The sequence below is a fragment of the Bos indicus genome, chromosome 11 (genome assembly GCF_029378745.1).
Source record: "Bos indicus isolate NIAB-ARS_2022 breed Sahiwal x Tharparkar chromosome 11, NIAB-ARS_B.indTharparkar_mat_pri_1.0, whole genome shotgun sequence".
NCBI classification, from domain to species: Eukaryota; Metazoa; Chordata; class Mammalia; order Artiodactyla; family Bovidae; genus Bos; species Bos indicus.
Genome location: NC_091770.1, coordinates 36268266 through 36369973, shown reverse-complemented (window position 1 = coordinate 36369973; position 101708 = coordinate 36268266). Strand labels below are relative to the sequence as shown.

At 37.2% G+C, this 101708-nt stretch overlaps 1 protein-coding gene across 2 annotated transcripts; it reads left to right on the top strand.

Annotated features, from left to right (window-relative positions):
• Positions 1-459: 459 nt before the first annotated feature.
• On the top strand, positions 460-100606 carry PSME4 (proteasome activator subunit 4). Of its 2 annotated transcripts, XM_070798649.1 has the most exons (48): positions 460-725; positions 21986-22126; positions 23485-23601; positions 32950-33015; positions 35114-35158; positions 36892-37041; positions 38316-38379; positions 39346-39420; positions 40594-40716; positions 43389-43481; positions 44204-44469; positions 46989-47175; positions 47946-48035; positions 48753-48817; positions 49170-49320; positions 50474-50572; positions 50797-50866; positions 51334-51401; positions 52005-52220; positions 52673-52830; positions 54074-54169; positions 61638-61693; positions 62579-62635; positions 62839-62894; positions 62990-63088; positions 67252-67314; positions 67590-67685; positions 69002-69133; positions 70628-70837; positions 72182-72318; positions 73155-73208; positions 73340-73469; positions 74076-74157; positions 75430-75583; positions 76599-76668; positions 77191-77316; positions 77844-77996; positions 80031-80135; positions 80680-80771; positions 81622-81753; positions 82316-82524; positions 83703-83788; positions 91298-91426; positions 92485-92640; positions 94421-94583; positions 97679-97812; positions 98515-98653; positions 99080-100606. In XM_070798649.1, the coding sequence occupies exons 1-47, from the start codon at positions 484-486 to the stop codon at positions 98647-98649; spliced, it is 5598 nt and encodes a 1865-aa protein (XP_070654750.1). In that variant the 5' UTR covers positions 460-483; the 3' UTR covers positions 98650-98653; positions 99080-100606. The 2 variants fall into 2 exon arrangements, with proteins under 2 accessions (XP_070654750.1, XP_019825699.2); XM_019970140.2 differs by lacking the exon at positions 32950-33015.
• The last annotated feature ends 1102 nt before the right edge of the window (positions 100607-101708 follow it).

Sequence of the window (101708 nt, the reverse complement as noted above, 5' to 3'; positions counted from 1 at the left end):
GGACAATAGCTTGGAACTCAGCCTCGTGTTTCCGGTGGGACAGGCTCGCGCTCGGCCGGTGAGACCTTGGGGTTGGGGCTTCGAGCCCGGCCCACGGCGAGGAAGGCGCGGCACCCAGGGTTCCCGCCGCCACCGTCGCGCCGCCACCGCCCCCTCCTCCCTCACCGTCGCCCCGCCCCGCCCCGCCCCGCCCCGCCCCGGAAGTGACCTGAGGCCCATCCGGAACCTCCGGCCGGGTGGTGCAGCGTCACCAGCCTAGCCGGTGCGGGGCGGGCGGAGCGGCCGCTGCAGCCGCCAACGAACCCGGGACCGCGCGGGGACAGCAGCGAGCCGGCCAGGGGAGGGGGCCCAGCGATCGGGCCGAGGGCGACGGGCCGCCGGCGGCCGCAGGGCGACGACGACGCGGAGGAGGCGGAGCCCGGAGAGGGGTGGGGGCCGGGGAGGGATAGGGTGGGAGGGGGTTAGGGGGCTGTTCCTGGTCTCATGGAGCCGGCCGAACGGGCGGGCGGCAGGGATCCCCTGGAGCCGGGCGGGCGCCCGGGTCCGGACCCCCAAGGGTTCGTCCCGCAGAAGGAGATCGTCTACAACAAGCTGCTGCCCTACGCCGAGCGGCTGGACGCCGAGTCCGACTTGCAGCTGGCCCAGATCAAAAGCAACCTGGGCCGGGCGGTGCAGCTCCAAGAGCTGTGGCCTGGGGGCCTCTTCTGGACCAGGAAACTCTCCACGTAAGTGTGCCAGGGCTTGCAGGATGGGCCGGAGGCAAAGGCTCGGTGTGAGGGCGTCCGCGGTCGGGGGGAGGCTCTTTGTCCGCAGCGGACCGCTGGACACCCCCCGACTCTGCCTCGGTTCGGGCGGATCGTTTCTGTGCAGTAAGCCCCAGAGTCGCGACTCGAGCCTCCCTGCCGCTTTCCCACGGGATCTCCCCGGTCCTCACCAGCCCGCTACGTCCTTCGCAGGTGCTTCTCCCCAAGGTTTCGGGTTGTTGTCTTCCGATATGCGGGGCCCCAGGGAGCCGGAAGGCCACTGGACCCCCAGGGAAAGAGATGGGCGGTCCCCCTAGGGTTCTTGAACCTTTGCGGGTGACGGGAGGGAGCAGAGGATTCGGGCGAACAACTTTTGACTTTTCCTGGTGTTGCCTCCGGTTCTTTCTTCCCCTACGGTTCCCTGCCTCTTCCTATCTCTCAATTCGTGTCTGATAACTTTCTGAATGGGAAGGAGGCCGTAGGGAACTTGTAGGTTCTGCTTTTGGGGGCTTTCTCAGGCTTTGTGGGTTTGCTTGAAAAGATTGATTTAAAATTAGCCCTGAGCGCGTTCTTGGGCCGTGTACCAGACGTTGATGTTGAGAATGGCGAGTCTGAGAACCTCGGGAAAAGTGTGTTACTCCTGTGTGACATTTCCTTTGGAAATGTGCGATACTAAGGAAAACAGAGAAGAGAGCTGTCAGGTTGTCCTGGGCGTTATTAGTATCGGGCTTGTGTTAGTTTATGAGCTGTTCAGATGAATATAGATTACTTAAATCAGTTTCAGTTCTATTCTTTGTTACTTTGGGGGGGGGGGGGGGCGCGCATAACCTGGCTGTAAACAGAGTAAAATACAATTGGGGGAAAGGTTAGAGACTTTATTTGCTAGGTGGGCATCTTCACTGTGTCAGAAGAACTTTTTTAAAAGAGAATTTTGCTGTATCTTGTTTGGTTAACTGTACATAAAATCCGGTAACATTATATGATCACGCTTGTGGGTATGGATGGGTGAACACACAAGACATAAGTCACTTATCCAGTGTTTACCCAAATCTGCTGAGTGAACTGGGTGATGACTCAGGGTTTTGCAATGCAATAGTCTTCTCTACATTTCCTCACAGGATGATTCTTACCGGCCAATTATTAGGGAGCCTCTGACAAATTTCTCATTCCTAAATGGCTGTGGTGGTGGAAATAATTACTTTTTAAGTTAAGGAGTAAAACTAAAACAGTTAGTTTGCCCTTTTCAAAGAGTGACCATAAAATGTCAAGGTTAACAACTCTTCTCTTGATTAAAGTGTAAAGAAGTTTGTGGTAGGGAAAAGAATCACTTTTAGTCACAACAGAAGAATGTTTTATAAATGATTACAATTCATAGTTTTTTTCAAGTGAGTTTCCTAGGTTTTTGCATTACTTGGGCACTGTAAAAATAAAGTTATTTTGTCAGTTCCAGTAATTCCTCATTTTAATCACTTAGATTAGATTTTTCAGAGAATAACCATTTTGGGGACACAAACAGCTCCTTTTAGCATCAGGATGTATAAATAGACCAGTGTGTGAATTTGTATCAGGTTTGGATATATTGAGAATCTACACAGGCATAGTTAAGCACTTTTTTTCTGACATTTTAATTGTTACTAAGCTTTGCAAATTAACGCCAGGATATTTATTGTTTTGGGCTTGTTAGGTATCTTTACCTGGAAAGGGCTAAATACAGTGGAGAACAGTTCTTGGTCTTTAGGGCAAGATTGCAGTTATAAGGCTTAAAAACCTGCAAACCTCAAACCATTTATTTTTTAATTAACCAGGAAGAAGTGCTAGTAGATAGAATTTTATTTTGGAACCTTGTTTAAATTCTGCAAGCTGATTCTTGGGATTGCGCTATGACATTTTGAACTTGGTGGGACATGTTGTAATCTTGGGTGTATTTTTTTCTCCTGTCGTGTTAAGGTGACCTGCTTGTAGTTGTGCTTGTTTTTTAAGCCTTGTGTGTGTTGCACAAGTTTACATCTACATGAGGCCAAAACATGTGATGATCGCTGGTAGTTGCCTTAGTAGTGACCATACGTAGTACTTTGTAGAAAAATGGAAAGTAGTAGTGAAAATAAAATCTAATTTCTCCCACTAGCTCTGTGATTGTGTGTCAGTATGCGTGTGAGAGAAGTGAGGGAGATGGACTAAATAATTCCTGAGAAACATTCCTGCTCTGGTATGATTTTTTTTTTTTTATCCTGTAAAGCCTAAAATAAGCCAGTGTGTATCTTTCTACAAGGACTGTTGGAGCAGTTTGTAAAGAACTGGAAATAGTTGCCCAGATCAAGTGCATTCCCAAAGAAGCCCAGAATGTAAATACTGTTCAGGGATACTGGGAGTGGATCCCCGACCAGTACATCCCCAATCTTGGTGTTGCAGGACTGGGTAGAGTTCTCCTTCAGGAAATACTCAGACTCTCCCCTCCAATTTTTTTTTTTTTTACTTTCTGTTTTATTTTGATGGCTGTAATTACCTTTCAAGCCTTCTTAAGACTTGCAGGTCTCTTTAGCAGTTCTCTGTGAAGAAAAGTTATTTCTGTGTATTTTAGAAATTGTCCTCGTGATATAATTCAAGGTCTCTTGTTCAGACAGCTTAAAGTATTAGTACTGCATGTTGAGGAGAGATTGTGTGACATAATACATCAGGGGACTAGTTTTTAAGAAGCAAGGAAACAAATCAGAGAAAAGAGGTACAAACTAGTGGTCTTTGGAACATAGCTGTCAAGACACCTCCTGGACACTGAGCAAAAGATATCTGTAAATAATTGGTTTGGCCCATGTGGAGAATGAAAGGAGTTGAAGAAAGGTAATCTTGAAGTTTGCGTTTTCTTCCTTGTCCTCTTGGACTTTTCCTGAGAGGCAGTGAAGTCTAGGCAAAAGAGGTTTATCTGTACCTGGCTTTGCTACTGTTGCCATCTTGGTCTTGCTTAACCCTTCTTAGCTTTAGAGTCCTCTTCTGGAGAGTGGGAGTGTAGACTAGAAATGGTTTTTCAAACCTAAACTTAGCAGCAGACTGTTTCATAAAAGCAAAATATTAAACACAAATTTCGATCATTTCTTTTGTGTTTCTTATTTTTAAGTAGAATTTTTATTTTAGCAGAATATGTGAATTTGGAGTATTATAGAACAAATTTAGATGCTTTGTTTCAGTGGAAATGTTACAATTTTCTGCAGTTTTATAATGAAATGATTGTATTACACTGAGAATCATTTCATTTGCTAATTAAACTGTAGTTCCCATGGTTAATTATTATTAAGAATATTATGTAGCCTTACTAGATAGGAATTGGATTAAACTGAATCATGTATTTAATTAGATTATATAACCACTGGGAACTTGTTTAGTCAAGATAAACATTATCAAATATATTAACCTCCTCTCTGGAAAGTAATTCGTGACCACAGGAACACCCAAATCACATCATCTCTCTGTTGGAGAAGAAAGAAGAAAATGCTAAACACTAAATCTCAGTTGTCCATTAATATGATGTACTTAACAGAATATCTAATATTTGAGTATTGAAATTGTGAAGTACACAATAAAGATAAGCTTTTTATTTGTAAAAGAATCTTGAAATCTTGGCAAATTGCCATATTCGTCAGTGAGAACCAGTTAGAGAAAGTGATAGAAATAGAAAAAAGTTTGTCTTTGTTATTAAATGGCCACACTCAAAACAGGACCCTAAATTTTGTAGTGAGAAAGTTGATTGTTCATAGGGAAAAACAAAATAAATGAATTAATTGATTTTGGAGACAAGAATTTTTCTGCTAAAGTTGTATGATGAGTTATCTTTCACGTTTTTGTTTTGTTTTAAATTAACATACTATTCTTTAGAGCAGATTTAGGTTCAGAGCAAAATTGAGCAGAAAGTGCAGAGTTCTCATTTACCCCCTGTCCCTACATAGGCATACGTTTGATTTTTCATAGCAATGTCAAACATCGATTTTTAAAAATACTTGAGGCCCTTCCCATTTTCCAGGGATTTTTCTTTTAACATGTCTTGTCAGTTTTCTTTTCTCTAGCTAACTGGCTGCTTCTGCCAGAGTCTCATTTGTCATTGACAGACTCTTTTTTTTTTTTCCTGAGTTTTAAAGATAGAGTGAAACATTCCATTTTATTAGATTACATGTATATTGAACTTAGCATGTTAAGATTTAAAAAAACTATCACCAGTAGAGATTAAATAGCTTGCTAAAGTCACATTTTGCCAAGTGGCAAATCCCATTAAATTTTTTTTAATTAATTAATTTTAACTGGAGGCTAATTACTTCACAATATTGTGGTGGTTTTTATAATACATTGACACGAATCAGCCACAGGTGTACATGTGTCCCCCATCCCTCCCAACCCTCTGGGTTGTCGCAGTGCACCGACTTTGAGTGCCCTGTTTCATGCATCAAACTTGGACTGCTGATCTGTTTCACATATGGTAATATACAAGTTTCAATGCTGTTCTCTCAAATCATCCCACCCTTGCCTTCTCCCACAGAGTCCAAAAGTTTGTTCTTTATATCTGTGTCTCTTTTGCTGTCTTGCGTATACAGTCGTTGTTACCATCTTTCTAAATTCCATATTATATGTGTTAATATACTGTATTGGTGTTTTTCTTTCTGACTTACTTCACTCTGTATTATAGGCTCCAGTTTCATCCACCTCATTAGAACTGATTCAAATGCGTTCTTTTTAGTAGCTGAGTAATATTCCACTGTGTATATGTACCACAACTTTCTTACCACTTGTCTGCCAGTGGACATCTAGGTTGCTTCCGTGTCCTAGCTATTGTAAACAGTGCTGCGATGAACACTGGAGTACTTGTGTCTGTTTCAGTTTTGGCTTCCTCCGTGTGTATGCCCAGCAGTGGGATTGCTGGGTCATATGGCAGTTCTATTTACAGTTTTTTAAGGAATCTCCACACTGTTCTCCATAGTGGCTGTACTAGTTTGCATTCCCACCAACAGTATAAGAGGGTTCCTTTTTCTCCACACCCTTTCCAGTATTTATTGTTTGTAGACTTTTTAATATAGCAGCCATTCTGGCCAGGGTGGGACGGTACCTTATTGTGGTTTTGATTTGCATTTCTCTGATGAAAAGTGATGTTGAGCATCTTTTCATGTTTTTGTTAGCCATCTATGTGTCTTCTTTGGAGAAATGTCTGTTTAGTTCTTTGGCCCAATTTTTGATTGGGTCGTTTATTTTTCTGGAATTGAGGTGCATGAGCTGTTTGTATATTTTTGAGATTAATTCTTTGTCAGTTGCTTCAATTGCTATTTTTTCTCCCACTCTGAAGGCTGTCTTTTCACCTTGCTTATAGTTTCCTTCATTGTACAAAAGCTTTTAAGTTTAATTAGGTCCCATTTGTTTATTTTTGTTTTTATTTCCATAGAGGGTCATAGAAGATCTTGCTATGATTTATGTCAGAGAGTGTTTTGCCTATGTTTTTCTCTAGGAGTTTTATAGTTTCTAGTCTTACATTTAGATCTTTAATCCATTTTGAGTTTATTTTTGTGTATAGTGTTAGAAAGTGTTCTAGTTTCATTCTTTTACAAGTGGTTGGCCAGTTTTCTCAGCACCACTTGTTAAAGAGATTGCCATTTCTCCATTGTATATTTTTGGCTCCTTTGTCATTGACAGATTCTGATGTGAATAGTTGTCTGACTTTTTTCTTTAAGTATTTTTTATTATGGAAAAATGCTAAACATACACAAGAGAGGAAAGAATAGTATAATGAACCTAGGTGTACCCATCACCCGTGTTCAGCAGTTATCAACTCAGGGCCAATCATGTTCCTCCTACCACCACACCCTTAGACCTTTTTTTTTTTTTGAAGCATATTCTTCATTCATAAATATTTCTGGTATATATCTTTAAGGGAGAAGGAATGAAACAAAAAATCAATACCAATGGCATTTTCAAACTTTAAAAAAAGTAACAATTTATGTTGATCAGCCTCATGAAGTTGATTTGACTTTTTTGTAGAATTTGTGATTTTACTCTTGAGTTTCCATTTCATTTGCATGGTTTTGTTTAAGGTTTACTGTAAACAGACCTTGTGGACAGAGAGAAAAGAAATGTTCATTCATGAATGTTTTCATATTTTAACATCTTTCTTTCCCCCTCAACTTTGAAGACATAGAATCAGTCCTGGGGTAACAAAGGTCTGCCTTGAATTATCTCTTTTTTGCTTTTGGCTGTACTGTGAGGTTCATACATTAATACGCAGCCTGATGCAAAGTAGTAGAGGCAGGAGTCTGAGCAAATTATTTTGTGAGTGCCTTGTATGGGATGGGCACTGTTTTTGACAATGGGATTATATCAGTGAAAGAATTTTGCCCTCCAGGGAAGTTCCAGAGTGTTCTTTTTCTTTTAGTGCACATTTTTGTTCATTTAGAACAGAGCAAGCAAGGTATAACTCCATCAAAAAATTGGAGGGTGAAGAAAATATGAATGCTAAGCTCATTACTTAAAAATTCACACTCTTGACAAGTATGTTTTTCATGCCCTACATTGAGACACTGAAAAAGGCAGTTAGAAAAAAATTGGTAGAACAGTACCATTTGTTTTCTTTTGAGATCTGAATTTATTACTTAAAAACAATTTCTTCAAGTGCTCTTGATGAAGTGTTTATTAAATGAAATTGTCTTGAAGTAAATGGTCTTAATTGAAGTGAAAGAGGCAAATTCCTAATGTTTTTTAAGGGGCAATTACTAGTGACTTCTAAACCTGTTGTTGTCATTGTAGAACCTAGAGGTTCTCTTTCTGCTGTTAAATGCTACTCATTTCTAGTGAACCTCCCTCCCCAATTTTAAATATAAAATTCAAATCTGTGTTTCCCTCTAACCTTTGTAGGAAATTTAGACCTAAATCTCATGTGTACCATGTGAAAAGCAAGCTGAGAACATGATAATGAGAGCGACATCTAGCAAACAACCACCAAAACCCTCTGCATTCATTGAGACTGGCCTCTGAGTGTTAAAAGCAGCACATCCTGTAAATATTCCCATTTGGAATCCTAAAGTTGGCTACTTCCATATTTGGCCTAGGCATTTCTTCCCTTTTAGTGTACTCTCTTGTGATTCCTTATTCCTGCTTTTACGTTCTTTGTTTACCTACCTTCCCTCTACTGTGAGCTCTTTTGGGCTCAGAGTCTTTGATATTGACCTCTCCTTCATCGCACTGCCAGTGGCACCCACTCCAGTACTCTTGCCTGGAAAATCCCATGGACAGAGGAGCCTGGTAGGCTGCAGTCCATAGGGTCGCTAGGAGTCAGACATGACTGAGCGACTTCACTTTCTCTTTTCACTTTCATGCATTGGAGAAGGCAATGGCAACCCACTCCAGTGTTCTTGCCTAGAGAATCCCAGGGACGGGGGAGCCTGATGGGCTGCCGTCTATGGGGTCGCACAGAGTCAGACACACTGAAGCGACTTAGCAGCAGCAGCAGCAGCAGCATTGCACCCCCGGCATATTGGATAGCATATATACATTCATAGGTACTCAGTAATGTTAGAATTAACAGTTTTGTTGTCAACTAAAACATTATGCAGTTTGTAATGAATTATTACTTTGACAGTCAAAATGGAGAAAAAATGAATTTGGGGTCAGATCTGTTTTAATATTGACTTCCCTGGTGGCTCAGACGGTAAAGCGTCTGTCTACACTGCGGGAGACCTTGGTTCGATCCCTGGGTCGGGAAGATTCCCTGGAGAAGGAAAACGGCAACCCACTCCAGTACTCTTGCCTAGAAAATCCCATGGACGGAGGAGCTTGGCTACTGTCCATGGGGTCGCAAAGAGTCGGACACAACTGAGCAACTTCACTTCACTTCTATTTTAATATTGGGTTCAAAAGAAAGTGTATATTTAACCAAAGAAGTGGAGGGAAGGAGCCATCTTGGTTGAGGAAGAGAATGGTGTAACCTAAAGGGAGAGGGAGTGTAAAGGGAATGGGTTTTAACAGTTATTTAGAGAAGAGAGCAGATTGTATCGGTTGCATCAGGGACTTTGAAATCCTCATTTAAAAATAAAGCTATCATTATTGTTAAATATTTAGTGTTTAAAAATTTAGAGTATTGTTACTACAATTTTTTGATAGATGAACCATAAAATTTTGTAATGGTCATTACCTTTTTATGCTAATTTGGCTTTAAAAATAATAATAATACTTAGATCCTAAATTTTAGAGTTAAGAAAATGTAATAAAAGCCTTTTCCCTTTCTAAGAAAAAACCTTAACACCATTGCAGCTGTGAAATGGATGTGAAAATAGTATTTTAGTGCAAGTAAGTTGGAAATTGCTTAAGAATTATTAAAAATGCTTTATAATCTTGTAATGGTAGGCAGTTTAAATAGAATGTTAGTAATCTTTGGGTTGTTAAGTGTGGGTGTTTCATTTCATTTTCTGACAATTCTCTTTTTTCCTTTCTACTTAATTTTTTTAGTTGAAGTATAGTTGATTTTCGATGTATGTTACAGGTATACAAGATGATTCACAATTTTTAAAGACTGTACTCCATTTATGAAGCGAGAATCACTCAGTCGTGTCCGACTCTTTGCGATCCCTTGGACTATACAGTCCATGGAATTCTCCAGGTCAGAATACTGGAGTGGATAGCCTTTCCCTTTTCCAAGGGATCTTCGCAACCCAGGGATCGAACCCAGGTCTCCCACATTGCAGGTGGATTCTTTACCAGCTTAGCCACAAAGGAATCCATTTATAAATCCATTTATAAAAAGAATCCATTTATCCTGTAAAATATTGGTTATATTCCTTGTATTGTACAGTATGTCCTTGTAGCTTATTTTATACATAATAGTTTGTACTTCTTAATTCTCTCCTCCTATATTGCCCCTCCCTCTTACCTTTCCCCACTGGTAACCACTAGTTCTCTGTATGACATTTTCCTTTTTTAAGCCAGGGATGAAGGAAGTTTTTATAGCAAGAAATTTTATGAATGTTCATGAGTGCTTGTATTTTGGACACATTCCTGAAGAGTTTAGTTGGCATAGCTTGTGTTCTAAGGGAAGGTAGGTTATTTCCAGAGATCCTAGTTAATAAAATGTTCTCAAAGTTCTGTCAACATATACAAAACAGAGGTCCCTGTTTGGTGTATAGCAGGAGAAAAGTTGTGATTTAACAATCTAGGAATGATTTTAGAAGTGTGATTTTTAAAATAAACTCAAAGTTTAACAGACAGATATCCTAAGACCTTTTCACTGTGTTTTTTTTTTTTTTTTTTTTGTGCGTGAAATTCTCATCATATTTCATCCAAAGGTTCATTTTTAAGTGTTTTAACCCAAATTTGGGGTTATGACCAAAGACCTGTGAATTCAGTTTAGTAGGTCTCAACCACTTTGGGTGTGATTTGGTTTGGTTTGTTGAACTAGACTAAAATTATTAGAGTGACTTTAGAAGTAATAAAGGTGAATGATCATGACCTTTGTTTCAATTATACATATGTTTTTGTGTATGCTACATTCTATATTTATTACTGTGGATTGTGGCCAAAAAATTTTGAAAGCTACTCATTTTTCAAGTTTCTTTCAATACTTTAGCTATATAATCCACACCTACTTATTGAGCTATCAAGATACAAAAGATGAAAATAAAAAGTCTCAACAGTTTAAAAATATCAGTGCGAGCATGCATGCTCAGTCGTGTCCAACTCTATGTGACCGTGTGGACTGTAGCCTGCCAGGCTTCTCCGTCCACGGGATTCTCCAACCAAGACTACTGGAGTGGATTGCTATGTCCCCCTCCAGGGAATTTTCCTGACCCAAGGATTGAACCCAGGTCTCCCACATTGCAGGCAGATTCTTTACCGCTGAGGCACCAAGGAAGCCCCCAAAATGTCAGTAACCCAAGGGATTTTACAAGAGAGCATTCCCTATTACCACTGAAGTGGGTAGCCATTCCCTTATCAGGGGATCTTCCTGACCTAGGAATTAAACCCAGGTCTCCTGCATTGCTTCCCTGATTGCTCAGTTGGTAAAGAATCCGCACGCAATACGGGAGACCTGGGTTCGATCTCTGGGTTGGGAAGATCCCCTGGAGAAGGGAAAGGCTACCCACTCCAGTATTCTGGCCTGGAGAATTCCATAGACAGTCCATGGGGTTGCAGAGTTGGACACGACTGAGCGACTTTCACTTTCACTTTCCCTCCTTCATTGCAGGCAGATTCTTTGCCAACTGAGCCACAGGGAAGCCCCACAGATTGTTAAATGAGTGATACAGATACTACCTACCATCTGTTGAGGGCTCAGTATGTGCCAGCAGTATGCTAAAGGCTTTATATTTGTTACTTCATTTGATTTTCACAATTAACTGTAGGTACATTTATTATCTCAGCTTCCCTGGTATTTCAAATGGTAAAGCGTCTGCCTGCAGTGTGGGAGACCTGGGTTCGATCGCCGGGTCAGGAAGATCCCCTGGAGAAGGAAATGGCAACCCACTCCAGTACTCTTGCCTAGAAAATTCCCTGGATGGAGGAGCCTGGTAGACTACAGTCCATGGGATTGCAAAGAGTTGGATACAACTGAGCAACTTCACTGACTGACATTTATTATCTCAGTTTTACCTTTGAAGAAATGAATCTTAAGTTATGTAACAGCCAATTTGCTTGCTGACCACAGGGCTTTTGCTCTTAACCATATGTCCAGAGTAAGGAAAGCTGCCTGGGCTGTATCACCTGGGAAAACTGCAGCTGAGCCTTGAGATAGGATTTGATTAGGTAAGGAGGAATTTGGAGGAAGATATTTAATGTGTGGGAACAGAGGTGGAGCAAATTGAGCACACGTGTTAGTCTGTACTCAGACCATCATATTGAAATAATCAGTTGTCTGTCCCTCTCTCTAGGCTGCATGCTGTAGGGCCATTTGTTATTTATTTTTGTTTCCATTGCCTGTTGCCATGTCTGGCTCTTAAATGATAGTACAATATTTCAAGAAATGAATGCCGCTCTTCTGTGCTTCAAGAGAGAAGCAACTGGGAGAAAAATAGAGGCATCATTAGGTGTTAATAGTGAATGACTTTACTAGAGATTGTTGTGTCAATTTTAGTAAGTGGTAGAGGACATAACTCTGACATATAATATGCTGAAGCTCCAGTGTGTTATTCAGCCTGTGGTAGGTGGGGGTAAAGAGGAGAGTAAACCTCGGGTCTCTTTGTTCCTTTAGTGCCTTCCATCAGAGGTATTATGCTACACTTGATGACAGACCTGGCTTTCAGGGTTTTGGAAACCTGCTCTCAGTGTGTTAAACCAGTTTGTTTAACTTGGTCAGATATTCATTGTCAGTTTGAAGGTTTTTTGGTTTTTTGTTTTAAAAATAGAACTAGCCGTGGGGGAGCTACAATACTTAAGTCATTGTATTTCTCAAGGTGTACTTGTACAGTCGGTTGCAAAAAAGTTTCTCAGTGTTCACCTTGTTTCATCTCTGTTAAGAGCTGAGAGTGAAATATTAGTGATACAGAGGTCCCTGCCACCACATTTTATAGGCATTGAACAGTGGTTTGAGCTTCCGTTGAGTAAAAAAAAATAAATAAGCAGTAAACAATATCTGTATTATCATTACATTTGTGTTTTTGAAAAGTATATACATATGTACATTTGTATATAAATAAAGTCTGGAAGGATATTATCTAGGCTATTAACAGTCATAGGCAACAATTTTCAAATTTGTATGCTTGTTGCACTATTTGAATCATTTAAATAAGTATATATTGCTTTCCTGATAAAATAATAACTCCCCTCCTCCCCAGTAATATTTTCCTCTCAGTTCTCAAGGATGCAACTTATAGTTGGTTAAAAAAATAAAGGGAAGAAAATGTATAGGTTTATTGTCCCATCCACAGATTTCCAGCATGGTTCAGTATAGATGTTGAAGGAACATTGTCTTATAATCTATAACTTAACTCATTATTTATTCTCTGGGTTGCCCCCCTTTTTTTAAGGTATTAATTTTTTATATTTTTTAAAGGCAAATTATCTTAAGAATATATGTTTAGCCTCACAAGTAGTTAGAGAAATATAAATTGAAACATTGTATTAGTGTTATATTTTTAATGATTTAAGTGGATTTTAAAAAGCATAAATTATGCTCCCATCAGTCTGCTTAGGTGCCGCTACTGCTGCTAAGTCGCTTCAGTCGTGTCCGACTCCGTGCAACACCACAGACGGCAGCCCACCAGGCTAGGCCGTCCTTGGGAGTCTCCAGGCAAGAACACTGGAGTGGGTTGCCATTTCCTTCTCCAATACATGAAAGTGAAAAGTGAAAGTGAAGTCGCTCAGTCGTGTCCGACTCCTAGCGACCCCATGGACTGCAGCCCACCAGGCTCCTCTGTCCATGGGATTTTCCAGGCGAGAGTACTGGAGTGAGGTGCCATTGGTGCAGTGGTTCTCAAACATAGTGAGACATCTGGGAAACTTACAAGAAAACAGCTGGTACCTGGAGCCCCATTCTAGCATAGTTAAATCAAAGACTGTCTTTCATGCCTGTTAATCAATTATCTATCCCCATAGCCTTGTGAGGAAACCCAGGTTTCGTACACATGCACTGAAGGTTAAATGACTTGCCCATGGGACTGACAGAGCAGTTTGAAGTCTTAGCAAGCTTGTAAAACCATTTTGTTCATGCTTGCTTGGCTATTGTGTTGAAATACATAACTGTCCTCTCTATCCAGAGTTGATTATAATGTTGGGAGTTGCAAAGCAACTTAACATGGAAAGTAAGACATCCTCCCCTGTAGATAGCACCTTTGTTGCCTTCGTCCCAAGCAGCAGTCACTTGGAATTAAAATCCTTATTTGGTTGTTTGTGATAATCTATTCCTTTTCTTGATCCTCAGTTTGACTTTTTTGAAGGGGAAATAGAACAAGTAATGTTCTTTTGGCTGTGTCTTCTTTTTTTTTAATTTTTAATCACTTTACAATGTTGTATTGTTTTCTCTTGTACAACAATATGAATCAACCATAAGTATATATTTATCCCCTCCCTCTCGAGCCTCCCTCCCACCCCACCAGCTGTGTCTTCTTGTCACAGAAGGTTGCTTTTCTTGCTACCTAGAGCTGTCTTTTGTGCCTCCTGCCACCTCTTTCCCCAACTGCTCAGATTATACTGAACTTTAGTTCCCTATTCAGAGTCATGACAGCTCTCTAATCTTTCAAGATTGGGTTCAGTAATCACTTATATATAATGAAACTTTTGGTTAAAAAAAATCACAAAATTCTAATGATAAACTGCATTTATGCCCCTCCTTCAGTATATTACTTAGTTTTTTGGTAAATGTCTCCTTACATCTGATTTTGAGTTTGACCTAAAGGAACAATTTGGGTCATACTGTACATGTCATTTGTTGTAGAAATGCTTTTTGAATAAACACATAATTGAGCGAAAAGAGGAGAGGTGGGTTTATGAGGAAACCTTTCATTTTATCTGTTCATTTACTGTTTCTAGCAGTGAGAAGCTATATCTACGTTTTTAACATAATGTATTTCAGGACTTAGTCATGGAATGAAGTCAAAGTAATTCTCCTTTAGATTTATCTGATAATTTTACCTTTTTAAATTTTTTCTATTTCGTGGCACCTTCGGAACAGCGGTTCCCTGGTGCTCAGACGGTAAAGAACCCACCTTCAGTGCAGGAAACCTGGGTTCGATCCCTGGGTTGGGAAGATCCCCTGGAGAAGGGAACAGCTACCCACTTCAGTATTCTGGCCTGGAGAATTCCGTGGACAGAGGAATCTGGCAGGCTGCAGTCCATAGGGTTACAAAGAGTTGGACATGACTGAGCGACTTGTATTTAGGAACAGAAGAGAAAGACTGGAGCTGATATGGTGTAGAGATAGTATATATATTTATTTTTTTGGTAGAGGGAGGAATTGAAGTTACTGTGTGAAATAAATTAATTTTGGAGTTGGTCAAGGATTTCATTGATCATCTCAGTTTTCCTGGCTATAAAATACTTGTCGTTGAGCCCTAGCTGTCAGGTATTAAAACACATTTAAAAAAATTCCTGTTGTCTACAATTTTTTTTTTTTTTTTTGCATTTGTGGGTGCCTCTTTAAAAAGTTTTTCTTGGAGTATAGTCGATTTACACTGTTGTGTTAGTTTCAGTTGTACAGCAAAGTAAGTTGTACATATATTCACTCTTTTTTAGATTCTTTTCCCATATAGGCCATTATAGAGTATTGAGTAGAATTCCCTGTTATGCCTCACTTTTTATTCAAATATTTTACATTTTAGTAGTTTTTATTATGTTAAGATTAACTCTTGCACTTTTCTTTAGAGATATTTCTAATTAATCATTTGTTGGTATTATGAATGGAGCAGTATTCAACTATTGTTCTTTTTTATTTGGGAGCCATACAGGAAGCCTGCTGACTTTTACAAAAACTGTTCTGCAAATTTTCTTATGTAGTCTAAAAGCAGTTTTTTAGTTGATTGTTTCAGGGCTCCCTGGTGGCTCAGATGATAAAGAATCCCCTTGCCATACAGGAGATGCAGATTCTATCCCTGGATTGGGAAGATCCCCTGGAGAAAGGGAATGGCAACCCACCCCTGTATTCTTGCCTGGAGAATTCCATGGACAGAGGAGCCTGGCAGGCTATAGTCCATGGAGTCCCAGAGAGCTGGACACGACTGAGCGACTAATACTTTCAGATGTTTTAGGTATAATTATAGCATTGAAGTCATACTATTCTGCCTTTCCTGAAACAATTTTCATTATTTTTGTTTCCTAGTTTACTTTTTAATCTAGATTCAGAATAATGCTGATTGATAACAGTAAGAATAGTCATTATTGACTGAATATGATTTTAAAGGAAGTACCTCACGGAGGAGTCTACCTTAAGTCTGAAAGGGATTATTTAATTGACTCATATGCATGCCTTTAAATGATTTGGTTTCTTTTTGTTACACTTGGTTAATATTTTCTAATTTACAATTTATTGTAATCAGACTCAGGCCAATGTAATATCCACATGTTAGAATTAAGTAAGGTTTTGTTTGTAGTGTATTTTACAACCAGTGTTTATAGGTGTTCCACAAAAAGATCGAAAAAAAGGCATAGTTTCTGTAAGTTTACAATTTTTATTTGTGTCTTTTAAAGTCAGCTTTATTAATTATATAATTCTAATTACATTTCCACTTCTGCTTTAGTGGAAGTCAGATTGAAGTGGTAAAGACACACTAATTGATTTTGTTGCTGTTCTTCAGCACATAAAGTTTAATTTTCTGTTTCAGGACTGTATAATAGTTGATATTGTATAATTGTATCAGGAGATGAGTAACCTCCGATGTTCTCTTTTTGTGATGTTAGTGGCCATCCTGCATCTGTTATAGATTGCAAAATGGTGATACCTTTTATTCTTTATGAACTTAATTTGAACATCTTTTGCAGTTAATTATTGTGATTTATGGGGCTTCCCTGGTGGCTCAGATGATAAAGCGTCCGCCCGCAATGCGGGAGGCCCCGGGTTCAATCCCTGGGTTGGGAAGATCCCCTGGAGAAGGAAATGGCAACCCACTCCAGTATTCTTGCCTGGAGAATCCCATGGACAGAGGACCCTGATAGGCTACAGTCCATGGGGTCGCAAAGAGTCAGACATGACTGAGCAACTTCACTTCATTTATTGTGATTTATGGTCTCACTTTTGGCTGATGAGAACAACTTGACTCCTATGCTCTTATTTATTTAAAAAATTGCTTTGGCTACTGTGCTGCTTGAAAAATCTTACTTCCCCCACCAGGAATTGAACTTGGACCACAGCAGTGAAAGTGCTGAATCCTAACTACTGGACCTCCAAGGAATCTCTCCTGTGCCCTTTTAAGTAGGAGTTGAGTAGTCTTTGATAAAGGGTCTTTTAATTAAGATAATAGTAGAAATGCAGAAATATTAATTATCTAGTTATAAGCATTGTACAGCAGAAGTTGATATGAAATATTTTTACATGTTAATTTTAATTATAATAGATAATGCCCGTTTCCTTTAAAACAGTTTGTATAAACAGAGGTATACAGAAGAACATGAGTCAGTATGATCATCAAGAAGTAATATTTTATAGTGTTTGTTTTATTTTTTAATCCTAATGCATGAATGTTTCTTTTTGTTTAGTTACATATTGTGAATGTTTTATATCATGATATTTTATATGATGTTACATTTGACGTCTATAAAATTCTTTGAAAACAATTTTAAATGACTGCACTGTAGTCTAAAGGCACAAACCACAAATTTATTTAACAAATGAATTTAACAAATCATTCCTTTATCAGACTTTTAGGTTTTTTCCCAAGAAATACTTATTATTGCAAATGTGCATTGAAAAGATTTTTGGTATTTTGACTTTGATATTCTGAATTTTTATTTAGGGCATATTGCTGGATGTGATTTTTTTTTTAAATCATCCACAAATGCTTTTAAGTACTTTTCAATGACAGTATTTAAATTCTGGCTTTTAAAATTTCAAGTTAAAGTTTCATTTTTTGTCTTTTAAGTAGGACTACCCAAAGTAAAGCACTTACTTAAGATTAAATTTCTTTGCCAAATGTCTTATATGTTTTATAATAACACAGTCTTAATGTTGCTTTAAAATGATGTTAATTTTACTTTTATTTGTGGATATATTTAGAACCTTAGAAACCAAGTGATTGCCTTGAAGAAAAATAATTGATGAACGACAAAGCCTGTATTGAAAACCAATTATTTTTAGCCTCTAGTTAAGCTCTAATTCTTAGTTCATGTCAATAGTACTGTATAATCTTATACTTTTTACTTAAATTTTCTAGAAATATATAGTAAACTTATCTTCAGGATGTATAGTAGAAAACCGTGACAGCATTGCACATTTGATTATATAATGACTGTTCCTGGTATGCTGCTGTCTTTACTTGAGATTAAAACATAAAGCGTTTTACTAATAACACTATAAGGTTGTGAGGAGGAAGCAGTTGAAAAGTGCTTCTGTATTTTACTGTGTTTTCCTCCTGTGGGAGGATGGAACCTAATGACTTGTCACCTATATATTCTGGATAGTTTAAGAAAATATCCTATTTGAAAATTCAGTCATGACTGTTATTAAGGTTTTGAAGTATTTTGATAGAAATTTTTAGTCCTAAAATTTAATGTGCAAATTAATTGGGAAAAGGGAATGGACTGTCTCTAAATACAATCTAAAGTAGAATTTTTGAATAAATATAAGGAAAAAACAACTAGAGTAGTTTTAAGTGAAGACTCTCAGTCTCCACTCTGAATAGTTTTTTAAATTTCCTTTTTCAAGAAAGAAAAAAGAAGCAACTTTATTGCATTTACCACTCCCGGTATTTTTGATGGACTAGTTTTGATGGGCTTCTCTGGTGGCTCAGATGGTAAAAAATCTGCCTGCAATGCAGGAGACTTGAGTTCTATCCCTGGATTGGGAGGATTCCCTGGAGAAAGGGAATGGCAACTCACTCCAGTATTCTTGCCTGGAGAATCCCATGGACAGAGGAGCCTGGCAGGGTACAGTCCATGGGGTTGCAAAGAGTCGGACACAACTGAGTGATTAACACATACAGTTTTAAGATAGAGCCCAGGAATGTGTATCTTAAACAGTCTAATGTCTAGTGAACATTTATGAGGTGATGTCAAGTTTTTCCAGAGTGGCTATAAAAAGTGGTTTTGTCCTATTCTCACCAAAACTGGGTATTGTGGGCTTTTTAATTTCAGCCAGTACGGTGGTGTGAAGTGGTACCCTATTGTAGTTTTAATTTGGATTTACTGATAAGTGATGATGTTGAGTGTCTTTTCATGTGCTCATCAAGTCATCTGGATGTTGGCTTTCCAGAAGTGCCTACCTGAGTCTTTTGCCCATTTTTTTTTTTTAATTTGTTTGTGCTATTTCTTATTGACTTGTAGGAGTTCTAATGCAGTTTGAGTGAGTGCTTTATCAGATAGGTATGTGTTCCAAATATCTGATTCCAAGTATCTTCGAAATGTCTTTCACTTTTCATGGTATTTAATTGTGAATAGAAGTTCCTGATTTTAATGAAGACCAGTTAACTTTCTTCTTTTAGTACTTCTGAGCTTTTCAGAAGTAGCATTCTTGGGCTGTGTTTTGATAAATTCTGAGACAGGAATTACTTTCTGGTTGGGAAGAACTATTTGCTGTTAACAGGGGAAATAAGTTTCTGAGTAATCCCCCTAAAGTTTTTGGTTTTGTTAGCAGTCCTAGCTCCTCTGAGGATTCCCCTGTTGGTCTCTTCATAGTATTGAATTTTGGAGTTTATGAATTTTATGTCCTTCATTTTTACACAATTTATATACTGCAGCAAAAGTGATGTGCTTGTAGGTAAATTATTTCAAAGGCTTAGAGCAGTGTTTCTCCAGTTTTTCCACAGAAATGTCTTAGCCACAGGGGAGAGTAAGTGCCTAACCACAAGGGCACTTGGAGCCCTGACAAGGCCTGAGGTAGCCACTGGGAACAAGAGATGTTTCTTTGCAAAATTCTGTTTTATCTTTAAGATATATACTGTTTCTTAAGGATATGGTTTGTTTTCGTTTGAAAGTAGCATTTAGATGATTCTAGCTTTTACTCCTCAATTTAGAGTGAAATTGAGAGAGACTTCAGGAGTTTGTACCAGGCTTTTTCAGCAGTTTGAAGTACCTCTGGCAGCCCTGGGCTTAGGGTCTTTGTGTATTGTCTTCATTAGCCCAGTTACTTTCCCTGGCCTAGGTGCTTAAGAAACATTCACTGAAAGGTAAAACATCTCTGGTCTCATTGCTGCTTACCCTGTACTGGTTAGTTGTCTAGTACTAAGGTGAAATCATGGGATTATACCTTGGATGGACAGACAAGAGCTGAATAAATATGCAGCTGCCTGAGAAAATAAAGAGTGCTTTTACTGAACCAAGAATTTTGAGGATTTTCTAGAAAAAGAAAAACAATTATTCTCACTTTAGAAATTAAATGTGAGTTTAATTTGATCATAGTTAATGGGAAGTGCTAAAAATCATATAAGGAATATTAATGCTTTTTTCTTGATTTGTGTATTTGTCTGTAGAATGGTCTTCCTCAAAGGATTTTATGATTTTAGGCATCCAGTAATTTGTTCTAAGTTTAAGTTTGGTTTCTAAGTAGTTAATCCTTAACTATGCCATGGTCATTCTTGCTTTTGGGGACACTTTTTCCTTCAGTTTGCTTATAGTTGACACTTTTGATTACATTGAGTCTCTAAAGTTAAAAAAAAGAATGAAAATGTACAATTTTGAGATTAAAAACTGTACTTTTTGTAGCAATTTAATTTTATTATAGTTATGAGTCTAGAGACAAATAGTACAAGTTAGATAACTTGCTGTATTGTTTTAGATTCTTAGTAAGCCTGCATCAAAGATTCTTGTGGTTAAAACAGTAAACTTTTATGTCTATACTCTTTTCTTCTGTTTTATTGTGCTTTGATGTGGTGTTTTAAATTAGTTTCAGTAAGTCCTTAAATAGGTTGTTATCTTGAATGAGCATTGTTTAATAAGGGAAAGGTCCAGAGGGATTCTTTTCAGGTTATTGTGACAAAAAGCCAGTTAAGACCATACAACAATAAAGCATCAGTGTTATAATTGGTCATTAGAATTTTTTTCCCCCGAACTTTAAACTTTTTATTTTGTATTGGGGTATAGCCAATCAACAGTGTTGTGGTTGTTTCAGGTGGACAGCAGAGGGACTCAGCCATGCATGTACACATACCCATTCTCCCCCAGACTCCACTCCCATCCAGGCTGGCACGTAACAGTGAGCATAGTGCCATGTGCTTATACAGCAGGTCCTTTGATTATCCATTTTGAATATAGCAGTGTGTTCATGACCTTCCCAAAGGCCCTGACTGTCCCTCCCCGCAACCATCAGTTCATTTTTTTAAGTCTGTGAGTCTCTTCCTGTTTGTAAGTAAGTTCATTTGTATCAGTTTTTTTAAAAAATCCCAGATATAAGAGATGTCATACATGATTTCCCCTGTATTTGACTTACTTCACTCAGTGTGACACTCTCTAGGTCCACCATGTTGCTGCAGTAGCATTACTTCATCCTTTTTAATGGCTGAGGAATATTCCATTGTATATATGTGCCACACTTATTTATCCATTCCTCTGTTGATGAACATTTAAGTTGCTTCCATGTCTTGGCTATTGTAAACAGTGCTGCAATGAACATTGGAGTGTGTGTATCTTTTCAGATCATGTTTTTCTCTGGATACATGCCCAGGAATGGGATTGCAGGTCATTAAAGGTTGATGAGAATTCAGTTATCATGAGAGGTTTCTTGTCAATAAAATACTTATTTGGTAATCTCTCAATTAAAATCCAGAGTAAATCTTTCCTGCACAATGATGAATGGATACAAAATAACATCAAAGACATTTGAAATTAAAGTGTAGCAATACATATTATTTTTAATTGTGGCAAGCTCTTAAATTTACCCTTTTAACAATTTTTAAGTGTAATATGTTGGAGAAGGCAATGGCACCCCACTCCAGTACTCTTGCCTGGAAAATCCCCTGGATGGAGGAGCCTGGTGGGCTGCAGTCCATGGGGTCGCTAAGAGTCGGACATGACTGAGGGACTTCACTTTCTCTTTTCACTTTCATGCATTGGAGAAGGAAATGGCAACCCATTCCAGTATTCTTGCCTGGAGAATCCCAGGGATGGGGGAGCCTGGTGGGTTCCCGTCTATGGGGTCACAGAGTTGGACACGACTGAAGCGACTTAGCAGCAGCAGCAGCATGTGGTATTGTTAAGTGTGTACATTGTTATGCCACAGATCTCTAGGACTTTTTCATCTTGTATGACTGAAACCCTGTTATCTCCCTGTCTCTGCCTTTCCAGCCCCTGGCAACCATCATTCTGTTTCTGTGAGTTTGATTACTTTAGATATTATATATAAGTGGTAATCATCCAGTATTTGACTTTTTTTGATGTCTTATTTCACTTAGCATAATGTCCTCAAGGTCCATCTATGTTTTAGCATGTGATGGCCTTCTTCTTAAAGGCTGAATAATATTCCTACACATATATATGTGTGTGTGTATGTGTGTGTACATACACACACATACACACACACCCATATTTTCTTTATCCATCTGTTGATGGACATTTACATTACTTCTGCACCTTGGGCATGTGACTAATGCCCCAGTGAACAAAAATGTGTCACCATGTATCTATTTTTAAAGTCTGTATCAATTTTTCTTTTCCAGATATATTCGACTTTATGGGAGAAAATTTAGCAAAGAAGATCATGTTCTTTTTATCAAGTTATTATATGAGCTGGTATCAATTCCAAAACTGGAAATCAGCATGATGCAGGGATTTGCCCGTCTCTTGATCAACTTGTTAAAGTAAGTCCATTTGTTGTAATTTCTGGTAAGATTTTTTTCTTTCTTCAAGATCTAAGGGAATGAGGAAAGCCAAGTGTTCTTTGGTAAGACCAAGTCCCAGGTTACCATTTTGGAGAAAGATTGTAGAAGACTTTATCATAAGTTTAAACTACATGTGTTAATTAACCTTTTAACTAAAATTCTTTTTCCTCCATGAAGCCTTCTCTTCTCTAGCACACACACTGAACTATATGTTGTCTGATTGTTTCATTTATACTAATTAGCTTCCCTTATGTAAGTTGTAAGTTCCTTGCGAAGACAGGGATCATTTATTCTTTTCTTATCCTGGACACCAAGCACAATTCCAGAAACAGGGAGTACTCCATAGATAGTACGGGAAAGTATGAAATTCATCTACAGTAATGGTGGCACAAATTGTAATGCCTCTTTTTTTAATTATTAATTTATTTTAATTGGAGGCTAATTACTTTACAGTATTGAATGGTTTTTGCCATACATTGACATGAATCAGTCATGGGTGTCTGTGTCCCTATAGGGTTCAGGTCCCCTATCCTGAACCCCGCTCTTGCGTCCCTCCCCATCCCACCCCTCAGGGTTGTCCCAGTGCGCCGACTTTGAGTGCCCTGTTTCATGCATCAAACTTGGACTGGTGATCTATTTCACATACAATAATATACATTTCAATGCTGTTGTCTCAAATCATCCCACCCTTGCCTTCTGCCACAGAGTCCAGAAGTCTGTTCTTTGTATCTCTTTTGCAGTCTCACATATAGTGTCATTGTTACCATCTTTCTAAATTCCTTATATATGCGTTAATATACTGTATTGGTATTTTTCTTTCTGACTTACTTCACTCTGTATAATAGGCTCCAGTTTCATCCACCTCATTAGAGCTGATTCAAATGCATTCTTTTTAGTAGCTGAGTAATAGTCCACTGTGTATATGTACCACAGCTTTCTTATCCATTCATCTGCTGATGGACATCTAGGTTGCTTCCATGTCTTAGCTATGGTAAACAGTGCTGCAATGAACATTGGGGTACCCATGTCTTTCAGTTCTGGTTTTCTCAGTGTGTATGCCCAGCAGTGGGATTTCTGGGTCATAGGGCAGGTCTATTTCCAGTTTTGTAAGGAATCTCCACACTGTTCTCCATAATGGCTGTGTAATGCCTCTTTTTATGTGGTGCCCTTTGAGGTTTGAGCAGCAGCAAAAGTCCTGTGCGTTGTTCTTCCTACTGACATGTTTTACCAGTGAATGGCTGAGGATGGGGGAAAGCAAAACCCACTGTGATGACAGCAGCATTTAACAACTGCCTGCCCTGTATAGTGTGTAATGTGCACACTCTTTCTTTAATTAGGAAAAAGGAACTTCTTTCAAGAGATGATTTGGAGTTACCTTGGCGACCACTTTATGACATGGTGGAAAGAATATTATATTCCAAGACAGAACACCTGGGATTAAATTGGTTTCCTAAGTAAGTATTTCCATTTAAAGTACTTTTGGGAGAGCACTTTTGGGGCTTGATACTAGTTGAGAAATGTTGGATTACTTGAGATAAGCAATCAAATATACATTTTAATGTGCTCATTTCTATGTAACTTGACTCCTAAAACCATTTATTGCCCTCTTGAAATTAAAAGACGCTCCTTGGAAGAAGAGCTATGACAAACCTAGACAGCATATTAAAAAGCAGAGACATTACTTTGCCAACAAAGGTCCATCTAGTCAAAGCAGTGGTTTTTCCAGTAGTCATGTATGGACTGCTGGAGAATTGGACTATAAAGAAAGCTGAGTGCCGAAGAATTGATGCTTTTGAACTGTGGTGTTGGAGAAGAGTCATGAGAGTCCCTTGGACTGCAAGGAGATCCAACCAGTCCATCTTAAAGGAAATCAGTCCTGAATATTCATTGGAAGGTCTGATGCTGAAGCTGAAACTCCAATACTTTGGCCACCTCATGTGAAGAACTGATTCATTGGAGAAGACTCTGATGCTGGGAAAGATTGAAGACAGGAGGAGAAAGGAACGGCAGGATGAAATGGTTGGGTGGCATCACTGACTCAATGGACTTGAGTTTGAATAAGCTCTGGGAGTTGGTGATAGACAGGGAGGCCTGGTGTGCTGCAGTCCATGGGATTGCAAAGAGTTGGATACGACTGAGCCACTGAACTGAACTGAACTTATATCTGAAACTGCAGTTAAGAATTTCCCACCACTGTATTTCTTAACAACTAAAGTTCATCAGCATACCTGCCAAAGAAAACGAGAGATTTCTGTTTGAAATCTAGTATTTTGTCACTAAAAGTAATGCACATTTGGCATTCTTCATAGTATATCCACATGTGTTTTAATTCTTCAGCTAAAATGAATGCTTCAGAGAGGAGCTTTGCCTATTCCAGGGGGACCCACATCCCAGAGCACAAACACTTATAGTTAAAGAAGCATCAGTTTCAGAGCACGGTCAAATGTGCTCCTTGGTTTATATAATTTCCTAGTAATGTTTAGACATTCCAAGATTATAAATCTCTGGGTGTTTATGGCTTCTTGTGCATACATCTTGACTCTTCCAGATCTCTCATTTTGGTACGTTTTATATTTTATTCAGAACCTTTACAGAGCACAGTGTGATGATCTGTCCTGTTTTGAATAATAGTGATTTCAGACTTGACTGCACAGTGTCATTTATCCCTGTTAACAATTTGTCTGGTTGTGATCTACCCCTTAAATTTCTTAATCTTTGCATGTTTTACTTGAATTTGTAATTGAGGTTTATTTTTAGGAAATCTTTTCTTCAACTTTTAATAGCTATTTCCTTTTATTATCTAGAGTAGTTTGTTTTATATATATATATGTACTCATTTCCTGAAGAACATCATTTTATATGCCTGTATTTTTCCTTTCTCTCTTTTATAAATTAAATCTTTAAACATTTACTTCTTTCTTTTTTCTCTCAGTCCTAGACATGTTTACATGCCTACCCAGGTCAGTGCATTTAATTATTAGGCTTCACTTAAGTCAGCAGTCTTAAGTGAATTTATTTGGAAAATGACGGCAAATGGCAGACTCTAAAAGATATTCATGTCATAGGTAAATAGTGAAATGATTTAATGAAAAGAGTAAATAAATATAGGTAATTGTGAACTTAGGCCCTAACTCTTTTTGGACAGTGGTCACAAATATAATGGTCAGAAGGCATTTATATCCTGAAGACTCCATGTGTTAAAACAAAGAAACCCATTTCAGTGATAAAAATGGCAAAACCTGTCATAAAACTAAATGGTAAAATGTCCAAATGTGTTTGTACTAATATTTATTATGAAAACTCAAAATTTAACATGAAGGATTACTTTTGAGTTTTATTTCTGCTGGAAGGAGCGTGGCACAGACTGGATTGACTAGACCTTAAAATACGAGCCCATTGAACTTTTGATTAGAATCACCATTTCATAGATTTCAGAAACCTTTAAACTGTGTTCAAATCAGTTATCTTTCTGAAATTTTCCTGGCTAATTTTTTGACTACCTCTGAAAGTGTTTGATAAATCATGTGGGAGAGAAAGCAATTCCTTCAGTAATTTCTCCTTTTTCAGTAGTTCTTTTACTTGCTTCTTTATAACCAAGTGTCATACCTCCTGTCCTGACAGGTGTAACATTCCACAGGCAGCCACTGTCCTGACAGGTGTAACTTTCCAGAGACAGCCACTTTTTTTTTTTTTTTTTAAGTATTATATGGTTATTCATGAATACCTGTGGCTTTCCTCTCCAGCAATGCCACTGTTTTCCTGGAAATTTTGTTAAAGCTTATAACTGTTAGTGTTAGGTATTGTTTGTAGTTCTTCCCATTCATCTTGGTACTAATTACCAAGTTATTTCCTTAACTTCACATTATCCCTGTTGTTATGGAAACCTTCCTTAAAAGTTTCACCTTAACTGTTCTTGGTATTTTGAGGAGACATCGAGTCTTTGCCAAAATCTTTTGCTTTAAAGCCATGACTCTTGACTCAAATAGACTCAGCAACTCCTGTTGTATTCTATAGATAACTATTCCAAAGTGAAATTCATAAGTAACGTGACCTTTCTACACTCAAAAATAAATATAAATTATGTTTTAACCAAAAAAGAAATAATGGGAAAAGAAATAAAGGGAAAGATATCCCAATTGAATGCAGAGTTCCAGAGACTAGGAAGGAGAAATAAGAAGGCCTTCTTAAATGAACAGTGCAGAGAAATAAAGGAAAACAATAGAATGGGAAAGACTAGAGATATCTTCAAGAAACTTGGAGATATCAAGGGAACATTTCATACAAGGAAGGGCATGGTAAAGGAAAGAAAAGGTAAGGACCTAACAGAAACAGAAGAGATGAAGAAGAGGTGGCAAGAATACACAGAAGAACTATACAAAAAAGGTCAAAGACCCTAATAACCACCATGGTATGGTCAGTCACCTAGAGCCGAACATCCTGGAGTATAAAGTCAAGTGGACCTTAGAAAGCATCACTATGAACAATGCTAGTGAAGGTGATGGAATTCCAGTTGAGCCATTTAAAATCCTAAAAGATGATCCTGTTAAGGTGCTACACTCATTATGTCAGTAAATTTGGAAAACTTTTCAGTGTCCATAGGACTGGAAAAGGTCATTTTTCATTCCAAAGAAGGGCAGTGCCAAAAAATTGTCAAGCTACTGTACAGTTAGGCTCATTTCACATACTAGCAGGGTTATGCTCAAAATCCTTCAAGTTAGGCTTTATCAGTATGTGAGCAAAGAGCTTTCAGATGTATAAGCTGGATTTAGAAAAGGCAGAGGAACTAGAGATCAAATTGCCAACATCTGTTGGATCATCGAAAAAGTGAGAGTTCCAGAAAAACATCTACTTCTGCTTCATTGACTATGCTAAATAAAGCTTTTGTGTGGATCACAACAAACTGGAAAATTCTTAAAGAGATGTGAATACCAGACCACCTTACCTGCTTCCTGTGAAACCTGTATGCAGGTAAAGAAGCAGCAGATAGAACTGGACATGGAATACTGACTGGTTCAAAATTGAGAGAAGAGTATGAAAAGGCTGTATATTGTCAACCTGCTTATTTAACTTATGTGCAGAATACATTGTGCCAATGCCAGGTTGGATGAAGAACAAGCTGGAATCAAGATTGCTGGGAGAAATACCAATAACCTCAGATATGCAGAAGATACCACTCTAATGGCAGAAAGTGAAGAGCTAAAGAGCCTCTTGATGAAGGTGAAAGAGTAGAGTGAAAATGCTGGCTTGAATCTCAACATTCGAAAAATGAAGATCATGTCATCTGACCCCATCACTTCATGGCAAATAGAAGGGGAAAAAGTGGAGGCAATGACAGACTTTATTTTCTTGGACTCCAAAATCACTGCAGATGGTGACTGCAGCCATGAAATTAAAAGACGTGCTCCTTGGAAAGAAAGCTATGACAAACCTAGACAGCGTATTAAAAAGCAGAAACATTACTTTGCCGAAAAAGGTACATCTAGTCAAAGGTATGATTTTTCCAGTAGTTATGTACAGATGTGAGAGTTGGACCATAAAGAAGGCTGAGTGTCAAAAATTGGTGCTTTTGAATTGTAGTGCTGGAGAAGACTCTTGAGAATCCCTTGAACAGCAAAGATCAAACCAGTCAATTCTAAAGGAAATCAGTCCTGAATATTCTTTGGAAGGTCTGATGCTGAAGCTGAAGCTCCAATACTTTGGCTACCTGATGCAAAGAGCCGACTCATTGGAAAAGACCCTGATGGTGGGAAAGATTGAAAGCAAAAGAAGAGGGTGGCAGAGAATGAGATAGTTAAATAACATCACCGACTCAATGGACATGAATTTGAGCAAACTCTGGGCGATAGTGGAGGACAGAGGAGCCAATGTGCTACAGTCCATGGATTGCAAAGAGTCAAACACAGCTTAATAACTGAACAACAACAAAGTTTACTTGAAGCAATCTGTATTTCAAACATGTATGCACTATTACACTGTAAAACAGTATGGTATTCAGATTTTACATCTATTTATAATGAGTAAGTTTGAATTTATAAGTAAAAAAGGTCAAAACATTCTGTATCAGAAGTACAAGAAAAGGTAAGAGCAGTATTTTAGTGGACATTAAAATAAAATTTAGTACTAGGATACAAAATTACAGATCATACATCTGATGAGAGAGAGAGAAATAACTTTTAACTTCAGACTACTGCCTGGGAAAAAAGGAAGTAAGATACTCTGGCAGGTGAGCTGGCCTTATTTATAACATAGTGAAAAAAAGAGTGTTAGTTGCTCAGTCATGTCTGACTCTTTGTGACCCCATAGACTGTAGCCCACAAAGCTCCTCTGTCCATGGAATTCTCCAGGCAGGAATACCAGAGTGGGTAGTCATTCCCTTCTCCAGGGGATCTTCTCAATCCAGGGATCAAACTCTGGTCTCTCGCATTGCAGACACATTCTTCACGGTCTGAACCCCCAGCGAAGCCCCTATTTATAACATAGTGTCACAGTGATTCTTTATGTAATTATGTGGGATAGTTACTAGTATTTCCAAAGATTATTTTTGAACATTATTACATGTGAAAGAAATAGAGGCAAAGGATGAATTGAGAAAAGACACATTAGTATATGAAGCCATATAAAATTTGTGCAGTTGACTTTTGCCAACATAAATAATGTCAGTGTGCAATTTTTACAGCATGAATAGCCTTTTGTGCCCTATCCAAAAAAGATGACAGTCCAAAAAAACATGACGCATTTCAACAACAAACTATTAATGAAGTTCTGTGATGTCCTCATTTTTTATATATCACTAACTGCCAATGATACTTGGTTCTAAGACTTAATCATTAATATTAGTTACATGTAGTGAAGTCACTCAGTCGTGTCCGACTCTTTGCGACCCCATGGACTGTTGCCCACCAGGCTTCTTGGTCCATGGGATTTTCCAGGCATGAATACTGGAGTGGGTTGCCATTTCCTTCTCCAGGGGATCTTCCCAACCCAGGGATTGAATCCAGGTCTCCAGCATTGTAGGCAGATGCTTTACCGTCTGAGCTACCAGGGAATATTTATATGCAAATCTGCCGTCTATGAGGTCACACAGAGTCGGATACGACTGACGTGACTTAGCAGTAGCAGCAGTATATGCTCAAGGATTTGGTTTTGGCAAATCAGATGTGGCAGCAGAACTGTCATTATGCTGTAATTTTTTTCTTTAGAAATCATGAATAACCTTAGGTAAAATTTTCAGCAAAACAAAGTACAGACTTCCTTCAATTTATATGTTAGTTGTATTCCTAGAGATTCGATGTCTGTTAATAAACTGTGAAAAATAGTTAATGTTAAAACAGTTATCTTTTATGTTCAAAAAGTTTTAATCTATATGACCATGTATTGAGATATTTGAAAGTCTTGCAATAATAATTTTTTGTTGAGTTTGGCTGTTCCGTGAATTGCCGGTTATCTGGTATACATGGCTTTAATCACTAAAGTTTCAATGAGTCCTCCCTACTAATTGTGATAATCAAAAATGTCCCTTAACATTTCCAGAATGCTCCCTGCATGTGGTTAAAGTCTTAGGGATTTGTTCTCTCTTTTCTTGCTTCCATGCAAGTTAAAGTTTCCTGCCTCATAAATCAGCCCTTCCTGTTTTCTTACCACTAGTCCAGCACTTTCTTTTTTTCTGTTTTTAATTCTGTAAGATGCAGGTCTTTTAGTTTCCAAACTAGTATTCTTCCTGTTCCTATGCATCTCAGACTGTCCATTTAATACCTCCTATCCTTTCCCCAAAGAGGTTTCCTAAGAGGTATGGTATGAGAAATTTCTTGGAATTTTTATATTTTATCTTAAACATTCATTATTAAGTCATGTTTTCATAAGTAAAAATTTCTTCCCTATGTATCTCTTAACTGAAGTTGATGCTCCAAGAAGATGAGCTATATTGGCCTAATAAACATTCATTATTAAGTCATGTTTTCATAAGTAAAAATTTCTTCCCTATGTATCTCTTAACTAAAGTTGATGCTCCAAGAAGATGAGCTATATTGGCCTAGTGGCTTGAAGTACTTACATGCCGGGCTGTATGCTTCCACTAAAAGGAGCACACATTGTGAAGTGCAGCTCTGTTGATGCACCTCTTTTTAAAACTGGTGATTATTGTTCCAGTTTTAAGGAATCAGAGATAATACTGGGAACTACTTTTGAGGGGGCACTTTCTTGGTGAGAGGCCGCACTGTAGGACAAAATGTGAAGCTTAATGTGTCTTCTGTTTAAAAAACAAGGTAGAAAATTATACTTAAAACAGTTTTTCAGGACTATAATTCTTTTATTCATTGTCTCTCATTTCTTGTAATCTTTTTACTGTTATTATCATATTTTACTTCTCTGCAAAGGAGAACCTGTTATAGTATTTCCATTCAGGTCACACTGTATAAAGTTATAACAATTAACTTTGAAAGATTTTTTAATTCATTGGTTCTTGGACTTTTCTTCATCACATTTACCTGGATTTTTAATACCAGAGGAATCTAATGGTCTTGGTTCTTATGCAGAAATATTAGAGATACTATTTGGAGAGCCAGATAACAGTACTTTTGGTTCCTCATGGATAGTCTCTGTCCACTGAATTTCTAAGATGTGGGGTCACTGAAAACATTTAAAAACGTACTTTCCACTTAAGATTCTATTTATCAATAATACAGTAGAATAGCAAGTGTTCATAAACAAGGGATAGAAGTGTGACTTTTTATAAACATTTTATTTTAGAAAATTTCTTAAAGAACCCTTTAATATGACATGCTTTTGGAATTGGTATTTTGTTTTGAGTACTTTCGTCTTAGATGTATTCTGACACATTTTGAAACAGTTCTGTCAGCTGACTGCATGTGTTCATAACTATTTTTAGAATACTATTTTAGTAATCAAAAGTGAAAGGTTGCTTCATTTGTTAACTGTTTGTCTTTCAAGTCTTAAACTCCTGTGCCTTATGTATTTGTCTTTACTGAAACCACTGCTTAGAATGCCATGCATTTCAACATGATTTTAAAAGCTGGTTCCATTGTTTGGAACAAGGATTATAAACTTGCTTCTCTTTTCCCTTGGTCTTCTCTGTCCCATCCTCCTCCTCCTCCTTTGCTTCCTTTCCCTCTTTGTCCTCCTTTCCTTTTGCCTCAGGGGCAAGATACCCTTTTTATTCTCATCTGTCTTACTTCCTACTGGATAAACAATTTGTAGGGGTTTTGTTTATTATTATTCAATAGAAAAAATTGGGGAAGATCTAGGTAGCTGTGAACTTAATACTAGCAACTTAAGAGCTGTTTATTGTTTACTTCATAAAAGAAGCATTTGAATCTTCGGGTCATGGTTTTATGTCATGAAACAGTGTTCCATGCACTTAATTGGAGTAGCATATTACAAGTTACAAATGTAGGCAGCTCACTAAGGAAAGGAGAAGATGGCAGATGATGAGATGGTTGGATGACTTCACAGATTCAATGGACATAAACCTAGGCAAACTCTGAGAGATGGTGATGAAGAGGGAGGCCTGGCATGCTGCAGTCATGGGGTCACGAGGAGTCAGATACGACTTGGCGACTGAACAACAACAAAATTTTGTGTGAAGTGGCTGTGATGGATGACTACTTGCTGATAAGCAGTGTTAGATTTTAAAAGATTAGCTTTGAGATGGCTAGTGTTTGACTAACTGATGGTACATTTGTTTGATTTAGGAAAAACAGGAAACAATGGATGTATTAAGTTACAGGGAGGTTGAAGGAGAGGTATGTAGAATATACCAGGGTTACAGTTTCCTAGTTCATTTATAAGAAAGCCAGTCTGATTACTCTGAAGTTAATTTTTAGCTCAAGAATTGTGAAGTGAAGCTGAATGTTCTTCTGGCCATGGGCAGTCCATCTACTCTCATTTTGACTATATCATTTGCTGTACATTTCTTTGATTTCGTCATGAACATTGTCCAGATTTATATAAGTCCACTATCTCAGTAACTCGAGGCCAAAGCTTTTGGCTTTCCTCAGGCTTCTCGGCTACATATTTGGCATTTACTTTATTAACATAAGGAATCATAAGGAACTTGCTTCCCAAAAAGAAAAATTCACACAGAGTCATTTGTTGAAACTGGGACAAGAGCTCAAGAATTGGGACAGGAACTTACGTTCTGCCCTGATAAATAGGGTGTCAGTTGGGGGAAGACTTTACTATTTTGATGCCATTTCCTAAATATAAATTAATAGCTACTCAGAGGCAGTAGAACAAGTGTAAAAGCAAAATTAGTACAAAATTTTAGTTCTTGAGATTGAAAATATAATTTATGTTGGCTAAATATGAAATAATTATAGTTAACGTTTATTGTGCTTAATTCTGGGCCAGGTAACTGCTTTCTTTACATTATCTTTAATTTTCATAAAAGCCTTGAGAGGTAGGTATTACTTCTCTTATACAGATATGAGGTTATATAATATTTCTCTCCTAGTAGATAGTTGGACAAGTGTTCACCTTCAAATCTGTCTGACTCTGAGCCCAAGCTGTGAACCATTCATTACATGATATACTGTGGCTTTCTTTCCAACCTAACATGCCTTTACTAAGAGGGAAGAGGGTTTGAGAAAACCCACCCAAAGCTTAGTTCCTCTGTTAGATCCCTTTTGATTGATTAAAAAAAAAGAAATGTTTTGAATTGTTGTCACTTTAACATTAGAAATTTCCAACAGTTGGGAAAACTTTAGTGATTATTCACTCCCTCTAAAAATTAGTGAAATATAATCTAGTAGCATCTAGCCTTAACCTTTTATTTTATTTTTAAACAGAAACATTGTTCCCTTCATCTTGAGAGATTACAAGAATCACAAAAGGTCACTATACAGATATCACAGGTTAGAGAGATTGTACCCTTTTCTGGATAAAGAGCATAAATCCATTGGCACAGGCCTATATATAAGGAGAGGTTGAATTTGACTTCATTTAGACGAACTGAATCACATTCCCACACACCCCATTCCTCTAGTGAGTGAAGTGACAGCTATCAAGTCTTACAATTAACCACCTGTTCTTCTGAAGCGTGAGGGGAAGTGGAGAAAGTAGAGCTATGCAGCCTTTTGTGACTGGTTTTCTAGAATCATTTTTCATATTATATGAAAGTTTGTTGGTAGAATACCAGTAAGCATAGCAGGTTTTCTGTGTTGTACTATCAAATAGAAATACTGCCACAGAAATAGTTAAAAATAAATGTAAAGTTAACATGAAAACAGACATTAGGAAGTGTAGAATTATAGATCTTCTGCTTATTTCCTTGAATCATAAGTTTACCATTTTAGAATATTTTTTTTTTAGAATTACCTTTTTTTTAAATCTATATTTAAATTGATCTCTTGTTTTGTTTGTAACCTGATGGACCTTCACATCTTATCTATGAGTTCTAAAATTTGTTTCTCAGTGGGGGTCTTCAGTCCAAACTAAAAGAAGGTCCAAAGATCCATGCTTTTATTTATTGCCCTGATAGAAAAGGTTTATAGAGCTTTGTAAATGAATAAATATATAAATATATTAGTAATATATGTATATATGTAAATGAACACAGCCTTGTTATAAGCCCTTCAGAAATGCCCAGGAGTAAAAATCATAGTTGTGGTCTTCAGGGAGTTGTAAATGTAGTTGGAGAGAAGTTTGCCACCCTCTCCCCACCTTTTAAAAAAAAAAAAAAAAACTAGGCAAGCTTAGATGTTCCCTCAATTAAACTGTTTCTGAATTGGTGAGTTTTTTTATGTGAGAGAAGTTAATATCTCTCTTTGATAATCAGAAAATGCTCCACGATGGCTCTCTAGCCATGTGGTCATCTTCTTTATTTTAGAATTACCTCATGTAATTAGTAGCCCAGTTTCCTCTTCAGTTAATTTTGTTCTAAATATTTACTTTTGAAATTAAAGAAGATTCTTACTGCTTCAAGTAATGAAGTTAGTAGTTTTCTTTCTCGGTTATATACTACATCGATTACTTGTGCTGAGTTTGGTTTGTGTTATTCCTTAGAATTTCCTGAAGAATTTCTTAAGATTAGTTCTTAAGCTTTCAGAGACGTTGGATAGACTTCTGGACTTAAGAATTCCAAGAAGCTTAATGAGAAAGTGTCAGGTGGAAGCACTGCCTAAAAGTTACCTCTTTCCCCCATAATTTGTTCTTTTGAGATGTAGGGACTAGCTTTATTTTTACTTGTATACATCACAGTATAAGTAGGCACAGATTTATTTTAAAATTCCAGTTCGAAATCACTCTTTGTTTTGTTGATTTGTATTTGACCTCTTTTGACTGTGGCCTAGTTAATATTTTAAGTATTCCATTCTGGTGATGTGTGTTTAAACTAGTACACACTAGACTTTTCATTAAAATAGAAGTGTTATTTATAAGTTCATATACCAGTGTTTATTTTGCTTTACTAAAGTCACTTGAACCACCTACAAGTTGGAAAATAAATTACAGCCTTTAATATTCATCAACTAACTTTTTAAGTAGCTGGTCAAAAAGGTGGCTGTTGTTATTTTGATAATTGTTCCTGGCAATAAAGTGCCTTGGAGGGTTGTAAAATTCTCACCAGTAGGATACAGAAAACTAGTCTCTGGCAGCTGCTGATAGAAGCACTCTAGACTTTACTGTTTGTTTGAAGCCTCTGAGCATACTTCTTGATGTGTTGATAAGTATGGTCATTGCTGCCCACTTTGTAAAGATTGAAGATGATTTGCCCTTTTTCCAGTTTTCTTCCCTTTCGTTCATTGTACAGAATGAACAAAATGAAGACAAAGGAAAGAGTAGATTACAGCATTTAGGTAGTCATTAGACTTTTATGCATATGAAGGAGAAGGATTAGTTATTGCGTGTACACAGATAATATATAACTGTGTATCTTAGAGATATTTATTAATTGAATTATGTCTGTTCTTAAAATGTACCAACCTAATTTACCAAATGGCTTTTTCCCCCCAGTTCTGTAGAAAATGTTCTCAAAACACTCGTGAAGAGCTGCCGACCGTAAGTAGCTTCTCAATTTATAAATCTTCTTATTGTTTCTGTGGACTTTTCCCCATCTCTAGTATGCCTTGAAAAGGAAATTAAAGATATAAATAGTGTCTGACGTTGTGATGTTAGTCACTGAGCACAATATTATTTCCAACTCTTGAACTGAACTTTTCAGATTTCATTTATAAATTCAGAAAGGTTTAAGTGGTGTGGGTGTCAGTCACCCATTAGAAAGTAAGAATGCAATAATGTGTGTATAACTGGCTTCATTTGAAAGATATCCCTGGAGTATTGTTACTCAAGTCAAAATTATTTTCCAAAATGAGCCTTGTAGGTATTATATAAATATGAATAATAAGAAGATGGCCCATATGTTTTTTTTTTTCCATTTCAGTAGAATGTTTGACTTTGAATATCCCATATTCTGATGTTTAAAGATAAATGTGGATAGAATTTAGTTTAATTAAAGTCTAGATGTATGGTCTTGAACTATTTTTTCATTCTTATTTATCAGGCTGTTCTAAGACATGTACTTCTGCTATGAATGCAGTGAATTCTTTTGAATGGAAATTTGTGTATTTATCATATGCTTATTATAAGAGTTGAAATTAGTTTATAGATCAGATTTTGTTGCTGACCTACTATACTACTCAGTCTTGGACAAATGTATTTTCAAGATATAGAATGTCTCCTTTTTAAGAAGCTTAAGAACTAACCTAAGTTATTCGATAAGCTACTAGTGAGCATTGTTATTTTGTGAAATTTGATCATCACTGAGGTATTTACTGGTTTTTAGGTTCTTAGGTAATTTGTAGAATGCCAAGCTTTTATTCTGGGTTACTTGGCTGACAGTTGACTATGAAAAATTTGGAAGAGGATTCAGTGTATAAGATCTCTGAAGATAGGCAGTGAAGTGTGATTCTAGTAACACAGAGATATAAAGATATAATAAGATTAATAATACAATGTATAGGCCAAACCTCCAAGTGTATTTGAAAGGGTTTCCTTTTTTTGGCCCATATTCAAATCTGAAATTTTAAGATGCTTGTCATTATTTTAAACCCCAGTTGCCTCCCCATTTGGGTATCCGTTCCATACCCAAATGGATAATGGGTCCTCATTATCCCTTGTCTTCATTTTGTGTTTGTCTGTACACTTCCGCTTTTATTTTTCTGAATCTTCCGTGCCCCAGGGATGCTCCTGCCCATGTCTTAGGGTTTTAGAATGTTAGAGCCTGTAGGACCAGATCATCTAGCTCAGTCGTTTCTTACACACAGGAGAACTCAGGGTCTAGTGAGGGTAAATGGTTTGTTCCTTAGGTGCCAAGAGGTTCCTGGGCTGATATTCTTTCTCACTTTGCTGATTATCTGTTTCTTATATAGACTGGGTTCCCTGTGACAGGATTTTTTTTTTTTCTTATTGCTGTTATATAGCACACAGGAAGAAAAAAATAACAGCAATCATGTTTTAAATTTGTAGGTGATTTGAATCTGAGATTTATCAGCTTTATAGCATTTTTCCAGGTCCAAAGACAAGAAGAAAATTTACCTTATCTAACTTAAGTGTGACAGGCTGTTTATTTTAGAATTGTAAAAATGTGTGTTTCTTGTCAGCTAACTTGACATTGGTAATGTGTGATATTATCTTATGAGTACATTCCCCTTCTCCCCCTTTTTTGTCAGTCATATAATGATGTAGAGCTTTTAGTCAATGACCAAATACATGAAAACTTTCTTTTTTATTAGGTATTTTCCAGCAGATGCCACAGCTGAGATGCTAGAAGAATGGCGGCCTTTAATGTGTCCTTTTGATGTAACAATGCAAAAGGCCATCACTTATTTTGAAATATTTCTTCCTACCTCCCTTCCTCCAGAACTTCATCATAAAGGTTTTAAGTAAGTGTGTATATATATATATGCGTGTGTGTATGTGTATCGATAGATTCTAGAATATAGTAAGGAATGCATATGTGTATGTATGCACACATGCACATATACATATATATATGTATGTATGTAGGCAAACTAGTACAGTAATAAGTAAAAAAGAAATTACCAACTCAAGCATTATGTTTCTTACACTTGAAATGTGTGTGAAAGCTAAAACAATTAAATATCGGTTTGCAGATAAAGAGAAAATAAGGCATTTATATATCAAGCCACATAAGATGTGGGCTTTCAAAGATATTGGGAAAGGAAGAATGATAACTGCAAAAAGGAATTGAAAATTTCAATAAATAGGCAGTGATGGAAAGGTTACATTGCATAGAGTTTAGGGAAGGGAAAAATATTTTTCTAAACCTCGATTTTAACTCTCATCATGTAGTATAGTTTTTCTTGGGTCTCTCTCTCTCATAACTGCAGGTATATAATAAACCCTAGAATGAAAAATACTTAGGTTGTACTTTTATGAAAAAAGTAACAGGTGTAAAAAAAAACTAGAAGGATAATAGAACATATCAGTATATTATGGGTGGAAGGGCTATTATGCTTGGCCCTCCCACCATCTCTCTTTTCTATGTTTTCTATAGTGAGATGTCACATCTTTTATATCTGTCAAGTCAGAAATTTTGTATCTAGCTATATATTTATGAAATTTTAGTTTTAATTACAAACTTCTAAAAACTTTTAATTTCTTTGACATTTGTGAAAATTTGTTAATATTCAAGTGTGTTTTTGCCCCTGTATTCTCTTCACTTTCTTTACTTTGAGATATTTTTTCCCACTTTAATTTAACTGCTTCTAACACTTTGTGACTCATTTCTTTTATGGAACTATTACTGTAGTGCTAGTTAATGGTGTAATTACTAGTTGGCCTATTAAAGAAAAGAGTAAGGGAGAGTTGCAGGAACAGGTAGTAAAAGGAAAGCCTTAAAGGAGAAGGGCATGGAGAGGAAGGAGAAGCTTAACAGTGTTAGATAGGGACAGACAGTTATTTAGCAATGAAGTAGAAATTTGATGAGATTATTCCTTTTAGCTTAAATAAATTGAAAAGGGAATATTCAGACAAAAGTAATCTTTTGTTCCATTAAGTTTGTAACTTTCAGTGTTATTTTTTCTAGGTGGTATAGTATCAGTAAGAAAAATAGATTAAAAAAAAATACAAAAGATACCTGGCTTTAAACCACTTTCTGTAAATCACTTGCTATTCATAACATTTTTCTTTTCAGACTTTGGTTTGATGAATTAATTGGCCTTTGGGTTTCAGTGCAAAATCTCCCACAGTGGGAGGGGGTGAGTATCCCATTTTTTTCTTATATACATTTTAGTTTGGAAGTAACTATCAGATCATTTGATAAGTAACTTACGTCACTCAGTCTTGTCTGACTCTGCGACCCCATGGACTGCAGCAAGCCAGGCTTCTCTGTCCTATCACCAACTCCTGGAGCTTGCTCAAGCTCATGTCCATTGAGTTGGTGATGCCATCCAACCATCTCATCCTTCCTTGTCCCCTTCTCAGTTCCTTAAAATTGGCTACTAGCGATGTTGTAATCAGTTTTTTAGAATTGTATTTGCTGTATTCTAATGGCACCCCACTCCAGTACTTTTGCCTAGAAAATCCCATGGATGGAGGAGCCTGGTAGGCTGCAGTCCATGGGGTTGCTAGAGTCGGACACAACTGAGCAACTTCACTTTCACTTTTCACTTTCATGCATTGAAGAAGGAAATGGCAACCCACTCCAGTGTTCTTGCCTGGAGAATCCCAGGGACGGGGAATCCTGGTGGGCTGCTGTCTCTGGGGTCGCACAGAGTCGGACACGACTGAAGCGGCTTAGCAGCAAGAGAACTAGACATTTCTTTATTTTGGTTTTATCACCATCTGGAAGTATACGCGTGTACTGTGAAGTAGGTGAAGAGGAAGGCCCTGTTGGACCCCCATTCGTGTGGTGCTGGACACCTGGTGGATGTTTTCTACGTGTATTTGATTAAAAGCTTCTTTACCTGTTTTCTGCACTGTGGATGATGCTTTGTCATCTCCTTTTTTAAAAAATCAGCATTTCAGCTGCATTTGATTTTATATGGGTGATGAGAATCAGGACCTAAATTTGGAGATTTGAAAAGACTGAGATATAAATATTAAATTCAGTTGTGCCAATAACAATTGTTCTGAAAAGAACAAATGGATAAAAGATGTGACTGTGACCCCTAAAAACAACAAATGTATTTACTTAACTGTCTTTCTTTTTTGTTTACTTTCAGCAACTAGTAAATCTCTTTGCTCGATTGGCTACGGATAATATAGGATACATAGACTGGGATCCATATGTACCAAAGGTAAGTAAGAACATTTGAACAAGTACAATAGCACTGACATCATCTTCATATCTTTAAGGAGAAGTGTGTGTGGTTGCTGATTTCTAGCACCACAGAAAAATCAAATGCTTTGATTGTTAGTAAAAACATAAGTAATTTATAAGGATGGGTCATTTCTTTTCAGAAAGTAATTAGATCATATCAAGCTATCATAAGTGTTTGATTTTTTTTTTTGTCTTACCAATGGAGGGCATGAACTCTTTAAGTTTCAGAGTGAGTAATTTATAAAGTACTAAGAATATTATTCAAGGTATCATACACTGGTCCCTTCCAGTGAATTTTTTGTACTATATTGTTAGTTCTTCTAGAGTACTCCCCACTTTTAAAATCACATTGTATACCTTCCTAGAGTAAGTAAAGCTGGACAATGTCTCTAGGGGTGTTGCATCTTGGGTATTGTTTACCATGCAGGGAATCACCTTGGAGCTTCAGGAGGAGCGTGGTCGGGCTGTGGTTGGTTCTGGTGCACACGGGGACTAGAACAGGGCTGGGGAGCAGCGGAAGGCAAATGCTCCGAGTGCCTGTGCTTGTGCTGCCTTCCGCTGTTGCCAGCCAGTAGAAACTAAGATGGAGAAGTAAATTTCTCCCACCTTTAGCCCCCATATTTGACATATTTAATTATGTTTTAAATATAAATCTAATTGTATTAAGATATTACATGACTGATTAAAATGCAGATTCTTAGAGGAAAATCAAGTCTTAAAGTTGAAAGAGGTAGAGAAATCAGCTAGAAAATATTTTTGTGCATCCTTGGCTTGGAATGAAAGCATAGGAAGAATAATTTTGTGTGCATTTAGAGAGGCAGAAAGTAGTCAAAATATTTCACATTGAATTACACTTACCTACTGTTTGCCTTTTTATGCTTAACTATGTGCCACTGGCCTGTTTTGGGGTACCTGAATATGAGTGCTTCGTAACTGCATGCCTGTGACCTCAGAGTGTCATTTTAAAAAGGTATACAGTTATTTATATGAATTCCTAAGGAATAAAGCAGATTACCAAACAATATGTCATAAAAACCAATCAAATGAAAATATATACCGTAACACCAATATACAACACGTAGGTTATTTAATGAACGAATTACTTTCTATTTGTCAATAGTTATCCTTAATTCTTTTTTTCTTTTTAAAGGTATTTACAAGAATTCTGAGAAGCTTGAACCTCCCAGTGGGAAGCAGTCAAGTGTTAGTTCCAAGATTTTTAACAAATGCTTATGATATAGGACATGCTGTAGTATGGATCACTGCCATGATGGTTTGTAGTACATTGTTTGTTTTATATAGTTCCTATAAATTTGGGGTTAACCATACAGAAATTCTGCATAATTGCATAAGTCTAAATTAGTGGCTTAGTTGGTCATTTGATTCTTGGATATTTTCTGATGCAGTAAACTTATGTTTCTCAGACTCAGAATGTAGTCATAATGTACCATTTATAAATCTCCTTAAATAATGGACCTTTAAAGGGTCAGAAGTTCAGAGTTTTGATTATAATGATCTTTTTGTAATGTATAGAACAATCAAATCACTATGTTATGTACGAGAACTAACAGTGTTGTAGGTCAGTTATACTCTAAGTAGGGGGGCAGAGTTTCAAGAGATTCAGAATGTCTGTAACAGTTTTACAGACTGAGAACCAGAGTCGTGGGTAAAAGAGCTTTCCCAAGTCAAATTGGTGAAGGTGAGATTTGAAAGCAGAGTTTAGCATATTCTCAGTATTAATGCATTTATTGTCAGTGTTCACATAAAACATTACACTGAACACAAAGCTTGTTGACAAAATAATTTTAGTGAAGGGAGAGAAACATAAAGGATTATTTTTCTGACATCATTGAAGAGAAGTAAAAATACAATCTACCTTTTTATATCATCTTTCATATAAGAGTATTAGAACAACTTTTATACCATAATTCTCTAAGTTTTCATTCATATTGCCTCACAGTTATCTCCTTTTTGAATTATTCTGCATGTGATACTGGAGAAGGCAATGGCACCCCACTCCAGTACTCTTGCCTGGAAAATCCCATGGATGGAGGAGCCTGGTAGGCTGCAGTCCATGGGGTCGCTAAGAGTCAGACACGACTGAGCGACTTCACTTTCACTTTTCACTTTCATGCATTGGAGAAGGAAATGGCAACCCACTCCAGTGTTCTTGCCTGGAGAATCCCAGGGACGGGGGAGCCTGGTGGGCTGTCATCCCTGGGGTCGCACAGAATCGGACATGACTGAAGCGACTTAGCAGCAGCAGCATGTGATAACTTGATATTGTTCTGTGTTTGCTATTTTCTCCCTGGTTGCACTGCTCAGTTGGCTGTTTTTGTTGAAAAGACAGAATGGTTGTGAGAAGTTCGGCTCTTAAATTATTTAATATTATTTTTGCCTGTGCTGGGTTTTCGTAGCTGTGGGGTCTGCTCTCCAGCTGCAGCGTGCGGGCTTCTCCCTTGGTGGCTTCTCTTGTGGTGGGGCATAGATTTTAGGGCGCATGCGCTTCAGGAGTTGTGGCTCCCGGACTTTAGAGCACAGGCTAAATAGTTGTGGCACACGGGCTTAGTTGCTCCAGATCATATGGGGTCTTCCCAGGTCTGGGATCGAACCTGTATTTTCTGCATTGGCAGGCAGATTCTTTACCACAGAGCCAGCAGAGAAACTCAGAAGTTTAGATAGTAAATTTCATTGTAAGATTAAAAGAAAAGAAACTTTCAAGCTTTTCTTTTTTTGGTTGTTATTTTATTATTAAACAGAGGGGAAATTCCATTTTCTTTCTGATATTCTGTAAGAGCAAAAACATTTGGATACTTATTATCTTTTTTAAGCAGTGAGTTGAAACTTGGACTTTAGGGGCCACAGGATTAGATAGTGATTGGTATCATTTTAGTTACTGTTGCTCACACAATTGTTTGTATTGGCAGCTTCATTTTCTGTTAAATATGAACATTTAATATAATTAAAAGTCAACAATGCTAATTACTGTTAGAAGTTTGAAAATTTTGTTGGTATTTTGCTATGGAATTATGGTCTCAATAGTTTGATCTAAATTGGGAAATGTGAGTGTGGGTTTCATTTCAGCAGAAAGAAATGCTCCTGGTGTAACTGGATAGTCTACTTTAGGTCTGTGCTGATTCTTTTTTTAACTGAAATATAGTTGATGTATAATACTATGTTAGTTTTGAGTATGTGACACAGTGACTTGATATTTGCATACATTATGAATCTGTGCTGTTTCTTGAAAAAGATCATCTTGAAACAGACAGTTTCAAGGCCTTTATTATTATATTTTAGTCCTGTATTCCCAAGGTTGTTCAACTTGGTAAAGTGAATGTTAGCCTTTTTCTCCTTTCCCCCTCCCCCTGCAACCCTAGTTATATTGCTTTTGGTTGGTTGTTTTGTGTGTTTGTTTTGGTAATAGATTAAGAAAAAAAAAATCTTTTTCTTTTGAGTCAAAATATGGTCAAATATAACAAGTTTAATCACTTTAAACATTTAGAAGTACTAATAAATATGTGAATGCATTTGTCTAAATCTATATTTCCTGCAATGAGAAATTCTTCAGTTCTTCAGTCATTTAAGGAATGCTTTTTATGCTTACTGTGGCATACTTGGTTATTTTAAGATGAATACCTTAGCTGCAAAAGTTATTTAACTGCAAACAGTAAAAGATACTGTTAACTCTGAATTGAAAGATATCTTTTCCATTTTATAATTCGATTTCAATAAGTTGCCCTTATTTTTAGTAGACTGTCTTGAATTGACTTGTATGAAATTCATCTGGGAATTGCTTCTGACTTTTATTCAGAGGTAGAACTGGTTTTTGCCAGCAGGATGAATGTGAGCCACGTTAGTGATTTGTGTATAGGCCTGGGCCTGTTCACCCCTTGAATTTTACAGAATTACGTGGGTACTAATGTTGCTGCTCTTTTGTCTGAACAGGGTGGACCAAGTAAGCTAGTGCAAAAGCACTTGGCTGGTTTGTTTAACAGCATCACATCTTTTTACCATCCTTCAAATAATGGCCGCTGGCTGGTGAGTAATGTTCATATTTTACTCTGACGGCTTGGAATTTTATTTTAAGATATAGTCACATGTGACTACTTGCCTATTGTGTACATTTTCTGTCGTTCAACTAAGCTTTTCCTGTGTGAGCATGATTATGTTTACATTAAGGTGCCGTGTTTATAGAACATATAGAAATAAATACTAGTAACTGGTGACAGAATGCCACAAAACAGTGGAATCATCTTTTCGGTTTTATTGTGTGTATGCTTTTTTTTTAAGTTGCTGGGTTATGGCTTTTCAAGTAATGAAAGACTCATGTGATGCTAGAAATTAAAACTGAAATTTGAAAGTGTTTATTATTATCGATGATTAATCGGTAAGAGTATTTTATTCTACCTAGTTAGACCATACAGGTTCTTTGTAATAAGATTATACAAACTGTTAAACAACAAGGTCCTAGTGTAGCACAGGTGACTATATTTAATGTCCTGTGATAAACCGTAAAGGAAAAGAATATGAAAAGGAATATATGTGTATAACTGAGTCACTTGGCTGTACAGCAGAAATTAACAGCATTATAAATCAACTATACTTCAATAAAATTAAAAAAATAAAAAGATAGGTTGTATTTAAAAATTATTATACAAGCTGTTATTTGAAAAATTTTTACTTGGGACAGTAGAGAGGAACTGTGAGTATCTCTGTGAGAACGACAACCTACCTAGGACCTTCTGCTTCTGTGTCCCCAGAACAAGTTAATGAAACTACTTCAGCGGTTGCCAAACAGTGTTGTTAGAAGATTACATCGTGAAAGATACAAGAAACCTTCTTGGTTAACTCCTGTGCCTGATAGCCATAAGCTTACAGATCAAGATGTTACAGACTTTGTACAATGCATTATTCAGCCTGTCCTCTTGGCTATGTTTAGCAAAACTGGTAGTTTAGAAGCAGCCCAGGCTCTGCAGAACCTTGCACTCATGAGACCGGAGTTAGTAATACCCCCTGTACTTGAAAGGTAAGTGTAGATTCACATGTTTCCTTGAAGCCTCAGCTGTGTTCACTGTTACTCTGGTTATCTGTCTCTTCTACTCTTCAGCTTGGCTTTCTTTTCTTTTCTGTGGCTTGTTTTGCTATCTTGGTACTTATTCCTGTTTCTAGAGAGGAAACAAGATATTTTAACCTAATGATTGGTAACTTGATAAAGATTTATTGACGAGAAAAAATTGACATGAAATGAATATTTTGACTTATGTAAAATATTTTGACTTATGTGCTCATTTTAGTTATTGAAGTTTTTGCTCATAAATAAACCTCTGGCTGTTTTGTTTCACAAAATGTGAGTGTCACTAAATATTGAGAACATGGCAGTGACAATAATTCTGGATGTCTGCTTCTTAGGGTCAGTGATAGAGAAGAAAATTTGTTTAGCTTTATTATTTTCATGTATTGTATGTATAACTTTGTGTGAATCATTTCTACTTTGTCAATTTCATTGTATTCATTTTGTTTTGTATGTTGGAATAGTAACAAAAATAGTTCTCCATTTGCCTCATGGCTGACATAATACAAGCTTGGTGTGCTTCACAGGAGAGAGCCACTCTCAGTGGTCTTGAGTGTTCATGAGCAGATTGCTTAAGCTTTCTTTTATTCATTCTTTGCTGCCTGAACTTCAGGTTTAGGATTCTTCTCTAAATGGCTTTGTTAAAAGCAGAAGAATGTTAGATTTTGGAGCCCAGAGGAATCTAATGGCTTGAGTTTCCTAAGACTCAGATTTGTCCAAGGTCCTTACTGGCAGCATGCAGATGACAGCCTGTTTTCTGACTCACTGTTGAGAAAGGAAAATTGGTGACGTTTACTTGGCGAAGGGTATCCTACCAAAATGAGGCTCCATTATTTGTAATTGGAGTTGCTTGTGCTGTCTTGCCCTGTCTTCTTTGCCATAAATACTTAAGTTGGGCGTCACTATTCCAACCTCCTCTGTCTTTTTGTGTACATGTCTTAGGGCATTGAAACTTCGAGTGTGTCCAACTTAATTAGGAAATGGGATGAGAAAGTTAGGCAGTTTCTGCTCTATCTTCAGCCTTCACTCTTCATTGCCGCTTGGTCTCCACGTGGCAGCAGGAGCTCTTGGTCAGTGGCGAGTCCCCTGATTTTCTTTGGAGAGGAGAGACTTGCCTCAAGGGACGACTTCAGTTGTTTGCAGATTTAAAATTTTGAACTCTGAGGTGGTGTTTTGGTATTCCTTTGCTTTCCCTTTGTTTTGCCTTATTTCATTGTTTTTCCAGGTGGTGAATTATGACTGGTGAGATAAATTTTTAGTTGAAGGAACAAAGCTTATAAATACAAATACGATTATCTGTCACGTTTTTCTTTAGTAGTTAATTTTTGGACAAATTTAATCTCAACCAAGATGCTAAATTGACAAAATTGACAATGCAATGATACTTTTTGAGACTTAGTTTTAATTTTGTCCTGTTTAGAAGTGGCTTGGCTAGCATTTTTTGTAGATTTTTTTTTTTCTCTTTTAGAAAAACAGAAACCTTTTTTTTTTTTTTTTTTAACCACACCACATGCTTTGTGGGATCTTAGTTTCCTGACCAAAGATTGAATCTGGGCCACCAAGGCAATGAAAGCATCGAGTCCTAACCACTGGACTGCTAGGGAATCTCCAAGTTAAAGTCTTTTAAAAAGTAAAAAATTTTAGACACTTGATTTTATATCTCCTGAAGACATCTCTGCTAAAGCATTTTTGGCTTGTTTTATTCATCTTTTAAAATAAACATAGGTTTGGTTATATTTTTTAATTCTAGTTAGAAATCCTCCTTTTTTCCTACTTTATTTAGAAATTTCCTTATTATTTATTTACCTTTTCTATTAAGAAGAACTTAAACTGAGTGCATTTCGGACTTTTTTCCCTTGTAGGAGAGAGTCTCAAAAGTGAAATCACTGAACCATAGAGTGAGTGTTCTTAGTTCTTAAATACTGACTTAGTGATCAAAGATTGCATCTGTCTTAGTCCCCCTGTTTTATTCACTCTACTGTTAAGAATATTCTCTTCTGTTTTTGAGAAGTTATTTCCAACTTTAGAACACAATCCTTTTTTAAAGTATAAAATAGGAAACACTTGAACATTTTAGTAAGATTGTTTTTTCCTTTAAAAGGGAAGAGTGGAATAGTTGTGTGTTATTGCTGATTTCTAATAATCACTGATGATTAGATTAGATGCAGTCCTGTTGGAATGTGGGAACGGGTTAAGATGCTGAAAGAATACAGAAATCTACCAGCTAATATTATTTATACTGTGGAATCGGCATGAGGAACTGTGGTGAGATGTCAGGGAATTAGGGAAACATGTACCTTTCCTTTATTTCTGTGATTCTGTTAACCTTGAAAGCAAATGTTCACTCAGAATACTCTGCTAGCGGACAAACCTTTAATCCAAGATGCAGTTTATGAATTTAGTAAAATTGTTCAATGTGTTACATATGTTTATCTGTCATGGAAAATGTTTTTAATTCTGTTTTCAAACCGCAGAACATATCCTGCACTAGAGACTTTAACAGAACCCCACCAGCTCACAGCCACTCTAAGTTGTGTCATTGGAGTAGCCCGCAGTCTGGTGTCCGGGGGCAGGTGGTTTCCTGAAGGCCCAACACACATGCTACCTCTGCTGATGAGAGCGCTGCCGGGGGTGGACCCGAATGACTTCAGTAAATGCATGGTGAGCATGTTTGTGATTCTGTTTGCTGTGTAAGTGTTAATTGTGTAAGTGGATATCCTGTTACTTTTTCTTCAGATATTCTTTAGAACACAGTAAAGTGTAAAATTTCTCAATGGTAGCAGAATTATACCTGTAGATGCCCAAGCTTATATCCATGAACACTTAGTTGACCTATATCAGGTCTTCCTTAGGTTAGGTCATTTCCCGTAACTTAAATGCATTTATGATCATACAGTGTTTTAAACTTATTATAGATTTCCTCTTCTGTGTAAGCAGGTCCATTAAAAATGATAGCATATGATTATTTGTACTTCTCTTTGCACTGGTCACAAGGAGCATGATAAAAATTACTGGGTGTGAACTGCTAGATTCCCTTAATGTACAAACCTGACTTACATATTGTTCATCTTCCCTCTTCCCTGGTCTCCAGCTTCTCCATTAGCATTTTCTATCTGCACTTAGTTAATATTACATTTTTGGTGGGAAGCCAAGTAACTTCTTAGTGACCAAAGGTTAGAGAACTTTGTGCTTAAATCTAATAAATAACTGTATGAAAATAAATTTAGTACAACTTCATTACTCAGTTAACAGCTAGTTAATTGTGAGGAACCTTAAAATGTTCAGTTCTAAGCAAAAAGCTTTCAGAAAAATTGTTGTGGTATTTCCCTCAGAATAATTTCTTTGGCACTTGATAGTAGCTTATGGTATATGTGTACTTTGGAATTAGAACTCTGTGTAATTAATGTTTGCTCTTTTGCGTCTTTCCATAGATCACATTCCAGTTTATAGCAACATTTTCCACCCTGGTGCCTTTAGTAGATTGTTCATCTGTACTGCAGGAAAGGAATGACCTCACAGAAGTAAGGATGCTTTCTGCTTGTAAAAAGATTGGTCAGCTGAGTTCTAATTCCTACTGTATATGAATAGTAATACTTGAAAGTTTAAAAGCAGCTTTGCAGAGGTGCTGACAAATTAAAATTACTGTTTTGTGACTAGAATGATATGAATGGAGGGCCAGGTCATCACTGGTAGGATAGTCTGCAGAGCACCCACCAAAGAGGGTGGGTGAAAATAGGCTATTCCAGTAAACAACTGAAATGAAACGGTGTATTTCAACTTTTTGTCTTGTTAAGCAAAAGGTGATGGCATTTTGTTTTTCCATTTTATGTTAGGAATAAATCTGTTGAGGAAATTAGCATCATTACTGTCTGGTTTTTTCAGAACTATTTTCTTTGTGACATGTATGTTATTACCTTACTTTTGGCATTTAGATGGTTAGCTAGTGAGATAATCCTTTATACATGCACAAGCAGTTTGAAAACCGTTACTGATTTTTAAAATATGGCTGCCTGAACTTCTGTTTTTGGCCCTTACAAAATATGTTAATTACTACTTATTTTGGTTCCTGGGAAGTAGATGAGTTATTCTAAGTTGATAGGGGAATTTGGTGCTGTTTCTCACAGTGCTCAGTGTAATAATGTAGTATTAGACATATTTTGTAGACTATAGTTGAGTTTTATTCTGGGGGAAAAAATGAAAGCCTATTTGAAAATTTTCTGCACATTGACATATTACAGGTAGAGCGAGAACTTTGTTCTGCCACAGCTGAATTTGAGGATTTCGTCTTACAGTTTATGGACAGGTAAGCAAGTACCTCAGATCTATTTAATATCTGATATTATCTTTTAAATATCTGATATTATCTTTTAAATCTTTTAAATAGATCTATTTAATATCTGATAGATATTAAAAAATAACAATGTCCTGTCTCAGCAGACTTTAGCCTTGCTCTGCATTGCAACCTGTACTTAATTACTATGCAAGGGTGGTGCTTCTTCTGAGGTAACAAAGGGACAATTGATTTGTGAGCCATGTACAAATGAAATACCTATCATTTGCATTATCTTGACAATAGAGATTCATCTAATCAAATCAACCAAAAAAGTTAAGCCAGTTTTTAGTTGCTAAAATTTTATTTTCTTTGGGTTATTTAGATGCTTTGGACTCATAGAAAGTAGCACGTTGGAGCAAACAAGAGAAGAGACAGAGACTGAGAAAATGACTCACTTGGAGAGTTTGGTCGAATTAGGTCTGTCTTCTACGTTTAGTACAATCCTCACACAATGTTCCAAAGAAATATTTATGGTAAGAGTGAATTGCTGCAGAGAGCTAAATTCCAACTTGTATTTTTATTTGATGTTTTAAAAATTGAACTTCAGGTTACTTGTGTGCATATCACACCAGCTTCTCCTTCCTTTCCATCTGAAAATTTGAAAAAGATGAGGAATTCCTGGCAGTTGGATAGTTACGACTCCATGCTTCCGCTGCATGGAGCATGCGTTCAGTCCCCAGTGGGCAACTAAGATCCCACATGCTGTGTGGTATGGCCGAAATAATAACAATAAATATATGTTAAAAAAGGCATCTTCAAACAGAAACATAAAATTATGTATCCATCAGTTGATGAAAATGTAATGAGAGGCTTATGGGAACTTAATCCTGTGTTTCCACTAAGAACTTTGGTTCAGTATTTGCTAATTCAGTGCCCACAGCAATTTTGTAGAGCATAACTACTACACATAACAAGAGTTGACTGTGAAGAAACTTTATATATTTTTATTCCTTTTACTTTGTTTCCATTTCTGTTTGTTCTTTCTCCATCTGAGATTATCATTATACAGTGTTTGTCCTTGTTAAAAGCTAAACTGCCTTACAGCTGCATGAGATGTTTACTAAGATTATGTTAGTATAAAGAAGTTAACATAAATAATCTCTTATTTAACCAGAGTCTTCTGAAAGGAGTTGTTTATAATTTTCAGCCTTGTCAATCCATGTCTAGAGCTAATTCCTTCATTCAGTAATTAAAATTATCTAATTGTAAAATTAAGTAGAATGCTTCACATCATTTAGAGGAGAGAGAAATACTTACAGTTTGTAGTTGTCAGAATAACAAACTAAATATTAGATACTCCTCAATATTCCCTCTGTTTTAAATTGATCAGCAAGATAATTAAATTGCATTTGCTTCCAGCAGCTTTAGTTTTGTGTTCAGCATTTCTATAGCAAATAAAATCTTGTGCCTCAAGTGTTTTGGTCACATTAGGGTCTTGTACAAAGGCTGTTCTATAGACCTGAATGTAATATTATTAAATCTTTATATATTCAGGTGGTTAAATTTTTCCTACTTGATTATTTTTTAGTATAGTCTGAGTAACATTTTCTTTCATGTTTAAAAAGATGTTTCATTTTTTAAAAAATGCTAGTTAGACATTTTCATTTTTACATTATCTTTTAATAGGTGGCCCTTCAGAAGGTTTTTAATTTTTCTATTTCACATATATTTGAAACAAGAGTCGCAGGACGCATGGTGGCAGACATGTGCCGTGCTGCAGTCAAGGTGAGTTGGGGTTTTTGGACCGATGAAGTAATGAATCAGTAGCCAGCAGTTTTATGTGGTTAATTATTTTAGACATGCTTGTCATTCTTAAAATACACATATTTCTTTCATACCTGCTTACAGCCCTTATTTGTCTCTGAAAATAGTGCTGGTGTGTACTTGTGACTGTTAAATATTTGTGCCTCTCAAAAAAAACTGACTTATACAAACAAATATGTTTTCAGTGCTGCCCAGAGGAATCTTTGAAGCTATTTGTTCCCCACTGCTGCGGTGTTATAACTCAGCTTACAATGAGTAAGTCTTAAGGTTATTATCTATATTTATGATTTTGGAACTTTTTCTTGGTGTCTACAACTCTACTGATGAAAACAGATTCTCTAAGCTGTGCGGTGTTTTAATTTTGCAGTTTGGGGTGAAATTGCTTAAAACAAGGTTATCATCCAGATTGACAGGTAGCTTAGAAATTTTACCCTATTAAATTAATGTTTTCATACATACAAGAACCATTCAGAGGTTGCCATAAAAATAAAAGGTATTTTGTGAGACGTGAAGGGGCAGGAGTCCTGGTTGGTGTGTTTATCTTTTGAAAATTGAGTTTCCACCTCCGCTGGAGCAGGCCCAGCTTAACAACGAAAGAATGAAAAGCTTCCTAAAACAGACTTTTCTCAGCTATTAGAAGTATTAAATATAAATATTTTTAAATGATGGATTTCATTGGATGTTGTTTTTTTTCCCCACTGATACTATTTTGCTGTTTTTAGATGATGATGTGTTAAATGAAGAAGAGCTAGATAAGGAGTTACTATGGAATCTTCAACTTTTGTCTGAGGTATTGTAAATCTGTGGAATAAGAAAATATTTCTGTGAAAATGTTGAGTTGCTCTGAGGATGTATCCTCTGTTTTTGAAAAATTGACTTTCAAACATGTAAAGTTAGAAAGACTTGAATCTGACTACAAAAAGCAGATAATCCCATTTTCTTGTTTTGAAAGGAGTATGATAATGGTTGACTACTTCATGCCTAATGTTTTTTACTCTAATGTGGATAACTCATTAATTGAAAAGTTTATCAGATTTAGCATCTTCCCCTTCCCCATATTTTAAATTTGGCCATCAATCAAACTTCAGTTTCCTGTACAATTTAGTTCAGGAACCAAAGAACAGAGAAATCCAATTAAGTTTTGTCTCTTCAGGGGGTACACTCTTGAAAAGGATGTTACTATGGCACTTAAGAGCCTAAACACAGAAAATGTGTTTTTGATGTTAAGAAAGATTCATTGTTAGAATATAATTAAAATGACAATCTTAAAATTAATTAAATCCATTTTAAGAAACATTGTCACTATTTTAGACAACTTTAGTAGCCAAACATAGACTTTAAATATTGATTCCTGATCTTCTAAACAGAGTATCTTCAAATGTTTTCTTCCTAGATTACTCGAGTGGATGGGAAGAAGTTGCTTCTTTATAGGGAGCAGCTTGTAAAGATTCTCCAAAGAACCCTACATTTAACCTGTAAGCAGGGTTACACTCTGTCTTGTAACCTTTTGCATCACCTTCTTCGTTCTACTACACTTATCTACCCTACCGAGTACTGCAGTGTGCCAGGCGGCTTTGACAAGCCTCCTTCTGAATACTTTCCTATCAAGGCAAGCATTTTCAATAATCTAGGATTCCAGAATATATTGGGTTATTTTTCTAAGGGATTCAAAGTGTGGGTTTTTCCCCTGTTGTGTACAAATGTGTTGCTTTTTAAAAAAAAAAATTCTTTATTTTTAACATAGATTACTAAAACTATAATTAAAATGTTTTAAACTTGAAAAGTGAGATGTAACTTGAGGGCAGAGTGCAATAATAGCCTCACAGAAACTTACTGTGACTGTTTCAGTAAACTCACATTTGAGTGGCTCTTCAGGGAGGCCTTTTTTAGGAATGATAATGAAGGAATCATGTGATGTCTAATGTTTTTTTGGTGTGCATTTGTTGCCTTAGGTTTGGTTTGCTTATACATTTTCTTTTAAGCCTTTGAAATTATGTGTGTGTGTTTCCCCCCTCCCCCCACCTCAGCTTCTCAAATTGCTGGTTAAATGCTGTCTTGTAGGACTGGGGTAAACCAGGGGACTTGTGGAATTTGGGAATCCAGTGGCATGTTCCTTCTTCTGAAGAGGTGGCTTTCGCCTTCTATCTGTTGGACTCTTTCCTTCAGCCTGAGCTCATCAAACTCCAGCGTTGTGGGGATGGAGAACTCGAAATGTCTAGGTTAGTTTTCCTTTATAATCAGTTAGTGGTGTATAGTTGTGGACTAAAACATTCTTTTCACACTTCTCCCTCTCTCTGTGGCATATCAGATGTATTCATTTTCAAGGTGTGTTTTGGATGCCTCCCATAAATGTGATTAGAAAATCATTTAAGATGGTTTATAGTTTAGCAACAGAAAGTTTCTCATAATTAAAGATCTGAAATAGGAAAGCTCGGAGTTTTTTCTAGTTTGCTTTTAGTGCCTTCTGCTTAGCATTTTCACTTGTGCATATTTTGGGAAGTGTGTATGAATATGCCTGCTTTGTAAGGAAATGCCTGTTTTTCTAGATTCACTGTAGCTTTTACTGGCTCATTTCTTTTTAGACATTCATATTTTGGTATTACTATTACCTAGAGAAATATCCCTGCGATTTTTTTTTTTTTTTTCTGTCCCAAAGAGCTTTAACAACAAACAGTTATTTGAGACTGCTTTATATATAGTAAGAAAATTAGTATGTATCAAATAACAAGAGATTTTTAATAAGCAAATCCACTAGGAATGGGCTTGGAAGAGGAAGAAGTATAGTTGACTTATGTCAGCTGTGTGTTACTCTGAACTGCTTTTTGGAGTAAATGTTTACCTAGTCTGTTTTAAAATTTTGGCCTTGCTGTATGGCTTGTGGGATCTTAGTTCCCTGACCAGGAATTGAACCTGGGCCCTCAGCAGTGAAAGTGCTGTGTCCTAACCTGGACCGCCAGAGCAGTCCCTGTCTTAAGTCACTTCAGTCGTGTCTAACTCTGTGCAACCCCATGGACTGTAGCCCTCCAGGCTTCTCTGTCCGTGGGGATTCTTCAGGCAGGAATACTGGAGTGGCTTGCCATGCCCTATTTCATCCATTTTAAAAGATAGACTGTAGTAGGGAATCTTCTATAATAGTTTTCCCTTTTGTTAATGGTTGTGATCTTTGGATAAACAGGGAATTAGATTCAGAATTGCTTCACAAAGGGCAAGCAGTTGTTGTTACTTGTGATTATTTAGATTATTTAAATGTAAGTAGGTCTGATATTATCAGTAAATATCTGTTTAATTATCTTGTACTATTAAGTGGGTAAACTGAAAATGTTCATCATTTTTATGGCTTAATTTTGTATATTCCCACTTGATAAAAAAGTTCTTGTACTTCACCTTAGACTCTGCAAGGCTTTTTGTTAAATAGAGATTTGGAGTCTTCTCAAATATGAAAATGGTTTTTATTTCTTCTAGAGATGATGTTCTGCAGAGTCTGACTATAGTCCACAACTGTTTAATTGGCTCAGGAAACCTCCTACCTCCATTGAAAGGAGAGCCGGTTACTAACTTGTAAGTAAAGATAACTATTTTATATATTTTGCTATTTTGCCATTTGGCATATATTTTAAGACTTAGTCACATAATGAGTCACTGGTTCTGTTATTGGTTTGTTTCTGTATAACTTTAACCTTTTTGTCAATGTTAGGCTAAAAATAACTGAGCACAGTTTAGGTCTATAAACTTTAGGGCTTTATTCAGGTTTTGCATATGGTACTAGGATCAAATAACTTCTAGTGATAATCAGTTATAAAATATCAACTTACAGCTATTAAGTCTGTTAGGTTACTGAGTTAATTGAGATAAATTCTTTTTTAAAAGAAAGAAAAGCACTTTTTTTTTGTCTACCACTGGTAAGGATTTTGTAGCAAAAAACCTGGGGTAGTTTATTTTTAATAACAATTTGTTCTCTGTTTTTCATGGATGTTGAACCTTTGAGACCCACCAAGTTGCTTTTATTAATTTAAGTGCTTTTCAGAGTATTATTTTGAATGAATGCCTTGATTTAGCCCATTGTCAGTACTACCATTTAAGTTGAAAAAATTAAAATGAAATCAGCAATATCCAACTTGTAGGTCACTTACCAAGTATGTAGATGCTAGTCTCAGCATCCCATCTTAGATCATTTTCTCTGAACTCCAATATCTTATTGCTGAGAAAGTTACTGAAAATCACACAAAAATAAGGAAGGAACCCTTGCCTTCTGAGAAGAACACAAGGGGAGAATCATTTGTTGATTTTGCAACAAGAATCTTAAGCTTCAAGGAGGGGTTTTAAAATGGCTTGCTTGTCTTTCTGTTTCCTACATAATTAGTCATTTGGAGTCATACTTTATTCATAATTCCCACTTATTTCACTTATCTAAAAACTGTTTCTAGGTACTGAACTTTTTAAATTACTCATTAGATTTAAGAGGGAGAAGGAGGGTCATTTCAGGTAAGGAAATCAATTTTAAGTTTGTCTAGAAATTTACTGAATTCTTTTAAAGAACTTTTGTTTTTTATCAAGCTTTATAGTTTGATATAAGAGCAACTTTACCAAAATTCACTTTTTCAAGAGATTCTAAACACTGTTTTAAAGTGAGAGACCTACAGAAATGGTTTTGATTTTCCTGATGCTCTTTAACAATATATAATATAGTGAGAACATAACTTAAGGCTAAGGCGTACCAAAAAGCTGCTTCACACGTCAATTGATTATATCAGTAAACTTAGTTCTGCTTAAACATGTGGAGAAGGGTGGTCCTTTAATTCAATAGTTTGTCAAAGAACAAAGGCATGTACCTTTTGTGTATGTAATTAGAGGACTCTTTAGTATTGAATGATGATTAGGATACATTTCTGAAGGGTCAGCTCAAGAGGCTTCGAGGTTTCGGTTGAAGTCCATATCAGCATAGAGCCAAGTGCTCTATGTTAGTAAAAGGAAGCAAAGTCTTTATCCTCTCTTGACTGATGTGCATCAGGACAAAAGTTCCATATATTTGGTTATTACAAAGCTAGTTAGATTTGTATATAATGAAATGCATTTTCAATAAGGAAAACAGTGCCTAATTATAAAAAGTGTATTAAGACCCCCTTTACTGTACATTATAAGCTATAAAATTGACACGAGTATCCCTTTATAGGTTTTTTTCCAGGAAAGATAATTTAGACTTAAAAGTGTGGTGTTTAGGGACTTCCCAGATGATCCAGGGGTTAAGAATCTGCCTTCCAATTAAGGGGACATGGGATCCATCCTTGGCTGGGGAACCGAGATCACGCTTGCCACGGGGCTGCAGAACCCATGTTTCTTACCTAGAGAGCCTTCACGCCGCACCCAAGAGCTCTTGTGCCATAACTAAGACCCAACACAACCATGAATAAATAAATAAATATTTGTTCAACATGTTGTATTTTAGAATTTTCACTTAGAGTAAAAATTTAACGTAATAAAATATAATGAAGTAATACAAAATTACGTTAATATAAATATGTTTATATATATTTTAATGTTTTGATTTTAAATATAAAATGTTTTCTTGTATATTTAATAGCACATAGTAATGAAATAAAATATAAAACAAGGAAAACTTCAGTCATTTTAATCCTTGAACGATACACATATTTAGGGTTCTTTGTAGTTACATACCCTACTCAGGGTCATGATTATACAAAGGACAGTCAGAGATGAATGAGCATTTCTTTGCCTTTGAATTGTAAGAAAAGAGAGTTTGTAAAGTCTTCCCTGGGCTTGAATTAGTTTGTAACAGAATTCTTTTTTTTTTTAAACCAACTTCTAACTGGGATCACCTTCGTCTGAAATTTTAATTTATTTTGGCAATGTGTGAGTTTTTACATTGACTTTATATAACATTTCACCTTTTTTTTGCAGATAGTAAGATAGTTTTCACCAAAGTATAATAAAACAAAGTTGGCCTTTTAAATTTCTAAAACGCTTATCGTAGTACAGTCAATAATTATTAAAATCTCTTCAGTGTAAATTGATTTGAAAGAGCTAAACAAATAGTGTCAGTTGATGGTGCATTGTTGTGATGGTAAATCATACTGCCTAGTGTGAAGGAAGAAGATCTGCAGCATAATTCTTGGAGATGATCAGTAGCAGGTCAGTTGGAAACTAGGAGATGAAAAGAACTCTCTATTTTGGACATGAGTTACTCCAAAGGAGATAGAATAAAATGTACCTAGTTGGGGAGAAAAGGAAACACGTAACGGTGACCAGTGCTTTAGTGTAATGCCTGAGATGTCTGAGGAAGTCACTCCTGTTAATGTCAAGAGTGACTGTGGTAATTGGCTGTGCTATTGTAGGACATAATGCATTTTCTGAAATACCAGACCAATTTTTGGAAGCACCTAGCACCTTAGTTCTTTTTTAAAAAAAATTAACCTTACATTTTTTTTTTTTTTTTTACATAAATCTCAGGTAAAATATTCTAGCTGCTTTAATTATTTTTTGTCAGATCACTTATTATTAAGTTTGTCTTGCACATGTATTAGTAGTATTAGTCTGCTGGCAAATAAAAAACCATGAGTTCAGTTCTGAATTTTCCTGTAAGGAACTCTTAGTTCCTGATAAAGTATATGGGATGGTCTCAAAACCCCATTGTTGAGGGAAATAGCTACCACATGTGAAAAACAATTTTCTGTGCTGTGTAATTATAGAGACTGAAAAAAAAAAAAATGAAAAGCTTAGATGAGATGAGTTGATTGTCCTAAGTATTAATTACATACCTAATGGTATCTCCATTGTACTTTTTGGCCTTTTGCATTATAAGGTTACTAAGTATCTTGTACATACTATAAATTTTACTGTTTCAAAGGATGGATGAAATAAGGGCCTTTGAGGGTAATTAAGAGTAAATTATTTTAGTTCAGTGTGAAATTTTAACAGTTTTGTCAGATACCAAGGTTACTGAATTAATCTTAAAATGTGACCTCTCTATTTTGCTCTTGGAACCTTTAGTTAATGATGTCATAGAAATACCTGTGATATAATTTATACTCATAGTTCTGCCTTTAAAGGTGTGGAAATTGGATTATGTCTTTTCAGGGTCATATAGGAATTTTGGACACTTGCCTTTAATCCTCAAATCGTCATTAATTTCTCCTTTTGCAGTCCATTCTTTTAGACTCTTTTAGGTCTAACCAGCTATCGCAGGACGCAAAAAACTAACATCTGTAAAAACAGGGTTACTCAAGGTAGAGGAGTCATCATTTTTCATCTCAAATATTTCTTCTTTACTTTGTGCCCCCTTTTCTCTGATAGATCTGTTAAGTCATTCTTAGTTAAATCATTCTTAGGATCTCAGCTTTTACTAACTTTTTACTGGAAAGAAAAAAATTCATACTTAAGGTCTAAGAGTTGAGACCATTTCATGAATATGTGAAAGGATGTGTTGTTATGCGCTGAGGGGCAGGGCTAGCTAACCTCTCTTGGCACCTCCAGGAAACTACCCAGCTCTGCTGGGGGAGCTGCACACAGAAAAGGAAACAGTTACTACTCCACGGTGAGTAACCCTGTTTTCTCCTTATTTCACCTTCTGACTGTTTTCATTGATTTTTAAAAATTTGTGTGTCAGACATGGAAGTAGTTCTTAGGCTCCGAGTTCATTTTAAACCTAGCGGTATGTAAGGTTCTCTTTACTTGGCAAACCGTTTCACATGGTAGAGCAAGAGCCAGCCTTTCATTTGTGTTTATAGCTATTGCCGGTGCCCAGGATTGAACAGGATAACAGAACACAGAAATAGGTCAGTTGTCTGTTGTGAAACACTTGTTACCTTGAGGGGAAAAAAAAGATCTGTTAGGGGCTTGGCTTTTATACCTTTTATGTTTGTTTTCATTTGGGAGGGGAGGGATTTGGGGAAGGGTAAGCTGTTCTTCCACTTACAGACAGGAAGAATTATTGTTTGCAGTTCTGTGACAGTTCAGCTAGCTTCCATTTGCGTATTTGGTTTGTATTGTATATTTTGTTTTTATGTTATTGGTCATTTCTTCCTTTTTCATCATCCTTTCTTTCCCACCAGTGATTATTTTGATAGTTCTACTCTAATCAGATCTAAAGATTGTCATCCTGTGGTACAAATAACATCGTTGTAGAGAACTTTGTTTTTTAAGTGGTGCAAATGTTAAACACATTTTGTTACAAATTAGGTGGCTTGGTGGTACTGTGTAGTTGCTGTGAACCTGATTTAACTTGATTATTATTGTATAGTTACTATTATTTATAATACGCTGTGTTGAGTTTGTCAGAATTTTATATTACTGTTTGTAAAAATGAACCAATGAATGAGTAGAATGAATTTCACTTGAGGTGGAGGAGTCATGGTATTTGATTTAAATTATATGTATTGTTACTACAGTATTTAGTCAGAATGCAGATCTATAATTGTTGATGGCACTTTAAATCTACTTGGCAAAGATTATGTACATAACTAAAAGTTACAAGAGCAGTTTTAAGTATGGGAGAGTACAGCCCAGCACACATAGACTTAAAATGTAGTAGCCACAAAGAGATACGAGTCTTATGAGTAATGGAGAGAGATTTCTTTTAGAAAATTCTTCTTTTAAAGAAAGATCAGAAGAAATATTTAATATAAATATTTGTACTGAGAAACATTCAGTGTCAAAGTTGTCAGTACAGTTTAATTAATTTGTTAAATAAGAGATCAATTAAAGCTGAATCTTAGATAAATAAGCATAAAAGAAACTTGAGATGGATAAAAACAGATGAAGCTGAAATATATGTCTAAACAGATGCCTTCTATGCACTTGAGATATGTAAGATGTGTTTTAATTCAGGTTTTAAAAGTAAAAGCTGAAGCCATTTTAATTTAAATAAACTACTTAAATATTTTAAAATCCCATACAGGTTGATATGTTTCTAAATAATTGTTTAATAAGTGATAGTATTTTCAATTTTCTGATAGGGAAACAGTTCAGAGTGACACATGGATTTTTACAATTAGCATTGGGACCCTTAGATGAGACTTGTTTTTAAATATGGTTACAGTATAATTCGGAGAAGGCAATGGCAACCCACTCCAGTACTCTTGCCTTGAAAATCCTATGGACAGAGGAGCCTGGTAGGTTGTAGTCCAGGGGGTTGCGAAGAGTCGGACACGACTGAGCTACTTCACTTTCACTATGCACGTTCATGCATTGGAGAAGAAAATAGCAACCCACTCCAGTGTTCTTGACTGGAGAATCCCAGGGACGGGAGAGCCTGGTGGACTGCCGTCTATGGGGTCGCACAGAGTCGGACACGACTGAAGCGACTTAGCAGCAGCAGCAGCAGCAGTCTAATTGGCAGTAGTAGAATCAGAAAGGCATATTAAAAAAATATTTCAGATTCCTAACTGATAGCCTTTTGTTTGGTTGTGTGTTTGATACAGTACAAAAATTTTCAGGATAGTTTATTATAGAGATTGCTTTTTAAAAACTCATTTGTTAAGAGTAGTTTTGTACAATAATTAGAATGCATGCTTGGTTCAATATTATGTGGTACTAGGCATGGGGTGGGCAAGGTACAGTTGTATTACGTTTATTAGCAGCAAGGAGGAGACCTGTGTTCTCCTGTGATAGCTTGTGACAAGTACTTCCCTTGCTCTGTGGGGTTGGGGATTAACAGTTTTATGCCTAATGCTTGTTATTCTTTGAGCACAGCCTTTTCTCTTTCTTGGTGAAATCTAATTTCAGTAAAGATATTGAACTCCCCTTGAAGTTCACTGTGAAAGAATCTGATCTTATTTTTTACTGACTAGACTCTATGCATATATATTTTTCAATCATACACATTTTTACAGAATGTTCAAGTTTGCACGCTGTTGCCAAAAGCTGAAACTTTATGGAGTGAAAACAAGATTTTAAGAAGAATTTGAATTTGAACTTGAAATTCTCTGAAAAGCAAATTAACATTTTATATTAAGAAATATTACCATTCTTTGTTTATATTCTGTAGATTTAGTTTTGAAACTTGAGACAGTACTATTGCCGTCCTAGGCACTACATCATAGCAAGGAACATAGTTAAATAATTGGGTTTTAGTAATCTTAATGTTATTTACCCATTTAGATAAATCCCAGAATCCATAGCAACCAATTATTAGGATAGAGATAACTTAGCTCAACTTAAAAAAAAAAAATACAGTATCGGCGGGGGGTGTTGATTTAAAAATAGTGTTTTTCTTCTTTACAAGTAGTAGTTCATGAATTACAAGCAATAATTATAAAACCTCTATTTATTACTAATTAGGCCTATATAGGATATGCTTATCTCATATTTCCTTGGCAATTTGCTCCTTTCTTCCTTTTCCTAGAAAGTATTAAAATCTTTGTTTATAAAAAGTTATTGAATTGAATCATATTTTGAAATAAAATGTTTTTCATTAAAGAAAATTTATATTTCAGATATAAAAATTCATATTCCCCAGTAGAATCTGTCCTTAGGTACCTAAAATGTGACTTTGAATGTAGTATTTTTACATCTGAACATCTTCAGAAGTAGTGATATTTTATTGCAGATGTTAGGAGAGATCACTTTAGCTGGTTGTAAGAGGAAGAGTAATGATTATCTAAAGAAGCTTGTCTGCTGTATATTTTACAGTAAAATTTGATGGTGATTTTTTTGGTGTTTATTTTAACCATTATTATAACATTGAAAGTTTACTTTTTCTTGTATAAATGTTTATCATCAGTCTTAAGCTTTTACACTTGTATATTGAATATCAGTGTTATGTTCATTTGGGCAGTGAATCCCCCCAAAAGTCATTATATTTCATTAACATTTTTTTGAAGATGAATAATACTGTATTTACTGAAACAGATAGACCATTAGTCTTCAGAAGGCTAGAGTAAAGAATTGAAGTGTTGAAGATGAGAGATCTGTGTTAAAGATGATCATCTAAACATTCTAGCAATGACATTTTTCCCTTTAAACCTCCTTTTTGGTATTGTTAATAAATACAGGCATTCTTGTCTTTATACAGGGTACCAAGTATGGTGTCTTTGGAAGAGACAAAGTTATATACTGGACTTGAATATGGTATGTGAATCCTAATCTGAGTAAATCTGTGTGGATTATTTTTATCAGTTACTTTATAAGAGTTAAGATGGGATAATTCTGTAGTTACAACTTTTCTAGTCTCTATGTAAAATGAATATTAATTACACAATATTATCTTTGCTTTTTCTGGAGAAAGTGGGAAATTATTATATAAAGAATAGCCATTAAAGGATAGATGCTTTCTATGTGCAAAGGGAGACTTCCATATATTGTAATGCTCACTTATGGTTAGAATTGTTATTTTATACTTGAGCTAAACCCTTATATATTCGATTTATGCAAAACATTTAGCATTAATTTAATGTTCTGAATCTAACATTAATAAATTTAACACTTCCTTATTGCTGGATTAACATTGGAGTTCATTGCATATATTAATTAATGTAATTTTTGTTTGTTTGATTTGGGTCACCACAGCTGATTAAAGAATCTTATGCATTTTTGGTCCGTAATTAGTGACTAGAGCCTCTGAAATATTGGCAGAGACAGTTTTGTCTCCCTCCTCCTTGCCTGCCTAATAATAAAGGTTTATAAGCAGGTTCTTATAACTGTGCAGGTTTTGAAAGATATTCTGTATCATGCCAAGCTACTAACCAACTGTGATAAAGACAGACCCATTTAAAAAAAATTTTTTTTATTGGAGATATAGTTGTAATTAATTTACAGTGTTGTATTAATTGGAAGTGTACAGCAAAGTGAATCTGTTACACATATGTATCTACTTTTTTTAGATTCTTTTCCATGACCCATTTATTTTCTTCCTGGATACATTATCTCTTCTTGACATAACTGTTAGTATAAACTTGAAAGCTCTGGGCTGCATTCAGTGTGTGTAAAATGCCTTTTCTCATTTTTTAAAAATAGATCTATCCAGAGAGAACTACCGAGAAACAATTGCTAGGGTCATAAGGAAACTTCTTAGTAAGTACATACATATATTTATTTTTTTTTACTAAGTATTTAGAAATTTTATAGCATATGTGCTTTTACTTAACCATTTAAAAATTATAAATGGTGAGAATATCAGGTGGTGGGTTTTTTTTTCCCCCGTTCTTTTTTAGTATATCAGGAGTCCTATGGTAATTTAAAATATTTTAACAAAAATTCTTTTCCTCCTATTATAGACCACATACTTAATAATTCAGAAGATGATACCAAGTCCTTATTTCTTATCATAAAGGTACAATTGTTATTTACACAGTTGCATGGTTATTAATATGACCAGATTTGATGTGACAACTCATTAAATATAAAATCTGAAATTGTTTGGCACAGATTATTGGAGACCTTTTGCAGTTCCAAGGATCTCACAAGCATGAATTTGACTCTCGTTGGAAAAGCTTTAACCTAGTAAAGAAATCAATGGAAAATCGGGTCAGTATTTTCACTTAAAACTCAGAATTTATTTTAAAGGTATATAATACTGATATAACCACCTAATTTAGCATTTGTTCAGCATACAGAGGAAGTTTCCCTGTACGTAAAAATAGTAGATTTTCAAATACTATATCCTGGTATAATCAAAAGGATCCTGGAAATAAATATACTTTACTGAAACCTCTTCTGTCAATTTCTGTGCTAGTCTCCGAACTCTCAATGGCAATTTGGAGTATGATAACTTGGCAACTGCATTCTCACTATCATATAAGAGCCTAAAGGGATGAAAAGTAGGAATTGTCCATAGGCATGAATTTAAAGCATTGTGTTTTATTTAATCTTAATTGGTTCTCCAGGAGAGATCAATATAAGATTTCCTGGAAGCACGGAAGAAAGAATAACTTAAATCAACCATTTGATGATCATAGCACAGTTCTTCATTGGGAGACTTTTTTTGGAAATTGAGACTGTAAAGGTTTACGAGTTTGTTGTTTAGGCATGGGGTACTTCTTATTTTAAACAAAGAGATTGACATGGGGAAAGGCAGGGAGATGTACCAACATGGCATGCCTTAGGGAACACTAGTTGTAGGTAAGAGTGGCAGGAGGTAAACTAGGTCAGTTCTAGTTTTGTCCCAAGAATGTGCTCCAGTTTTACATTCAGCAGTGGGGAAGTCATTAAAAGTTCTTGAGTAGATCTGATGTGAATATTGAAAGGATCAATATTAAATTCAGTGGATTTTAAAAAGCTCTGCCACTGCTGTAAGAATAAGCAGTAGGCAAACAAGCCTGGAAGTCAAGAGGCTTTAGTAATAGTTCAGATGGGAAAGCATAGCCTGTGCTAGGGTGGAGTTAAGGGGACTTGAAAACGAAAGAATTGGCAGGGGCTTGATAACCAATCAGTATCACAGTAATCCAAGCCTTTGCCCCAACCAGTAACGCTGAAGAAGCTGAAGTTGAACGGTTCTGTGAAGACCTACAAGACCTTTTAGAACTAACACCCCAAAAAGATGTCCTTTTCATTATAGGGGACTGGAATGCAAAAGTAGGAAGTCAAGAAACACCTGGAGTAACAGGCAAATTTGGCCTTGGAATACGGAATGAAGCAGGGCAAAGACTAATAGAGTTTTGCCAAGAAAATGCACTGGTCATAGCAAACACCCCCTTCCAACAACACAAGAGAAGACTACACATGGACATCACCAGATGGTCAACACCAAAATCAGATTGATTATATTCTTTGCAGCCAAAGATGGAAAAGCTCTATATAGTCAACAAAAACAACACCGGGAGCTGACTGTGGCTCAGATCATGAACTCCTTATTGCCAAATTCAGACTGAAATTGAAGAAAGTAGGGAAAACCACTAGACCATTCAGATATGACCTGAATCAAATCCCTTATGATTATACAGTGGAAGTGAGAAATAGATTTAAGGGCCTAGATCTGATAGATAGAGTGCCTGATGAACTATGGACGGAGGTTCATGACATTGTACAGGAGACAGGGATCAAGACCATCCCCATGGAAAAGAAATGCAAAAAAGCAAAATGGCTGTCTAGGGAGGCCTTACAAATAGCTGTGAAAAGAAGAGAAGCAAAAAGCAAAGGAGAAAAGGAAAGATATAAACATCTGAATGCAGAGTTCCAAAGAATAGCAAGGAGAGGTAAGAAAGCCTTCTTCAGCCATCAATGCAAAGAAATAGAGGAAAACAACAGAATGGGAAAGACTAGAGATCTCATCAAGAAAATTAGAGATACCAAGGGAACATTTCATGCAAAGATGGGCTCGATAAAGGACAGAAATGGTATGGACCTAACAGAAGCAGAAGATATTAAGAAGAGGTGGCAAGAATACACAGAAGAACTGTACAAAAAAGATCTTCACAACCAAGATAATCACAGTGTGATCACTGACCTAGAGCCAGACATCCTGGAACGTGAAGTCAAGTGGGCCTTAGAAAGCATCACTACGCTGGTGCACTGGGATGACTCAGAAGGATGGGATGGGGAGCGAGGTGGGAGGGGCATTCAGGATTGGGAACACGTGTACACCCGTGGTGGATTCATGTTGATGTATGGCAAAACCAATACAATATTGTAGAGTAATTAGCCTATAATTAAAATAAATAAATTTAAATTAAAAAAAGAAAAAGCATCACTACGAACAAAGCTAGTGTAGGTGATGGAATTCCAGTTGAGCTATTTCAAATCCTGAAAGATGATGCTGTGAAAGTGCTGCACTCAATATGCCAGCAAATTTAGAAAACTAAGCAGTGGCCACAGGACTGGAAAAGGTCAGTTTTCATTCCAGTCCCAAGGAAAGGCAATGCCAAAGATGCTCAAACTACTGCACAATTGCACTCATCTCACACGCTAGTAAAGTAATGCTGAAAATTCTCCAAGCCAGGCTTCAGCAACACGTGAACCATGAAATTCCAGATATTCAAGCTGGTTTTAGAAAAGGCAGAGGAACCAGAGATCAAATTGCCAATATCCACTGGATCATGGAAAAAGGAAGAGAGTTCCAGAAAAACATCTATTTCTGCTTTATTGACTATGCCAAAGGCTTTGACTGTGTGGATCAGAATAAACTGTGGGAAATTGTGAAAGAGATGGAAATATCAGACCACCTGACCTGCCTCTTGAGAAACCTGTATGCAGGTCAGGAAGCAACAGTTAGAACAGGACATGGAACAACAGACTGGTTCCAAATAGGAAAAGGAATACGTCAAAGCTGTATATTGTCACCCGGCCTATTTAACTTATATGCAGAGTACATCATGAGAAACGCTGGGCTGGAAAAAGCACAAGCTGGAATCAAGATTGCTGGGAGAAATATCAATAACCTCAGATACGCAGATGACACCACCCTTATGGCAGAAAGTGAAGAGGAACTCAAAAGCCTCTTGATGAAAGTGAAAGAGGAGAGTGAAAAAGTTGGCTTAAAGCTCAACATTCAGAAAATGAAGATCATGGTATCTGGTCCCATCACTTCATGGGAAATAGATGGGGAAACAGTGGAAACAGTGTCAGACTTTATTTTTCTGGGCTCCAAAATCACTGCAGATGGTGACTACAGCCATGAAATTAAAAGACGCTTACTCCTTGGAGGAAAAGTTATGACCAACCTAGATAGCATATTGAAAAGCAGAGACATGGCTTTGCCAACAAAGGTCCATCTAGTCAAGGCTATGGTTTTTCCTGTGGTCATGTATGGATGTGAGAGTTGGACTGTGAAGAAAGCTGAGTGCCAGAGAATTGATGCTTTTGAACTGTGGTGTTGGAGAAGACTCTTGAGAGTCCCTCGGACTGCAAGGAGATCCAACCAGTCCATTCTGAAGGAGATCAGTCCTGGGATTTCATTGGAAGGAATGATGCTAAAGCTGAAAAGTCCAGTACTTTGGCCACCTCATGTGAAGAGTTGACTCATTGGAAAAGACTCTGATGCTGGGAGGGATTGAGGGCAGGAGGAGAAGGGGACGACAGAGGATGAGATGGCTGGATGGCATCACCGGCTCGATGAACATGAGTCTGAGTGAACTCTGGGAGTTGGTGATGGACAGGGAGGCCTGGCGTGCTGCAATTTATGGGGTCGCAAAGAGTTGGACACAACTGAGCGACTGAACTGAACTGAACTAATAACCAATGAGATAAAGAGGAATCTGGGTTCCAGACTTCTTCCTTTAGTGACTGGGTAGAAGATTGAGGGTAGGGGAAAATTTTAAAGATAATTTTTACAAAAGTAAAGGATGTTATATTCCATAGTAAACATATACAATTACCCAGAAAGGCTATTTATAAATGTAATAGAGTCAACTTTTTTTAGGGGCTGGTGTTGTATTTATAGTGTTAGTATTGTATTTGGGTGAATAAAGACCAGCTGCACTGCTCTCCCACACATGGATTTGTTAATAAATCATCAGAAAAAGTGAGTGTTGGATGAGCTATTTAAAGGGAATATTCCTATAATTAGCCATAAAATTAATAAAATATTTTTAAATATGTCTCATTATTTTAGTATAAGTGAAATACCTACAAAATACTGCCCACAAGCCCTTCCTGTACCTTCTTTGAGCTAATTTTTTGTTAAGGGATTCAGAGGACCCCATTGTTGAGGCATTCATGGAAGATGTTGAAGTGTTTGCTACTCTTTTTTTCAGCTCCATGGGAAAAAACAACATATCAGAGCACTATTGATTGACAGAGTAATGTTGCAGCATGAGGTAAATAGCTTTTTCAAATCAAGATACCTTTTGCGGGGAGGGGCATGCCTTGCATGCGGCTTGTGAGACCTCAGTTTACCAGCTAGGGATTCAACCTGAGCCACAGCAGTGAAAACCTGGAATGCTAACCACTAGGCCACCAAGGAACTCACCATGATGACTTTTTTTAAATGACAGTTTTTTCAGATACATATTTAATTATTGGTGTTATGTCATAATTAAATGAACTTTTACTAAAAACTCTGAGATTTGATTTACACTGGTCTCTTTTTTAGCTGCGAACACTAACTGTTGAGGGTTGCGAATACAAAAAGATACATCAAGAGATGATTAGAGATCTTCTTCGTTTATCTACAAGTTCATACAGTCAGGTAAGGCTAGTCCACACACTCTGGGCCTGTCCCCCTCTTACCCATTTTGTAACACTCCATCTAAAGTATCCCCATTTTAAGGAAGGGATAGTTAGGGAGTTTGGGAATGTCATGTGTACACTGCTGTGTTTAAAATGGATAACCAACAAGGACCTACTGTAAAAGACGTGGAACTCTGCTCAGTGTTAGGTGGCAGAACGGATGGGAGGGAAGTTTTGGAGGGGAATGGATACATGTACGTGTATGGCTGAGTGCCTTTGCTGTCTACCTAAAACTGTCACAGCACTGTTAATCAGCTACACTCTAATATAGAATAAAAAGTTTTTTTAAAAAATTAAGTATCCCCATTTTAACAAGGGGATTTAAACAATTTATTAGCACCAAAAGTTTGTTTTAAATTACAAATATATTCAAATTAGTTTTGCTTCTCTTTTTAGAATAACATTTATTTTTGCTGTTTATAATTGCTTCTCAAATTTTTTTTTTGAAAAATATAACTAAGGTAGATAATGCTAATGTAGCTAGTGTAATGTTGATACCACTTAAATCATATTATGAATACCAGCCTTTGAAGACCATATAATTCTTCCATGCCATTATGCCCGAGTTTAGGAAGCTGATACCATGTGAATTGTGGGGTGCATCCTTTTAGGTAGCATAGGACCAAAAATTCATAAGAGATTTATAAATAGCCAGTGAGTCTGTAAATTAGGAAACCAGTCTAACCCAGAGATTTTGCCTGAAGTATTATTTTTAAAAGTTTGAAAAATGTACAGTGTATTGCTTTTTACTATAATGAGCTGTTGTTCATTACATTTAGTAATGTAATTTAGTTCATTTAGTTCATGGGTTATGAATTTATACTGAATCTTTTGTTTGGGTTCAAAATATGTGGCCTATACCTAAGGTTTGCATTAAAAAGTTTAAGTTGTTTTGTGTTTTGGAAAGTCTTTGATTTTCCTCATGTAGACACAAAAGACAGTCTGACTTTTCTCATTAAGAATAACTCAGAATAAAAAGTTTAATAGTCTGCTGATTATGTTACTGAACAAATGCATATCAGTTCCATTCAGTCTCTCTTTTACCAAAAATGATTGAATGAGTGTAACTTAAACTTTGGATGTAGTTGGTGGTACTTTGCTTTCCTTCTGATAAAAAGATGATTATTTACTCATTTTTGTTATGTGCTTTGGTATATTTTTCTGTTATTACAACAGCATGTAAATTACTACTGCTTTGTTTTAAACATTCATATGGAATTTTTTTTGTCGTTTTTCTGCCATTTAATAAGCGTCTGTTCATTACTCTTTCTTTAGGTCAGAAATAAGGCCCAGCAAACATTTTTTGCTGCCTTGGGAGCGTATAACTTCTGTTGCAGAGATATCATTCCCTTGGTTTTGGGGTTCTTACGACCTGATAGACAAGATGTCACTCAACAGCAGTTCAAGGTACAGTGTTTTTGTTTTTACTGCAAAATTTTTCAGCTGTGGAGAAAAGTTGAAAGAATTTCACAGTGATGGAATTGCTGACCCCCAAGGCAGGTATCTAATTCAAGATGGTTATAGACAGTCTAACTCACTGGGTGATATGTTGTTGAGAGCAGTTTAAATGGACAAAATCAGACAGGTCAAGTAAGATTAAAATTGGAAACTGTGAAATCAGTAAAATCGAAGTTACAGTGACCTTATAAGAACCTTAAAGAGGATTAGAGTCCAAGGTGGTTAAGAAGCCAGATTGGAATTGTGAATGTTCAGGAAATAAAATGATTTGATCCTAATGTCTCTTTTTATTAAAATGCATGCATACTTAGTCACGTCTAACTCTTTGCGACCGTATAGAGTGTAATCCGCTAGGCTCCTCCGTCCATGGTATTTCTCAGGCAAGAATATTTAGAGTGGGTTGCCATTTCCTCCTTAAGGGAATCTTCCCAACCCAGGGATTGAACCTGCATCTCCTGTGTATCCAGCATTGCAGGCAGTCTTTGCTCGCTGAGCCTTTGAGGACATCGTCACTAAAATAGGGTACCTTAAAAAGAGGAATCTACTGTCATCAGAATCATTTTGATTAATTGAACTCCTATTTGTTGTTGTTCAGTCACTCAGTTGTGTCTGACTGTGACGCCACGAACTGCAGCACGCAGGCTTCCCTGTCCTTCACCTTCTCCCAGAGCTTCTCATGCTCATGTCCTTTGAGTCAGTGATGCCACCCAACTATCTCATCTTCTGTCATCCCCTTCTTCTGTCTTCCATCTTTCCCAGCATCAGGATCTCTTCTAATGAATTGGCTCTATGCATCAGATGGCCAAATTATTGGAGCTTCAGCTTCAGCATCAGTCCTTCCAATGAATATTTAAGATTGATTTCCTTTAGAATTGACTGCTTTAATCTCCTTGCAGCCCAAGGAACTCAAGAGTCTTCTCCAGCACCACAGTTCAAAAGCATCAATTCTTTGGCAGCCAACTCTCAGATCCATGCATCACTACTGGAAAATAATATCTTTGACTATATGGACCTTATTAGTATTAATAAAAAGTATGCAGTATAATTAAGTAACCTAATTTTTATATAATTAGGGAGATCTTTGGCAACCAGATTTAACTACTGTTTTTTTAAGTACTTCAGGCATTATACCCTAAAATGCAAAGAGTGGCAGATTTCACAGCCTTTATAAATGTAGTAGCAGAGAATTAGAATGGAAGCTAATAAAAGCAAATCTTTACATTTCTATACTAATAGCCGTTCTTTGAGCTAACCATCTGTTAAATGACTTAGAGAAAATATTAATGGATTGCACTTAAGTAACATGTTAAATGTGTGAACCTGTTTTACTAACCAATACCAAGCATTTAAATAATCAGTGTTGAGTAGATGTGAAAACCACATGTAGGTTTGTTGGCTACAATTAAACCATGCCTTAGTTTTCAACTTCATTTTTCCCTGCAGGGTGCCTTGTATTGTCTCCTTGGAAATCACAGTGGTGTATGCTTGGCAAACCTTCATGATTGGGACTGTATTGTACAGACTTGGCCAGCAATTGTTTCTTCTGGGCTTAGCCAAGCAATGTCCCTGGAAAAGCCATCGATAGTGAGGCTGTTTGATGATCTTGCAGAAAAGATTCATCGGCAATATGAAACAATTGGCTTGGACTTCACAGTAAGCAAAATCATTTTTTAAATTCAAACTTTAGTGCAAACACTGCTTTGTTAAAATGCTCTGATTTTTCTTGTCTATTTTTCAGTAATCATTTTCTTGGCATTTGATTCTTTTTTTTTTTTTTTAAGCATTTTATTTCTCTTTCCTTTTAATGCTTTAGTGATCATTACTGTAAATGGCAGGGAGAAGTAGAAAGTTGAAGCATGGCCAGGAGAGAACTGCGTGGTTTTCTACCAAGAGGCCACAAAGTAGATTACATTGTTGGTATTTGCCATTATTCCCTGTATATCTGTGGCCTCATTTTTCTGAAAGTTGGTTCTGTTTTAGGAGGTCAGTTTCACTAGTCAAAGTCACAGAAGATTGACTACAGGGTTCATAATTTATAGTGAAAATTAAAATTGGATGATTTGACAAATGAAAAAGTAAGTATCGGGTTCAATAGAGCTAAGATGAAGATGCAGAGCAGATTATCATCTAAAAATTTTCAAATGCCTATTTACACACCCAACAGAATTGGGGATGGGTAAGAGATGTGAGTACAGTTGAATCCCCCTCTTTTCTGAAATTATTTTGTTTTACATCTGTCCTCAGTTTTAAAAACCTCTGCTCTAAATGTATACCTTTTTTGCAAAATATACTCTATTTGTAACTGTCAGATTATACTTTCTTTTTAAATTTTTTTTTAAACTTGAGATGTAACTCACATACAAAAACCTTTTTAACAAAACAGTTGTGTGCTTATAATCACAATAGTCTATTCTCAGGGTTGTACAACCATCAGTACTCTCATTCTGGAACATTATAATTACTCAAATAAAGAAACCTTATACCCAATAATGGTTGCTTCCCATTTCCCCATACCCCTGCTGCTGCTGCTGCTGCTAAGTTGCTTTAGTCGTGTCCAACTCTGTGCGACCCCATAGACGGCAGCCCTCCAGGCTCCCCCGTCCCTGGGATTCTCCAGGCAAGAACACTGGAGTGGGTTGCCATTTCCTTCTCCAATGCATGAAAGTGAAAAGTGAAAGTGAAGTCACTCAGTCGTGTCCGACTCTTAGCGACCCCATGGACTGCAGCCCACCAGGCTCCTCCGTCCATGGAATTCTCCAGGCAAGAGTACTGGAGTGGGGTGCCATCGCCTTCTCTGTCCCCATACCCCTAGGCTCTGGAAACTACTGACTTGCTCTTTTTCTCTGTTAATTTGCCTATTATGGAGATTACATGTAAATCGAATTATACAATTTGTGGCCAATTATATCTGGCTTCTGTCACTTAGCATAATGTTGTTAAGATTTATCCACGGTATGTCCATACTTCATTTTCTTCCTGGCTTTTCTTTTTAATAAGATTCCAGAGTCATGTGTTGGAATAGCAGAATTACTTCAACAATCAAAAAACCCCTCTATCAACCAGACAATGCTTAGCTCAGAAGAAATTAAAGAAGGACTTAAACGCCAACAAGGGAGGAATGTTGATGCCCTGAGGTAATTATTAATGCCTGCTTATCCAAATGTGTAACATTATAGACAGTAGGTTGTAAATCTCTCTCAAATAGCGATGCACTATAACTACCTAATGAAATTTACACATTAATACTGAAGAGATACCAAAATATTAGGTAGTTATTGTGAAGATCTGTTTGTCACTTTTAGCTATGGAGATAGAAAAACACCATCTTAAAATAATCATGTCATATGTTTTTTCAACATGAATTGATTTTTCTTATAGTATACATATTCCACTCATTAAATCTTAAATTTAAGTTCAATATTTATCCTGTCATAGCTCTTACAGTAGTAAGCTTTTGATCAAATTTATATGAATTTGTTATCATGATATTAGTAAATTGCTTTTAGATTTTTGGAACCAAAGTACTTCAGCAGTAACACTTAAGCAGGAGCTTTCCCAACTTTATTATTTTCTTTGCCTTATAAATGTACTCATTAATTTTTTTCCCAGCATTTCTATATAAATAAAAAACTTTATAGTCTACCTCATGTATACCTGGGTGTTGTGTAGGTAGACCACTCCTGATCACCACTCACAGATTTCCTTTTGAATGCCCACCCAGGAACAGTTCAATTGCTCAGTGTACCTAGCACTACTTTTTTTTTCTCTCTCTACTTTTTCCTCTCTTTTCTTATTTTCATTTCCATGTCACCCGTCTGCTTACTTCACTCTGGCTTATTTTTCATCAGACCCTTTATAGTCTGGTAATGAGGACGGTGAATTTGGTAGGAATTTGAATTACATTTTTGATATTCATCTTAGCATTGTATTAAAATAGTAGCTCACCTGAATTTTTTTTTTTTTTTTTAAGGAACTATGAAAATTTGGTTAACACTTTGCTAGATGGTGTGGAGCAGAGAAATTTGTAAGTGCAAAAAAAGTATTTTTTTAATTCCCAATGCTTTTATCTTCAATGTTATAGGGGATTTCTACCCTGAAGACCATGAATGACTATTAGTGTGTTTTCTGATTTTTTTCCCACTCTCCCCTTTTCAGGCCCTGGAAATTTGAGCATATAGGCATTGGGCTTTTGTCTCTACTCTTGAGAGATGACAGAGTGTTGCCTCTTCGTGCCATACGTTTTTTTGTTGAGAATCTCAACCATGATGCAATTGTAGTTCGAAAGGTACATATTTTATTTTAGCTATGATCTTGCGTTTGAGAATTTTTACTTGTTGAAGTATATTGATTTGAAATCTACCTCTCTTGGATCAGAGATGGTAATAATTCATCCAACAAATACATGAAGAGGTGTTCTCAGACGCTGTGAATTTCAACACTGGGGATATAGCAGGAAACACGTTTATAGGTTATTGGACAGCCTGACTTTGAAAAATTAACCACAGGTATATTATAACATGTTACAGGAAGGAAAAGGTGTCTGAGGGATAAAGATTTTTGGTTTTACTTGAAAACTATCTGAGGCGGGTGACCTGGCCTGGCACATTGGGAAAAGATCCCTAGGAAGAAATGTCTAGGCTGAGATAGGAAGAATAAGCAGGAACAAAGAAAGGATACAGGTTGTTTAGGCAGAGCCTTGCATGGGTTGAGGGTTCAACAGTAAGAACTGCAAACGACTCAGCCCAAATCAGAGTTAGCACTCACGTGACTGTGCCGTCAGTGGGTGAGGTATTTCTCTGCTTTTGAGAAAAACAAAACTCAGCTTCTGCTTTGGGTCAAGGTAGCAACCCTTTGAGAGATGTAAAATGTACCTTACCTGCTTCTTTTCTAGATGGCAATCTCAGCTGTTGCTGGCATTCTTAAGCAGCTAAAAAGAACCCACAAAAAACTGACCATCAGTCCCTATGAAATCAGTAAGTATTACCAAATGTGATGAATAGTGCTTCTTAGTCAGACTTGGAAAGCTTCTTTGAAATGAATAAATTATAGTTCTTGATCCACATATTTTTCTGTACCAAGTATAGAAGTATAGGAGATTTTTTTTTACTTAAAAAAAGATATTTGTTTGGCTGTGCCAGAGCTTAGTTGTAGCACGCAAGATCTTTGTTTTAACATGCTGGATGTTCAGCTGCAGCACGCAAACTCTTAGTTGTGATATGTAGGATCTAGTTCTCTGACGAGGGATCAAACCCAGACTCCCTCCATTGGGAGTACAGAGTCTTAGCCACTGGACACCAGGGAAAGCCCCTAGGAAGATTTTAATTCTAAGTATGAAATAATATTATAAAGGGAAAACAGTTGACCTGGTAAAAACTAGTGATAACGATATTTATAAAACAGATGGCTCTTTATGTCTTCATAATACGTAAAATGTGTACCTTTTACACACTCTGGATACACATTATCTACTTCTTATTTATCTCACCAGTTAAGCAGTTGTACTAGTTATTTCTCAAACAGTATTTCACAGACTTGAATACCATTACCATTAATTCATCAATAAATGTTTAGGGGCAAAGTTAATTTGATTTTGGAAGGGGAAATATTTTGGGGGGGCTGCACCTCATGCTTAGTTCTGGGATCTTAGTTCTGCGACCAGTAATTGAACCCAGGCCCTCAGCAGTGAGCATGCCAAATCCTAACCAAATTTATCATTTGACTATCAAATTTTTTTTAATCTCTGGTAACTCCTGAGATATTCAAACAGCTATCTTCAGTTTTCCTCCCTACCCCATTTTAGGAGGGGAGTTTAGCTGTGCGCCACCATCTTTATTTTGGAACAGAGAGAGAATGTGAAAGTGTACACATGGTGAAATGTAAAAATTGAAGCCATCTGGTTGAAGAATACATGGGAATTCTTTGAGCTTTGTAATTAAGTCAAGCCTAATTAAATTAATCAAACCTAACAATTTTTTAAATTTTGGTAAAAGGAATGAAGTACGGATCAAACTTGATTTTTTTTTTCCCCCCTCAGATAACTATCCCAGCACCATTTAGTAGATGATAAGCCCATTTTTCCTCTTCTGATTTGAAATGCTTCATATGTATGTGGTTTTTTGCTTGACTGAATTTTCATAGAATCTTGTTAGGAAGATAAAGTCACACTAGCACTATGGATTGGTTGTTGAGAATAATTATTGCACAGATATTTTGAAGTTCATCAAATGTAATTGTCTTTTCCTTAGGTGGATATCCTAAACCCACCCAGATTGTTGCTGGTGATAGGCCTGATAACCACTGGTTGCATTATGATAGCAAAAGCATACCAAGAACTAAAAAAGAATGGGAGTCAAGTTGCTTTGTGGAAAAAACTCATTGGGGATACTACACCTGGCCACAGTAAGTTGCAGCTTGCCACGCACCTTACTACTGAACAGCTTATCTTCAATAAAATTTGTTTTGTCATCTGGATTTCTGTGGACGTTCTGAGGCTGTTGAAGCATAGGCACTCTGTCACCAAAGATACACAATCTCTAGCTTTTCCGCTCTTCTTTTCTTTGTTCTTGTCAGTGCTGTGCCTCATCCTGCCTCTATTCTTGTCTTTCCCTTAGACTTTCTTAGTCCTACCATTACACTTCTAAGGAGTTTGTTAATAGTTGCTTTGAATTATATTCTTGCCTATTAAAAAAATACTACACCTGTCTAAACCAGCCCCAAGAAATACTTCTTTGTCTTTTATTGACCCTAGTAATCTATGTTATTAGGATGCGCGACCTGATAGATTTTTTTTTTGTATTTTATTTAATTTATTTTAATTGGAGGCTAATTACTTTATAATATTGTAGTGGTTTTTGCCATACATTGACATGAATCAGCCATGGGTGTACATCTGTTCCCATCCTGAACCCCCTCCCACCTCCCTCCCCATCCCATCCCTCAGGGTCATCCCAGTGCACCAGCCCTGAGCGCCCTGTCTCATGCATCGAACCTGGACTGGCGATCTGTTTCACATATGAAAATACACATGTTTCAGTGCTGTTCTCTCAAATCATCCTAACCTCGCCTTCTCCCACAGAGTCTAAAAGACTGTTTTATACATCTGTGTCTCTTTTGCTGTCTTGCATATAGGGTCATTGTTACCATCTTTCTAAATTTCATATATATGCATTAGTATACTGTATTGGTGTTTTTCTTTCTGACTTACTTCACTCTATAGTAGGCTCCAATTCATCCACCTCATTAGAACTGATTCAAATGTATTCTTTTTAATGGCTGAATAATATTCCATTGTGTATACGTACCACAACTTTCTTACCCATTCGTCTGCTGGTGGACATCTCATGCTTTTTATCCATGAAGCTCTAATGTTGTTTTCTATCTACGTGTGTTACCAATACAAACTCTTACTGTGTAGGAATATGGTTGTTTATGCTGGTGTGGAGGAGCAACCTAAGCTTGGCAGAAGCAGGGAGGATTTGACAGAGGTAAGCATCTAATTTCACCATTTGTGAACACACCTGGTTCACATGCGTCTTGCTTTTGGCTATTGATTTATTAGAACTTAGTTCACGTTTTTCTCCCCCAAATTTGTGTCCTGCAGTGTAGTACAGTAAGTGCTGGCAAATGTATACTCCCTTTCTCCCCCTGCCCCAACCCTCCTCCCTTCTCTTAGGACCAGCTGTCACAAGGCTTATGTCTCTAAGTCACTCTCAACTGCCTAATTAGCACTCACTTAGGTACTGACTTTTAGTTTTTTATTGCATATAAATGGTGGATAATCAGTAAATAATTATTTATAGATTTAAGTTGGAACCTCTCAGTCTTCATAGAACTTCTTTATCATTTTGAAGAATTTTAAATTTATGTCTTCCTCAGTTACGTTTATGCTGTAGCTTCTGTAATTCTGAACAAAGTTTACTTTTAACTTATGGTAGTTTATAAATATGGAAATAATTTTGAATAAATTTTAATCCCTGAATGTTCTTTTTTTTTTTCCAATTTTATAGGCAGAACAGATTATATTTGATCATTTTTCTGATCCTAAATTTGTCGAACAGTTAATTACCTTTCTATCTTTAGAAGACAGAAAAGGAAAAGATAAATTTAATCCTCGACGTTTTTGCCTCTTTAAGGTAACTGTTATTTATATACCCTTTTCATAAAGCTTAGTGATTCTCAGTTTGTAGGTTTGTGAGTTCTAAAGTATTTGATCAAAGTTTGAGTTTAGTCACCTGTTACCTTTATTTAAAATTACTTTAGAAGTAATGCCTGTCGTATTCATCTTGGCTTAAGGTTTAGGATTCAAAAAACCAGGCTTTTTAGTGTTTATCTCTAATATTTGTAATTAGCAGTAGAGATAAAATACCAAAACCCACAAGACTGTATGCATTTCATATTTGTTTGATTTTTCTTGAGGTGTGTGTGATATTTGTAAGATCAGAAAGATTATTAAGTTTTATTTCATTGATTATATTTTAATGTGATGTGGCAAATAACAAGTGGTTTTATCATTTTAACTTACATTGTTAAAGCAGTTAAGTTCTAAGGTGAGAACATAGATTATTTTAAGCACAGTAGTAATATAGTAAACAAATATGAGCATGTTATAATGGAGATGTAGTCATTTGAGTACTGAAGAACTTTTTCTTTATTTGCATAGGGTATATTCAGAAATTTTGATGATGCCTTCCTCCCAGTTCTGAAGCCCCATTTAGAACGTTTGGTTGCAGATTCACATGAGAGCACCCAGCGATGTGTTGCAGAAATTATAGCTGGCTTAATCAGAGGCTCTAAGCATTGGACATTTGAAAAGGTGATGTAATTTGTGGAGCACATTTCTTAAAGTTGCATTGTCCATTTGTGTAGCAATTCCCAACGCATTGGGTATTAACACCTGGATTAGTCCCCTCAGCCTCCTCTGCCCCTCTGCCTGTGTTCAAGTGCCACCTTGGGGCCAGCAGTCCTGCTGAGGGAGTGAGGCGGCAGGTGGTCGGACAGGTGTCTGACGGGGATGGTGGTGGGAACAGCAGTGGAGCAGCCAGTGGTCCTGTGTGCTTATCTCATCTCCACGGGGTCAGCCTGCGGTGCCCATGCCCTCCAAAATGGACAGCAGAGTATGTGTTTATCAAAACATTTTCACTGCTGCACCGAGGAGACACGCATCTTTTAAAAAAAAATGATATTAGCACCTAAAAGATTAAATGCTTGACTCCATATTGCTTTTCTTCCCTGATAGCTCAGTTCGTAAAGAATCTGCCTGCAATGCGGGAGACCTGGGTTTGATCCCTGGGTTGGGAAGATCCCCTGGAGAAGGGAAAGGCTACCCACTCCAGTAGTCTGGCCTGGAGAATTCCATGGACTGTATAGTCCAAGTGGTCTCAAAGAGTCAGACACGACTGAGCGGCTTTCACTTTTGACTCTCCATTGCTTTAGAGTATAGGTCACAGAGTCATGTTCTGTAGGTGGCACTGAATATCTTTTACAATTTGAATTATTTTCCATCCAGGTATGTCATGCAAAAAGAACTTTAGTTTCTCTTGAAAAACAGGAAGCTCCTGGAACCCTGCTCCCATGTTGCTGCACTGTATCAGTTGGCTGGGGCTGTGCATGAGCGTCTCCCTTCATGAGGCACTCTCTAGCTTCTCCTGAAGTCTTTTCTCTTAGCCTCTGTGCTGCTTTACTCATTTGGTCTTGTAGATGGTTTTGAATTTGACAGCCTTGTTTTGAGTATCCCTCTTTTGAATTGTAAGATTAAGTTTTACATATCCACCTCAAGGTTAGTTTCTTTCCTAGCAAAATGCACTAGACTGAAAGTAACCTGGTAAAATGTTCAGAATGCCTGAAAACATTCATACTTAATTACACGTAGGAGGATTATGAACACTTTTTAATATATTAATATATTATTTTATACTTATTCAAATCATGTATTAAATAAAAGAATTTGTTAGATTGTAACATTGCCATTTTCCTGGTATATCATGAAGCAGTTTTATGTAAATATGTTAATATGTAGCCTTGTCATCCTTTCTCTATCATTTTTGAGTTACCTCAATCCCAGAATACAGCTCCTTTCCTTTTTAGTTGTTATAAAATATAGCTTGTTTTCCTTTTTATTCAGAGTCTAATGCTAAACTGGAAATTTTATCACAAACCATCTCTTCCCCATTTGTCTTAACATAGGTCCTTTTGACTAAAGTAGGGTTCATGGACCTGTAGCTTAAGCATCACTTGGGAGTTTATTAGAAAAGTAGGATCTCAAGACCCATCCTGAGCTAATTAATCAGAATCTGCATTTTGTCAAGGATATTTGTGCTCTCACTAAACTATGAGAAGCAGTTCAGTGTTTAGACCCATATATTCACTGCCTGTGTAACTGGAACACATTTTTAAATGCTATTTATAATAACCCAAAACTTGGAATGTAAAGATGATGCTTTCAGGTAATACTAAATTGTATTGAAACGTCATTGGTTCCTGTATTAGAATTCAATCCTGTGACTGTAAGCATGCAAAATACAGAGATGATTGAGGTTTTGTTTTAGCTCAGTGTACTATGTTATTCAGACATTTGAATAGATAACTTCTCAATAGTAGGAGAGATTTTGTACAGAACCATATAAGTTGTCTCCTCTTTTCTTTTTTTTTTTGCGGGGGGAAGAGGGGAGGAAATTGCCGTATTATCTGGCCATGTTTTCATGTATCATGGTACCTTCTTCAATTCTTTGGGTCTTTTAAGAAATAAAGGAAAGATCAGTTTGTGTATTTGTATGTGTGGGTTTGCAGGAACAGATAGTTTAAGAAAAGTGTTCTGAGTATCGTTAACTTCTATATTTTATTTGAGTAGGTGGAGAAGCTTTGGGAACTTCTATGTCCTCTACTTCGAACAGCATTGTCCAACATTACAGTAGAAACTTACAACGACTGGGGAACTTGTATAGCAACATCCTGTGTAAGTTTTCCTCTTCATTTTTGTGTCTCACTAATGATCTATTCAAACTATTTCATACCCTATCTCAAAATATGTAAAATCTCATATTTCTTGATCCTGAAATTTTGTCCTCTTACATAACTGGAGAGATGGTGCTGTTTAGCCTTTTAAACAAGCCTTGAGTGATAACTCTTAAGTAATAATTATACCTTCTTTGCCATGATAATTGCATTTTTAGATTAAATGACAAGCCAACTCATATACCTAGAAGTGTCACTTATATATAGTAAAAGCCAGATGATACAAGGTTATAGGTGTCATTTTTGACAACAGAAACGTGCAGAGCAGTTATACTTTGATTTAAAACAGTCTGATTAGCTGACAGTTTTCTCACTGTTGCTCTTCCTAACATCAGCTACATTTGGATTTGACTCACCCATAAGTTTTAATTTGATTTTCTTCCTCAAGACTTAGGTTTGTTTATATTTCTAAAGTAAGGATGTCTGATTTATTTGCAGAATTATATGGCCCCTGTTTTAATTGCTACTTTATGTTTTCAACACAGGAAAGCAGAGATCCCCGGAAACTTCATTGGCTTTTTGAACTGCTGTTGGAATCACCACTGAGTGGTGAAGGAGGATCCTTTGTAGATGCATGGTAAATAAGAAGGAAACTGAGGAGGTTAACAAAAGATAACATCTTTGTTCTTGATGTAGAAGTGGAAGTGAAGCTCTGCACCTCTAACAGCTACATATCGTAACCCCGTTCTTCTGAGTGATGACCATAGTCCATTTACATACAACCTATGATGCTAAGTAGAGTTATTTCTCACTTGAGAACAAGTAGGAGAAATGAAGGCAGCCTGAGCAGTTCAAACAAAAAGTAGGTCCAGCCTACTCTATTGTTAACATCTTTTCTATCAGGACTGCTCTTTTGTACCATTATGATATTACTAACTTCCTTATCACATGATCTAATTTTTTATACTTTCCTATTAGGAAAGAAGATAGTAATCCTTTTAAGGAAAAATATACTTGGGCATAAGGAGCTGTAAAACAAATTACTGAACAATAGAAGGAAATCTAGATAATCCTGTTAATAAGAAAAGTCATTTATTATTAATATTAATTAGTAAGGAAACTTCTAATGCTTAGAGATTAACTCAGTGAGTATTCTAAAGTCTGTTTCTTTTGTCTGTATAGTAGTGGAGATGAAATGGAATACAGAGAAAATGATGTAGAAAAAAATAATAAAGTCTTCCTAAAGATGCTGTTCTATACTGTCAGCTTGAAAATGAAACAGTTTTAGGTAGAATACAGACTGTCAACATGTAAAGGCAGAACTTCCCTTGTGTTCGAGTGTTAAGACCCTGTACTTCCACTGAAGGGGCATGGGTTTGATCCCTGGCTACGGAACTAAAATCCCACATGCCACAGAGTGGGGGAGTGGGGGACAGGCAAAGGTGGAGAGGGGCACTAACCCAGCTCTCATTTGTTTTGATTTTTAGTCGACTCTATGTCCTCCAAGGCGGCCTTGCCCAGCAAGAGTGGAGAGTGCCTGAGTTATTGCATAGACTACTGAAGTATTTGGAGCCCAAACTCACCCAGGTTTACAAAAATGTTAGGGAAAGAATAGGGAGGTGGGTATTATTTTCCCTGTGGTATGGTATACCTCTTGAGTCCTTTTTATTAAATTTTGGTGTCAAATAATACATACTGTTTATGTTACTGTTGAGTTTTGTGATATACTTTTCTTCAGATTTTGTTTTATATTGTATTGTGGGACCTTAGATGAGAGGCTCTGAACGGAAGGAGACCACAGTTCGATTCCTGGGTTGGAACAATCCCCTGGAGAGGGGAATGGCAATCCACTTCAGTATTCTTGCTTGGAGAATTCCATGGACAGAGAAGCCTGTGGGCTACAGTCCTTGGGGTCCCAAAGAGTCCGACTTGACTGAGCAACTACACTTGCACTTTCTGAATGTAAAATAGAATGGTATTGTGCTCACAAGCAAGTGGGGAGTGGTTGCCACACTGCAGTTTTTAATACCTCAGAGTTGTAGGCACAGGCACAAGTTGTAGGCACAAGTTCCTCTCCAGGAATTGTCCTGGGCAGATTTACTTTGGTTGGGTCATACTTTTGAACCTTAGTTTTATCCATAATGTGGGATCTATTCTTACTATATATATTTTATTTTACAGTGTGCTGACCTATATATTCATGATAGATGTTTCTTTGCCAAACACTGCACCAACAGCATCACCTCGTGTCCCTGAGTTTACTGCTCGAATTCTAGAGAAGTTGAAACCCCTCATGGATGTAGATGAAGAAATTCAGAACCATGTTATGGAAGAAAATGGAATTGGTGAAGAAGATGAACGAACCCAGGGCATTAAACTCTTAAAAACTAGTGAGTGGCTCAAGTTAGTAGAAACCCCCTTTAAAAACAGATACTTTAGATTATCCTACTGACTTTTTTCTCTTTTTTTAATTATTATGGTAAAATGTACATAATATAACATTTACAGTTGAGTGGCATCAAATAGTTTACATTATTGTATGGCCATCACTTTCACCCATCTTTGTACTCTTTTCATCTTGCAAAACTGAAGCCCTGTACCCGTTAAAAAATAGCTCCTCATTCTCCCCTCCCTCAGCCTCAGACAACCTTCAATCTACTTTCTGTCTCTATAATATGCCTATTCTAGGTATCTCATGTAAGGAGAATCATAAAATATTTCTCCTTTTATGTCTGGCTTTTTTCACTTTGTGTAATGTTTTCAGTGTTTTTCTATTCATAGACTTTTAGGTTGCTTATGCCTTTTGGCTATTATGAATAGTATTTTTATGAATGTTAATATAAAGTTATATTTGAGTCTCTGCTTTCATGTCTTTTGGGTATTGAAAGCAGAATTGCTATACCATAGGGTAATTCTATGTTTAATTTTTTGAGGCGCCACCAAGGTATTTTCTACAGTGGCCTCATCATTTTATATTCCAAACAGCAGTATTAGAAAGATTTCAACTTTTGCACCTTTTGGCCAACATTTGTTTTCTGTTTTTATGACAATAGCTCTCCTAGTAGGTGTGAAGAAGGTATCTTATTTTGATTTACATTGCCCTCATTTTTCATTTTTGTTTCTTTTCATTTCCATTTTTGTTTCTTCTTTGGAGAAATGTCAAGGTCTTTGCCCAGTTTTGAATTAGGTTGTTTTGTTGTTTTTGAGTTGTAGATCTTTACTAGGAGTGTAAACAACTAATTTCATTATCATTTTTGCTTTGTGAGGATGTTTGAAGGCTGGTTTTCATCTGTACTTCATGTGGTTGTTTGTAGATAAATAGTTATCAATAGCTAGCCGATTGATTCTTTTGAAAGTGATTTCAGTTCCCTGGATTGGTTGATAACCTTTGTTTAGGATCCTGTCACACTGCTGATCAAATCTGTGAAGTAACACAGATGATCTCTTTCTTTACATTGAAGAGCTCTCAGAGTGCTTTTCTGGGTTGCACTATATCATAGAACTATTCTACCTTATGTAGTCTCTAACTCAGTAGTGAAGACTGACTCTTTGTTTTTGTTTCCATAAGTTTTGAAATGGCTGATGGCAAGTGCAGGAAGATCATTCTCTACAGCAGTCGCAGAACAACTTCAGCTTCTGCCTTTGTTCTTTAAGGTAAGTTTATGTCTGAAATTAAAGCTGCATCCCCTTTTGACCTTCAAAAGAAATTATTATCAGAGGGTTGATAAGTTTTCAGGCTGTATGATTTGTGTACATCTCTAAAAAAAGTCATCACAGGAAAATCATTAGGTGATCAGTTCAATCATTCAGTCATTTCCGACTCTTTGCGACCCCATGAACACAGCATGCCAGGCCTCCCTGTCAATCACCAACTCCCGGAGTCCACCTAAACCCATGTCCATTGAGTTGGTGATACCATCTAACAGTCTCATCCTCTGTCGTCCCCTTTTCCTCCTGCACTCAATCTTTCCCAGCATCAGGGTCTTTTCAAATGAGTCAGCACTTCATCAGGTGGCCAAAGTATTGGAGCTTCAGCTTCAACACCAGTCCTTCCAATAAACACCCAGGACTGATCTCCTTTAGGATGGACTGGTTAGATCTCCTTGCAGTCCAAGGGACTCTCAAGTCTTTTCCAACACCACAGTTCAAAAGCATCAGTTCTTTGGTGCTCAGCTTTCTTTATAATCCAACTGTCACATCATACATGACCACTGGAAAAACCATAGCCTCGACCAGACGGACCTTTGTTGACAAAGTAATGTCTCTGCTTTTTAATATGCTGTCTAGGTTGGTCATGACTTTCCTTCCAAGGAGTAAGCATCCTTTAATTTCATGGCTGTAGTCACCATCTGCAGTGATTTTGGAGCCCCAAAAAATAGTCAGCCACTGTTTCCACTGTTTCCCCATCTATTTGCCATGGAGTGATGGGCCTGGATGCTATGATCTTAGTATTCTGAATGTTGAGCTTTAAGCCTGCTGTTTCACTCTCCTCTTTCACTTTCATCAAGAGGCTCTTTAGTTCTTCACTTTCTGCCATAAGGGTGGTGTCATCTGCATATCTGAGGTTATTGATATTTCTCCCAGCAATCTTGATTCCAGCTTGTGCTTCCTCCAGCCCAGCATGTCTCATGATGTACTCTGCATATAAGTTAAATAGGCCGGGTGACAATATACAGCCTTGATGTACTCCTTTTCCTATTTGGAACCAGTCTATTGTTCCATGTCCAGTAACTGTTGCTTCCTGACCTGTATACAGGTTTCTCAAGAGGCAGGTCAGGTGGTCTGGTATTCCCATCTTTTTCAGAATTTCCCACAGTTTATTCTGATCCACACAGTCAAAGGCTTTGGCATAGTCAGTAAAGCAGAAATAGATGTTTTTCTGGAACTCTCTTGCTTTTTCCATGATCCAGTGGATGTTGGAAATTTGATCTCTGGTTCCTCTGCCTTTTCTAAAACCAGCTTGAACATCTGGAAGTTCATGGTTCATGTATTGCTGAAGCCTGGCTTAGAAAATTTTGAGCATTACTTTACTAGCATGTGAGATGAGTGCAATTGTGTTTGAGCATTCTTTGGCATTGCCTTTCTTTGGGATTGGAATGTAGACTGACCTTTTCCAGTCCTGTGGCCACTGCTGAGTTTTCCAAATTTGCTGGCATATTGAGTGCAGCACTTTCACAGCATCATCATTCAGGATTTGAAATAGCTCAACTGGAATTCCATCACCTCCACTAGCTTTGTTCGTAATGATGCTTCCTGAGGTCCACTTGACTTCACATTCCAGGATGTCTGGCTCTAGGTGAGTGTGAGTGATGACACCATCATGATTATCTGGGTCGTGAAGATCTTTTTTGTACAGTTCTTCTGTGTATTCTTGCCACCTCTTCTTAATATCTTCTGCTTCTGTTAGGTCCATACCATTTCTGTCCTTTATTGAGTCCATCTTTGCATGAAATGTTCCCTTGGTATCTAATTTTATTGACGAGATCTCTAGTCTTTCCCATTCTATTGTTTTCCTCTATTTCTTTGCATTGATCACTGAGGGAGGCTTTCTTACTCTCCTTTCTATTCTTTGGAACTCTGCATTCAAATGGGTATATTTTGGGGATGGTCTTGATTCCTGTCTCCTGTACAGTGTCTCGAACCTCCGTTCATAGTTCATCAGGCACTCTATCAGATCTAGTCCCTTAAATCTATTTCTCACTTCCACTGTGTAATCATAAGGGATTTGATTTAGGTCATACCTGAATGGTCTGGTAGTTTTCCCCACTTGCTTCAATTTCAGTCTGAATTTGGCAATAAGGAGTTCATGATCTGAGCCACAGTCAGCTCCCGGTCTTGCTTTTGCTGCCTGTATAGAGCTTCTCCATCTTTGGCTGCAAAGAATATAATCAATCTGATGTCAGTATTGACCATCTGGTGATGTCCATGTGTAGTCTTCTCTTGTGTTGTTGGAAGAGGGTGTTTGCTATGACCAGTGTGTTCTCTTGGCAGAACTCTATTAGCCTTTGCCCTGCTTCATTTTGTACTCCAACGCCATATTTGCCTGTTACTCCAGCAGTTTCTTGACTTCTTACTTTTTCGTTCCAGTCCCCTCTAATGAAAAGGACATCTTTTTTGGGTATTCTAAAAGGTCTTATAGGTCTTCATAGAACCGTTCAACTTCAGCTTCTTCAGCGTTACTGGTAGAGGCTTAGACTTGGATTACCGTGATATTGAATGGTTTGCCTTGGAAATGAACAGAGGTCATTCTGTCGTTTTTGAGGTTGCATCCAAATACTGCATTTCAGACTCTTTTGTTGACTGTGATGGCTACTTCGTTTCTTCTAAGGGATTCCTGCCCACAGTAGTAGATACAATGGTCGTCTGAGTTAAATTCACCCATTCTAGTCCATCTTAGTTCGCTGATTCCTAGAATGTCAGTGTTCACTCTTGCCATCTCCTGTTTGACCACTTCCAATTTGCCTTGATTCATGGACCTGACATTCCAGGTTCTTATGCAATATTGCTGTTTACAGCGTCGAACCTTGCTTCTATCACCAGTCTCATCCACAACTGGGTGTAATTTTTGCTTTGCCTCCATCCCTTCATTCTTTCTGGAGTTATTTCTCCACTGATCTCCAGTAGCATATTGGGCAGTTACAGACCTGGGGAGTTCATCTTTCAGCATCCTGTCTTTTTGCCTTTTCATACTGTTCATGAGATTCTCAAGGCAAGAATACTGAAGTGGGTTGCCATTCCCTTCTCCAGTGGACCACATTCTGTCAGACCTCTCCACCATGACCTATCTATCTTGGGTGGCCCCACAGGGCATGGCTTAGTTTCATTGAGTTAGACAAGGCTGTGGTCCATGTGATCAGATTGGCTAGTTTTCTGTGATCGTGTTTTCAGTCTGTCTGCCCTCTGATGCCCTCTCTCAGTGCCTACCATCTTACTTGGGTTTCTCTTACCTTGAACATGGGGTATCTCTTCAGGGCTGCTCCAGCAAAGCACAGCCACTGCTCCTTACCTTGGATGTGGGGTAGGTCCTCTTGGCTGCTGCCCTGACCTTGGACGTAGGGTAGCTCCTCTCGGTTGCCGCCCCGACCTTGGACGTGGGGTAGCTTCTCTCAGCCATTCCTGCGCTGTCGCAGCTGCCGCTCCTGTGCCGTTGAGTTAAATATTTGTTGAAATTATCTTTTTAATATTAGGTAAGAGTAAGATTTTGACAGTTAATGTGAAAAGTCTAAAGACAGAATATTGTTTCACTGAGAGCCAATTTGCAAGTAATAATAGTTTAGGAAAATACTGCTTGCTTAAAAGAAAGTTACAGTGGCATTTTTGAATATAACTGTTTCTGACTTTTTAATTCAATGTGTAATAAATCCAAAAATCAAAATGTTCAGTATATTGTATTTGGGTTTCCCTGGTGGCTCAGATGGTAAAGAGCCTGCCTGCAGTGTGGGAGACCCGGGTTCAATCCCTGGGTCAGGAAGATTCCCTGGAGAAAGGAATGCAACCCACTCCAGTACTCTTGCCTGGAGAACTCCTTGGACAGAGGAGCTTGGCAGGCTACAGTCCATGGGGATCGCAAAGAGTCGGACACGACTAAAGTGACTTAATGTGCGTGCATATTGTATTTATTTTATAATGTTGAATGGCACTGTATATCGTTGGTTCTAACGAACACTTGCAGAAAGTAACCTGTCTCCATTGATCATATTGAAGTTTTATTTGCTGCAAGATACAACCTGAGGTGGTTTTAATCATTCATCCACTCAGTGATTGAAGCTGGTAAACTAAGATTAATGTAGTAGTTTCCAGAATTATAGTTGATAGTGATGCTGTGGTTGGTTGTGGATAAGTATAGTCTTATTGCAGATTGGGAAGGCTTAGTACAAATATCACCACTATGTGATAGCTACTGGTCAGTCCAGTTGTTGCTGTTTAAGAACCAGGGCCCTTGTTACTATTTATAAGCAAATGGCATGCTAAACTTCTGATCTGCCACAGTGTGTTTTGTCTTTGCTGCTGCTGCTGCTGCTGCTAAGTCGCTTCAGTCGTGTCCGACTCTGTGCAACCCCATAGACAGCAGCCCACCAGGCTCCCCCGTCCCTGGGATTCTCCAGGCAAGAACACTGGAGTGGGTTGCCATTTCCTTCTTCAGTGCATGAAAGTGAAAAGTGAAAGTGAAGTCGCTCAGTTGTGTCAGACTCTTAGCGACCCCATGGACTGCAGCCTACCAGGCTCCTCCATCCATGGGATTTTCCAGGCAAGAGTACTGGAGTGGGGTGCCATTGCCTTCTCCGGTTTTGTCTTTAGGAGATTCCAAAAGATAACACTCCTGGTAATTTTCAAAGGATTCACTACTAAAATACTTTTTAAAGTGCCCTGTAGGGCCTGATGCCCAGAATACCTTTGGGGTCTTCTCTATGTAAAAGTGGACGGTGGCTATTAGTATATGTATATATATGCCTTTGTAACTTGTGAGTCCTTGGTGTAGATTTGATTTGTCTTTAGGGCAGTGGTGCTTCAAGTTTTTTCCACTGCCTTTCACAGTGGGTATGGAATATGAGCTTATAGTTTTGTTAGTGGGTAATATGCAATGAATGTTAGACCAGCTGGAGTTCCACCCCTTTTCTTCACTCAGAGAAAAAGTCAGCAAGCAAATAGTGTATGAGAATGAGATTGATAGGATGGTTTGAATCCACTTGAAATTTATAAAAACTGTAAATCACTAGAATACTGTACTGCATAGTTTGCTAGTAACGGGCCTAACACGTGACCTCAGTATACAAATATTGAGGTTGAGAACCTCTTTTAGGTCTTCATGGTAAAAGGGGTCCGGGTTATGCAGGTCTCACAGCACAGATGAACAGCATTATTGTGTAGACAGATGAGATGTACAGAGTAAAGATAAAGAGGGGACTATACCATTGACTAAACTGTAGGAGGAGCACAGAAATAGTGGAGATGAGATCAGTAGTTTTGTTTTGGACATATTTGAGGTATTTATTTGATTCTAAATGAACTATTGTTTTTCCTGTCCCATGAAAAGCAGTTTTATACCCCCCTTCCCCAAAATAACCCTTGGAAATACAAGGTGCAAGTTTCAGTTATTTGTGTATTCTACTTTAAGATTCTCCATTTTGCTTCAGAATGAGAGAAGAGGATTTTTAACCAAGAATAACTAACAGAGCACAGGCTTTGAATAGAGATCTCGTTTAAAATCCTTTCTGTGACAGGCGCTGTTTTTTGGTGATTTTAGACAAGCTACTGAACATCTAAGGTTATCTTCTTCTATGTAGTGTGAATAATAGCAGTATCCCTCACGAGGTGGAAATAAGATAGTGCCTGTGACCTAGAGAGCACAGTGTAAAATGTCTGTTACAAGTCTTTAACCAGACTTTAACTTGGAATAATCAAGAGCTCAAATGCTAATGGTCAGGGCGAGAGAGGGGACGTGTTTCCATCTTAAGGGAGCAGCACTTTCTACAGGTTAGCACAGTTTAATGGCAGTTGAATCTGATCTGTGATACACTAAAAATAATAAATTTGTATGATAACGCAAAAGAAAGATTAGGATCATTCCTTTTTTATACCATTGTATTCTTATTTTGTATTTTGGTTGTAAGCATTAGAAACTAAGTGACTGTGCCAACAAAACTAGTAAATTAGCTCAATTACTCAGAGATACCTGCATAGTTCGTAGAATGGAAGTAACAGCTTAAGAACAGAGTAGGAACCACAGCAGCTCTGAAGACCTGGGTAACAGCATCTAATAGTCTCTTCAGGGTGCTGTCTCCTTGCATCTTTCTCTTCAAGATTCAGATACTCAAAAGAAAAAGTGTGCTAATACATGATCTCTTTCTCTTTAAAAAATATGGTTTGAACCGAGAAATGTACAGAATAAACCTAGGTCATCTTGTCATACCAGAAACCAAGGATGCTGTAGTTGTTCAAAGGACTTGGAGCCAGTTTGAGTTCTATAAAAAAGAGTAACCACAGTGGGTTAAAACCATCAAATTTGTTGAAATGCATTGGTTCTTAATGATACTTTAAAAAATTGTTTCATTTTTCACATCTGGAGGTTAGGGAAGTCATTCTGAGTAAGAAAGAGGTTTTTGTATAAAACATTCCACTGTTGTTTAGTTGCTAAGTCATGTCCAATTCTTTTGCACCCCCATGGACTGTAGCCCGCCAGGCTCCTCTGACCATGGAATTTCCCAGGCAGAATCTTGGAGTGGGTAGCCGTTTCCTTCTCCAGGGGATCTCCAATCTCCCTGATCCAGGGATTGAACGCATGTCTCCTGCATCAGCAGGTGAATTCTTTACCACTAGTCACCAGAGAAGCCCATAAAGCATTCTAGGCAACAACGAAGGAGGAATGAGTGTCACTATTTTGGAAACTTATGTTTTTATAATAGTTCATCGCAAAAAGAGAAAACTGGATGTAAGTGAAGGAAATACACAGTACTATTAATACTTATATTGTGCCCAGTCAGACTTGAATAAAATCAGACCTCTGGATCTAATGGCTTCTTTATAGGACAAACTAGAGCCAGTGGATGCCGCAAAGGAATGTAGTCAGGAAAGGGAGGTCATAATAAGGGAGACTGTAAAAACAAAGGACCTGCCCCATCCCCCTTGTTTTAAAAGAAAGGAATTTTGAAAGCGGGTAGAGGAAATTTATAGATTGTTCTTAAATATTAACAGACATTCCAAATGCAGTGTTGTATGGTTATTATGTTGAACCAGATTCCCCCAGAGTAATTGTGATAACATGTATGAAATACTTGGAGAAATTTGAGCACTACTGAACATATTTTAGCTGTAATGAGTTTTTATGTATAATTTCATGACATGTTTTTTAAATAAGAGACTTTGTCTTTCAGTGATAAAAATAAAATACTTATGGATGAAATATGTTTGGTATTTGTTTCAAATAATTGAGGGAGGGGGAACAATAGGGGAGCAGAAAATGAAAGGAATAGCCATGAATTTGTCATTGTTGAAGAATTGGTTGATTCATGGGAATTCATTAAACTGTTCTTTAGTTTTGTATATGTTTGTTTTTTCTGTAGAAGTTGTTAAAAATGTGATTTCTTTCATGTAAGGATGCCTTTGTACTTACTGGCTGTTTTTTAATTTATGTCTTTGTTTTGTTTTGTTCTTGTTGTTCTCTAGATTGCCCCAGTGGAAAATGACAATAGCTATGATGAACTGAAAAGAGATGCAAAGTTATGTTTATCACTAATGTCTCAGGGGTTGCTTTACCCTCATCAAGTGCCTTTGGTACTTCAGGTGCTAAATCAAGTAAGAGTGTATATCAGAAACTTGTATCTTTGGTTAGAATTTTGGTTTACCATTCTAAGAATTTCACAAAGTCACCTGTGATACACACACACAATACCTGCTATTTGCATTCATTGTGAATCTTCTTTTAGCATGAGAGAAGACATATGTCAGCCAAAGAAACAGATTTAGAATCTGTACATGGCTTTGCCACCAACGTCTGTGACTTTGTGCAGGTCACTCAACCCCCATGTTTTCTGTATACATAAGGAGCTAATTCTTGGAACACCTTGGATACAAAGTGCTTATTGGGGTGGGGGTGAGCATTCTCTTTTACCATTTCCCCTTTATTTTATTCATTTCTGTTTTCTGATTTGTGGTAAAAAGACCTAAGTGAGTGTCTATTTTCTGGCATTTTTATTTATTTATTTTTTTAAATTTAAATTTTTTTTTTTTTTTTTTGGCCACACTGCATGGCATGTGGGATCTGTGGGATCTTAGTTCCCCAGCCAGGGATCAAACCTGCACCCCCGGCAGTGGAAGCTCAGAGTCTTAACCACCACGGAAGTCCCATAGCTGCATTTTTAGTGACTCTGTGCTCAGCTTTACCCAGTTATTATGTGTGTTATATAGAAAATGGACACTTTCCCTCAGTTTTCAGATTTTTAAGTTTGATTACAACTGAAAAATATTTTTTAATAGCCTCAAATGGTATTTTTTTATGCAGTAGACTATAGTAGTTCTCCATTTTGTTTGCTTTAACTACCCTACCTACTACTATCAAAAGTAAAATACAACAATATGCAGCCCTTGGAGGAGTTAAGTCATTAATTATAAATAACTCTTCTAAAATTGACTTTCATCCATGTGTTCCTTTCCTTTCACTCTCATTCGTATATTCAGAATACTTAACTTCACCTGAGACAGCTTGTGTGCCCTTTTGTTTAGAAGGAAATACAAGATGAGCTTGCTCTGGCTGTACTTGTAAAAGTAGAGTTACATTGCAAATTTCTATTATTTGTGGATAATGCCACTGTCATCTCATGTTCTGGTCATTTCTACTAATTTCTCATTCACAGACAGCAAGAAGCAGTTCTTGGCATGCTAGATACACAGTGCTGACCTACCTCCAGACCATGGTGTTTTATAACCTCTTTATTTTCCTAAACAATGAAGATGCAGTTAAAGACATCAGGTGGCTGGTTATAAGTCTTTTGGAGGATGAACAGCTAGAGGTAAAATTTAAGTTATAGCAAACTGAAATTTGAATAAATTTAAAGAAAGCATTTTGGTGCCTCTAAAAGAGTATTTACACACTAATATGTAAAGCAACTTTAATTTTAACATAGCCCTTTGTAATTACTTTGATACCCCAAGTGTAAACAAACACTGGACACATTCTTGTTCTGGCTTCTCTTTGCAGTTGGGCAGATAACACTGATGAACCAAAGTCTTCTTATCTATGAAATTGCAAATGATAATGCTCTACTTATTTTACTGATTTTTAAAGGGCTAATGGGTATGTGTATGAGAGCAGTTTCAAGAGAATGAAAATCTACACATAGGTGCTATTATTCAGTAGATTTAAGAAAAGATTGTTATCCCTGTTTATTTTCCTTGGTAGAGAAATCGAAGTCAGCTTTTGCTAAGGAAACATTAATATTTGTACAAAAAGACCATGTTAGTTCACATCAGCCTAATGTAAGAAAAGCATGATGTGATAATTATGGAATAAGACGTAACTTTCTAAATTGGCCTTAGGTTAAGAAAAAGTAATTGAAAGTTTTGTGAAATTTTTGTTTATTTTATTTTGTGGACTTTATGGGTTTTCCATATAGTGGAGCACTCCCAGTGATTATATATATTTTATTTGAGAGCACTGAAAATACATTTGTATCTATAGGAAACTGGGACTGGAAGCCTATTAATTTTGCATTCCAGCTTGCTTGTGTCCTTTGGAGCAGATGTGTCGAGTTACTGAGTACTTACACTGTAGCCATAACTCTGACAAGCTCCAGTTAAAATATTTGCAGCTCTCTGTAAATTGTTTTAGAGGGTTTGTTTTTTTTTTTTTTTTTTTCATTAAAGAATAGAAATGGAAAGGTGGAAATCTCCAAGGACAGTGTTTCCTACCTTTAGATATTATAGCAAAATGGACTGTTTTCTGAATCTTGTTTTAGAACACTTTTATAGATTATGTTTATATTTTATTCCATGTAGTAGGCTTAAACTTAGCTGTTACTCTATGCAACCAAGTATGAAATAATAAAAAATTTTATAATGTATTTCATATATTATAATGAAAATAGCAAAGAATATGTTAAGTACCCCCAAACTGTCACACTGAAAAATTGAAGAAAAAATGTTTTGAAGGAATAAGTGGCAAAGCATTTTTTCAAATTATTACTGCCTTTCCTTACAACTGTTCAGGAGAAACTATTGTGATGTGTATAACTTTTTACAGCTTTTTTTTGTCTTCCCAAAACTTGAGTTCCCACTTGAATTTGAAAAAACTATTAGTATTTCTATAGACTGTATTTATAGTCTTAAAACAGCCTATGAAGTTTGTAAGAATTAAAACGGATATAAATCTCTACTGTGTATGCCAATTATAGAAATTATCTTGTGTCTTTATTACCAATGAAAATAACAACGGCAGTTGTTTTAAGGGATGTAGAGTCTAGGAAAGTTTTATTTTAATGTCAGGCTCTGGCACTGCTTTTACAGTTAAACTCCAGATAAGAAAAACTCAGTCAGTGGGAAAAGAATGTACGGAAAATTTTTTATAGCATGGGTAAGCGTTTACTTTCTGTAAGCCTGGTGTTAGTGACTCATCTGTTTTGAGGCCAGGACCCTTTAAGAGCCTGATGGATTCTCCATTAAGAAACTGCAAAAGAGCATTCACACAGTTTGAATACAAATATCAGGGAAAGTCCCCACCCCACTTCCCACACCACCCTCCCCACCTCCCCAGGCTTAGGATCTCAAGTCTAATGGAAGTGATTATCTCTACAGGTTAGAGAAATGGCTGCTACCACCTTAAGTGGTCTGTTACAGTGTAACTTCCTTACCATGGACAGTCCTATGCAGATTCATTTTGAGCAACTTTGCAAAACAAAACTACCGAAGAAAAGGAAGCGTGACCCTGGTTTTGTAGGAGATACGATTCCTTCTGCAGGTAACAATACTGGTAGAAAATACCTTTTGGGAATTAACCAGGCTTGCTCAACAAATATTTATTGGATGCTTGTAGGAGCCTGGTGGGCTGCAGTCCATGGGGTCGCTAGAGTCGGACACGACTGAGCGACTTCACTTTCACTTTTCACTTTCATGCATTGGAGAAGGAAATGGCAACCCACTCCAGTGTTCTTGCCTGGAGAATCCCAGGGACGGGGAGCCTGGTGGGCTGCCGTCTCTGGGGTCGCACAGAGTCGGACACGACTGAAGCAACTTAGCAGCATGCTAGGTACCAGGAATAGCTGCTTTTGAGAAGCTTTGCATATATAGAAGGGAAGACCTGGGATATAAAAGCTAAAATTGAGAAAGGTACGAAGGAATGTGTACACTGCTGCATACAGCTATTAGAGTAAATCAAGTCTGTACCCACTCACCTGAAATTGCTTTATAAAGAGAGGTATCCAGAATTAGTTATTTTTGAGGGTTAAAATATTTGTTTTTAGAATTTACAACTTATGTGTGGTGCTAGTAGTAAAGAATTCATCTGCCAGTGAGACGTAAGAGACACGGGTTCAGTTCCTGGGTCAGGAAGATCCCTGGAGGAGGGCATGGCAACCCACTCCATTATTCTTGTGTGAAGAGTCCCATGGACAGAGGAGCCTGGTGGGCTACTGTCCATAAGGTCTCAAAGAGTTGGACACGACGGAAGCAACTTAGCACACATAGCACACACACACTTAGAGAAGAAACTAAGTAGACAAACCAATTCTTGCTTTCATTTGGAGAGGGGAATATCATTACTTCACTAGGCATTTGGTGAGAGTGTGAAGACTCATTCTATAGAAGCTTGCACTCTAATTGAGCATCAAGGTAAACAAGACAATGAGATCTGATTGACTGTGTCATGTTTAAAGAGAAATTTAAATGTCATAGCCAAAAAGCATCTGATCTGTGTTATTGAAGTATAGTTAATTTAGAATGTTGTGTTAATTTTTTCTATACAGCAAAGTAACTCAGTTCAGTTCAGTCGCTCAGTTGTGTCCGACTCTGCGACCCCATGGACTGCAGCACACCAGGCCTCCCTGTCCATCACCAACTCACAGAGTTTACCCACACTCTTGTCCATTGAGTTGGTGATGCCATCTAACCATCTCATCCTCTGTTGTTCCCTTTTCCTCCTGCCTTCAATCTTTTCTAACATCAGGGTCTTTTCCAGTGAGTTAGCTCTTCGCATCAGGTGGCCAAAGTATTGGAGTTTCAGCTTCAACATCAGTCTTTCCAGTGAACACTTAGGACTAATTTCCTTTCAGATGGACTGGTTGGATCTCCTTGCAGTCCAAGGGACTCTCAAGAGTCTTCTCCAACACCACAGTTCAAAAGCATCAATTCTTCGGTGCTCAGCTTTCTTTATAGTCCAGCTCTCACATCCATACACGACTACTGGAAAACCCATAGCATTGACTAGACAGACCTTTGTTGGCAAAGTAACATCTCTGCTTTTTAATGTGCTGTCTAGGTTGGTCATAACTTTCCTTCCAAGGAATAAGTATCTTAATTTCATGGCTGCAGTGATTCTGGAGCCCAAAAAAATAAAGTCTGACACTGTTTCCACTGTTTCCTCATCTATTTGCCATGGAGTGGTGGGACTGGATGCCATGATCTTAGTTTTCTCAGTGTTGAGCTTTAAGCCAACTTTTTCACTCTCCTCTTTCACTTTCATCAAGAGGCTCTTTAGTTCTTTCCTTTCTGCCATAAGGGTGGTGCCATCTGCTTATCTGAGGTTATTGGTATTTCTCCCGGCAATCTTGATTCCAGCTTGTGCTTCTTCCAGTCCAGCGTTTCTCATGATGTACTCTGCGTATACGTTAAATAAGCAGGGTGACAATATACAGCCTTGACATACTCCTTTTCCTATTTGGAACCAGTCTGTTGTTCCATGTCCAGTTCTAACAGTTGCTTCCTGACCTGCATACAGGTTTCTCAAGAGGCAGGTCAGGTGGTCTGGGATTCCCATCTCTTGAAGAATTTTCCACAGTTTATTGTGATCCACACAGTCAAAGGCTTTGGCATAGTCAATAAAGCAGAAGTAGATGTTTTTCTGGAACGCTCTTGCTTTTTTGAGGATCCAGCGGATGTTGGCAGTTTGATCTCTGGTTCCTCTGCCTTTTCTAAAACCAGCTTGAACATCAGGAAGTTCACGGTTCACATATTGCTGAAGCCTGGCTTGGAGAATTTCGAGCATTACTTTACTAGCGTGTGAGATGAGTGCAATTGTGCGGCAATTTGAGCATTCTTTGACATTGCCTTTCTTTGGGATTGGAATGAAAACTGACCTTTTCCAGTCCTGTGGCCACTGCTGAGTTTTCCAGATTTGCTGGCAGCATCCTCTTTTAGGATTTGAAATAGCTCAACTGGAATCCCATCACTCAGTTGTATATATTTTTTCTTCATATTCTTTTTCATTATGGTTTGTCATTGGGTGTTGAATATAGTTCCCCACACTGTACAGGGGGACCCTAGTGTTGATCTGTCCTGTATTCAGTTGTTTCCCTTTGGTAATCCCAGAATCCAATCTTCTCTCTCCCCCCAAAAACACAAGTCTGTTCTCTTTGTCTAGCAGGGTTTTAATTATGTCATATAGTTACCTAACGGGAATTTCCAATAACATAACAGTGAAAGTGTTAGTCGCTCAGTTGTGTCTGACTCTTAGTGACCCCATGGACTGTATTCCACCAGACTCCTCTGTCCAAATGAAATACCAGCATACAATAAATTCTAGTTTTTTTTAAGTTGAACACTTTGTTTTTAATAATTAAGTACCAAAGTATTTTTAGGTCTGTACTGAGAATTTGAAAACACTTTAACTTGTATCACTGAAAAGAAAGAATAGAGAGCCTATAAAATATAGGATGCAGGATGTTTTAATTTAGGCTTAAAAGCATGTTTTTGATAATGTGTGCATATCCAGGGTCATTTAAAGGTAGAAATTCACACATTGGAAACAACTAGCATAATTGAAAACTAATTTATCTCACTGTAGCAAGTACAATAGAGTCCTGTACATATCTGTTTATATAAATGCTTTTTTCTTTGCAGAGTTGGTGAAACGCCATGCTGGGGTGCTGGGACTGGGTGCATGTGTTCTTTCTAGTCCTTATGATGTTCCCACCTGGATGCCCCAGCTCCTTATGAATCTCAGTGCACATCTGAATGACCCTCAGCCAATCGAGGTAAAATTCTCCCTTGTTGGTTTCTTTGCACATATATTAACAGTGATAATTTTCTAAGAAACCATTTAGACTAATAATTTTCTGTATACTCTGGGCCGTCATCTTCGATGAGGTTACTACTACTGCCTCTGCCAGAGCCAAGTCTGCTCGTCAGTAGTTACTAAAGTCTTGCAGAGACCCCACTGTTTTCTATATTTGAGATCTTTTGTTAGCAAGAAAATTACCATGTCTTCTGCCCTTCCCAGTCCAGTGGAAGCAAAGTGTATTGCCAGTATTGTCAGGATATTTAAATTTTATACTTCTGTTTCGCTTGCTTTTTATACCTAGGAAGTATCTAACCAAAGGCTAATGTTAAACAGGAAAATGTGATGGTATTATTTACTGAACACCTGTGTTCCTACATTAAACAACTTGAAAGACCAATGACTTTGTTCTTTTCACTTTGACTAAGTATATATTAACTATATATTGAAACTGATTTAACAATGTGGTATGAGTTCTAGTCATTTGTCCCAAAGTGAAGCTAGTACCAATTCTAAAGAAATAATCGTGGTGGCTTTTTGAGGTAAGTTTGGTTTATTGGTTGTGTAGCGCTTGGTGAAGTGTAAGATCTGAAGTCCCGAAGGATTGTTACTTAAAGGTATCCTGAACATAATCCTGGAGAGGTTAAAGTGAAATGTATGTGGGTTGCTTATCCTACAGATGACTGTAAAAAAGACATTATCCAATTTCCGAAGGACACACCATGACAACTGGCAAGAACACAAACAGCAATTCACTGACGACCAGCTGCTCGTTCTCACCGATCTCCTTGTGTCACCCTGCTATTATGCATAGAAAGGTGAGGCAGCGAAGCATACAAAAGTCTGTTTTCACGACTTTTGCTGTGACCCAGTGGAAGTTCCCGGAGAATTTTATACTTTTTTTTCTCTGCTTTAGGTATTAAGCAGAGAATTGATGTGACAGCTTTTATGGGCTTATGGTTAAATAGAAGAAAAGAGCTCTTACTCATAATTGCCTCTGAGTGGGGCCTGGCCATTTTGGGTTGTCCTAGGGATTCTGGGTTCTACAGTTGTAAAAATATTTCATCTCGGTTCTTAAGTATTTGTTATCCATTCTGTATTAAAGAGGTAGGACCCAGAAGCCTTTCTATTGAAATAGGATGAAAAAAGATTTCATTTATTTGCCTCTTTGAGTTGGATGTTCTGTTGTCTAACTGAAGCTTCTCCCCGCCCCCCCCCCCCACCCTTTTTCTTCCTTGATACAGATGAGTAGTCCTCACTTCGAGCTCTTTTCATCAAAAATTCCAGATCCTCAGGTACCATCTGTGGTGGTTTTCTGCAGGTTTAAAAACTCTGCCACTGTTGAGTTCTCATCGTTTTGGTGGTTTCTTTGTCTGGTCTAATTAGTCTGAATTCCACAGGTTCTCAGCTGCCATTTGATTTCCTAACTTGTCCGGAAGTATTTCCAGTATATTGATCACTTTTTCTTTGAGGCATCTGACAAAGCCACAATGTTTCAGACTAGAAATAATTACCCAGTATGATCATGACGTACAAGACCAGACAGAGTCTAGGAACTCATTATGAAACCATTTACTTGGAATGGAGAATGCCCATCTGTAACACAGGTCCTGTCATTTCATTCATCTCAAATTATTTTGAATTCTTTCCAAATGGCTGTTGAGTTTAGATGGTGGTAGGGCTGTGAGCCATAAATCTGAAGCGTTGAGAGCCTTGGGCCTGGAGAGCCATGAAGAGGGAAAGAAAAGAGGGCAAGTCTCGAACTCAGCCAAGGACCTGATGGATTGCTCGACCCAGACACAGAAGTGAAGCCTGTGTCCACGTGTCGCCCACAGACTGGAGTTTTTGGTGCTGAATAGAAGAGCAGTTGCTGAAAAACCAGGGGTTTGGTGAATAAATTTTTGATTGATTGTTATGTATGTATACAAGTGTGTGATTTTGAAAATAAACAGCAACAACAATAAAAACCCTGACTGAATGATTTTTACCTGTGTTCTTTACAAATATTGTTTGACCCTCTTTGAAAACTGTTATACTTTACTAATGGAAGACTGCTGTGTTTGCGGAAATTCTGTAATCTTTTTCTCCCTCCCCCTACCCTTTTTTTTTGGCCTGCAGAATCGTTGAGAGACTAATAAGTCTTAATATTTAATTGACTTGTTTAATAAATGTTACATAGATGTAAAAGACTGTATAAACTGTAGAGACAGCATTGGCAAGACTTTGTACAGATGCAACCTCTTACAAAACACCATTGTGTAATTAACTTGTAAAGATTCACATGTAGCTCTTTATTATAGTGACTTTTGGCTTTTGTACCAATTGAATGGCATTTTTTGTGTGTTTTTAAATTATTTTCTTTATCTTTTCATGCTCCAAAAGCTGAGGTGTGGGTTTGTTTGAGTTCATTTATCCTTAGAATGTCTGAATTTTTATGTAACTTTTTTGTGTGTATCTCTAAATGCGAACACCACGTGTTTGCCTGTGACCAGTTTATAGAATGCAAGGTATCTTCTAGGTTGAAGTACTTCACAAGGTGGTGAATGTCATCTTGCAGCACACCCTGTACAGTCTTCCTTAAAGGAACACTACGGTATATTTTTTAGTATCTACTTGCTGAATGACTTGTTACAGGCCTAAGCACAGCAGAGGTCCTGGTACAGTATTTAAGTGTCAGCATACACAGGCGTAATCCCTGTATAGAGTAGTGCCAACCTGATTATTTCAATTGTGTAACTAGTTTAAAACCCCAATAAATGGACTGTTTTTAACACCTGGTTTTTGGTCTTCATTACAAGGAGAAGACAGTTCTGGAGCTGGTGACTATCTTTTGCATTCATAGATCTGGATCTATAAATTCATGCCCTCTGACCAGAGTGAATCATCTAGATCAGACCTGCCCAGCTACGGTAGCTCGTAGCCACATGTGACTGTTTACATTTAAAGTAAAACTTACTCAGTCTCAATAGCCACATTTCACACGTTCATTAGCCACTTGGGGCTAGTGGTTACCCTGTTCAGTAGGCACATGAGTGTTGTCAGCATGGAAAGTTCGACAACACTTATCTGGGTGATTGATTCTCAGATTGATGGGCCTAGAATGTGAATTTCAGTTCATACTCCCAGCTTATGATACTGATACCTGGTCCTGAAATCATACTTTGAGCAGTGAGGCTTTATGTTATATTGACCACTTCACTTTCGTCCTAGCTAAGCTGTATTTAGGTGAGATTCCTAAAGTGGGGAAATTTTAAAAATACAACCTACTAGGTACCCACTGTGGCCCTCAATCAGAGTTTTTCTGGTTGGGACTCAGGTATCAGTGTTTAAAAGTTCCGTCAATGCTTCAGTTGTGTGGCCATGATTGAGAACCACTGGTGAAGACCCCGAAGGCCCGTTCGAGACCTAAAATCAAGGTACCTTAATGAGTTTTTAAAATGCCCCCAGTGATTCTAATACCAGGTTTAGCAGTTGCTTATTACTTTGATACCTTAACTGCTTATATTGGGAATTACTTACCTCCTAAACGTTCTGTCAGTGACCTCAGGAATGAAAAGGAGGAGCGGGAGAAAAGGGATGAATGGCAACTGTTGTCTAAATATGCTGCATTCAAAAAGATGGAGAATGACAGCAGGAACCATTTTAAGGGAAGGCCAGCGTTGGACAGGGAGGCCTGGACTGCTACAATTCATGGGGTCGCAAAGAGTTGGACACGACTGAGCGACTGAACTGAACTGAGTGTTAAGACTTTGGGGAAAGGTGTGTGAAGGCAGACCAAACTGCTGATTGGGCCTGGAAAACTTAGTTAAGGCCAGTTTGGGGTGGGGGCGAGTGGTAGGTAGAAGTAAGGGAAAGAGAAAGCCTGCATTCTTA

What these genes read in the sequence shown, in the direction of transcription:
- PSME4 (XM_070798649.1), top strand. Translation starts at nt 484, where the DNA reads ATGGAGCCGGCCGAACGGGCGGGCGGCAGGGATCCCCTGGAGCCGGGC. An exon ending in GGAGAGCCGGTTACTAACTT is followed by an intron (nt 54,170 to 61,637) that starts GTAAGTAAAGAT and finishes GTCTTTATACAG; the next exon opens with GGTACCAAGTATGGTGTCTT. An exon ending in CATCAGTCCCTATGAAATCA is followed by an intron (nt 74,158 to 75,429) that starts GTAAGTATTACC and finishes TCTTTTCCTTAG; the next exon opens with GTGGATATCCTAAACCCACC.